Source organism: Hevea brasiliensis, chromosome 16 (assembly GCF_030052815.1).
Source record: "Hevea brasiliensis isolate MT/VB/25A 57/8 chromosome 16, ASM3005281v1, whole genome shotgun sequence".
Classification (NCBI taxonomy): domain Eukaryota; kingdom Viridiplantae; phylum Streptophyta; class Magnoliopsida; order Malpighiales; family Euphorbiaceae; genus Hevea; species Hevea brasiliensis.
Window position 1 is genome coordinate 59414775 of NC_079508.1, and position 134356 is coordinate 59549130.

At 35.0% G+C, this 134356-nt stretch overlaps 10 protein-coding genes, 3 long non-coding RNA genes and 1 pseudogene across 28 annotated transcripts in view; 7 read left to right on the top strand and 7 right to left on the bottom strand.

The window, feature by feature from the left end:
* The window catches only part of LOC110634336 (uncharacterized), an 8119-nt gene extending 1586 nt beyond the window's left edge, over window positions 1–6533 (top strand). Inside the window, exons 4-8 of the mRNA XM_021783286.2 lie at window positions 325–634; window positions 1115–1205; window positions 4705–5047; window positions 5222–5370; window positions 5703–6533. Of these exons, the coding sequence (XP_021638978.2) occupies window positions 325–634; window positions 1115–1205; window positions 4705–5047; window positions 5222–5370; window positions 5703–6213 (1404 nt within the window). The 3' untranslated portion in view covers window positions 6214–6533. The remainder of the gene's footprint in view (window positions 1–324; window positions 635–1114; window positions 1206–4704; window positions 5048–5221; window positions 5371–5702) is intronic.
* Window positions 6534–7857: 1324 nt separating this feature from the next.
* LOC110634360 (AP-3 complex subunit sigma) lies at window positions 7858–10603 on the top strand. 12 transcript variants are annotated; one of them, XR_009144677.1, is made up of 6 exons: window positions 7858–8289; window positions 8397–8437; window positions 8550–8645; window positions 9464–9534; window positions 9804–9893; window positions 9972–10053. XR_009144677.1 is itself a non-coding variant. In XM_058137446.1 (6 exons), the coding sequence occupies exons 2-6, from the start codon at window positions 8432–8434 to the stop codon at window positions 10060–10062; spliced, it is 255 nt and encodes an 84-aa protein (XP_057993429.1). In that variant the 5' UTR covers window positions 7858–8151; window positions 8397–8431; the 3' UTR covers window positions 10063–10603. The 12 variants fall into 12 exon arrangements, 3 of the variants coding, with proteins under 3 accessions (XP_057993429.1, XP_021639013.1, XP_021639014.1); XM_058137446.1 differs by having other exon boundaries at window positions 7858–8151; window positions 8550–8562; window positions 9820–9893; window positions 9972–10603; XR_009144675.1 differs by having other exon boundaries at window positions 8550–9534.
* Window positions 10226–16441, bottom strand: LOC110634359 (uncharacterized). The gene is made up of 16 exons (XM_021783318.2): window positions 16114–16441; window positions 15857–16018; window positions 15117–15296; window positions 14886–14943; window positions 14295–14345; window positions 13976–14058; window positions 13316–13403; window positions 13030–13071; window positions 12875–12949; window positions 12679–12747; window positions 12463–12578; window positions 11959–12071; window positions 11568–11647; window positions 11281–11401; window positions 10662–10728; window positions 10226–10554 (listed from the first exon to the last, which is right to left on the bottom strand). The coding sequence occupies exons 1-16, from the start codon at window positions 16365–16367 to the stop codon at window positions 10425–10427; spliced, it is 1689 nt and encodes a 562-aa protein (XP_021639010.2). The 5' UTR covers window positions 16368–16441; the 3' UTR covers window positions 10226–10424.
* Window positions 16442–27692: 11251 nt separating this feature from the next.
* LOC110634316 (uncharacterized) lies at window positions 27693–30806 on the bottom strand. 2 transcript variants are annotated; one of them, XR_002490959.2, is made up of 4 exons: window positions 30633–30806; window positions 30449–30512; window positions 29390–29516; window positions 27693–28142 (listed from the first exon to the last, which is right to left on the bottom strand). It is a non-coding gene; the product is annotated as an uncharacterized LOC110634316 (long non-coding RNA). The 2 variants fall into 2 exon arrangements; XR_002490958.2 differs by having other exon boundaries at window positions 27693–28034; window positions 30633–30804.
* Window positions 30807–31399: 593 nt separating this feature from the next.
* Window positions 31400–46497, bottom strand: LOC110634354 (uncharacterized). Of its 2 annotated transcripts, XM_021783312.2 has the most exons (26): window positions 46231–46497; window positions 45916–46077; window positions 43723–43888; window positions 43446–43562; window positions 43217–43353; window positions 42971–43121; window positions 42363–42430; window positions 41850–41948; window positions 41602–41717; window positions 40855–41029; window positions 36634–36744; window positions 36478–36556; window positions 36203–36346; window positions 35983–36096; window positions 35419–35540; window positions 35250–35332; window positions 35049–35173; window positions 34841–34961; window positions 34615–34752; window positions 33346–33442; window positions 33123–33248; window positions 32544–32636; window positions 32341–32446; window positions 32088–32230; window positions 31928–32002; window positions 31400–31816 (listed from the first exon to the last, which is right to left on the bottom strand). In XM_021783312.2, the coding sequence occupies exons 1-26, from the start codon at window positions 46384–46386 to the stop codon at window positions 31691–31693; spliced, it is 3150 nt and encodes a 1049-aa protein (XP_021639004.2). In that variant the 5' UTR covers window positions 46387–46497; the 3' UTR covers window positions 31400–31690. The 2 variants fall into 2 exon arrangements, with proteins under 2 accessions (XP_021639004.2, XP_021639006.2); XM_021783314.2 differs by lacking the exons at window positions 45916–46077; window positions 46231–46497 and having other exon boundaries at window positions 43446–43558; window positions 43723–43866.
* Window positions 46498–56745: 10248 nt separating this feature from the next.
* LOC110634346 (GATA transcription factor 18) lies at window positions 56746–58828 on the top strand. The gene is made up of 2 exons (XM_021783304.2): window positions 56746–57879; window positions 58136–58828. Exons 1-2 carry the CDS (start codon window positions 57424–57426, stop codon window positions 58427–58429), a joined length of 750 nt encoding a protein of 249 aa, XP_021638996.2. The 5' UTR covers window positions 56746–57423; the 3' UTR covers window positions 58430–58828.
* Window positions 58829–61015: 2187 nt separating this feature from the next.
* Window positions 61016–74107, top strand: LOC110634345 (uncharacterized). Of its 2 annotated transcripts, XM_021783303.2 has the most exons (5): window positions 61021–61783; window positions 63203–63292; window positions 63372–63439; window positions 63894–63926; window positions 73896–74107. In XM_021783303.2, exons 1-5 carry the CDS (start codon window positions 61118–61120, stop codon window positions 73996–73998), a joined length of 960 nt encoding a protein of 319 aa, XP_021638995.2. In that variant the 5' UTR covers window positions 61021–61117; the 3' UTR covers window positions 73999–74107. The 2 variants fall into 2 exon arrangements, with proteins under 2 accessions (XP_021638994.2, XP_021638995.2); XM_021783302.2 differs by lacking the exons at window positions 63894–63926; window positions 73896–74107 and having other exon boundaries at window positions 61016–61783; window positions 63372–63887.
* LOC131174427 (uncharacterized) lies at window positions 65429–66256 on the top strand. The gene is made up of 2 exons (XR_009144731.1): window positions 65429–65459; window positions 66039–66256. It is a non-coding gene; the product is annotated as an uncharacterized LOC131174427 (long non-coding RNA).
* A 71-nt stretch (window positions 74108–74178) lies between the features above and the next one.
* LOC110634344 (sugar transporter ERD6-like 6) lies at window positions 74179–79957 on the bottom strand. Its single transcript, XM_021783301.2, has 18 exons — window positions 79482–79957; window positions 79311–79373; window positions 79135–79224; window positions 78882–78941; window positions 78725–78790; window positions 77917–77982; window positions 77735–77810; window positions 77374–77438; window positions 77178–77270; window positions 76859–76939; window positions 76673–76757; window positions 75865–75911; window positions 75612–75674; window positions 75448–75507; window positions 75242–75307; window positions 75095–75154; window positions 74521–74635; window positions 74179–74371 (listed from the first exon to the last, which is right to left on the bottom strand). Exons 1-18 carry the CDS (start codon window positions 79668–79670, stop codon window positions 74259–74261), a joined length of 1458 nt encoding a protein of 485 aa, XP_021638993.2. The 5' UTR covers window positions 79671–79957; the 3' UTR covers window positions 74179–74258.
* A 971-nt stretch (window positions 79958–80928) lies between these two features.
* LOC110634315 (alkylbase DNA glycosidase-like protein mag2) lies at window positions 80929–82640 on the top strand. 2 transcript variants are annotated; one of them, XM_058138292.1, is made up of 2 exons: window positions 80929–81939; window positions 82389–82640. In XM_058138292.1, the coding sequence occupies exon 1, from the start codon at window positions 81026–81028 to the stop codon at window positions 81905–81907; it is 882 nt and encodes a 293-aa protein (XP_057994275.1). In that variant the 5' UTR covers window positions 80929–81025; the 3' UTR covers window positions 81908–81939; window positions 82389–82640. The 2 variants fall into 2 exon arrangements, with proteins under 2 accessions (XP_057994275.1, XP_057994274.1); XM_058138291.1 differs by lacking the exon at window positions 82389–82640 and adding an exon at window positions 82024–82272.
* Window positions 82641–103123: 20483 nt separating this feature from the next.
* LOC131174806 (uncharacterized) lies at window positions 103124–104990 on the bottom strand. The gene is made up of 2 exons (XR_009145025.1): window positions 104429–104990; window positions 103124–103543 (listed from the first exon to the last, which is right to left on the bottom strand). It is a non-coding gene; the product is annotated as an uncharacterized LOC131174806 (long non-coding RNA).
* A 6652-nt stretch (window positions 104991–111642) lies between these two features.
* LOC110634335 (zinc-finger homeodomain protein 6) lies at window positions 111643–112836 on the top strand. The gene has a single exon (XM_058138064.1). It carries the CDS (start codon window positions 111643–111645, stop codon window positions 112684–112686), a length of 1044 nt encoding a protein of 347 aa, XP_057994047.1. The 3' UTR covers window positions 112687–112836.
* A 1262-nt stretch (window positions 112837–114098) lies between these two features.
* On the bottom strand, window positions 114099–117342 carry LOC110634373 (uncharacterized; annotated as a pseudogene).
* A 1173-nt stretch (window positions 117343–118515) lies between these two features.
* LOC110634362 (vacuolar sorting protein 39) lies at window positions 118516–127414 on the bottom strand. Its single transcript, XM_021783329.2, is given in 13 exon segments — window positions 118516–119042; window positions 120210–120308; window positions 120637–121089; window positions 121387–121629; window positions 121788–121956; window positions 121958–121983; window positions 122152–122481; window positions 123087–123519; window positions 124094–124206; window positions 124506–124649; window positions 124751–124882; window positions 126130–126341; window positions 126665–127414. Coding segments are annotated over 13 exon segments (2994 nt in total). The 5' UTR covers window positions 127104–127414; the 3' UTR covers window positions 118516–118841.
* Between the last annotated feature and the right edge of the window lie 6942 nt (window positions 127415–134356).

Here is a 134356-nt window from a genome sequence, read left to right on the forward strand (position 1 = left end):
AATGCTTTTTCTTGTTATCCAATTGGTTTACAAATGGTTTCACACTATAGAAGAAAAGACTGTTGAATTTCTGAAACAGGGCCTGCAAATGTTTTTTAGGCATATTTGTAAGCATGTTGAAGCAACTGGCTTCATGGTTCCATCAGTGTATGTGTTGCATTGTTTGTTAAAAGTGAGTGATAAGATGACACAAACAAATTGATTAGTTGGCCCTTAGGCTGAATTCTCCAGCTAATTATTCTTGTGTAAAATTTACATTGCATGGTAAGCAGATATGTTTTTGCCTTCAAAAGTTATATTTTGTTGTCTTATCATTATTTTCAGACAGATCATGAAGCTCAGAGGCGACATAATGTTGAATTGGTTAAGATGCAAGAGGAGTCTTCGATACGAAAAGAACAGGCAAGACGAGCTACTGAGGAGCAGATCCATGCTCAACAGCGCCAGACTGAGAAAGAGAGAGCTGAAATAGAACGGGAAACAATAAGAGTTAAAGCCATGGCTGAGGCTGAAGGCCGGGCCCATGAGGCAAAATTGACTGAGGATCATAACAGAAGAATGTTAGTTGAACGGATAAATGGTGAAAGAGAAAAATGGCTTGCAGCTATTAATACTACTTTTAGTCACATTGAAGGTAAATGACTACTTACATGTTACTCAATTCATGGTTGTCTCACTGACAGGGCTGGTTGGCTGGTACGACTAAGTGATATCTTGGATAAAAATGGTTGTTTAGCAGAGTCAAAACCTGCTAAGTAAATGCACCCCTTAGATTAACATGTCACCTTTCACAACATGTGCAGTACAATATACCATGATATCTTTTGGAGGACATTATTCAAACTATCCATGTGTATTGTGTCTTGATTTTATCATGTAACTAAGTTGCATGTCATTCTATGGAATGAATGGACACTAACTTGATTTGTCAAATTACCTCCTGAGTTATAAAATGGGAAGGCTCATGAGTTTGCAAAATCGTGGCTTTTTCTTTACAATAATTGAAATGAATGTTTAATTGATAGTGCTCTTACTTCTTACATTTCCAGCAATTTTATAACTCGTAGCATGTTTTCTACAACATGTATTGTCTTCAATGTAAATTGCTTTACAGGTGGGTTTAGGACTTTACTGACTGATAGAAATAAATTGATTATGACTGTTGGAGGAGCTACTGCATTAGCTGCTGGAGTTTACACAACCAGGTCTATATGATGCCTTTTTCAATGTATTTACTCTTCACTTTGACATATACATGATGTATTTGTTTGGTTTGGTTAATCATATTTGTGGATTTTGTTTATCTATTGCATTGATCCATTTTTTTTTTAAAAAAAAAAAGGCTGTGGCACTACTACTTGTTATGCACAAGTTGTTTATGCAAAGATTGAAGTAATTTTGGAAGTATTCTTTGTGATTTGAAAATAGAGCATGACTAACTTATTGTCATTCGCCATCAAGCTATAAGCTTGGTTAGACACAATACAATTTGAAGTGGCAAAAAGGAGAGTCTGGCATTGCCGCCAAAACGATCTTCCAACCAACCATGGATACTTATTAACAACGCAATTGCAAGGCACATACCTGAGAGAGGTGAGGTGCACAATTGATAAAATAAGACAACTATTCAAATTAATAACATAAAATATTTAGAATTTTAGCACCATTTTTTGGAAGTCCATATAAAAATAAAACTGAAGATTCATCAAATTCAGATTCATGACTTCCAACTTCCAAGGTTATCTTCTTCTTCTTCCTCTTCAAAATTGATCTCTTCCTTATTTTTCCCATCTCTTAAATATTGGAGGAGTAATGGGTAACAGATTCTTCTATAAAAATTAAGCAAATAATTAACAAAAACATTTTAAAAAAGAGAGCTTCCAATCCAGAAAAGAGAAAAGAAAGGGAAAGAAGAGGGGGGGGGGGGGGGTGGTGTGGCGGGTTTCAAGAAGTGGGCAGCAGAGGTAGAATGAAGATAAGCAGTCATGGGCATCATGTTTTGGATTAAGTTGAGTAGAATAGATGAAAAAAGGAAAACAAAAAAGCTAGATATTTAATCCACTTGCCTTAGAAAAATCCGGATATGCTTGGAGAACACTCAAAAAGATCCTTCATGAAGCTCTTAGGTCAGCAGCCATGGTGGCTTGCCTAGGGAGGGCTGCCGTCCAATAGCCTTTAGCCAACTGGACCATTTATGGTGGTGCAAGACTGTCCCAGGCGGTTCTGGAAAATTGCAAGGGTGAACCTCATTTCGTCCTGCCAGCCCCAGGCGCTTCCAGGGCATTCCAGGCCAATTCTGCAGTTGAACCTCATTTGCCAGATGCTCCGTGCACGCCCGTGCGTGTTCTGCACACCTGTGCGCATATGCGCACTCACATGGATGCTCCGCCCGCCCTCGTGCTTTGCTTGCCTGTGCGCTTGTTGAACCTCGTTTACTCGCGAGCCTGACAAGAGGAGCTTTAAGAAAAGGAGGATATGAGTGAAAAAGAGTAGAGATGAGGATGAGAGGGAAGGGAACAAACCTGGTTTATTTCTGCAGAAACCCTTAAAACGTCTTCTTCCACTTTTTCTAATGGCTTTCTTCTGACTGTAACTAAAACAGTGTTCTTCTTTTGTTCTTTTTTGTTTTAATTTGATATTTTCTCATGGTAAGATAGCTTAAAAACTTGTATCAATGTTGACAATTTTAGATTAAATAACATTATAGAAGAATTAAAAAAAAAGCAGCAGACTTAGATATCATTGAGGCATGCCTAGGTCTGCACTTCATGCCTCGGGAAGATCACTTGTTTATTAGGGTTTGAGGTGCTAGAGGCTGATTCCCTTGCACCTTGCATCTCAGGCAGTGTTATTAAAGGCGAGCCAGGCGACGCGAGGCGCCTCTCTGTCGCCTCGACTGGAACGCCTGGCTGGGCTTTGGAGAGGCGACGCCTTAGGCCGGCGAGGCGAGAAGCGATGCAGGCGAGAGGCGACGCCTCATCAAAGCAACGGTAAGTTTTTTTTTTTTTTTGATGAAAAAACTAATAATAAACCTACCACAAAAGAGCCGCACCGTGAAGACAGCAGCCCCGCTCTCTTCCTCGATTTCACGCTCGTGACAGATACAAAACAGGACCAACAGGTACGCCCTCTCTCTCTCTCTCTCTCTCTCTCTTCTCTTCTTCTTCTTCTTCTTCTTCTTCTTCTTCTTCTTCTTCTTCTTTCCTCTCCGATCTCTCTCTCTCACGTCGTCTTCTTCTTCTTTCCTCTCTCCAGTCTCTCTCTCTTACGTCGTTTTCTTCTTCTTTCCTCTCTCTGATCTCTCTCTTGCACGTCTTTTTCTTCTCGGCTTTCTCCCTCTTCACTTATTCTGCTTTCCCTGCTGCTGCGTAGACCACTTGTTTTTTATTTTTTATTTTTTTTCCCTCTCCTCTCCTTCTTCTTTCAGCAGTCCCTTTTTATTTTATTTTTTCCCCCTCCCCTCCTTATTATTAATTAGTTATTATTTATTTATTTATTTATTTATTATTAATTTAATTATTTTATTTTTTATTCTTATTAATTAATTATTTAAATTTTATGGGCATTGCTAAATTAATTTATTTACTTTGTATTCTTGTTTAATTGGTTGATTAATTAACATGGGTATTGTTGATTTATTGGTAATTAGTTTAATTTTTATTTGTTATTCTTGTTAATTTGATTAGTTTTACTTTTTGCCTTGTTAATTAGACATTAGTTGTTAATTAATTATTTATTTTATATAGGTATTATTAATTTATTATTAATTTGATTTTTTTACTTTTTATTATTGTTAATTAATTATTTAATTTATATGGGTATTGTTAATTTGTTATTAATTAGTTTACCTTTTACTTGTTATTCTTATTAATTAGTTTTAGTTTGATTAATTTTACTTTTTTCTTATTAATTAGATATTAGTTGTTTATTTTATATGAGTATTATTAATTTATTGTTAATTTGATTATTTTCTTTTTGTTCTTAGTAAGTAATTGTGTAATTTATATGGACACTATTAATTTGTTGTTAATTAGTTTACTTTTTACTTCTTATTATTGTTAATTATTTTTTTTTCTTTTTAATATCCTTTTTTACTTATCAAGATGAATATATATATATATATATATATATATATATATATATATATATATATAATTTAAGCAATTAAGGTTATGGCGCCTTACTTCAAAAAGGCCCTCGCCTTGCCTCTCGCCTCTCGCCTCTCGCCTGAGGCCATAGAGTACTTTATCGCCTTAGTGTCGCCTTTCGCCTTAATAACACTGATCTTAGGTGCACCTTTAACAACTATGCAACCAACACCATCATGCATTCGCTATTTTGCTACCATTTTCAAGACCTCACTGCCATCATTATTACCACAATGACCACTATTAGTGCTCTGCAAGATGTCTATAATAACTTTTATCAGTTACCACTTTGTTTTAGGCGGTCATATAGTGTGTCCTGAAGGAATTTTTCAATAGCACATGTGCATTCTTTTATTCAGGTCTTTTATACCTTGTTGCGGATGTTATTCTGTTGATCACTTAACCTTCTATATCTTGTTGTAGATGTTCTGCTAATCATATGATTAGACTGATACTAAGCTCTTGAATTCATTACCCTTTTGAAACATGGTTAATGATGTGGCTGTTGCTAATTAGATTTTTTTTGTCTCTCTGGTATTCTTTATTGTGTTCACAGGGAAGGTGCCAGAGTGACCTGGGGTTATATCAACCGAATACTGGGGCAACCATCACTGATCCGAGAATCATCCATTGTTAGATTTCCATTTTCTGGGGTATTATCTCGTGTAAGGAACAATGTTTCCAAATATAGCACAACAGCTGGGACAGCAGTGCCTTTGGAAAGTAAGGGTGGCTTCAAAAATATTGTTCTTCATCCTTCATTGCAAAGGAGAATAGAGCACCTTGGTAGGGCTACAGCCAACACTAAAACTCACCAGGCTCCATTTCGCAACATGATGTTTTATGGACCTCCTGGCACTGGTAAAACCATGGTTGCAAGGGAGATAGCTCGAAAATCGGTATGACATTTAAGTCATTGACTCATTTTTTTTCTTTTATTTTTTTTCGATCTTGTTGGTTTTTAATATCGTCTGCCGACTGTTGGTTTTTGCACCTGTTTGTGTCAAGGGAGCAGTTGAACTTGTTCCTAAATTTCTCGTCAGTCTCTCTGACCCTTGGATCTTCTCCTGTAGGGTTTAGATTATGCTATGATGACAGGAGGGGATGTTGCGCCATTAGGTGCACAGGCTGTTACAAAAATACATGAGATTTTTGATTGGGCTAAGAAGTCTAGGAAGGGCCTTCTGCTTTTTATTGATGAGGCTGATGCATTCCTGAGTGAGTAAGTTCATCACAGTCTGATATGTCATCTTCCTTCTTGGTATTAAAAAGATATTCCTCCTGTTCATGATATTTGATAAATTTTCATATATGGAATTGTAAGTTCATCAAGGTCCCAATTTTGACTTCAAATTTTGGTCCATTTTTCCTATTTTCCTATTTGAACTTAAACTAAGGATATGGCAGGTTTTGTTGGAATATGTGGGAAGTTCTGGAAAAGTTTGGAACAATATTAGTTCTTTATTAGGCTTTGAAAATCCAAATTTTTGGCTTAGGATCATGGCTAGGAGTTTAGGCAACTATGCTGACAGTTCTATTACTGATTTAATGCAGGCGTAATAGTACACATATGAGTGAAGCTCAACGAAGTGCTTTAAATGCATTGCTCTTTCGAACTGGGGATCAATCAAGAGATATAGTTCTTGTCCTTGCCACAAACAGACCAGGTGACCTGGACAGTGCCATCACCGACCGTATTGATGAAGTGATTGAATTCCCGCTTCCTGGAGAGGAGGAACGCTTCAAATTGTTAAATCTTTACTTGAGAAAGTACCTCTCTGATGAAGCTGAAAATGAGTCAAGTTGGGGCTCTTTATTCAAGAAGGAGCCACAAAAGATAACCATTAAGGATATTTCTGAAGATGTGATTCGAGAGGCTGCTAGGAAGATAGAAGGGTTCTCTGGTCGTGAGATAGCTAAACTCATGGCAAGTGTCCAAGCAGCTGTCTATGGGCGGCCTGACTGTGTATTGGATTCCCAGCTGTTCAGGGAGGTTGTAGATTTCAAGGTTGCGGAGCATCACCAGCGAATAAAACTGGCCGAAGAAGGAAGTCAACCAGCGTAGCTGGGGGATATGTTCTTGATTTGAGAATCTACATACATACGAGATCTGTCCCAAATCAAAGCTGAATTTTTTGTTCTTTTTCCATGTTTTTGAATGTTGGACTTGTATTATTTCTATTCATGAAAGAGATGCAGGCCAGCGCAGTTCCCTTTGTTATCTCAACACCTCTCCTTCTACCTTTTCACTACTCTCAGTTGCCAAGGACTTTTGTTTTTTCATGCTCTGGGAGCAACATTCTCACAGGAAAATTACTCCTTTTTCCCGCAAATATTGTGAATCATGAAGGGAGATTAACTATTCTTTAAATCATTTCTTTACAATGATTATGTATTCTCACTAGAAATGGGTTCATTTCTGTATTTGCACTCTTTACATATTCAGCTAAATCTAAAAATATTCTATTCTGCCCCATGATTGTGGGTGGACAGCTTTATTATGAATTTTCGTCTCTATATCAATAAAATTGTTATTTTTTTTTATTTATGAGAAATTTTTAAAGATGAAGGGATTATAAAAAAATTTAAGTTCTCGACACTATGAAAGAAACGTATAAATGAGAAAATAAATATCTAAATATAGGGAAAGGTATATGATAAATTGTATTAACAGAAAAAAAAAAAGTACTCTTAGCCAACACTTAAGTTAAATACTGGTTAATTTTCAATTAAAAAAAAAGTTAAATACTGTTAGAGACTTGACCAGGATTTTTGTTTGACATTGTTATTTGAAATAATATTGAGATAAAAAAATATTTAAAAGATTTTATTAAATTTTAATTTAAATCTAATATATTTTAACTATATATATTAAAAAAAAAAAAAAGAAAAAACAGTTATTTTAAACTTTCTCAAATGAACTTTAAGAAGAAAAGTGCTTTGGGTAGAAAGCTTTGAAGGGTAAAATTGATATTATGATGAACGTTTCCCTTTCCTTAGACTTTATTTTTTTTTTCACTGAGTAGTGGTAAAATTAGAAAATTATGAACAAAATGACTTTTTGTACTAATTCAAATTTTAAGGATTAACAACTAATGTAATTTTTAAAACAGAAAGATTGATTAATAAATAATGATAAATTTTTAAATTAAATAGTAATTCTCTCAAATAAATTTGAGTTATTTATATTTTTTAAAGTATTAAATTCAGTATTAATGCCCGAACGACAAGCAATATAATTAAAAGGAATAATTTAATTATGGACTGAAATTTAGGAGATGAAGAAACACGAAAATATTTTTTTTTTTAATTGTCAGGAAAACAGGGATTTAAAAAAAAAATTATTAATTCTTAAATATGCATTTGATTGCATAAAAAAAAAAAAAACAGCAACTAATTGTCATCCGCTGCAGTTCAAAAAAAATTATCAACGCGCTAATCATGAGCTGCCACGTCTCTGCTCCATTTACCAATTCTAGCTCAGCAGTCGTTAACGTTCTATCAATAGTTTTCTTGCTCGTTAAACGTTGAAATTTGAGCATCAAAATTGCAATGGCTGAAAAAAAAAATAATTTTTTTTAAAATTATTTTATTATTTTAATAATTTTACAATTAAAATTTATTAAATTTAATTATAAATTATTTTTTAGTATTTTTTAATTAATCTGTCTTAAAAAAATATTTTTCTCGATAACCATTCAGGAACGCTAACACCAAATACCAAATATGCTCTCTAACCCCATGACGCCCGTAACAGCAAAACTAGTACTCATATGGCGCGCATCATTTGAGATGAAATAACAATTAGCCCTAAACAATAAAAACAATAGAGGCAAATTCTGGTTAGAGAGATCATAGATCATAAACTACAGGAGCAGCTTGCCTGGGAAGTCGGAATCAAGATAGATTCTCAATCTCCAAAGAAGAGGTGAAAATGATAAAAGCGGTGACAATAATGAACCCCCAAGGCAAATTTCGCCTAGTCAAATTTTATGATTTTTTGGTAAATAAAAGCTCTCACTGTCAAGGAGTTCTTCCAATAATCACTTGCAATTTTATTTTCAACCAATTTTTTTTTTTTTTTTGAAAACTCAATTTTCCGAGATCAAACTGTAGAGACGCAGCAGCGTACTTAGAGGGGGTGAACAATCTCTAACCTTTATGCACCAACAGTCAACAGACTTTTCATTGCGAGTAATTTTTCGTTTCTGATTTGAGTTTTCAGATTATTATTATTTTTTTTTTCAGTTTTATGCAGTGGCCCAGAGAATGTCTGCAATTTCATGGAGGTCGATTCTATCTTTAGTCCGGCATTAAATACTTCTGCCTCTCGCTCGCAATTTGATTAAAATGGCAGATTCTATGCTTTTTGTGAAGGATTCTTTTTTCCATCTATGGCAGGATAGTCGTCTGGGTACAAACACTATGCAACTCTCTACTATGTGTTTGTATTTGATACCTGTGAAAATGAGCTTGCGGTGCTAGATCTCATTCAAGGTCGTTACCAATAATGAATTATTGAAATGCAATTATATTTGGGCGTGAGTGTTATGTTTCAATTTTCAAAAGTAAATGTTGGAAACACATAGTAAAGTGGGTTTCAGTCAAAATGATTGATTAATTGGAAGTTCATTACCAAATCGAGGATATGGTAGGGATGTTAATACATTATCGATCATTGGGTTTGCACATTGTAATAAAATTTCTATGGTCATGGAAGAACACAAATTTAGAGAATATCTATTTTATATGATAGTTATTGCTAAGATGGAGTGGCTGTCATTTTAGTAATTATTTTACATCCAAATTTGAACAATAGATAAGAATAGCTATTCCATCTTATCATATTTCATGCTTTTCAATGGACCAAATGAAGCCTACAAGTATGCATGGTTAATTAAAAAGACAGTAAAGTGTAACTAATGCACATCCTGGAGGAAGATACATCGGTTGTGTGCAATACTTTGTTGTTTGGATTGGTTTTATGGAACCGATGTCGCTTTCCCTTGATTGAATTTTTGTGCAGTTCATACTTCAACCAGTGCCTTCCGAATTCTGATAAACACCCAATGTCTTTTTTGAGCTTCAAAATCTTTAACTCCATCAACTGATATAACTACATCTTCTTTGTTCATGAGCTGGCAGCTTGCTGCTTTTGTAATCTTATTGTTTATCACGAGATGAAGGTACTTTATTGCTTAAGATTAGGGCTGGATAACTTTCAGGATCTGCCCATGAATAGTTGACTTCCCATCTGAAATATTAAAATGTTCTCTTTAAGTTTAGAGCTTGTAATTAAACTTCCGTTTCTTCAGTTTTTGTAGAAACACTGGGCAAATGCTTCGGAAATGTGTGTGAGCTTGACATGGTGTTCAATTACAGCAAGGTTTGTACAATCCCCTATTTACTTGCAACATATTTTCTGTCACAGTACCTGGGAAATGTGTGTTTACTATTTCTAGATTGGACAGAGAACTATTTTTGATGAACTCAACCAAAAATTACTTGTGAAAACCTTTAATGTTTAATCACTCAATTTTGTCACATTTTTTAGTTTTCGTTTGATCATTGGATCTGAAATTTTGATTTTATATTTACCACTAATGCACATGGATTATTTCCATTATACCGATCTTCAACCTAATTCTTATGCAGTTGCATACAATTTTAGATGAGAGTTTTTGGAGGTCAGGTTCTTGAAACAAGTTCCACTGAAGTTAAGAAGGCTGTTGAAGAAATATCGAAGTGACTCTCCCCCTCTCTTTCACACGCATAAACACAAATATTTTTTATCATCTATCTAATGTGTTACATGTGAAACAGGCTAGAAGCATTCTCAAATTCCATCACTTTAGTTTCCAAAACTGTTTCTGGTTGGCGAAGTCGACAACACATTGATGTAGAGAGATGTTAAAATGATTGCGATTAACCCATCGAGCATCATGGCGCTCAGACCTGAAATGGTTTCTGAGACGTTATACTTACATTAAGCAAGCTGCTATGGTGGTCATAGTTTCTAGCATTGGTGAATATTTTAAATGATAGTTTGTGGAAAACTTTCAGATTAGTCTACAAGATTGGAAGTTAATGAGTGATTTAAATCACGAGCTTCAATTCATTCTGTTGCTGATGACCTGGGATAATATGGAAGTCCAAATAAAGGATCAGAGGGGTGATTGTTCCCCACGAATAGTTCATCATAACACAGTATTCGAATAACATCAATATGAATAGGAAACCTTAGAAACTTAGAGCAGCAAGTTTGTGTAATTGAATTTATTGGCTTTTAACATCCTGGAGAACTAGATGTGCAGCGTTACGTCCGGGCGCACCCATCACACCACCACCTGGATGGCTTCCACTTCCGCACAGGTACAGTCCTCGAAGAGGTGTCCTATAGTTTGACCTGTATCATCAAGGAAATTTTAGTTATAATAAATTTGTTCAATGCGCGATGAAGATTGCAAAATCTGGTAGCTATACTATGCTCAAACATGCAATTTTTGTCATTACCATCCTTTAACAGGTCGCATGAGGAAGAGGGAATCTAATCCCATAGCACCATGAAATATATTACCGCCTGACAAAGATCATTCAAGAGTCAAGAACTTGATGAAATTTAATAATTTAAACATGAGAAGCAGAGAAAAGCTGGTGCCGCAAGAATAAAGCTAGCATGATTGACCTCAAATTTAGGATGATCTGAATGGTTACTTGCGTTTTAAACACAGTAAATTACTTTGATTCAAAAAAAAAAAAAAAAAACTTAAAATTTACAAACATTATTACATTTCATCTCATATATAAAAGTGGTATTTAATTTTTATAAAACAATCATTTTACAGAAAACACATTAATTTAACAGAAAAAACATTAATTTAACAGAAAAAACGATGAGACATGCTTCAAAAATATATATATAAATTGATAAGATCAGACATTATATTAAATTAATAAAAACGAACTGAAGTAACCATAAACTGCCCAAATTTAACCTAAACCAAGGTCTAATTATCTAATGGTTGTGACTTGTGATTGCACATCCGGATACCTTATCTCAGTCATTGTTAATTTTAAATGCTCAAATGCTGTGCCTAAACTGCCAAAGCTGGTATTTATGGTTACCAAGTACCTGTCAGACCAATTTCCCTTTCAAGGTCTGGTGGGGTCAACATGTCATAACCAATGATTGATGAGCTGAAGTCAGGGGCATATTCTTCAATCAAATTAAAACATCTTTTTGAAAATGATTCCTGCAAACAAATAGTTCTGATCAACAAAGAAGCAAAGAAGGGAAGGCGAGAAGGGTTTTTGGGTGGGGCAGTGAAAAGGAAGATAGAAGTAGAACCAATAGTCAAAATTCTCAGTTTTCACCAAATATCAAATAAAATAAGCTAAAATTTCCGTAATTGAGCTCACTCTATAAGAAGGATCTTCCCAGCTTCCATCTGACGGACTGTAGGGTGTGTACTGAACAAACAAATTTATCACATGCTTACCTACAATTAGACAACAAGAATCCATAAAATGTTATGTGAAACTAAGTCTCATAAACGCAGTGGTCAGTGAGCTCATAACAATGCTGAACAAATGATATTGGCCACTGCAATGATAAAATGAAAAGAATGGGGTGAGTAACTCAAAAACTTTGGATCAAGTACAATTATGGCCAATTCTTTTCCTTTTTTTTTATAACTAATTTTTTTAGTTCCCCTTTCCTTTTCTTTAGGATAAACATCAATAAGTAACAAACAGCAAAATGCTAAGAGATGAAATGGCGCTGACACATAAAAGGCAAATTTTTATGTACCAGGTGGAGAAATAGTCTTGTCCAATGCAGAAGGAATTGTCAGTTCGATGATGGGTCTCCTTGATGGTAACCCATTAACAGCGTCTTGATTGGCCAAGTGAATCTCCTCCATACTAGTTAAAACAGAGACAGAACAGATGTAAGGATGCACAAGATTGTCTCAATTGTTCCATAAGGTGATAAAATCAATTATTATAATGTAATAATGTGGGAGTTCATAAGATTTTAGGAACATTTTACAATTCAAGGTTCTGTTCTAGTGATTATCATAAAATTTTTAATACAGCTGCTAATCACAATTACCACCGCTAATCTACAACACATCTAAGATTAATTCTGTGAGTATTTCATTTTAATAGGCTAACAAATTTTCACCTATATCAAATTATGATTCCTCTATTCAGGCTTGAGCTCCCAAATAGAATGTTAGAGGTCAATAAGTGATGGTTTTTCCTACTTGAGAAAACCATTTTAGGACACCAGTACTATTGAACTAAAGGATACTTCTCCGAACCAATATGAATGGTGCCCATATGCTGAGGGCCTGCATCTGGGTGACTCTGCTTGCAACACTTAAATTGGGGCAGCTTATCAACAGCTATATTTATCTTTGTAGTAGCCTGTTTCAGCAAGTAAAGCAGATATTGACGAGGTAACTATGATTAAAATCAAAACATACAAGTGTGGCAACAATTTCAACTCCAAGGCAATGAAGCTTACAGAACTATAGTCAGAGTATTTCAGGGCACGAATAAAATCTTCAGGAAGAACATTGTTGGGAACTAATTCCTGTATCAGAAAAGCAGAATCTATAATCAGAATTAAAATCTGTTTTAAGACATTATGTTTCACAACAATATTCATCTATGCCACTTGTCAGAAATTATCAATGAATTGGCAGTAATTGACACCTTACCATGAATGTTTTGTAAGGAGTGGCATTTGACAGCACAACTGAAGAAAGCACCTCTGTACCATCAGCCAGTAATACCTAAAACCATGATATCCCTTGTTAGTTTGATTTGAGCTAATAAACCAACTTCATTGAGGGAATTAAATACTGAAACTAACCCCGTTCACTGCCCCAGAATCATCAATTAACATTTCTGAAACCTATACAAACCAAGGCAATTGTCAAAGGTTGCATAGGAGAACAATGGAAGGCGCCAACTTAAAACAGTTGCATAGAAATAAAACATGAAAGAAAAAACAAAAGCTTGACAATGCTTGGCTTATTGAACATGATTTACAAACCAAGGACAACTCAGACAGTAGTGCATACCAAGTTCACCATTCATGCTATTATGGCATTGCAGCAATGGCAAAGAAACCAAATTCAGCTTTCAAGCAAACATACCTCAGCACTTGTTACAATATGCGCCCCGGCTTCCCTAGCAGCATTACCAATAGCACAAGATACTGAACCCATTCCACCTTCAACATACCTACAGTTAGGAAAAATTCTGAAGCATCAGGGCTGTCAAAGAAAGAGGTTAACCGATGCATTTAAGAGTAATAACTATAGGTGCAACAGCAAAATAATATAGATTAAAATAATTAATTTGGAATTTTGTTGAAGCCAAAAGCATTGATTAGTTAAGAAAGAATCTTCTAGCATTTACCTATGAGCTATAAAACAACCTGTATGCTATGGAGGCAAAAATAAAAGTGAATTGGGGGCACCTTCGGCCTCATACTACAAAAGTTTATACCATTTACCAGTCGAAATGATGGAACCTGCAGAATCCTTTCTCAGTTAGAAGAGACTATTTTGTTATTAAATTCTACCTTGCAATTTGTTTTCAATTGATTTTCCAGCCCAGTTTAGTAATACTAGAATCACCAAATCTGAATACTTTCCCCCAAAAGATCCCAGCCATGCAAAAATAATAGGTGACTACACAACTGGTACATGACATATTTGAGCAATAGAAAAAGAAAGGGATCTTAGGAAATTTACAGAATGCTACTTCCAAGATGCACAATTCATACATCAAGCCAGCAATAGAATACATACGACCAAATTCCATGATCCCCATCAGTTTCTCCCATGACATGATGTAACAGAACATATCCACTTCCTGGTGTGTGGACGCTACCCTGCAGTAAATTGTTGAAGAGTCCAAATGATCCATCAATGCTTTTGAATGGACAAATAAGTAAGTTTAAACTGTTCTTCTGAACCTCAAAGTAAAACAATCTGTGTTCATATCATCATCAATAAAAAAACCACACACGAAAAGAGTGACTTTTTAGCATCCCTGGATATGTTTGTTGTCTGAGCTTTACATAAAAGGAATTAACTAATACACCTCCACTTTAAGATGGAGTCTTACCATTGTCCCTATTACAGCATCCGTTGCAAGGGTTGCCTTCAGAACATCTGTCTGTAAATTCAGCAGCAGAGAAAAAGCATGCTCAGGTTAGTAAGATTTTTAGTTTTTTACAAGATCTAAAGTCGGTGCATCTCTAAAAACACTGTTATAGCCATTAAGAAAATTTAGTAAACAAAAACTTCAATAAAATGTACTGAATAAACTTCCTACATCTTAAGATAGTGTTGCCATACGACATAATTTAAAATAAGATTAAGAGATTCCAAATCAACTAGAAGATAGCTTTAGCTCTGAGTTGTACTCAGAATCAAATATTCATTACAAATAATCAAATATTCTTTACAAATACAAAATCAAGCAAGTGGCAATCATTTTGTTATTTCAGAAAACAGAGTGACATTCAAAAAAAATTGTAATATTATGATTTTTAAGCATACGCTTCACAGCATTTGAAGTTCAATGAATTCCAATGAAATAGGAATCAAGATGAGCAAGCTATGTGCTGGAAAAGACAGTAATGGATATAAAATCTTCTCAAGAACTTGAATCTTTCAAATTATAAAATACTATGAGAACAAGTCAAATAATGACCTCAAACCAGTTATTCAAAACCTTTGAAGCTGGAGACAATAAAAGGCCCATGAAGTCCCTGTCAAAATCAACAAACACATATCATGAGATAAGGCTGTTATTTAGGACACTTGCTTAACTCAAGCTAAGAAATTTGCAAGAGTTTGGCCAAGTGATAGCCCTGTCACATGTTTCCCTCCTTAGTATAGCAACAAAACCTGTACACAAGAGACTAGTAAAAAAAGCTCTTACACCATATCTCTCTGACCAATGGAAAGAGCCAGTCGCAAAAAACTTGCCCAAAAAGCTGATTTCTGTATTTTGTCCTTGAATTGATCATTAAGAGATGAGACACCTTGCAAAGATTCTGGAGGAGGTGAATCCAAAAGTGGATCCATAAACTTGCAAAAGTTCTCAAGCTGATTTTCATATCTGCATATGAGAATTTACTCAATTTAGAAATCAGGGAAAAAAGTTATGAATTTATATGGATAAATGAAAATACCAACTAATAATTTAAAGGCAAAAGAAAAGGATACCAACCACAGAAGCAATGTTATACTTTTATTTATGAGGAATCAAGAAATCAGCTAAATTGGAGACTATCATCCTTGTCAAACTATTAGGACGGAACCAAGAGTGAAAACATTGTAAGTTCCCTATATCACTATCATCCTCAAATTTGAATAAAATCAAGCCTTCAAATATTGGCTAGTTTCCGCTATAGCAATAGTCATGATCTTTATTTGCATGGTCGCCTACTCCGTTGTGAGCTAAGCTCAGCATCATTCCACTAGTACTTCAAATTATAACTACTATTATTTCAATCCCAAGAAAACTACAATTATCATATTTGCGTATATTACAAAAATATCAATCAATCGATAATAATCATCTTCAATAGCTCAAACTACACTGCCTCAGCCTCTTCAATAGGATCTTCAACATAAAATGCAAGATAAAAATCATTTATGAACGAAAAAGAGGAGAACCTGGGATAAGCATCGGCATCTCGAACGGAGAACTTGGAAATCTCAGAATGATTAAGTTCCTTATCAGGTCCTAATAGAAGGTAGCGTCCATCTAAACAGGGCGTAAACGACGACGGATTTCTTTTCAACAACTTAAATCCATGTCTCTTTAATTCCAACTCTCTTCCCCAATCCAGAACAAGACGAATGAGTAAAATGATTAAAGAAAATTAAACAATGCTGTTCTTGGAAAAAATGGAGATGAATTTGGTATTTACTTGATGACGGAGGGGCGGAGGAGACTTTGGAGGTAGCTACAGCGAGAGAACTTGAAGCCTGGAATTAGCTCTTCAGTTACGGCTGCGCCACCGATGACATGACGGCGCTCGAGCACAGCGACAGAGAGTCCAGCTTTAGCAAGGTAGGCGGCGGCTGTCAAGCCATTATGGCCGGCGCCGATAACAAGCGCGTCCCATTTCTTCTCCTTGAATGCGCGAGTAGCGGTTGCAGTGGTGAAGCTCCTTCGCCACATCTCTCCGTTTCACAGTGTTTCTCGGTGAGAGTTTAGGCAGTGCAGCTACAATTTAAAACGTGAATAAGATTAAAAAAAAAAAAAGACGGTGACGTTTTATTGTTAATTAAATGAACTGCAATGGTGGGAGTAGGACACCAAGAGAATCAGGACAATGGAGTCCACAGCGGATACTTAGTGAGTGTTTAGTTTATCTGTTGAGTGCAGCTGATAGCTGATAGACATTTAAATAGGTAAATTGTGGTGTTTGACAAGTTTAAAAAAATAGAGCTGATAGTTGATGATATGATTCTGAATCATTTCTATTTTTAGTTATTTCTCATCACCGATTTTTTGTATTTTAACCATATTATCCTTTTTTATTTAACTTAAAAATTAATATTATTAATATTTTTATTTTTTTATTTATAATTTTAATATTTTAATTAATGTATTTCAACTTTATTAAAATATTTTTTTATTAATAACATAAAATATAAAATATTTATTTATATCAAAAAACTTAAAATTAATTATAAATTTTTCTATTAACAATAATAATTATTTTATTATTTTATCTATATTTTTAAAATTATTTAATTATCTTAAAAAATAATTATTTTCTTATTTCAATAATAAAATAAATGATATAATATAAAAGATTAATAATTATATATTTATTTAAATAATATAATATATTAATTTAATAATTATATATTTAATTTAATAATAAAATAAATAATATAATGTAATAAATTTATAATTTTATATTTATTTAAACAATAAAATAAATTATATGATATATACTCTTATTAGTCATTTCACATATTAACAGCAACAGCTAAATATAATTTTACCAAATACTTAATATAAAACAGCTATAATCATTTATCGATTGAATTAATCCAAACAGGCCCTTAGCTCTACTCTGTCCCATCTTTTTTTTTTTTTTTTTTTTTTACAGTACTGAAATGAAATCCATGCAATTATTTCTTTTTAAAATAAATTAATATGCTTCATTAATTTTTAAATAATAATTTTAAAATTAATTTATTAACTCAATAATAAAATTAACAAATATTTAAATTAAAATAATTTAAAATTCCAATTAAATTATTATTAAATTACCTTTAATTAAAGAAAAAAATAATTTAATATCTAAAATTTTATTTTGTTGACAATTTAATGTTAAATTTAATTGAACTTATATATTAATTTTTTTAATTTTAAAATTAAACAATTTAATTTTTAACATTTCAATAAATCTAAAAGTTAGTATTCCAATTAAAATCACGATTAAATCTCATTAATTTAATAAAACTATCAAAATCGTTTTAACTCTGTTTGCAATCTAAAAATAATTTAATATATATATTATTAAAATAATAATAACAAATAAAATCAGATAAAAAATAAATATAAAAATATTTTAATCATGTTCATTAAAATTAATGATAACTTAACAAGATTTTAATAAAAGATTTTATTAAATCTTAAAACTAAATTACTTAATTTTAAAATTATAATAACTAAATTATATATGTGTGTGTTATGCAAACAAAATATACTTGGTTATGCAAAATATTGTGTCAGCTATCAACACGACTTTCTTAGCTCCACTCAAGCTGTCCTAAAAAGAATTTTACAAAGAAACTCCACCACATCCTTTTTTAAATCCCACATGAACATTTAAATCATAATTCACATCCAAAATAAGTCTGTTATTGCGGTATGAAAGATAAAATTCCATTATTTTCTTGATTTACCAGAAAAAAGATAAGCTTCCAATACATTTATTCGTTCTCTGCAGCCTCCAATAGAATTTTGCATGTCTTCATCAACGAAATCAGTATTTTCCAAACCATACCTCCTTCAAAATTGGTAATCTTTCAGGGAAAAAAGGTTTTGCATTGCCCACGGATCTGTTATGATCAAGAGGGTGTTAGTAGTATGTCATAGAGCATATCATTTAATATATATCTTGTACATATTTTATTAATAAAAAAGGCAATTTCACTTTTCCATTTACATAATATATTTATATGTAATAAAAAATGTCCATTGATATTTTGTTAGAAATTCTATTATTAAGTTGTTAAGAATATGAGTGACAGTATTTATAGCACAAAGTATCATAAATTGATTCACAATAGAGGATACTTCACACGGGACATGACTTATTCAGAAAGATTATATTCATGTTTGTTCCCAGGGTATTTATATGAGATATAAATAAGATGAAATGATTAATTTCATGCTATATAACAAACATGATAGGCATTTATACATGATAAGTAGACCGAACCAGTGACACTTATGACAAGCACGTGGAGTTTACTCTTGTCAATGCATTGTCATAAATCATATCAGTGCATATAATCTTTAGACTTGAGATAACACAGTTATCTTGTATATAGGTGGTTTAAGTTTGATACTACTTTCATATTTATACTGTGTATGGGTATATGGACATGTGTTGGCTCGTACTAGTTATATATGGAGGTAGGTGTTGATCAAGATGGAATCTGTTACCCTAAGTAAATAGGAACAAAATCCTATGTTCATTTAATTATTCTTGATATTTTAAGTTCCTGACCAGGACAGACAGATTTAATCAGAAAAGAGTTTCTGATGGGAAAACCTTTTAATCAAGAATTAGAATTAAAAGATAACATAATATTCATAACAAATGGAGTTTGATATAAACTATGACTCTAGCTCAAATTGAGATTTTGAAACAGAGAGATTCTAGTACATGGTAACATATGATTAAAGATTCATTTAAGGTATTCCTTATTACTGATTGGGTGGCCATGACATGCTATGCTAGGTGTTAACCTTGGTCTATCAAATGCCTAAAATGATTTAGAGAAATCATTTATAGTAAGAAAAAATTCTGATGATATTAAGAGTTGATATCATATCTTATTGCTAATCAATGATGAGGCTAGTGAGTTACACACATACACAAGTAATCACCAAATTAAATATGATTTAATTAATTAATTAAAGAGTTTAATTGATTAATTAAATAAGTTTGGTTTTGCAAAGTCCCTCGCATGGCTTGAAACCAAATCTAGGTTATTGGATATATAGTATAAGTTAAATTTATATTTAAAGTGTTTAAATATGAATTTAATTATGAGAAATTAATTAATAGAGATTAACTAATTAATTTATATTTGATATAAATTGATTAGAAGAGGAGAAATAATTATTTTGGGTTGAGAACTCAAAATTACAACACAAGGGTAATTTGGTCATTTCGCAGGGTGACATGTAGCACCATGAGATGGTGACACATAACACTATATAAGCTTGCCATTTGTCTTCCAATCATGCATGATGATCAAAGTCAAGATTAAACCTAACTTTGACACTTGACTTAATATGATTAGGTCAATTAAAATTAAGGAGCAATCAGAAGATGACATGTAGCAAGGGTTTTAAGTGATAACCTAATTATATAATGTGATGTTATGAAAGAATAAAATAACATTCTGATTTTTCTAAAGAGGTGCCGCCACCCTTGAAGCCTTCTTCCTCTCTTCTTCTTCTTCTCTCATCAATTCAAAGAAAATTGTCCATATTCTCTTGAATTAAAATTGCTAAAAATTATTTCTAGTGTCCTGCATACATCTACAACCTCTCTAAAGGCAAATCCCTAATTTCTAATTGGTTGGCAAGGCTTGAGAAGCTGTTCAAGGGGCTGTCATTGGTGATCTTGGTGTGGATAAACTAGAGAGACAATATTTAGGGTCCTAGGTGCTTCCCAAAGGTACCGAACACATCTACAGTGCCTCAAAAGGTCAGTGCACATGTTCTTGTATTAATCTAAATGGCAAATGTATATCCTAATACATATTAAAAGAGTTTTAATATGCAATTGAATATTGAAAACAATTAGGTATATAATGAATCTTGCATGATGCATGAGACCCTAGAAGAAAATTTTTGAATTCAATGTTCTAATCTAATAATTTTCATGCTTTCGCTCCTTCAATTGGTATCAGTGCCACTATATTTGCCATTTAGATTGTTTAATATATGATTTAATTGTGTGATTTGATCATAAGATGATTGTTTCATTACTGGTTGGACCAACAAAGGTGGCGACTTGGTTATCACCATTATGGTGCACAAGGTTTGGCCATTTTAGATGAGTCTAAGCATGCGCATGATGCTTGGGTTTTGAATGTGCAATTGTTGTATGATCTAAGGCCCATTCTATGACTAATTAAAATGTTTAATTAAGAGTTTTAATCACACAATTAAATTTTAATTCAAATATGAATTTTTAAATTTGTTTAAATGTGATTCAAACCTGAATTTTTAAATTTGGTTGAATGAGATTCAATTCTGAATTTTTAAATTTGTGTAAATGTGATTCAAATCTGAATTTTTAAATTTGGTTGAATGATATTCAAATCTGAATTTTTTAGTTTAGTATGAGATATTCAATTTAATTTTATTATGTATGTTTTATTTAATTGTTAAATGATAATATGCATGATGGACGATCATGGAAAATAAAAGACCAATGTGATTATATTTGTTTCTTTTATTTTTCTTTGGATTGTAAATTAATTAATTTATTTTGGTGGCATATATTATAAAGATTGTAATATTTTTGGGTTGTAATTTCATTTATTTAAGGACTTTAAAGTCCATATTCTTGTAAATTCACCTTGATATGCCAAGGATTACAATGTTATAGATTGTAAGAAGATCAAGGAGGTCAAGAGCATTGGTGAGACCATTGGGAGGAATTCAAGATCAAGTGTTGATTATGTACTCCTTCCGCAACTCTTGTAAAATGAATGAATGAAATGCACCTAGGAATGTCCTGATTCAATGCTTGGTGGTTCAAAATTGAATCCCTTAAAAAGTCCATGATCATACCATATTTATATTTTTATCTATGAATGCATGAGATGTATGGGAATGTATGCAACTATATGATATATGCATGTTAATTGGATAATGTGCAAAGTGAGATCATAATAGTAATTATGCTGACCACTAAATCTTCCAAACAAATTATTAAGTTGGAAATGGTATAATTAAAGTAATTATATCATGGGCCCTCCATTGAGGCAATTATTTTAAGAAATTTTAAATACTTGCATATAATGCAATTAATTTAAGAAATTTTCTTAAGAGTAATTGTTAAACATGAGATGTTGTAAATATATAAATGGTTTGGTGGCTAATATGGATGTGCCTAAAGACATTAAAATTATTTAGATATTTACTGGCTCAATGAGATCAACTTAATTAATGCAAAATAAGTCAATAATGGATGTGCCTGAGATTTTGAGCATTAGAGGCTAGGTAAAGGATTGAACCTCACATGAGATGTGATGAGCAAGGAGTTGCTCACTTACAGTTTATTGTAATTCCAATAATAGATGTGCCTGAGGATGATCAATAAGACTATGAAAATTCAATCACCCACTAGAAATCCATCCAACTAAGATTTTCGTTTTCTACTTTGGAAGTATAGGATTCGTTAAGTTAGTGGGAAGACCAATTTGATTAAAAGACCATAATCATTTTGGTTAAATACATTATACATTTACTAATTAATCTGGTTATTTTTTGCAGTTAATTTTCTGATAATAATGAGCACACTACAACCACCACCATCCAATATCCTTGCGAACATACTTGATCACAATAGGTTGACAAGACCTAATCTTTCTGATTGGCTAAGAAATTTAAAACTTGTCATGAACTTAGAACATATTGAATATGTTCTAAACTCAAAGGTTCCTGGTCCCTTACCTTCAGAGGCCACTCAAGAGGAACACGATACTGTGGACAACTGGAAAGAGCATGATATGAGAGCCAAGTGTTACATGCTTGCTTCTATAAGTAATGAGTTACAGAAGCAGCATGAGAACATGCAGAGTGCAAGTGAGATCCTCCTTTACCTACAAGAGTTGTATGGTGAGCATAGCAGGAATGCTAGGTATCAGATATCTAGGCAACTATTTCGCATGAGAATGTCTGAGGGACAAAATGTTGGGGATCATGTCCACAAGATAATTCGACTTATTGAGCAGCTGGAACATCTTGACTTTAACATGGATTTCCAACTGCAGACGGATTTGATCCTTCAGTCCCTTCCTGAGTCATTTGGGAATTTTGTGACAAATTTACATATGACTAAGCAGGAATACACCTTGGCTAGTCTACTTAACATGCTAATTATTGCCCAAAAGAATATGTCGGGCAATAAAGGAAAAGAGGTAGCTTTGATTGCATCTTCTTCTGCTGGAAAGTCCAATTAGAAGAAGGGCAATAAGAAAAGAAACCTCAAATTCCTGGTCCTTCCAAAAAGATAGCTAAACAGAAAGGGAAGATCAAAGCTGATGGAGGCAAAGGAAAGTGTTCCCATTGCCACAAGGATGGGCACTGAAATAGGAATTGTCCAGAGTATAGCAAATAGTAAAAGCTTGCAGTCACAAGATATTAGACTCCGGATTGGCGATGACTCATCTGTTGAAACTTTAGCCATAAGATCTAAATCTTTTTATATGTATGGACATGTTTTTGTGTTTAAATAATATTTTGTATGTACATGATGCTTTTAAGAACATCATTTCTATATTTAGTTTGACTAGAAATGGCTATGAATTTGAGTTCACAGATGATGTTTGCAATATTTATTTTGAAAATAAATATGTTAGCTCGAGTTATATGCATGATGGTCTTTATTATTTAGATAATAATGATAAACACAAAATGAATGCAAGCAATCTTAAAGAATGCAATGCCTTGATGAAAACCAACTCAAGTTCAAAATATATTTGGCACTTCAGATTAGATCATGTTGCAGAAGATAAGATTGCAAAACTAGAGAAAATGGGAATTTTATCCTCATTGATTTCTGAACCTACTCTAACTTGTGAATCCAGCCTTCAAGGCAAAATGACTAGATCACCCTTTGTAGGACAATGACAAAGAGCTGAAAATATTTTGGAGTTAATACATAGTGATGTATGTGGTCCATTTAAAGAAATGGCTAGTAGTGCTTTTCATTACTTTATTACCTTTACTGATGATAAATCAAGGTTTGGGTATTTGTATTTGAAAAAAAACAAACATGAATCTTTTGAAAAGTTCAAAGAACTTAAATCTGAAGTAGAAAATCAAACAGGAAAAAATATTAAAACTCTTCGATCAGATCGTGGAGGTGAATACTTGAGTACTGAATTTGATGAATACTTGAAAGAGCGTTGCATTGTTTCCCAGCTAACTCCTCCAGGAACACCACAGTTGAATGGTGTATCTGAAATGAGAAATCGTACCTTATTAGATATGATATGTAGTATGATGAGCTATACTGATATTACCAATCTCCTTTTGGGGATTTGCATTAGAATCAGTTTTGCATATTCTGAATAGGATTCCATCAAAATCAGTATCTTCCACACCTTATGAGATATGGCATTGAAGAAAACCAAGTCTTAAGCATGTTAAGATTTGGGGTTGCCCAGCTTATATCAAAAAGCTGAACATTGATAAATTGAAAATCAGATCAGAAAAGGATCGATTTGTTGGATATCCAAAAGAGAGTTTTGGATATTATTTTTATTTGCCTACATCACAAAAAGTTGTGGTAAGTAGAAATGCCACATTTCTTGAACAACAGTTTGTTCAAGAAGGAGGCAAAGGTAGGCAAATAGAGTTAGAATCGAAGAATTCTGACCAACCAACAGATCAGATGGATATAGACCCATCTAATTAACCTACACCTATTGATGAAACATCTACAGCTATTCCTCGCAGATCAACCAGGATATCTCACCCACCAGTGAGATATAGTTTTCTTCATGAAGAAGAACAAGAGTTGTGTACTCATGAAGAAGTAGACCATGGAGATGATCCACTTACCTATGAAGAAGCTATATCAAATATAGACTCTTCAAAATGGATTGATGCTATGAAGTCTGAAATTGATTTCATGTATAAGAATCAAGTTTGGGATCTTGTTGACTCACCTGAAGGTATTGTACATATAGGGAATAAATGGGTTTTCAAGAAGAAAATTGGTTATGATGAAAAGGTAGAGACCTATAAAGCAAGGCTAGTAGCGAAAGGGTTTCGCCAAAGGCAAGGAATCGGCTATGAGGAGACTTTCTCGCTTATTGTCATGCTTAAATCAATTAGGATTCTATTAGCTATAGCTGCATACTATGATTATGAGATTTGACAAATGGATGTCAAAACAGCTTTTCTCAATGGATACATTAAAGAAAACATTTTCATGGAACAATCTAGGAGTTTTGAATCCCAAGATAGTTCCAAGGTATGCAAGCTAAAGCGATCTATTTATGGGTTGAAACAAACTTCGAGGAGTTGGAACATCTGTTTTGATGAAGCCATTAAGTCATTTGGTTTTATCAAAAATGAGGATGAGCCATGTGTATATAAGAAGGTTAGTGATAGTGCTATCACATTCCTTGTCTTATAAGTAGATGACATTTTATTGATGGGTAATGATATAGGTATGTTGACAGCTATAAAAGGTATGGTTGTCAAATACATTCTCCATGAAAGACTTAGGGGAGGCAACCTATATTCTTGGGATTCGCATCTATAGAGATAGAGCGAAAAGAATAATTGGTTTATCTCAAAGTCTATACTTGGAAAAGGTGTTAAAGAAGTTTAACATGCTTAATTCCATGAAAGGATTGTTACTAGTGAGACATGGTATCCACCTTTCTAAAGAAATGTCTTCAAAGACACCTGAAGAAAGAGATAAAATGGCTAGAAATACATATGCTTCGACTATTGGAAGTTTGATGTATGCAATGTTGTGTACTAGGCCGGATATCGCATATGTTGTTAGTTTGACTAGCAAGTTTCAATCCAATCTAGGTTTGGAACACTGGATAGCTGTCAAGAATATCCTTAAGTACTTGAGAAGAACTAAGGATTTATTCTTGATTTATGGAGGTGGTGACTTGCAATTGAATGGTTATACTGATTCTGATTTCCGATCAGATATCGATGATAGAGAGTCTACCTCTGAGTTTGTATTCATTTGTAATAGAGGTATAGTCAGTTGGAAGAGTTCCAAACAGAGTATGACTACTGATTTCACTACAGAGGCCGAGCACATTACTACATTAGATAGTGGAAAAGAGGCTGTTTGGATAAGAAACCCCGGTCTCACCAGAAATCCAAACACATAGAAATGCGCTACTACATTATCAGAGAAATAGTTGGGCGAGGCGATGTAACCATGCAGAAAATAGCATCAGCTGAAAATCCAGCTGATCCATTCACTAAGCCTATGTCACAAGCTCAGTTAGACCGATATCTTGAGAAGATGAATCTAAGATATTATAATGAATGGCACTAGTGCTAGTGGAAGATTGTTAGTAGTATGCCCTAGAGCATATCATTTAGTATATATCTTGTATATGTTTTATTAATAAAAAAGACAATTTCACTTTTCCGTTTACATAATATATTTATGTGTAATAGAAAAGGTCCATTGATATTTTATTAGAAATTTTATTCTTAAGTTGTTAAGAATATGAGTGACAATATTTCTAGCACAAAGTATCATAAATTGATTCACAATCGAGGATACTTCACACAGGACATGACTTGTCCAGAAAGATTGTATTCATGTTTGTTCCCAAGGTATTTATATAAGATATAAATAAGATAGAATGGTGAGTCTCATGCCATATAACAAACATGATAAGCACTTATAAATGATAAGTAGATCGAACCAGTGATACTTATGACGAGCACGTGGAGTTTACTCTTGTCAATGCATTGTCATAAATCATATCAGTGCATATAATCTTTAGACCTAAGATAACACAGTTATCTTGTATATAGGTAGTTTGAGTTTGATACTGCTTTCGTACTTGTACTGTGTATGGGTATATGGACATGTGTTGGCTCCTACTAGTTATAAATGGAGGTAGGTGTTGATCAAGATGGAATCTGTTACCCTAAGTAAATAGGAATAAAATCCTATGTTCATTTAATTGTTCTTGATGTTTTAAGTTCCTGACCAAGACAGACAGATTTAATCAGAAAAGAGTTTCTGATAGGAAAACCTTTTAATCAAGAATTAGAATTAAAAGATAACATAATATTCATAGTAAATGGAGTTTGACATAAACCATGACTCCAGCTCGAATTGAGATTTTATAACAGAGAGATTCTAGTGCATGATAACATATGATTATAAGTTCATTTAACCTTATTACTGATTGGGTGGCTATGGCATGCTATGCTAGGTTTTAACCTTGATCTATGAGATGTCTAAAATGATTTAGAGAAATCATTTATGGTAATAAAAAGTTCTGATGATATTAAGAGTTGATATCATATCTTATTGCCAATCAATAATGAGCCTAGTGAGTCACACACATACATAAGTAATCACCAAATTAAATATGATTTAATTAATTAATTAAAGAGTTTAATTGATTAATTAAATATATTTAGTTTGCAATAAGATTGCAAAGTCTCTAGCATAGCTTGAAATCAAATCTAGATTATTGGATGTATAGTATAAGTTAAATTTATATTTAAAGTGTTTAAATATGAGAAATTAATTAATAGATATTAATTAATTCATTTATTTATATTTGATATAAATTGATTAGAAGAGGAGAAATAATTATTTTGAGTTGAGAACTCAAAATTACAACACAAGGGTAATTTGATCATTCCACAGGGTGACATGTGGCACTATGAGATAGTGACACATGGCATCATATAAGCTTGCCATTTGTCTTCCAATCATGCATGATTATCAAAGTCAAGATTAAACCTAGCTGTGACACTTGGTTTGATGTGATTAGATCAATGAAAATTAAGGTGCAATCAGAAGATGACATGTGGCAAGAGTTTTAAGTGATGACCTAATTATATAATGTGATGTTATGAAAGAATAAAATAACATTCTGATTTTTCTAAAGAGGTGCCGCCACCCTTGAAGCCTTCTTCCTCTCTTCTTCTTCTTCTCTCATCAATTCAAAGAGAATTGCACATATTCACTTGAATTAAAATTGCTAAAAATTATTTTTAGTGTCCTATATACATCTACAACCTCTCTAAAGACAAATCCTTAATTTCTAATTGGTTGGCAAGGCTTGAAAAGCTGTTCAAGGGACTGCCATTGGTGATCTTGGTGTGGACAAACTAAAGGGACAACATTTGGGGTCCTAGGTGCTTCCCAAAGGTACCAAACACATCTACAGTGCCTCAAAAGGTTAGTTCACATGTTCTTGTATTAATCTAGGGTTCTAATGAATTAATCTGTTAATTCAAAAATCTTAAATGGCAAATGTAGACCCTAATAAATATTAAAAGGGTTTTAATATGCAATTGAACATTGAAATCAATTAGGTATATAATGAATCTTGCATGATGCATGAGACCCTAGAAGAAAATTTTTGAATTTAATGTTCTAATCTAATAATTTTCATGCTTCCACTCCTTCAGAGAGTTCATATATAGATGTCGCACAAGTCTTCTTATCTTCTCCTACATATGCCCAAGAAAAAAGGAGAATAAGAGAACCGCATTATCATACATGGATCCACATTGATTAAAGACCACTCATCTGCAACATCAAAGGCCCTTCTGGGTTCATGCAGAAGCCTTTGTTAAAGCAGCTTCACCTTCCTGCTGGCGGTGTTCTCTCTGAAACAAATCCAAGACAACAAATAAACAAGATCTAGCTCCTTTCTTGTTCATGATCAACTTTGCATGTTACTGGCATAATAAATGGTTCATGCAATGATCTACTCACTGCATAATAAAAAGTAAAATGCATCTATTTCATTGCAAATATATATATCCAAGAGGAAAAAGTTGTGTATTGGAATCAAATGGCTGTGTGATGTATGTACTATCAATTAGCAGAATGTAGCACAATCCATGAAAGCACAAAACTACCACTATGATTTTTTTTAGTCCGGGGGGAACCCCATGTTCTTTAATATTGGCAATGGCAAGGGCAATGTTTTAAAAGGCGATTCTTCTTTGTGAGAAACTTTTACATCCAACTTTTCCACAATTCTTGCCCTTTCCACCTAGGCCATCATGAAACCCTTCAACTGGTCAGAGAATTAACAATTATGAAATCCCAACCTTGATTACATGACATATTTCCTAGGAAAACCCAACTCGCAACATAATTTCCCTGATTAGAAAGTTGTGTACACTTAGTAAAATAAATTTTTTACCTTCAGGGGATATCTATCTCACTCATGAGTCATCTTACTCATTTCTATCCAATGACAATGGCAGCTCCAAGAGATACATCATCAACAAAAATAATGTTGACAGAAAGCACAAAAACTAAAACATTTAACTATGCGGTTATTTCATCAACTTAATACTTTAACTAGATAAATAATTAAATTAAACATACTGGCTATGATTACGTAGCCAAAGATGTGTGATGTGCCTACTTCCACTATACTAGCAGCCAGGAAAATATGAATTACACAAAGTTGTCATTCTGAAAACATTTCACAGATGTTGTTACTGAAGGACAATCAATCTCTTGTTTATGCATAAAATGCCAATGTTGAATCATATGTACTGATGCATAATCAGCATTTTTTTTATTAAATCATATAGTTATTAATCATTCACCTCGCATGCCTTCATTTTAAATTGATTTTAAAATTAATAATGTACTCTCTCCGGCCCATTTCAAGTGTTACTTTAGAAATTTTTTTGTCCCACTTTATCTGCCATTTTAGAAAATTAAGGAAGCATTAATTTTTTTTTCAATTCTATCATTGTCAATTATTATTCCCAATGCATTTATCTCTTCCTTATTGCTTTTCTACATTCCAAGGATAGTTTAGTCAATTATTAGTATTTTTTTTTTCATAAAATGAGGTTATCCAATCATTTCTGCAAAAACCTTAAAAAAATTTGAAATGGGATGGAAGGAGTAACACAAATAACATTCTAATGCGTGGTGGAGAACAATTCTTTTTGCTAGACCTGGTATAAAGAAGAGAAAACAAAAGATAGCATACCCTTCTTTCCCAGTAAGGATGGAAGGACACAAAATCATAAACCGGAGTGATACTCGACACCAAGATGACATTGAGTCCAGTAAACACCAAGAGAGCTGTCATAGGCCGTGTTCTGTGTGGCATCTTTCTTTTACATGCAAAAAAAAGATCATGGGATGAATAGTTAATCTCCAAACTATATAATTGGAATTGAAATAAATTAATTACTATGCAATTCAATCATTCAGCCATTAATTATTCAGAGTAGAACTGTAGAAGATTGATAAATGATGACATAAAAAAGAAATAAGGAAACAATTGAGTTGAATTTTCTCTTTTATTTGTTGCTTTTTCACATTCTTAGAGTTATAAAATACCCAACTCCTTAACACATAAAATTCCTATTTGCAACCATCATGGTAGCCGGCCAGCACTATTCATCTATTCCAACCAACAACAAATATCTAGCTAATCCAATATCACACTACTCAAAAAAGAAAGAAGGATATTATAGTAACTGTTATGACATTTGGCAATGTTTAAAGCTACGGATTTGTAGCATATTACAAAAATAAAATCAAACAAGATTAATGAAACCCAAGAGTGAATGGGCTTATTAATTGAACTGAACCTATCAATTCAATTCAGAAATTATCTAAACTGAAATCTAACTGATTCTAACAGTTACTCGGTTACACGATTAACTGGTTTTTTTGGATTTGGTTAATCAATATTTTTTATTTTAACAAATAGACTTTTGGCCGGATTTTTATAAAACCATTGAACACTCAATTTTACACTTTAGCTTATTTTTGAGAGAGATTAAATAAAAAGAGCCTTTGTGGGCTCAAATTCATTGCGAGATCTATTCAAAATTCTACATGCACAATGCAATAAATTTGTACCTGGAAAATCTTTTGAAAAAGCAACCAATTAAACCAAAACTAGAAATTGAGCAAAGTAATTTCTACCTAGATTTGCAGTTACTTCACTCGTACCAAAATTATAAGAAAGGGGAAAAAACAGAACCTGATCTATTTAGAATAAACACCAGGACTAAAACCAAAGAGAGGAATCTACCTTTAAAATCTCCGCAAAAAGAACCCACAAGCGTGCCCAGCGAAGCAGCAACAATGATAACAACCTACCAATTATCAAACCTGTTAGGTGTCCCATTTTCATTCAATCTAAATACAACCTTTTCTCATCTGTCAAAAGAACAATGTAGAGAGAGAGAGAGAGAGAGAGAGAGAGAGAGGAGTACCGGTGGTGGAGTGTGGACTAAGGCGTTAATGAACAGCTGAATGAAGCACCGTAACGGTAGTGGATGGCAGCTAGAACGATGGTACCGACAGACGGAAACAAGAAGAGGCGAGAGAAACGATGAACAGCGATGAGGAGTGAAAAAAAGAATCGATATACTGCATAAATTTATTTAAAATTATTTTTTCAAAATAATATAAATATATTTTCAATTAAAATTCTAGGCAATTCAGATTATTATCAAAGTCAAAATGAGACTTTCAATATTGATTTTAATATTAAATATTAATGATAAAAATATTATCTTTTTTTAAAAAAAATTCACACTCCCTCGTCCCAAATGCGAACGAACAGCTTTATTTTTGTTGAAAAAAATAACAATAATTAATTAAAATATCCTGATAATACTTTTGACGTAATAGAAAATGATAATAAATAAATAAATGTATTATGGATAATAATGGAACATAGTGAAGTTTAAAAAAAAAAAGTAATGCTTCTTTAATTTTGCAAAACAATAAATACAGTAAAATAAAACTTGAATGAGACAGAAAAAGTAACTTTTAAAATTTGTTAAGTAATTCATTTTAACATAAATTTTAATTAATGAACACAATCGTGACCAAGACTCACTTAAATTCATTCAGTAATAAACATATGACATAGTGCAATGAAGAATTCTTTTTTTTTTTCATAAAACTTTAAATTAAACAAACTTTGCTTACTGCTACTAGTTGTGGAAGGTGGACTGAGAATGGATATCAAGCCTTCCATCAAAGAGCACGCATTTATCAAATAATGAAATATGATAATTTAACAAGTGGATACACTTCCAGACAGGCTTCTATACAATTGGCACACCAAAAATTCCCATTTCCTCTCCTGTTCTACACTCAACAGATCAAAACCTAAACACAGAATATGATAAGATTTTGCCTATATTTCTTCGAAAGTAGGAATCACTCTATAGGGAAATGGTAGTACTGAAGTAGCAAAACAAGTATGATTACATCATGGAAGTTTCTGATGAACCAAATTCTAAGCTTTGTGAAACGAGACTCATTTCATGAGCCTTGGTGCCTTAAGAAAATATACACTCCTTACAAATCCTTTCCCAACTTCACCTACACCTTTTAACACTTTAATTGGATCTTCTCCTTCACATGCTTCATCTCGTCCTCGTTTCTGGAACAATTTAACAAATTTAGGATCAAGGGATTCAATTTGAAAAGATTTGCAAGCCACTGAACAATAAATTATTATCCCAATAGATATTTGGTTAACATTCAATTATACCTTTGTCTCCCACGTCAGGCCAATTGCATCACCTCCCAGAGAATCATACCACAACTTAAATGTGTTGAACTCTTTCTGCAGATATTATAAGTTAAGGTAAGCAGAAAAGTGCAAGGTGGTCAAGAAAAATCCCAACATCAAAGCATTCCACAATTCTTGCCTGTAAATCTGCAACATAGCTCCTCAAAGGATCAAAGTTCACCATCAGCTTATGTTTGATCTCCTCTGAATTACCCCTCAAATCTCCAGGCAACATGAAGGGCTGAAAAGCTTTGCTTGCATTCCCATGAACCACAAGTCTCCCTGCCAGAACTATACAACATTAGAGACCTGAAAAAAATTTTTAGTGAAAAAAGCAACATAGGTATTGGCACAGCAGCTTTTCAATCTTTGGCAACATTCAAGAAATACACCTTGGTTTGAATTGGATGGGAAGAGAAGACGCTGAGGATAAGGTAATCTGTCTGCATGGAGAAGAATTACAGCATCATAGTTGCTCAGAGGAGTTCGGAAAAGGCACTGCAAAATCAAAAATATTCCATGACAATTTGTAGGTATAAAGCATATGCGATTCAGGGAGCAGTAATGTTTGCTCCTGATAAGCATGCTAACTCACCTCCCATTTCAAAGGACCAGTCTGATCCTCCAATACAAGTCTAGTCAGCAGGTTTGCACTGCTACGAGCATAGGCCACCAACCTCTTAAGCTCCTTTTTATCCCCAAACCGACATGTCAAATAAAAATATTAACAGAGCACTATTGAAGATAATTTAATGTTTTATTTGCCACTTATTATGAATAATTGAAGAGACGTGAGCCAGAATAGAAAGCACATATTGTTATGGCTAACTTTGGTGAATGTGTGCAATATTGATAAATAAGTTCATTGTCCTCATAAAACATTTATCAACACAGCTGAAACAAGAGAATTTCCTCCATTATGATGTCTGACATTTTCAATAGACCCTAACACTAATAACATTTTTGTATTTTTTTTCAACGTAATAGAAAAATCAAACAACACAAGATAACAGAGAAGGAACAGATAATGAGAAGTAGACAAATTAATCAAAAAAGGCAAGCGCAGCTCAGACAGAGAAGTGAAAAATAAAAGCAAAACCTTTGGAAAACTTGCAAGCATGAACAGATGAGGAGAAGGTTTATACAACCAAATTAATGGGAAAGAACCACTAACCAGTGAGTTTGGTGCAAATCTGGTCCAAGCTTCAGATGCCTTGTCATAGGATGTTGCCAAGAACATTGACGGGCTTATGTTCTGTGCGTTTTCTTCATGACCTTTTCTACTCAGTGTAAAGTTATCCTGAAAAATCGTACACAGTTAAGAGGGTAAAATGAAAGATTATAGCATAAAGAGACCAACAAAATCAAATGATTATCAAATCAATAACAGAACTTACATAAATCTCTTTCTTGTCAATCGGAGTAAAATCATTATTTATGTCAACAACAAAAGGAGAAAAGGTCCAATCATAGTCAGCAAGTAGTCGCAAGAACCTGTCAAGAAAATTTTTATGAAAAGACAATATGGACAAAGCACTGAAACCAAGAACATTCCAATTAAAAATGATCTTCCATGTTAACATTAAAAAGAAGCTCATTTGATCTCCCATGGTTCCAAATAATGGCTGTTATTTAATGGTTTTCAAGGGCCTGTTACCTTCACTACCTTTATGTAACAAGCTTTTTTTTTCTGCATCAGTAAACATTATTCATGCAGGAAGGCCAGAATTTTTAACTGCCAGCTCCAGGTTGTGTTTCCCCCTATCCCCCACCTTCTCTAGCCACCATTTTTGCAATTTCTTCAACTTAAATCTTCTAATAATCTTATTAGCTGAATTTTTAACTTGATTTCACTTAGTTATAACTTATAAGGCAATCAAGTCAAAGAAGTATATAGAAGCGCCTTTTTACATTTTCTTAGAGGTAAGTTAGTATTGGCTTTTCTTGTTGCTTTTCAAATTTATTGGAAACACTTGGTTTAATTTATATCCACAATGAATTTACTAATATCACACATTAGTTTATTAGATATACAATTTTTCTTGAAAGTTTTAAGCTATTTTCAGAATTACTTTTTATTAACCCACATATGAAACTGAACTAAACATTGATCAGAAGTTCAGTTTGATTAATGTTCATAACCCAAACATGTATAAATTTAATGCACAGGCAAGCTAAATCACAGATTGATAATAATGAATACAAATCATGAATTCAATGCCATTATTTGATGTATTATGCCCATTAATTTTTGCAACTCCTTTGATATACATTCATTTAAAGCATTTCACAATCTATACAAAAAATTTGTAGTTATATAATGGCTGCAACAACCATTTCCATTACACACAACGGCAAATGGGATTCAGCCACAACTGCAATTTAAATCTATGATACGAATTTTAAGAAAAATTTGATATTCAAGCCAAAAGCATGAATGTTTATTCATTTCTAAGTCAACAACACAGAACACTATCAAAATATTGCCAGGATTTCTGTCAAACAATCCATCATGGTTATATTGGCATTTCTCTCTCACTGTGGCAGTCTCATGTTCTTGATCATATGAAGAAACTAAACATGGTAAGCATGAATAACATGTTATTCTCTCAGCTAGAGAAAAGTTCATTAATTTGTGCATGCCCCATTTGAGTGAAGATTTCAACCTTAAGAATCCAACGATGCGTGAACAAGGAGCAGTAAATGGCAAAGGCTTCACAAAGAGATGTGCAACCAATAATTCAACTGCCTCCTCAACCAAGCAATCTGAAAACAGATGGGAAGCGACCCATCGTTTTGCAAGCCTACACAGAAGTCAAGCAAGATAATTGAGGTAATATCTTTCGAAAGTTGAATAAGAGCAGAAAAACCTAAAACAGATCCAGCACTTACCTAACAACTGGCCCATACATTTGGTAAATTCCCTGTAACCCATTAATCATGCTAGAATGCTGACCACGAACAAAGAGTTTCTTGTCTACAGAAGGAACCCTCTTCACTATATCACTTCCAACTACAAGTTAAATTTAGTTTAGTAACTCAATAAGAGTCTGATAGACATAAAAATAATAAGAGCATGTCATATTTCAGAGTTTCTCACTTTCCCTTTTCACCAAGCTTAAGCCTCTCTCATGCAAAATTTTAAGACGAAATGCAAATCCAGAAAGAAAAACATCCACGTCATCCTCAGTAGCAATACATGTCATCCCCCAACTATTCTGAAGACTGCAATAATATTATCATTAGATGACACAGTAAAAGGAAATACAGTAATTCATGTGCAAAGTGCTTCTTCGCTCACCTCTCCCCAATTTTAAGAAGGAAAGCAGATTTAGTTTTCTCAATTGCCACCTCATCCATTGGCCAGTTCCCAGAACCTTCCAACTAAAACAAGGAAACCAACGTTTACGGCATTATTTCAATAAAACTAATATATATATAAATTATTACTAGTTGATGGGGCACCATACCTGAATCATAACTTCCAATGGCTGGATACAGCATGAAATCAGCTTACGTAATTTTGGAACGTGACCCTTTTCACTTGCTAGTGGATGTGGTCTAGGAGGGAAGACGGATGTGAACCTGAAAGCTAGAAACATCACAATCAGATAGCACTTTCTTAGCAAATAAGGGGTGAAGGGAAAAACAGAAAGACAGCCAAAAAAAAAATCCACTTTACCTAAAAATATATATTAAATGACAACAACTCAAATCCAGAACCATAGAATTATCTTATCTGTTTATTAAGGAACAAAGACAAGCCTGCAGATCTCATAATCCCCAGAGAGAAACAGAAGTGCGACACACACCATGCCATAGACCACCACAGATATAAGATGTTTAAAGTAAGACTAAGCAGTAGCACAAAATTTACAATACTTAAACATTTCAGAGCAAAACATGTGTCCATAACAATTTAATGCTTAATATTTGAAAGGAAAATGAGGGAAGAGAAAATAACTTAACATGAAAATTACTTGGCACCTCACAGCAAATATTTTAAGATTGATATCTAGTTATCCAATATATACCTGGGTCTAAAGGCTGCACACTAGACACCTTCAAGGGAATGTCCTCAATACAACGTAAGCGCTTTGATAGAAGTTCAAATGCCGCAAGCAAACTTGCAGAAAATGACATAGGATCTGAGAAAAATGGTATTACTTTTGCAATAGATTGTACACTTCCAAGATAGAAAAGCACAACTATGAGGAAAGAAAACTAACAGCAGTTAATGGTAAATTGCAATACCTTCAACACCATGAAGAAGGGAGAAATCAAGTTGATCCACAACTTGCAGGACGTTTGTTTTTGATAAAGAAAGATGTTGGAGGAGTACATATTCAATTATTCTTTTCAGAATGAGATGTTTCGCCCACTGCTTACTTTCCCATACTAGATATTAGTGAAACAAAACCATGTTAATCCACTTGATACAAAACCATATTAGTGAAACAAAACCATGTTAATCCACTTGATACAACTAATTTATTTTACAAAAACCAAGATAAACAGCAGAGTCTCACCTGTGCTTTCAGCAATTTTACCATCTCTAAATCTACGGAGCTCTGCCTTTTCTCCCCAAAACTTCCGAAACTTGAGAGCCTAGTGGAAAAAATAAGTAAATTAGCCGATGAATGGAAACACAAACCACAAAAAATTTAAATAAACAACTCAAATACCTCCTCTTTATTATCAGCATTTGGACCAATATCAACAACTCTAAACGCTTTCTCTAAAGAGCTTACTGAAATTCCAATGAGCAGTGGCTCTGTATCCAGTGTTGACAAACCCTGAAACACAGAACAATTAGAACCAATCCATAACATAGTCCTAAATCTTGATAAGTGTCAGAAGTCATGGAAATGGGACCATCATGAAAATCAGGTCAAAGTCTCAATATTGTGTACAAACTTATTTTGAGAATTATAAATATCAAATACTCATTTCCAATAATTTTACTAAAATTTGATAAATGTAACTAATTAGTGAACAGAAAATTCATAATATAAAACTATCCTAGGCATAATATATATTCTCAATTAAGTTCAAAGCAAAAGCAAAGTAAAATATATTAAGAATCTAACCTTGTTGTCATTCACCCTCAAAAGTAGTATTGTGATTCTAACAACATAAAGGGAGGATGGGGGTGAGAAGACCTAAAATCTAGTTTTTGTACATTTATTTTTGCAAACAAAAACTCCGCCTAAATAGTTTGCGCTTAGCCAGTCCCAAGCCCAAATAAAGGAGGAGATTTGCGGTAGGTAACAACTAGAGTAAAAATTTCGTCATACTTTATGATATGAATTCAAATGATATAAACATTAGGGCGTCCTCTACTTACGACGCTCTACATCGGAGCCCGGGTATAGTGAGAAATATGCAAAGGTGTAGAGTGTTCACCGAAAGCGACACGCTATGCCCACGCCCAGTTGTGATGTTAAATGAGCAAGGGTTCCCACATCATGGACAGGTATGGGTAAAGAAATTAGTCTATAGGACAGATAGTGAAACAGAATATAAGATAGGCATAGAGAACAATAGAAGATATCATAGAAAAAAATCAATTAGAAAGGAACAGAATAGGAAGAGAATCAGGGTTGTTACTTGAAATGTTGGATCACTTACAGAAAAATTAATTGAGCTTGTGGATATCTTGGAAAGGAGAAGGGTGAATATTGCTTGCATTCAGGAGACTAAATGGGTAGGAGAGAAAAGCAAGGAAGTGGGTAATTCAAGTTACAAACTGTGGTTTATCGAAAATGAGAGAAATAAGAACGGAGTGGGCATAATCATAGACAGGACATTGAAATATGTTGTAGTAGCTGTGAAAAGAGCATGAGATAGAATTATACTAGTAAAGCTAGTACTAGAAGTAGAAACAATAAATGTAGTTAGTACTTATGCCCCACAAATAGGACTAGATAGTGAGAGTAAACAAAGCTTTTGGGAAGATATGGATAATCTAATGCAAAGCATACCAAATGAAAAGAATGTTTTTATCGGTGGAGATTTGAATAGACATGTAGGAAATGATAGGCAAGGTTATGAGAATGTTCATGGAGGTTTTGGTTTTGACAACCGAAATGAGGAGGGAAAAAGTATCCTGGATTTTGCTATGGCATAAGACCTAATACTAGCAAATACCTACTTTATAAAAAGAGAGTCACATTTAGTGACTTTCAAAAGTGGGCGACATAGTAGCCAAATTAACTTCCTCTTAACCAGAAAGACAAATAGAACTCTATGCAAAGATTGCAAGGTCATTCCAGAAGAGGCTTTAACAAGTCAACATCGGTTAGTGATTTTGGATGTCAAGTTTAGGAACAATTCAAGTAAGGTTAGAAGAATTAGTGTAGCTCGAACAAAGTGGTGAGAGTTCAAAAGGAGTAAAGCAAGTAAAGTTCAAAAATGAGCTTCTCGAGTCCAAAGCATGGAAGCTGAATATGGAGGCCAATGGTATGTGGGTACAGATGGCATCAAAGATTAAAGAAGTAGTTAGAAAAGTACTTAAAGAGTCTAAAGAACATAGACCACCCTCAAAAGAGAAACGGTGATGGAATAACGAAGTACAAAAGGCAGTGAAGAGAAAGAAGAAATGATATAAGAAATTACTTAAATGTGATAATAATGAGGCATATGAACAGTACAATATAGCAAAAAAAAAGACAAAAATGGTAGTTAGTCAAGCAAGAACGCAGGCCTTTGAAAAGTTATATGAGAAACTTGGAACTAAAGAAGGGAAGAAAAATATTTATAGATTAGCGAGGAGAGAAAAAAAATATCAAGATCTCAATCAAGTTAAGTGCATTAAGGATAAAGAAGGAAAAATATTGGTGAAAGATGAAGACATTAAAAAAAATGGAGAAATTATTTTGATGATCTCTTTAATAATAGTAAAAATGGTAATGGCGTGAATATAGATTACAGAGCAATAGAAAAGAATGTGAATTATATTAGAAGGATTATATCTTTAGAAGTAAAGGAAGCATTTAAGAGAATGAAAGTGGGTAAAGCCTGTGGACCCAATAGAATACCAATTGAAGGGTAGAAGTGTTTGGGAGATATGAGAGTGGCATGATTAATTAAATTGTTTAATAAGATTCTAAACTCAAAGAAAATGCCTGGTGAATGGAGGAGGAGTATTTTAGTACCTAATTTTAAAAATAAGGAAGACATACAGAGTTACTCAAACTATAAGAGAATTAAACTCATAAACCATACTATGAAGTTGTGGAAGAGAGTTGTGGAACATCGATTACATCATGATACTTCTATCTCTCCCAATCAATTTGGCTTCATGCCTGGTCGTTCAACTATGGAAGCGATCTTTCTCATTAAAAACTTGATGGAAAAATATAGAAATGTGAAGAAAGATCTACACATGGTTTTTATCAATTTGGAGAAGGCTTATGATAGTGTTCCAAGAGATGTCTTATAGAGAGTGTTAGAACAAAAAAGGATATTTATTATATACGTACAAGTGTTGAAAGATATGTATGAAGGAGCAACTACTATTGTGCGTACAGTGGGAGGGGATACAAGATTTTCCTATCTCAGTTGAATTACACCAAGGTTCAGCTGTAAGCCCTTACCTTTTTACATTAGTTTTAGATGAATTGACGAAACATATATACAAGAAAGTATCCCTTGGTGCATGATATTTGCGGATGATATAGTTCTGATAGATGAGACGCAAGAAGCAGTCAATAGAAAGCTATAGCTTTGGAGAAGTACTCTAGAGTCAAAGGGCTTTTAAGTTAAATAGAACGAAGACAGGATACATGCTTTGCAAGTTCAGTAAAGGCCGAACCGGTGATAGGAAAGGATTTAGTTTAGATGGAGTGGTACTGTCCCAAAGTAATCACTTTAAATATCTCGGCTCAGTCCTTCAAGTAGATAAGGAATGTGAAGAGAATGTCAGTCGTAGGATTAAAGCCGAATGGCTGAAGTGGAGACATGCCACGGGAGTTTTATGTGATCACAAGATTCCCAATAAGTTGAAAGGAAAATTTTACCGTACAACCATATGACCGGCCATGTTATATGGTAATGAGTGTTGGGCATTGAAGGAGTCGTATGTGTCTAAAATAAGAGTTGCGGATATGAGAATGTTAAGGTAGATGAGTGGCCATACTAGACTAGATAAAGTTCGTAATGAGAGTATTAGAGAAAAGGTAACAGTGGTGCCAATTGAGGATAAGTTGAGAGAAGGGAGATTGAGGTGGTTTGGTCATGTAAAGCGTAAACGGAGGCTCCAGTTAGACAAGTAGAGCACATTAGGTTAGAGGATAGAAAGAAAAAAAGGGGTAAACCTAAACTGACTTGGAGGAGAGTAGTACAATATAACCTAGAAGCATTACACATTTTCGAGAATTTAACTCAAAATCGTTTAGAGTAGAGAAAGAGAATCCATATAGCCAACTCCAAATTTTTTGGATAAAGGCTTAATTGAGTTGAATCGAGTATTTTTGCAAACAAAACCCCAAAAAAGGGGGGCAAAAATAAAAGGGCTTGAGTGTGTTCCTATAAGCTAGCTTTTATCGGTTGGCGTACAAACAATTTGAATATTTGTTGCTGTAAGAGATATGAGTTTGTTTAGCATGAAATATAGGAAACCAAGAAAAATGTAAGAACTACAGTTCAGTCTTTACCGTCCCAGATGGGTGAGGTTTCTGTAACACCTGTCTACATTTTGTTCAAATACCCATCATTTAATGGTTGTCAATGTAACAGGGAGGACAATACCCACTAAATAATAGCTACAAATTGAACCCATGAACCAAAAGATTGTATATAATTGACATGATAACAGGAAGGACAATACCCACTAAATAATAGCTATTTGGTGAACCCATGGACAATAACATTGAATATAATTGACATGATCTATTAAAGCTTACATTTTCTATGTCACAATCAGAATGGAAGTTTCTCCAAATAACACGAATGAACTTGGCCCTGTCACTCAGTCCTTGAGACAGAATATTGTGTACCTTCTGCTCGTAAAATCTCCAACATTCATCATCCAAACAAAACCCTGATGCACAAACCTTGCTATTTCCTTTCAAGTTCAATCTACAAAAACCAAAACATGTACAAAGTCAAGGGGAATAAAGATATGAAGGAGCACAACTATTATGAAGTGATCAACAAGAGAATACAGTGGATGCATTATTGGAAACCTCAGGCTTCAAAAATGGTAACTATCCTCATTATCATTTGACTTGGCCTTATAGCTGGTGCAATGCACAACAAAACACTTTTCATGGTAACTAATAACCATAAAATTATGTTAAAATTCATCTTCTCAAATCATACTTTTAGATTTCCTACATTTTTCCATCAACTATTTTCTTTTATTCTTGAATGCTTTTAGATATTCACTGCTGGCACTCCCAAATTTACAACACCATAAGTCAATCAACAATAGTAAGGAGAATTCTGAGACAAATTGCTAAAATTTTTTATCCTAGAAATAAAATAATAAAAATCAAATTCATAAGCAATCCAACTAGAGCATCAATACCAAAAACTAACAGTAAGCAAATTTTTTAAGCTTCTTTCAAGAAGATGCTAGCTTGAATCTCAATAAGAAAAGTGGAATAAAAAAAAAAGTAATCAAAAAGTTGTAAACTAGAAAATAGTACCTTATGCAATAATCAAATTTAGAAGAGAAGTCAATCTTGGTCATAAAAATATCCTCAAAAGCAACATCTCCTGATTTCTCTAAGCATTTAAGTGCCAAGGCAGCCTCATCTTGAAGCTGAAAGTTGGAGAAAGTAATAAAATATTGAACAGGGATTATTGCAGTACCAAAACAATAAATGCAAACAAGATATGGACTCTCCTGACTACATTTAACATGAAACATCAGTAAAATGTCAATAAATAGTACCTCTAAGAAACCATTACTTTTCATCCGAAAAGCCAAATTGAGGTGTGCATATGAATCACAAATCACTACTGGAAATGTTTCTTTATAGAGCAACCTTTCCTGTAACTCCAGAATAGGTTTATAATGAGCAACAACGCAACACATGGTACAGCAAAATCAAGATCTCAAGACAGAAGACAACAAATGAACTCAGAAGAGTCCAAGAAATTCATAAAACAATATGAATGGCTTTTGGTGTATTTTTGAAAGTCATTCAAATACCATCTTTCTAATGACAGCCTAATTTTGATGACAATACATTAGGAGTAAAGTTATAAATCTATGTTCACATGCCACATAGGCATTTCAAATGTTACCCTTAGTTGAATGTAAAATTCATAGGCAAAACTGCAAGATGATTTGATCAGCTCTTCTACTTCTACCGCTCTCAATGTGTAGCTTCTCTCTTTTTTTTAACTACAAAAGCAAACAATATTTAAAGCATATAAAAAGAATATCATTAAAACAGCAGACCTCCTTGGAGACCTTGACCTCACGTTGCTGCCAGAAGTAAAGCCCTTGGCTCCATGATTTTGAACTTGCTGCAAAACAATGAAGATAGCAACTTATTGCGGTTATATTAAGTGTTGTTTATATCAACAATATCAGTTTCTAAAGGCTCATATAGCCAAATTTCAATTGAAATGGGGTCTAGTATGAATTTGTCTCTCAAATATATTAATATCTTTTATTGATACTGTTTCTTTGCATTAAGCCCACTTGCCTACTCATAAACATTATACCAAGAAGCATCACTAAGCTCACTTAAAAAGTTAACTTAATCCCATAAACCAATATCATTTGATCACATCATCTCAAACTCAATTCTCAAACATGATCGTAAATTCTACAATGCAATGTCTTGTTAGCTTCACATCTCAATTGCTGAACATTATCAGTTGTATACACAGAATAGAATTTAATGAAAATTATATGGTCAAAAAGAATAGAATTTAAGGAAAATATAGTAATTTAGACTTCAGAGATCAACTCCAGAACTTCAAGGGTAAAAATTTATTGAGTTCTCCAACACTCTTGATGACAGTTATGCATGCACATCTGGCAAAAAGAACTGAACATACCTATAAAATCCATTGTAACACGAAATATTTGCAATGGCTTCATAGAATTATTAACCTTCTCATGAGTTGCTAGGTACGACAATATGACAGCTATTAGAAACTCATTTAAGCAATCATGGGCATATATAGAACTTCTCTGCTGAGCCCAAACCTACAGCAATAAGAAAAAAATAAAATTCTTATATCCACACCCATAAACCAACCAGTCACAACTATGCCTAGAACAGCAAAACTATGCAAACTTACCTTCAGCAAAATTAGAGCCTCTCTCAATTCCCTCCATCCAAGAAAAGTTTTCTTAAGAAATTCTGTGTTGTCCTCTAAAAACATGTCTTCCAACATACTACTATTATATCTTGGTGTAGGCAGCGGCGTGTTCCCCTCTAATTGATTCCAAAGCCGAATAACAGTTTGGTAAAGACATGCAATATATCTCAATAACAATGACACTCCTTAATTAAAGACTATATGCTACCTTGATTTAAAGCACGAATATTGTTCCGCTTCATGTCCAACTTTGCAACATTAAATAGGAATTTTGCTGTAGGAATTACCCTCACAAAGAGCCCAGGGAATTCAACAACCTTCCTGGCTATCACCCCCACCCCACCACAAAATTAAAAAAATAAATAATAAATAAATAATTCAGAGGCTTATGTTAAAGTTACGAAGGTAATGAAACAGACATCACAAAATCAATAAAATTTGACAAAATCATCATTCCAAACAATTTCAGAGAACAGATAGCGAACCTGGATAGACAAGCAATACAGGTTTTCGGGCCTCATTGTGGAAGGAGGACCATTCAACCTTGTGAACTAATGAAGAAGACTTCAAAAACTTCTTGAGTATGCAGAGGTAAAGGAACCTTTTGGCATGGTACCGGTAATTTAAATAATCTTTCTCATGGAAACACTCCTGACAGAAAGGTGAAAATAATTAAAGTGAATATTTGAAATTCAAAGTTTGAAAGAATATCATATAAGCACTATCTAATTGTCTACATAACTTCTGGAACTTATGCCAAGCAGCTTCAGATTGAGAATCAAAACCTGGTTCAACCCAACCATTGTGGTGCTATGCTACTATGCTCTTTTAAACACCGTCTCACCTGGAATAATTAATTTCTTATACTCTTTAAGAACCTATTTAATTTATCTGAAAGTAGGAAAGACAATTTCAAAGCTTCATTTCACATTCTTTTCCATTAGTAATTACTGTGTTGCTAAAGTCATAATCTCATTCCCCGTAAATCAATCAGGCATTTACTTCATAGATATGTGACCTACGATTTATCAATACCACTCAATCATGCATGTACCAAGATCAGCAGAAATTCTCATTTATAAGTTCTAGCTCCTAATTATTCCCAAATTTCTAACATTTATATTCATTCCTAGTGCTTTATGCCATAAGCTTACACAGCATAAATATGTTTAAGGAAGAACCACTGGTAGCATTTTTATCAATATACATGGTACAAGGGGACAGAAAAACTTAGTTGGTGATGGTATTCTACAGCTTGAAAAATAAATAGCCTCAGCTACTCTTCAAACTTTCTAAGTATGTTCAAAACATTCCAACTCCCTTCACAATCCCACAGTTCCAAAAGATAAGTTAACCCAAAATATATAAGAGCACTTGAATGAATCTTATTCAAATTTCTGATTCCTATCAAATGTTCATTACTTCATTAATACCTTATTTGGATTCCTATCAAAGTTTAAATGTTCATTACTTCATTAATATACAATACAATACTGTATTGTATTGTATGGTTTTTATTGTTAACATGTTTGGAAAGACAATATGATACAGTATGGTTTAATAACCTTTTCTTGTTTAGTTAAATGGTATGGTATGGTATAATAAATATGAAAATTATTAAAATGCCCTTATTATTGTTTTAAATATATAAAGAGTTGTTTTAAACTTTGCTTGCACTGCAGCATATACAGTTTCTATTATAAGGGGTTTAAATTATTGAAAATGCATCAACAAGTCCTTAATCTTTTACCTATCACATAAAATCATTCCCCTTCTAATATAGGTAGAAAACTTTATTTAATATTATTAATAGAAACAATAGTATTATCAAAACCAATAAAAAAAGTTTTTAGATGAAAAAATTCATTTAAAATATTTTTTAATTAATCTAGTAATATTATGAAGTGCAGATCTATTATTAAAAACTTGAACATATATATATATGAAAATTTCTTGCCATTATATATATATATATATATATATATATATATATATATATATATATATATAATGGCAAGAAATTTTCATATATAAATTAATTTGCCAATATATGTGGAACAAACTGAAACCTTATAAGTTATTTAAATCCATCATACAGCTTTTCTGTATTTATATATCCAATTAATGTACGCTCCTTTTTTCATTGTACTCAACTTAGTTATGCATATGTTAGTCTACTCGATGAACTAAATTAAGTTGTATGGGAAAACCATTTACTAGTCCCATCCAGATCAATAGTCATTATTAAAACCTTGACTGTCAGTTATGGGTGGCTAGAACAAGAGTAAAGAGGGGTATTAAAGCATAAATGCAGACCCACCAAAGCTTGAGAAGGGGCTGTGGAGGACTAGTGATGTGAGAGACGATGGAGGAATAGCGTGTATAAGAGACTGAAGATAAGGGATAAGGAACGTTTCTAGGGATAATTGGAATTTTATAAATTGTGTAATTATAAAATAAGAAGTAAAATTTTAAACCATCCAAAACCACATATTTGATGGTTTGAAAATCTGCGGTAAAATCATGATTAAAAAACCATCACTTTACAATCCAAAACCACCATTTTCATGAAACCATGGGAAACCATCATCAAACAAAGGGTAAAAAAAATCCCAATTCTTAGAAATATTCACAAATGTACACCCAGAAAAAAGAAGCTCAGTAAGTTCAACAAGTACCTTTGGCAACTGAATGAAGAGGTCCACATTAATATCAGGCTTTGCAATGCACTTCATCGAATAACTACCTCCAATTTCAACGGATTTTGGCTTCTTAAACTTAAACTCCACTTTATCTGCACCAATATCCTTAACAAAACCTGGAGCTTCATCAACTGTAACCTGCTCAATTTTCATCATCAAAAGCACGCGTTTTTCATAAATAAATAAAATAGCTAAGACCTTAAAATGCTCCTACAATGATTTCAGTATCAAACTGAAACCAAATGAGCAAAAGAAACGACAAATAAAAAATTGAAATAAAAAGAAACGGACCTCGATGCCTTCGGGAATTTGGTTGATGGCTTCTTTGATGGCTGAAACGGTGTCGTCCACGAGCTCGGTGAGAGCAGGTGAGTAATCGACCTGGACTTCCTTCAACAACTCTGAGACTTTTAAGTCCATTGGTTCCATCAGTGTATCAACGTCCATCGTTTTTGGTTTTTACTGTACGGAGGCGGTTTGGCTCAGCCGGAGAATGAATACGTTGCTAGGGTTTAACAACGCAGAGGTGGCGGGAGAGAAACCAATAAAGAAACAAAAATTAAGAAGCGAGGTTTATCAGATGGAAAACAAAATGTTAAGGCCCACATATGAAAAAAAAAAGTTATTGAGGCCCAAAAATTGTAAGCCCATGCCATGGAAGCCTTTCTCTAATTTTTATTTGATATTTGAAGCTTCAAATGTCCAATACCCACGACGGAAAGAGAGGAGAGTGCACTGAAAATATTAAATTTTAGTGATTTTATATTCATATAAATGTAGATTTCTTCATAAATTATAAAAAGTGTTAAAATAAATTTCATATTTATGTAAGTGAAATAATACGTATTTGGAAAAAATTAACTGAATAAATTATTAAAAATTTGAGCACATTTATTTAAATTAATAAAATAAATATATAAAAGGTAAGTATATACAAATTTTTTAAAGTAAGAAAAAATAAGATAATAAAAGATAAGATATAAAATTTACTCAATTCAACAATTTTTTTTTTATAAAGTGATCTACCGTATATCAGGTAAGTGACATACTTCCAACGATTGCAGCAAATCAAATTAAGCACCAATCCACTAATTTAGATAATAAAAAAGTGTGAATTTTAAAAATTTTAAAACATTTGAAATTTATGTGAAACAGACCTAATACCTTTAACATCCACATTTTACCTTCAAAAACTTCTTCTTAAACGTATTGTAAGACGGTAATACAGAATATGTGCTTTAAAACTATGGGTTAATGAATAATTAGCTAATATTATTTTTTTCTCAAAGGCAGACACATATATATGTGGTTTAAAAATAGAACACACTCTTTAATAAAATTATAATAATTTTATCAAGATATGCTAACTCATATAAAGTACGTATACACGCTAATAATTTAATGGTTACTACTAACTAGCTACAAATATTCTAGCATTAATTTGCCAATAAACGGGCAGCACCTTTAATCTTTCAAATTAGCAATGAAGAAGACTGTGCCAGCGATTAAGAAGAAGACGTTGCCAGCGATTAAAAAACAAATGCATGCCCTGCCAGAATCCAATCCGAATCTGCTAAAATGGCGGTTCTAAACCAAAAAAATAAATAAATAACCTACTTAGACACAGCAATATTGTGGGATTTTAAAGGGTGATGATGCTATATATATCATTTTGAGATACCAAATCCTACACAACAAGCCAATACTTGGATATGTTGTAGAGTTAAATTTACGATGCTTTCTGCCACCTGACTCTCCTCATCAACTTTTCTTTCAGTGGATATAAAGATTCATTCAATGGTCTCGTGATGTAAGAATGAAAATTCAGAGTCCAAAATATGAATAAGAATTTTAGAGTTTGCCATGATGTACTGTACATTCTCCATCTGCAAAAGGATCAGAAACAAAGAGATTCAAAGTATAAAGGAGAAATAAATTAAAAATATAGAGGAAAACTGAAAATAATGGTTTACGTAAAGGGAGAGGCTACAAATGATCAAACACTGATACCTCTCCCAAATTTGAGGCATTCTCTTCGTGATAGTGTATTTTGTGTCATACCCATTTTGCATGATCTTCCTATTCCACAAATTTATATAATTTTTTTCATATAGAAAAAATCATCGTTACCCATTTAAAATTAATTTAATATATATATATATAAGTGCAATACGAAAACCTTCCAATAGATTGCCTTTTTATTTATTGCTCTCGCCCTTACCTTATAGATAAACTTCGCATTGTATACATTAAAATTGATCCTTTAACTGCCTATATATCATATTAAAAAATGTTTATTTAGATTTCAATCATGTAGATTAGTACCTGAATTTAGATTTTCAATAATATTAAAATTACCTTTAGGACTGTAAATTATGAATTTAAATTTAACCATGGCTCATGAGATAAAAACAATAATAAATAGATTAATTGATAGTATAATAATAAAAGCCTACAATAATATTACTTAATTAACTACAATTAAAAGGAAAAGACAAATCTATATGAGTCATCTACACGATACAAAATTTCCTTTTAGCTCAGTGATATATACTAAAATCGTCTAAAGATTATAAGACTTTAACTTAAAATCTCAATACATGCATATATATATATATATGTAAAAGACAAATCTAGTTATGAAGTCACAATAATAATAATAATAATAATAATAATAATATAAGGAAAAGTCACATAATTACTACTTGACATTGAGATTTGAGGGTTAAAATTATTTTTTAAAAAAATATTTTAAACATTATTAAAAAAATAAATGTGAACAAATTTTATTTTATTATTTTAGTATTTTTATAATTAAACCTTATCAGATTTAATTTTAAATTATTTTAAATTATTTTTAATTAAAATATTTGAAAAAGTGTTTTTTCAACAACTACAACAACAATGTAAATATGTAACGCCCTGCTTCAATCACTAGAAAAATTATCCACTTTGATTCACCCTATCCTGAACCTCATGGTTTTGTCCCATAGGTAGAATGAAAAACTTCTCAAGAGGTCGCCCATCTTAAGATTTTTCTTAAGCAAGCATGCTTAACCCCAGAGTTATTCTAACTATCCAGGCCATTGTACCAAAAGGCGCCTCTAGTGATTAGTTTCTCCAATTTAATGTATGATTCGGTTCATTCCTGCCCCCCATTTTGTCAATGTCTCAAGCGAGGCTCCGCCTCCAACCATAGATTATTTTCCCTTGCCGCACGAGATGTTAAAGGCTCACCAGTTTCTACCTGGTTCGTCCCCGAACCACACATCTAATGGAGGGGATCCAGCTCTAATATCATCTGTAACGCCCTACTCCAACTATCAGAGAAAGTGTCCGCTTTGGCCCACCTCATCTTGAGCCTCATGATTTTGTCCCATAGGTGAAATGGAGAACTTTCCAGAAGTTCACTCACTTTAGGATTTCTCTCAAGTAAACACGCTTAATCCCAGAGTTCTTCAAACTCTCCAGGCTATTATACCAAACACTACAAGAAATATTAAAAATAACTACGAAAATTATCAACTACAGAATTTCGTTGGTAATTTACCGATGATTTACCAACGCTTTATCGACGAAAAAGAGAAACAAAATTTAAATCAATTTTTACCGATAAAATTACCGACTAATTATCGACGAACACGTTACTGACGATCTAATTTCGTAGGTAACAGTAGTGCCTAATATTGACGGAAAAATTAGCGACCAAATAAAAAAAATAATGACCAAATCTTTCGTCGGTAATTACTAACGAAACGCTTTTTGTATGTAATATTAAGGAGAAAATAGAAAATAAAATTTAAAAAAAAATACCTATGAATTTTTTTTGTCGATAATTACCAATGAAATGCTTTTCATAGATAATATTAAGGAGAAAATAGATAAAAAGAATTCTAAAAAGCTCAAAAAATTTTAGCTACAAAATTTTTTCGTCGGTAATTACTAACGAAACGCTTTTCGTAGGTAATATTAAGGAGAGAATAAAAAATAAAATTTTTTAAAAAATACATACGAAAAATATTTCGTAGGTAATTACCAACGAAAAGCTTTTTATAGGTAATATTAAGAAAAAATAGAGAAGAAAAATTCTAAAAAACTAAAAAAATTTTTACCTACGAAAACTTTTTTCGTCTATAATTACCAACGAAAAGTTTTTCGTAGGTAATATTAAGGAGAAAATAGAGAAGAAAATTATAAAAAGCTCAAAAAATTTAGCTACGAATTTTTTTCGTCGGTGATTACCAATAAAATATTTTTTGTAGGTAATATTAAAGAGAAAATAAAAATAAAATTTTTTAAAAAATACCTATGAAAAAATTTTCATCGGTAATTACCAACAAAAAGTTTTTCGTATGTAATATTAAGAAAAAAATTTTAAAAAACTAAAAAAATTTTACCTATGAAAACTTTTTCGTCGATAATTACCAACGAAAAGTTTTTCGTAGGTAATATTAAGGAGAAAAAAAAATTTAAAAAGCTCAAAAAATTTAGCTACGAATTTTTTTCGTCAATAATTACCAACGAAACGCTTTTCGTAAGTAATATTAAAGAGAAAATAGAAAAAAAATTATAAAAATGTCAAAAAATTTTACATACAAATTATTTTCGTCCGTAATTACTAACGAAACTCTTTTCGTAGGTAATATTAAGGAGAAAATATAAAATAAAATTTTAAAAAAGTATATACGAAAATTTTTTCATCAGTAATTACCAATGAAATATATTAGTCAGTAATTTATCGGTAGATCACAAAAAATGTGAAATTCCCACATCGTTTGTTAATAGATTGGAGGATAATGAGTTTATCTATAAAGAGAAAATCACTCCCCAATATAGAGTATTTGAGAGATAGCCACATATGTAGTTACATATGTGGGGCCTACTTTGAGCCTACTAATATTTTTTTTTTAAGTCAATTATATCTTAAAAAATTATAAATTAATTTTGGATTTAAATTAAAATAATAATATTTAATATTTAATTTAAAAATTAAACAAAAAATTAAAAATTAATTTAAAAAATTAATTTGAAAATTTAAAATTAAATTAAAAAGTTAATTTCAATTAAAAATTAAATTCAAAAATTAAATTAAATGAAAAAGTAAAAACTAAATTAAAAAATATTAAATAAAAATTAGCTACGAAAATTTGTTTTCGTCAATAATTACTAACGAAAAATTTTATCGGTAAATTGTCGATAATTTATAAGAGTAAAATCTCCTACGAAATCACTTATAAAAAAATTTAATTTTACATATGAAATAATTCGTCGATAAATTTAGAGACAACATTTTTTTCGTCGGTAAAAATTACCTACGCTAGTATTTGTGGACAAAAAAATTTCGTCAGTAATTCACCGGTAATCACTGATTACCAATGAAATTTAAGTATATTTGATCGGTAATTTTCATAACTATTTTTTTAATTTCTTGTAGTGAAAATGCACCTCTAATGATTGATTTTCCCATTTCAATGTATGATTGGGTTCATTCCTGCTCCCCATTTTATCAATGTCTCAAGTGAGGTACCGCCTTTAGCCGTAGATTATTTCCCCTTACTGTATGGGATGTTACAAAACAGACCAAAAGTAAGTATCTTGTTCATCTTTCAGATTCAGGTAATAGCTGATAGACACTCAAATAGGTTTTTAGAGCTATTTCTTTTTAGCTAATAAATAATTTTATTTTATTTTTTTATTGAGATTGCATTATACTTTAAAAAAAATAATTAAAAATTTTTATGTCTTTAAATAATTTTTTATATTAATAGAATATTTAAATTTTAATAAACAATAAACAAGTATAAAATATAATAATTATAATATTAATTTTTATATATAATTAAAAAATAATAATATTTTTAAAATGTTATATAATAAATTGATGATTATATATCTAATTCAATAGTAAAATAAATAATATGTATATATTTTTTTTAGTCATCTATATACAATAAAAATGGTTAGACATAATTTTATTAAATACTTATAATATGTTAACGATAAATGATAAATAATAATAATAATAATAATAATAATAATAATAATTACTAATTATCAACTGTATTTAATAGATAAATTAAACATATGTAAATTTGAATTTTTTTAGTGGATGGGAAAGTGAGTAATTTTTATTACTTTAGTTCAATGAATTCATTTTATACTCTATATTATTCATAATTTTAGTGTGATTCACCAAATCCAAATCGCAAATCATATTTTTATGCGATTTATATTTCATCTAACCTTATTTGAATATAGTAATGAATTTAAATTGTGTTAATTAACATAAAAAAAAAACTTTCTTAACGTAAAATTAAATTATTTGTAAAGAAAAAAATATCATTTTAAATTCGCTATATTTATAAATTAAATATATCTTCAAAATCAAATAAGCTAACTAAACTTAAAAAAAAAAAAACTAAAATCAAATTCAAGTAACTAGCTAGATGGCTTTTTTCCCCTTTCTTTCTTTTGGTAGATCGGAAGGAAACCGATTGAGGCTAATTGATTGGTTCCTAAGAGCTTATAAGGTACAGTTGTTATCTTTTGACTGAATTGTGATGCTTAGTAGCTTATAAAGAATGATAAATTAGATGGCATGGAATCCAAGACTATTGTTTAATGAGATGTATATCCCATAATATGAAAAATTCCAAAATTTTAATATTAATGCCAATTTTTAGATATATATATATATATATAAACCCATTTGAAATCATTAAAAAAAATTGTATTTGAACATTATATAATTAAAAATAGAGCGTAAGGCTTGAATTTTTTTTTTTTTTAGAAAAAAACAAGGGCAGAAAGTTAAAATGTGTTTGGGTCATAGCTAAGTCTATAGTGGAATAGACCTACTTAGGGGAGACAATCAGAGGTTATGAATGTCCCTTAGCTTAGGATGTGACAGGAAGTTTTCTTTCTCTCTTTTCTTTTCTTTTCTTTTCTTTTCTTTTATTTCTTAGGACGGCTTATTAGGGGTTTCTCTTCCAACTACAAACACCCTTTTATTAAATCCTGGTCCATTGGGTTCTTGTTTCCTTTCTTTTTCTTTTCTGCAACTCACTTAATTATATTACTTCTTTAGCCTTCTCCTGTCAAAGAAGATATCGTCAACAGCAAGATCACTAGACCAATTCTAAAACCCTTTTTCCACACTAAAAAAAAAAAAAAATCCCAAATAAACCCTAAGATTAGAGAAAGAGAGAGATAGAGAGACATTCCAGTTGTATCTTGCTGCTTTTGAGGAATGGCTGAGAGTTATTTTTATGTGCTCAAAAAACATTGTTCCTTCCAAATCTCATATCTCCCATATAAACCCAAATGTATACTATCTATTACTACATGCATGCATGCATGCACACGTGGCCCCTTGATTACTGATCATGGGTATTATTAATTATGATTAATTATTATTGTTATTGTGGTTTTACTGGCTTAGAATCGGATACGATCGATCATCTGCTCGCTTTATGCTTAATATGCTTAGTGGTCTTGCCTTGGAAAAGGGAGAAAATGCAAGAGGGGCCCACCAAATCCAACGAGCCACAAAACATCATGATTGATGAGCACGTAACACTGTGTACGTAAATAATTTTTGATGTGTGTGTGTGAATCCTTAATTATTTGCTTTGGTTTGGATGATTAGGCAAATCCCAGAGTTTCATTAAAAAGCGTATAAACAGAGATCTTCATTAATTACTCCTATTTTATTATGCCCATTGGGCCATACCAAACATCATCTGTTCCACCACTCCCATTCCACCCCAAAAAATTAATATAACCCATTAAATGAATTAATTCATTATTTTATTATTTAATTTCTTAATTTCAATATAAATAAACAATTTACATTTAATTAGATTGAAATTAATTAAAACACATAGCATATTCATGTAAAATTAGGAAATCGAGTAGCAAAACAAATGCTACGTACCATATAGTATGTTTTCATTCAAGAACATGAGCTTGAAAGCATATGTGGCGTGGGGTAAAAAAAAAAAAAAAAGGTAAATAAAAATAAATAAAAGAATATATTGTAATGGCATATATGAGTAAAAAGTCTTGAAGTAATCGCAGATTTTGGTGGTTTCGTGGGTTACAAAGCGAATAGAGATTAGAGAGTAGAGCATCTTTTGGAAAGCGGTGGTCGTCTTCTTTGTCCAAACTTGCTTCTCTCAGTCACCAATTTCTAGACGATCTGATTCTCTCTCTCTTTGATGTTTAATTTTTGAATCTTTTGATCCCATGGGGTCGATGTTTCTGAGGAGTTTGTTCGCCTTTGTCCATCATACTTAACCTTGTGGGGTCTCTCCTCTTTCCACTGTTTCTCTCTTCATTTTTATTAATTTTTCTCTTTTTTATTTTTTTGACCTTCTTCTTTTGTGAGTTTCCATCTTTGACTCAAGATCTGTCCATCTCTCTCTTGCTTTCTTGTACTATGCCAAGAAGAAGAGTTGTTGGTTGCTTTGATCATTGCAGAGTATCTAATTGTAATGACCTTTTTCTCTTCTCTCTTTAACCCCTTTTTTCTCTCCCATCATGTAATCTCTAATATCTTATTCTTCTTGTCTTCTTCTTATATTTCTACTTCTACTCCTACTACTATACCATTACTAATATCTACTAGTATATTGCTCCACACTCTTTTAGATTATATTCAATCAACACACCTCTTTTGAAAACTAATAATATATCAAATTTAGCTTAAAGATAATCACATGAGTTATCAACAGATTCAAAATGAAGTAATTAAAAACCTATGGGTATGTGGTGGTAACCAAGATTAGCTTTTTGGGTTATTGTTAAGTAGTTATGATGAGTGAAAATGGATTCGAAGTTCCTTTGCATGAGGGTGTTATAATTACGAAGATGAATATAAACGATACATGTGTTCACGTGATTGCACTGCTTGGGTACGGCTACTGAATTTGGTAGCAGCTAGCTAAAGCCTTCGAAGCTGGTTGCGAATGGAGTAAATCTACATGCTGTTTGGACTACAAGATTTTTGACGGATTGGATGCCTTGTAACAAATTCCCGGGTGAGCTGAGCCTGAACTTCGCTACAGACTACCTTCTAGGCCACGAATATTATCATTGTTTTGTTGAAAAATGTCACACTTGATTAACGACAAACCTCACTCCTATCACATCACTCACTTCGAGTTTTGGTAACATGAGGATTCATTGAGCCCAGATCGGGCTTAAGATTTGTGCACTTCCTTTTATAATTCAATCTTATTTAGAAAGTCGAGCCTAGCAGCCTCATTTTTTTTTTCTCAAAATTTTATTAATTTTATTATTTTGAATTTATTTAACATTAAAGAAAATGTTCATGATGCAATGCTGAAAAACAATCACCAATTAAAAAGAGAAGAAAATAAAACAAATGTAGAGCAGACATTCTACAAGTTTTAATCATGACTGTTTGGACAAGGACTTTTAATCAATGTCATATTGATGAACCAAACAAATTATTGTTCAGAAGTGATGGTGAATTTATAACTTACCACCATCTCTGTAATATTTGAAAAAGAAGGTGTGGAAATTATTCCATTTTGCCTAAGTGACAAAGGATATGCAATATTATTATTTGTTTTTCATCTTCTAAAATTATTTTATTAGAAAAAAATGCCATTGGATTTTACTTTTTGCACCTATCCAATGATTTGATTCCACATGTACCACGTGCACCATTTTATCAAAATTTCTTAAATCTATATGTAAAAAATGCCATGTAATAGAATATATAATTAATTAATCACTTCAGTTTATAAATAATGTCTTATTATGTATATACACACACATTTGAGGTGGAACATTTTTAATTAAATTATATTACTTGTGATAATAAAATTATATGAGCTGAATTCTAATAAAATTGCATGTCTAGCTCTAGTGCATGATTTGATCAAAATGATTTTTTTTCTTATATTGTTTAATTTGTATTATCAAAATTAACTTATCGCCAAGTAAGTTATTATATATATATAAAAGAGAAATAAATTGTTTAGAACTTGAAAAATTGCACATGTATAATTAAGTGTAATATAATTTATTAAATTTTTTAATTTATTATACTTTAAATTATATTATAAATATTGTTATTTTTATGATTTAGAAATAAATTATATTTTAAAAATTAATTCATATATCAAACACATTTATATTATATTCTATAATTAAATTTCTCAAAAATATACTTATTACTTTCAAGAAATAGAATATTTTCAACCATATAAGTTCTCCTTTATACACGATAAACACTTTGCAAATTCTATACAAAATGAAGCATATGAAAATGGAATAATCCTATAATTTACAATGTGATCGTGGATCATGAAAGCAGAATTATTAACCTGTCCAATAGATCATGTGATGGTGAAAGGAGCGTTGCGAGGAGAGCAAATAAAAGGCGCGTGGGAGAAATAAAATAAACGGGAACTATTCCATTTTCCTTGGGAGGCTGGCAGTGGCAGTGGCAGAGGCAGAGGCTGGGCAGAGAGAGGGGCAGAGATACGGATACGGACAGAGGTTTTTCATGTATTGGTTCTCTCTCTCTCTCTAATAGCAATGAGGGGGTGTGTGTGTGTCCTCGTGATCGGAGAAGGCAGATCCATGGAAGACTGTTCCCGCTAGTCACGTGGGTCCTTTTGACTACCCAATGACCAGCCCATCTGCCCCCTCCAATTCTTGTTAGGAGCGCCCAATACCCATTACCGTAACCAAAACCAAAATTTTCTTCTCTGTTGAAAAGGGTATAAATTGAACTGCGAGAAGACCCCCCCTCCCCCATCAACCACAGCACATGTTAGTATCTGTATTTCACTACAAGTTACAAACAGCAAGTAGCTATTGTACTCCACCATAAATTTGCTCATACCCTCCCACAACACTCACTGGCTCAACTGACTTTGGCTGACTCAATATTTTCTTTCTATTTTCTCTTCTGGGGCTAATTTTTTTTTTTCTTTCTTGACATGCAAATTGGGTCCATCTCTGTCGTCTCTTAGTTGCTATGTACGTGTGTCTATATATATCTCTCTCCATTTGCATTTGACGACAAGTTCGGACTGCAGCCTGCAGGTGCTGACTGGTATTTCGCCATTTTATTAGCCTATAAAGCTACCAGACAACACTTCTTCTCACCTCCTCTCGTACCATTCATCATCCCTCTCTTTCTTCTTAGTGATCTGATCTCCCGATCGTACCATTCATCATCATCTCTCTCTCTCTCTTCTTAGTGATCTCTTATTCAAACACTATATTATTGCAAATTCTCCCTTCGTTTTACTATTTGGGTGGATTCGTACTATCTCACTCTCTCTGCTACTCCCTTTTTTTTACTACAAATTCACCATCCTCGCTTCTATCTCCAGCCAAATTTACCCTCCTTCGTCCTCATATATAGTTTGTTATCCTATCTGAGGCAATATAGAGGCAAACCCATCAAGGAAAACTGAGTGAAGAAGAAGAAATTGAGAAATGATGCATAGGTGCAGTAGCTCTCAAGGGAATATGATGGGTCAATGTACATGTGGTCTGTTTCACAGCCAAAGCAACTCTTTCACCATGCTATTTTCCATGCCAAACCACAACAACTCTTTCGATGAAACAGACATATATCCTTTTGCCTCTTCTTCATCTTCTGTTGATTGTACTCTTTCTTTAGGGACCCCATCTACTCGTCTATGCGAAGACGATGACAAAAGAATCCGCCACGAACGCCGCCCTAGTTCTTGCATGTCAAACTTCTGCTGGGATATATTGCAAACCAATAAAAATACGCCTTATTCTCCTCATACCCATAAAACTAGCCGTGGAAGCAATTCTAGTTCCAATAATAACTCCGCCAATAATGATCCTCTACTTGCTCGCCGCTGCGCCAACTGTGATACCACTTCAACTCCTCTTTGGAGAAATGGTCCAAGAGGCCCCAAGGTATGCTAATTGAACTTAATTTGTCATATTTCTTATGCTCTTCTTTTTCTTTTCCATTTTGATTTGTCACCTTGTAAGAATTATGCATAGTAGTTCTAATGTTAATTAGTGAAGTTAGTATTGAAAAGTTTCTGTATTTTCATGGAAAACTACAGCTGTTATCAACTGGGTTCTATTTCTTTTTTGATTTATAAGCTTTTTTAAATATGAATTAATAAAATGTGTTAAAATAACAAATTAACGATGTGAATTGCAGTCACTTTGCAATGCATGTGGAATTCGGTTCAAGAAAGAAGAGAGAAGAGCCACAGCTGCAAATGCAATCAGCAACAGCAATGCAAGTGCATCATCATCAGGAACAATGGAGCAGCACTACGCTTATCAAAACAATTCATGGGTTCAAACCCAGAAAATGCCATGCTACTCTCCGGCCAATGAATTCAGGTTCATAGAAGACAGCGATCGAGATTCTGATGCGGGCATTCCTTTCGTTTCTTGGAGACTTAACGTCACAGACAGGTCAAGCCTTGTCCATGACTTTACGAGATAAATTTTTGAAAAGAAAAAAAGAACAACAACAAAAAAGGTGAAAGGAAATCAAAAGAAAAGCAAGAACAAAAACAAGAAAAGAATGGTCAAGTTCATGAAAGATGCAGTGACAGCTACAACTTGAAACGAAGATGATGTTGAAGATGTTCGTGATGTTGATAGACCTGATGTTTATGGTCTAGTCTCGTAAAATTCAATTTTCCTTTATCTTTATTGCTTGGTTGAAATTTTCTTCTTCGTTTGGTTTGTTTTCTTTCTTTTTCCTTCCTTTTCTTTTCTCCATCGTTCATGGATGGAGTGAAAACGGGATAATTCTATGTTCTTAGTTGTTTTTTTTTCTTTATTTAATTAGGTTCCGTAAACTTTAATATTATTATTATTAATATATATTCTCTTATCAGTTCATAGAGAAAGCTTTTCTTCTGTTGCTTGAGTTTGTTTCTTCAGCTCATAGTTTGAACTGTTGAATCGGTTACTGTGATGGTAAGGAGCAGAAAATTTAACCTGAATGTGAAGGTTTTCATGGATTTCACAAGTGAGAGATATTCAACTGATCCTCCAATTACCAAGTTGATGATGCTGAGGGATGAATGTGGCCTTCTGAACCATTTACTGTGGCGTTCGGACCACGGAAATGGGTTTTTTCCTGCAACTCCTGCTCCTGTCTCTTCTTTTTTTGACCGTCAATTTGGCCTCTATTGCATCACCTGGCATTTTCTCATTGGTTTTTCTTGCTCGTCTTTTCTTTTCTAAGAATTCTCTTTTCTTCTTCCTAACCCACCCCCATCGCCTTAACGGTTCAAGACCAACAATTATATATATAATGAAATTTCAACCTTAGCATATAATTTTCGACATTAATTGGTATATGATATCCAATAGTGTACTCTATTATCAATTAAATAGTTGCAAAGAGTGCAGTGTTTGGGATGTTTTTGGTTCATTATACAGGGATGTAATTTTAATAAGTTTGATAGTTTAGAAAATTTTACTTGAAATCCCATATTTTTAATATAACACTCGGAGTAGCGTCAATTTTAATTTCATTTTATAATTAATTGATGTATAAATATAAAAAGATAATAAATGAAATCACTGTTATACTATGAAATTACTCCATGAAATTATCGATTAGTTTTGAAGTAATTTTAGATATAGAAATTTTGAAATAATATTTTACTACATAAGCTAGCAGGATTATATTAATTGAAATGATATTCCTGAAAGTATAATTTACATGTGATCCACCAGTCAAAGTAATGGATGGTATAGTGAAAATGGCAAATAAAACATGGATTTGAACATTTACCAAGGAGAAGGAATTGTTGTCATGCATGTGGTTCACAATGCCACAAACCTTAAATCGAGGTTTGCTTCTATTTTTCTATTACAATACCATGATTAAGACAAACCTCTCTCTCTCTTAAAATCTTGTTTGTTAAGGATTAAAAAATTTAACATCTTCCCCAAAGAAAATAGAATTACAAAACACAGCATATATAGAGATTCGCAAAAAAATTATTTTGTTGAAATCAATTGCAGATTCAAGAACATGTACAGCAATATATATATATATATATATTAAATTTTAGAATAAATTATCTTCCATTCCTATTTAAAAATTAAAATTTTATACAAATTTAATTAAATCAATTATTTTATAATTGTATATTAATTAAATTGCATTCTTTTATTGTGATCCTAATGTTTATTTCTATGGTCAAGCCAAGCCCAAGACACTAGTAGAAGATGAAATGTCAATATACTAATAGACATTGGACCTAATTCATGGCAAGCCCAAATCATTTTACTGGAAGTTTTGAATATTTATTAAAATTAACGATGAAGACTTCTTTGGGAAAGTAAATTACAAAGGAAAAAACTTATATATGAAGGAAAATAAGCCCATAAATCTAAATTTTAAAATGAAGAAAATAATAAAATATGATGACATGGCATAAAACCATGCAATGTCTTGTCAAACATGCATACGCGATTCTCTTTTTATAGGACAACAAACGTTGGACAAGAGATGAGTTGGAGGGTAGGCAGTTTCGTTTATCAAAATCAAACAACCTTTGTACGCTTGCTTATTGCTTAAATTGATGGACAAACAATAAAAACAAAAGCGGATTGCTTGCAAGAAAACTTTGTTAATTATCGTCAACAACGTAGATTTGTTAGACCAAATGCCCATTTGCCGCATTAAAATTAATTTTCTTTAATTTTTTTATTCATAAATCGAATACACGTATATATATGAATCAGTTTAATATATATTTTTTTTATTATTTCAACTCACATTTCAATTTAAAATCACGTAACTTTAATATATAAAACTTAAATTTTATGGATATTAATTAATTAAAAATTTGATAATTAAAATTTTATGTCAAAAATATTATCTTTTTAAAATAAAATTATAATTAATTAAATGAATATTATTTTTTTTATTGAATTTTTAAATGAAGAATACAGGAGTGAAGGACCCATGTGTTATTATCAAGGCAGCCTATAAGGGATATCAATCTTAAATAATTCCATTGCATGAAAATTCCACCTTTAATGGCAACAGACAACAACCCAACGCCAACCCATCTTTCTTTAATTCCTAGTTTAAAACCTCTCTTTATAATGCTCAATCTTTGCAAACTCTGTAAACAAAACACGCCTCAAAGAGATCAGAAAGATGGTGAATCTTGTAGCAGCTCAGAAGCCCTTGTTGCATGGCCTAATGAAAATGGCAGGAGTGAAACCCCATTTGGTGGAGATCGAGCCAGGCACAATCATGAACTTCTGGGTTCCAGTTGAGACCATTAAGAAACAGAAACCCAGAAAAGGTGAGAAAACCAACACCAAAACCTCCTTATCTAAACCAACCAAACCTGTGGTGGTTCTTGTCCATGGCTTTGCTGCTGAGGGCATAGTCACTTGGCAATTCCAAGTTGGTGCCTTAACCAAAAAGTACTCCCTTTATATCCCCGACCTTCTGTTCTTCGGTGGCTCCATCACCGATAAAACCGACCGCTCACCCACTTTTCAAGCAGAAACGTTGGTGAAGGGTCTGAAGAAGCTAGGAGTGGACAAGTGTACAGTGGTGGGTTTTAGCTATGGTGGTATGGTGGCATTTAAGATGGCTGAGTTATACCCTGAGTTGGTTCAAGCCATGGTGGTGTCTGGGTCGATTTTGGCCATGACTGACTCGATCAGCAACACGACGTTGAGTAGTCTTGGGTTCAAATCTTCCTCAGAGCTTTTGTTGCCTACTTCTGTTAAGGGTCTTAAAGCTCTACTTTCAGTTGCTGCTTACAAGAAGCTCTGGTTCCCAAATCGCCTTCACAAGGACTTCCTTGAGGTTTCTTTTCTTTTACTTTTAAGAAATCTATTTTCCATTGGTTAATTAATTAATTGCTAAAAAACATAAGTTAATAATCTAATCGTACAAAATTAATATTTTCAAAAATATTTAAAGGAAAAAAAAACCTTATAAAGAATAATTTATTGCAATAGTTATTATTCTTAATTTTTTTAAATTTTTTTAATAAATAAAATATATATACACACAAATTAACGATAGGAATGGACTATTGTTCAAACCATAGTAATTTTAATAAAGTTACACTCTACATCGGATGTGAATAACCTTTCTAATTTTGTTTACCTTTGACATATTAGGCTTTGTTATTGATATTTTCCTCTGCCGGTAAATAATACCTTAGCAAACTCATTATTTGTAATTAGGGAAAGAAATCATCACTGATGCATATATAGGAATGACAATGAAATGAATTTATTATTATTCGGACTTTCTTTTGTATTGAGAGTGTAATCCAAGAAATAAATTAAGTATATGCATGATGATAAGAATGGATATTTCCATTTCAAATTAAGTTTTTATATTAATATAAAATAATATTTTACTATTTTAAATTTTTAATACTCAGTATCGATGGACAATGGATGGAACATTTATTTTTTAACACAAAATGATTTAATTGACTTTGTTTTTAATCAAGCCTCTCAATAAAAAATTTGTAAAAAAAAAAAAAAAATTCACAGTTTTTCTGGGTGGAGTGGATGAAACCCTAAACCGTTTTGGGTTTAAGCTGACAGTAATTAAATATATTAGTACTAACCCAAAAATAATCCGACAAGTGAGCAATATAATTGAGCAAATAAATCAACGTCCTAATCAGAAATTAAGAATCTTAGTCAACTTTGTATAGGGTAGAGGAACATTCACGAAGAAGAGAATGAAAAGACGATCTCACCACACCACCACTCAATCCAATTATACCTAAATACTGCGCACGCACACTTCCCTTATTCGCATAAATGTATACTGACTAATAAAAATACATCAAATTTATTAACGAATTTAATATAATAAAAAAACTTTGATTTGTTAATAAATTATTTAATTTTATTTTATTTAAAAAATATGGTAAGATTACTATTTTTTTTTATGTATATATAAATAATTACCCATTTGCGTGATTATCATGTAAAATATAATGGGAGCTACAAAAATTTAGAAATAGTGATTTTATTAATATCAAAATCACAGAAAATGAGACACTTGACAAGTGGGGGATTTGAAAGGCCAATCTGGAGAAAATAGCATTAAATAAAAAAGTGATATTAAATTCTGCATCCAACTGAAAACTGCAAATCTGTTGAACAAATTTGATGAACATTTACGTGATTTCTTCCTACTTAAAAAAAAAAATTATCATTTAATTTATTATTTCCTAAACTAATTGGAAAATTACAGGTCATGTTTGCCAACAGGAAAGAGAGAGCTGAGCTCCTAGAGGGATTAATAATCAGCAACAAAGACCCCACCATCCTCAGATTTTCTCAAGTAATATAGAATTTTTCATTGCTATTTCAAGGCATCTGTCCGCAGCTTTTAATCATTCATTTGCTACATAATCTTGCAGAAGATACTTCTCCTATGGGGTGAGAATGACCAAATATTCAAGATCGAACTCGCACAGAACATGAATGAGTATGCTTCTCACTGCTTTCTAATTAACCTGTCAATTCCTATGTTCAGCCACAAATCTAGACCACTAATTAGAATGTTTGGTGGATTAGAAATCAGGATAAATTATTTAACACCCTCTGAAATTTTTCTGCAATATAATGTATGATCCTTGCAATTTTAGAATTAGAAATTTTATTAATCTGAGAAAAATATAAATTTTAAAGAACTAAGTGTATAATTTACGAACTAAAATATAATTATATTTAAAAATTTTAGTGATTAAAATGTAACCCACATGATTTTTATGGTGGACATTTAATACCATGCAATAATCCCTATTGTGTACGTTATCCGGATAAGTTGATTTAAATGATCAAAACACAAAGCTCAAGCACAGAGGTCCACAGACAGGATGGTCTTAGACCATATCCATATTAAAGCATACTTCCAAGTACTGAAATGAAATTGAATACAGGCAACTGGGAGAAAATGCAACATTTCAGGGAATAAAGATGTAACACCCCAAAATTTTATTAATTATGGGTATTTTTGATATTTAAATTTTATTTAAATTTTAGGAATTTTTTTGAGATTTTTCGGATTTTAAAAATCGGGTTCGATTTTCCGAAAATATAAACTTTGATGATTTTTAAAAATTAATTTAAAGACCACGTGGCAAAACTAAAAATATATTTGGAGTCTACGTATTTTTCTGAGTTTTCGGGAATTTTTTTCGGAATTTTTGGACCTCGTTTTCGGTCCCGAGGCAGAGTAAAAATTCAAAATTTTGTATTTCGAATCGAACCGGCCGAATCGAACCGGACCGGATCGGACCGGTCGAATCGGACCGGTCTCTTCTCTTTTTCTTCCTCTTCCTCCCGCGCGCGACGCCCTCCCCTTCTCTCTCTCTGTTCTCTCTCCTCCCCTCCCTGCGCCCTCCTCGCCTGCGCCTCCTGGCCCCCAGCCGGCAGCCCGCCTGAGCGGCCGGAAACGCGCGCGATTCTCCCTGCAAGGCCGCTTCAGCTTCCTCGGCCAAATCCGGCCGATCCGGTCACCGATTGGACCGGGTCTTGTGTCCAAAACCATCTACTCGGCGAGAGCTTTCCATAGACACCAAGAACGCCGAAATCCATCGAGCGGATTGTCCGATTTTAGCTCGGGAAGATTTTAGCCCATTTCGACTTTTGGGCTAGATTTCTCGAAAACCGTGAATCCCACGAGAAAACCGAGTCTACCAAGACGCTCCACTCGGCGAGAGCCGCGGGATATTAATTTCAAAATTTTCCGACAATGTTTTTCGGTGGGTCCCACGGAACTTCGCAGTGTTTTTCCGAGCATTAAATGAGCTTAGAAAATTCTGAAAAATTTATGTACTAACCCCCGTGTTATGGGCTTCGTGTAGGTATTCTCAATTCGGAAATTCGGCGATTGGCCGCAAATTTCGGACTGCATGGACTGGAAAAGTCTCCGAATTGGGCGAGATTTTGCCTACCCCCATTGTCGACGTCGAGCGTCCCAGGTCGGAATCGGCAAAGGTAAACCCAACCTTGTTTTTCGTAATTTTCTAGTGCTTAAATAGGATTAAAAATCCGTAAAATATTCGTGGTAGCTTAGAAAATTACGATTCTTTTTGCAATAGCTTAGTAATATTGCTAAGGACCGCGGGGCAAAGTTTTATAATTTTTAGAGCTTGTTTGGGCAGTTTTTGCAAAAATGATCAATAATAAGGACTAAATTGAAATTTTGCGTATTGTGATGGATAATTGATTTGATGGGCCCAGGAGGGGCTGTGTGATATGATTGAACTGTTGATATATGGATTGTGAATATAGAAGTGCGTTTTTAGCCCTTTTGCAGGTTGGGTAGGTCCTAGGTATAGGGGAGACTCTGCCGGATTTTCGGCACGACTTAGGACGTAATTGGTCTTTTTCTTTGTTTGTATTGAGTCAGATTGTATTAATTAGATGTAATGTAATTGTCAGGTGAGCCGGGACAGCCTTCTTCCTCCGTCCAGCCGCCACAGTAATTTGTCGTCAAGTCTGTGAGTAAAATATTAATTTTAATTATAATTTCGATATTATTATATGTTCAGCATGCCCATGCATCACTTATATGAATATATTTATGTAGTTAAACTCTAGGCACGATTTATGTTGCATTCATAACTGTTAATGTGCCATGAGTGTTGTTGTGGTAATTTGGAGCAGTGTGCGTGCGTTGGCGTGCGTGTGATGTGGTGTGGACTATGGATAGGACGGGGTAGTCACGGCTTGAGTTCTTCGCTGGGACCCGTTCCTTCGAGGGGTAGTCACGGCTTGAGTTCTTCGCTGGGACCCTCGATTTGGTTTATTAAGCGAAAGTCCGGCTTGAGTTCTTCGCTGGCACCAGGTTGGATTTAAGAGAGCTGTACAGGGGATCAGCTCCCAATATATTATGATTGATGCTACAGGGTGCGTGAGTGCTCCAAATTACCTTTTTGATGCTATGATGTGAATATGATGTTAATGTTGCATTTCACTCTACAGGTTGCATTAGTTTCAGATAGTTATAGAGATTATAGTTAAGATTGATATTTTACTCTCTGAGTCGAACGCTCACTCCTGTTCAAAAATTTTTACAGGCCACAGGAGGATATTTTATTCTGGGTTAACCTGCTTTTATCCTTCGCAGGTTGTTTATCCATGTTTGTGTAATTTTAATTACTCCTAGAATTTCCGCATGTGTTAGCAGTATTTATTTGAATTTGGTCTGTAATATTTTTATCATGTTGGACCTGTAAACTTAAATATTTTAAGTCTGTTTGATGGATTGGATGAGGGAGCTGAGCTCCCATTTATTATTATGTTGATGAGTATGTGGAGGGTGAGCTGAGCTCCCCAATGGATTGTTTATTGTGTTTACAGGTCGGGTGAGTCGAAAACTCCCCGTTGGAAAGTCCATTTTATGGCCGGACTCTGTCCGTTTGTTTTCTTGATATTGGGCCCAAATGGGCCTTAGAGTTGGGTTAATGAATAGTTAAGGCTTACTACGGGCCTCGGGGGCTTTAGGCTGGCCCAGGTCCTAGTGCCAGTCCGGCCCATAGGTTGGGTCGTGACAAATGTGGTATCAGAGCTTAGGCTCCAGATTCTTAGGGAATGTTGTCTAAAGTGTCGGGAAGAGTCTACTAGGAGTCACATGCGGAAATATAGGGTCCACATTCGTCTTGCATTGTCATCTTTGCTTCTAGTTTCTGCTCCATATGTTATGTATAAATATGAGTCTATAGAGCTGTGTAATGTGCAGTTTTGAATTTTGTGGGCTAATGCTGCTGAATTTCAGGAAAATGCGTAGAAGCAGAAGAGCTGCCATCGCACGAGCGATGTGCTGACGAGGTGTCAAGACAGGATGAGGCGCCTGCCCCGAGGAGGCGGGGTAGGAGGCCTAGAGCTGCTCAAGTAGAAGAGCAGCTACCCACAGTTCAGGAACAGTCTTTCATGGCACAGGGTCCCATGGACCCCATGGCAGCTACTCTAGCTGGTCTGCAGAGAACCATCGACATGATGGCGCAGTATATGGTCCACCCTTCACAAAGATCGCGCACCAAGAGAGGAATCTTACAAGCAGTTATAAATTTCAAGAAGTTGGTGCACGTACCTATGATGTGTCGACGATGCATATCGGTTTGGATTCTGCAGCAGACGAGTCTGATTGGTGATAGAAGATTGATAGAGTGTATGCGACGTCATGGGACCTATGCCTAGACAATGGATGAATGACTACGTGTTACCGGATGGAGGGTTTGACATGGGCTCGGTTGTGGAACTTTTTATTAATCGGTTTGTGCGAAAGCTTGAGAGATCGAAGCGGTGGGCCTTTGAGGCCTTAAGACAGAATGGCGTGCAGTAGATGAATATGCTACGAATTTGAATTGAGCAGATATGCCCTGCAGCTCTGAGAAAAGATGAAGGTGAAAAAGATTCCTAAAGGGGCTTGACAGAGATATGCAAACCTGGCCATGATGTCTGATCAGTCTTTTGATGTGGTGGTTGATCGAGCTAGACAGATTGAGATCAGTTATGCTGTGGATGACAGCGGAAGAGCAAAGAAAAACAGAGCAGAGGGTTCCTCAGGTGTCCCTTCCATGGGTACTCGGGATAGTGGTGGCGAGTAATTACAGAGGAAAGAGTAGGAACAAGAAAAGTGGTTTTAGACACAAACCACGAGGATTGAACTGTGGCGGATCCGGTCACAGCTCAGTACAGCCTGGTGCAGCTCAGATCCTCTTTGGCACCGTGTCCACGGTGTGGAAGAGGACATTCAGACCTTGTTTGATGGGGTCGAGTATGCTTGTGTGTGGCCAACCGGTCACTTTGCTAGAGATCGCCGTTTTGTGAGCCACAGATGGGGTCAGAGGGTTCTGTTGCTAATGTTCCTCTACAATTGTATCCGGGTGCTTCCTACATGGCGGTGATCGATTCAGGCCGAGGACAAGGGGGACGTGGATTTGGAGGCGGTCGGGAGGTAGAAGTCGATATCAAGGTTACGCCACTCGTAGGGGTCAAGCTCGGTTTTCACCCCGACCCACCAGATGCTCAAGCTTCAAATGCGGTTGTGTATTCTTCCAGTCCATTCTTATGAGGCTCGTGTTTTGATAGATCCGGGTGCTACGCACTCATTTGTCTCCCCTGTGTTTGCCATGAGGTTGGGTAGAAACCCTACAACTTTAGAGTGCCCTTTGTCAGTAGCTACCCCACTTAGTGACAACATAGATGTAGACATGGTATTTCCGGGTAGCCCAGTGGTAGTGGATGGAAAGATCCTCCCAGCAGACTTGGTTCCTCTACCAGTAATGGATTTCGATGTAATCCTGGGGATGGACTGGTTGGCAACTCATTATGCCACCTTAGACTGCAGGAACAAAAAGGTATACTTCCACATACCTGGTGTGGAAGAGTTTAGCTTTGATGGTGACAGGAGCGTGGCTCCATATAATTTGGTGTCAGCAATTAGTGCCAGAAAAATGTTGAGGCGTGGATGCCAAGGGTATTTGGCATTGGTGAGAGATACATCTGTAGAAGGTGTCAATATGGAAAATGTTCCTGTTGTCAGAGAATTCATGGATGTCTTCCCTGAAGAGCTTCCAGGGTTGCCACCAGAAAGGGGAATAGAGTTCTGCATTGATGTTATTCCGGGTACAAACCCCATATCCATGCCACCTTACAGGATGGCACCAGCGGAATTGAAAGAGCTGAAGGAGCAACTACAGGAGCTTTTGGACAAGGGTTTCATACGTCCGAGCACTTCACCCTGGGGTGCTCCTGTTCTATTCGTGAGAAAGAAGGATGGGTCGTTGAGGTTGTGTATTGACTATAGGCAATTTGAACAAAGTGACTATGAAGAACAAGTATCCACTTCCTGATCGATGATCTATTTGATCACTCAAGGGGCTAGATTCTTTTCCAAGATAGACTGCGATCGTGCTACCATCGATTGAGAATCGGGGATGAGGACGTGTCCAAAACGGCTTTCGTGACAAGATATGGTCATTATGAGTTCTTGGTGATGTCTTTTGGACTCACTAATGCACCAAAGACCTTCATGGACTTGATGAACAGAGTGTTCAAGCCATTTTTGGACCGCTTTGTCATCGTATTCATAGATGACATTCGTATACTCTCAGACCGAGGAAGAACACGTGTGGCACGTGAGGATGGTGTTGCAGACGTTGAGGGAGCACCAGCTATACGCCAAATTTTCAAAATGTGAATTTTGGCTAGAAAGCATCTCATTCTTGGGACACGTGGTTTCTAGAGACGGTATTCAAGTGGATCCCAAGAAAATTGAAGTCAGAATCGATTGGCTTAGGCCTACAATCACCGAGGTGCGAAGTTTTACAGGTTTAGCTACTATAGGCGTTTTGTACAAGATTTCTCCAAGATAGCGGCTCCCTTAACGAAGTTGACCAGGAAGAATGTTCCATTCAGTTGGACAGATGACTGTGAGGAGAGTTTCCAGACGCTCAAGGAGTGTCTATCCACTGCCCCTGTGATGACAATACCTATGAGAGTTTAAGGATACAACGTGTACTGTGACGCTTCAATAGTTGGCTTAGGGTGTGTTTTTATGCAGAATGGAAATATATTGGCATATGCTTCAAGGCGGTGAAGAGGCATGAGCGTAACTACCCCACCCATGATTTGGAAATGGCGGCTGTAGTCTTTGCACTAAAAATCTGGAGACACTACCTGTATGGTGAAGTGTGCGAGATATACACCGACCACAAGAGTTTGAAGTACATCTTCCAACAGAGGGACTTAAACTTGAGACAGAGGAGATGGATGGAGCTTCTGAAAGACTATGATTGCACCATCCACCACAGGAAGGCAAATGTTGTGGCAGATGCTTTGAGTAGGAAATCTTCTGGCAGTTTGGCGCACATTTCAGTAGAGAAGAGACCATTGATTCAGGAGGTACATGAGTTGATGGATCAAGGTTTAATCCTAGATCTTTCAGATGAGGGGGTATTGTTGGCTCACTTTTGGTGAGGCCGACTTGAGGGACGAGTTAGAGTTTCCCAGCACAGAGACCAACAATTGATGAAGATTATAGAAAGAGTACAGCAAGGTGAAGGTGGTGAGTTTAGATTTGCCAATGATGGCGCCCTAGTGCAAGGTTCTAGAATATGTGTGCCCGATGTGGACAATCTCAGGAATGAAATCATGCAAGAGGCACACTACACACTGTACAGTATCCACCCAGGTTCCACCAAAATGTACCATGATGTGAAAGATAGCTATTGGTGGAATGGCATGAAGAGAGACATAGCGACTTTGTGTCCAAGTGCTTGACTTGTCGAAGGTGAAGTTTGAACACTGAGACCGTCAGGGAAGCTGCAAGAGCTCCCTATCCCAGAATGGAAGTGGGAAATGATCACTATGGATTTTGTGACGGGGTTGCCTCGTACCACGCGAGGATATGACTCGATATGGGTAATTGTAGACCGTCTGACCAAATCAGCTCACTTCTTACCTGTAAAGACTACATACTCTGTGGCACAGTATGCCCGGCTCTACATTCGAGAAATAGTCAGATTGCATGGAGTTCCGGCTTCCATAATATCTGACAGAGGGCCCCAGTTCACTTCTCGGTTTTGGAGAAAATTGCAGGAGGCACTTGGCACACTATTGAACTTGATCTGACCTTCCACCCTCGTATGACGGGAAAGGACAATCCAAACACTGGAAGACATGCTCCGCATGAGTGTCTTGGATTTTGGAGGTCAATGGGATGAGCAGCTAGCTTTGGTGGAGTTTGCCTACAACAACAGTTATCACTCCAGCATAGGGATGGCACCCTATGAGGCACTATATGGAAGAAAGTGTAGGTCTCCTCTGTGTTGGACAGAATGGGGGAAGCGAAGGTGCATGATGTAGACCTAGTGCAAGACACTTGAGGTAGTTCCTTTAATCGAGGAGCAAGACAACTTTCGATGGCGTAAGAGTTATGCAGACCCCAGACGGAGGGATGTGGAGTTTGCAGTGGGCGACTATGTATTCCTGAAGGTATCTCCAATGAAGGGAGTCATGAGATTTGGAAAGAAGGGCAAGTTGGCACCTCGGTATATCGGACCTTTTGAGGTTACTGATAGAGTTGGAGCGATTGCCTCTGGTTGGAGCTACCACCCAACCTTTTTCACGTTCATCCGTGTTTCACATCTCCATGCTCAGAAATACATTCCCGATCCTTCTCATGTCGATGTGATAGAGCTAAAGAGAACTTGACATTTGAGGAGCGACTGTAGCCATAGTGGACTACCAAGTGAAAGCAGTGAGATCAAAAGCAGATCCCTATGGTTAAGGTTTTGTGGAGAGTCGATCGGTGGAAGAGTGCACTGGAGTCGAGCAGGACATGCGTAGCAAGTACCCTTACTTGTTCAATGTATAATCATGTACTTTATTCTCGCTTGTGTAAAAATTCGAGGGCGAATTTTTTACGTAAGGGGGAAGAATGTAACACCCCAAAATTTTATTAATTATGGGTATTTTTGATATTTAAATTTTATTTAAATTTTAGGAATTTTGAGATTTTTGGATTTTAAAAATCGGGTTGATTTTCAAAATATAAACTTTGATGATTTTTAAAAATTAATTTAAAGACCACGTGGCAAAACTAAAAATATATTTGGAGTCTACGTATTTTTAGTTTTCGAATTTTTTCGAATTTTGGACCTCGTTTTCGGTCCCGGCGAGTAAAAATTCAAAATTTTGTATTCGAATCGAACCGGCCGAATCGAATCGGATCGGACCGGTCGAATCGGACCGGTCTCTTCTTTTTCTTCCTCTTCCTACGCGCGACGCACTCCCCTTCTCTCTCTCTTTTCTCTCTCCTCCCCTCCCCTGCCACGGCCTGCCTCCCTGCGTCCTCCCCTCGCGCCGCCTCCCGGCCGAGCAGCCGGAAAGCGCGCGATTCTCCCCTGCTCTTCCTCGGCCATCCGGCCGATCCGGTCACCGATTGGACCGGGTCTTGTGTCCAAAACCATCTACTCGGCGAGAGCTTTCCATAGACATCAAGAACGCGAAATCCATCGAGCGGATTGTCCGATTTTAGCTCGGGAAGATTTTAGCCCATTTCGACTTTTGGGCTAGATTTCTCAAACCGTGAATCCACGAGAAAACCGAGGCTACCAGCACGCTCCACTCGGCGAGCTTCGGGATATTAATTTCAAAATTTTCCGACAACGTTTTTGGTGGGTCCCACGAACTTCGCGGTGTTTTTCCGAGCATTAAATGAGCTTAGAAAATTCTGAAAAATTTATGTACTAACCCCGTGTTATGGGCTTCGTGTAGGTATTCTCAATTCGCGGAAATTCGGCGATTGGCCGCAAATTTCGGACTGCATTCTGGAAAAGTCTCCGAATTGGGCGAGATTTTGCCTACCCCCATTGTCGACGTCGGCGCGTCCCGAGGTCGGAATCGGCAAAGGTAAACCCGAACCTTGTTTTTCGTAATTTTCTAGTGCTTAAATAGGATTAAAAATCCGTAAAATATTCGTGGTAGCTTAGAAAATTACGATTCTTTTGCAATAGCTTAGTAATATTGCTAAGGACCATGGGCAAAGTTTTATAATTTTTAGAGCTTGTTTGGGCGGTTTTGCAAAAATGATCAATAATAAGGACTAAATTGAAATTTTGCGTATTGTGATGGATAATTGATTTGATGGGCCCGGGAGGGCTGTGTGATATGATTGAACTGTTGATATATGGATTGTGAATATAGAAGTGCGTTTTAGCCCTTTTGCGGGTTGGGTAGGTCCTAGGTATAGGGAGACTCTGCGGATTTTCCGACTTAGGACGTAATTGGTCTTTTCTTTGTTTGTATTGAGTCAGTTGTATTAATTAGATGTAATGTAATTGTCGGGTGAGCGACCTTCTTCCTCCGCCCGGCCGCCACAGTAATTTGTCGTCCAGACTGTGAGTAAAAAAATAATTTAAATTATAATTTCGATATTATTATATGTTCATGCCCATGCATCACTTATATGAATATATTTATGTAGTTAAACTCTAGGCACGATTTATGTTGCATTCATAATCATAATGTGCCATGAGTGTTGTTGTGGTAATTTGGAGCAGCGTGCGTTGGCGTGCGTGTGATGTGGTGTGGACTATGGATAGGACGGGTAGTCACGCTTGAGTTCTTCACGGGACCCGTTCCTTCGAGGGGTAGTCACGGCTTGAGTTCTTCAAGGACCCTCGATTTGGTTTATTAAGCGAAAGTCCCGCTTGAGTTCTTCACGCACTGTGTTGGATTTAAGAGAGTCGCACAGGATCGGCTCCCAATATATTATGATTGATGCTACAGGTGCGTGAGTGCTCCAAATTACCTTTTGATGCTATGATGTGAATATGATGTTAATGTTGCATTTCACTCTACAAAGTTGCATTAGTTTCAGATAGTTATAGAGATTATAGTTAAGATTGATATTTTACTCTCGAGTCGAACGCCACTCTGTTCAAAAATTTTTACAGCCACAGGAGGATATTTTATTCAGGTTAACTCGCTTATCCTTCGCAGTTGTTTATCCATGTTTGTGTAATTTTAATTACTCCTAGAATTTCCGCATGTGTTAGCAGTATTTATTTGAATTTGGTCTGTAATATTTTTATCATGTTGGACCTGTAAACTTAAATATTTTAAGTCTGTTTGATGGATTGGATGAGGGAGCTGAGCTCCCATTTATTATTATGTTGATGAGTATGTGGAGGGTGAGCTGAGCTCCCCAATGGATTGTTTATTGTGTTTACAGGTCGGGTGAGTCGAAAACTCCCCGTTGGAAAGTCCATTTTATGGCCGGACTCTGTCCGTTTGTTTTCTTGATATTGGGCCCAAATGGGCCTTAGAGTTGGGTTAATGAATAGTTAAGGCTTACTACGGGCCTCGGGGGCTTTAGGCTGGCCCAGGTCCTAGTGCCGGTCCGGCCCATAGGTTGGGTCGTGACAAAAGAAGGCAGGTCACCTGGTTCACCTAGAGCGACCATGCGTCTACAACCGTTGTCTCAAGCAATTCCTTTCTTCCCTGCAAAGTGTTGAAGTACAGAAGTGAAATTCTGCCTTGTATCTTTCAATCTAACCTCCTTGTATTTGCAGTCTGCACTATTTATTGTGTTACTATTTTATTCATAATTTAATGCTAAATATAGTTGAATTCCTCTTTTTTTTTTTGTCCCTCGTAGCATTACAAATCAAGAGTTAAAGAATGGAACAACAAACGATACAATGCGAGTTGGTAAACACAATCGAATTAATTTGCATCAGTGAATGATTTAGTCGAAAGCAGATCACACAAGCTTGCACAAACACTTTTTATCTGAAGGATGATTGTATTTCTTCCAGAGTTCTTCCTTTGGTTTCAGGCACCCACAGAGTCACAAAAACAACAGTAAAAGCAGTCACCACCGTGTAAATAGTAAAAGTGCCTGTGTCAGTGAAGCAGTTTTGATAGTTAGACACTATAAGACATATGTGCAAACAGAGTAAATGCGCCTGGTGTGTACGTGGGGGGTCTGTGGGGGGGTGGGGGTGGGGGGTTGTGGGGGTTGGGGTTGTAGGAGAGAGAGAGAGAGACCTCCACTATTCCAACTCAACAGCAAGTTTGCAGTCATTGTGACCACCCAGGAAGTCAGCCAATTTGCCAATGTTGCTATACTGCCAGCAAGGCCCTTAATATTCACTGGGAGTATCTGAAATGTGTGATTCAGAAAAATTTGAGCGCTCTGTAGCAACTAAGTACATCACAATATCAATAGTCTTTTGTTGGCAAAACCCATAAGATGAGATTCTGATATTACTTAATTTATAAATTATTTACGTGCATAATTCATCCACCTTCTGCATCCAAGATCAACATTGACGTGCTCATCTAGGTTTTATTTAATCTTTTTACCTAACATAATTCAAAAGAAGCTTTTTAAAGACATTTGCTGTTGGCTTGTAATGTAACAGGACACAGAGTAGACGGCTGGAGAAAATTATTAGATTTGAAGACTTGCCAATTAGTCTTAATGTCATTTGGATAGCAAGAAAGAAAAAGCACCGATGGAACAGATTCAACTGTGCTTATCAAATAGTACATAAAATGCCCCTCAGAAAACAAAGTACTCCACATGTTATGAAACTATGATTGAGATAAAGCAACACACCTCAGACATTATAAGCCAAGGAATAGCTCCAAGTCCAAGGGAGAAGAAAATTACCATAGCCTGCATGATAAGTAATAGTCCATCAAATGGATAAGAGCACAAACAGAGGAGCACAAATGTGCATGCAAAGCATAAAAGATATCATACCACAAGCCCCACAAGTGACAGTATTCCCATAATGCTATATAAATGAGAATCTTCTGAAACAGTGCCCTGGTATCAATGATGTAGAAAAAGATAAGGGATAAGAAGGCATCCAAAGTTGCTCCAATACACATGTCAGAATGCTTGAAAATCAATAAAAGTTTACAAACATAATATTAGCAAATAATGGCCTTTGCGACATTACAGACCTCTAAATAAAAGGCAACTGCAACAAGAAGCAAGCTAACAGTCATTCCAGATGTAGATATCTGCACCAGGTGATTTAATTAAAGATCAAATTTACTTTGTAATTTATCCCCAAAGGTGTTGTTTCTTTTCCATTAAATCTCCAAATTAACAGAAAGATACTTACAATAAGAAGAATCCTGCGTCCAGCTTTATCCACCAACCATGTAGTGACTCCAGTGGCAAGAACCTATACAAAACTAATCACTTCTTATTTGATGAATTGGGCAGGATCCACAAATTTTCCTCTTCACTCCCTCTATCTCACAATTTCGCTATTTTTATTGGTATGATCAGGCCATGAGGCTATACCAACTCTTAAGCTAATGCTTGTGGCAAAAGAAGAAACATAACATTGAGTATAACACATCACTTATTACCTGAATGATCCCAACTCCAACTGTAGCAAGATTACTTGAGATAAGCCCTGCCAATTTATAGCCACTTGTTCAAAAATCATGCATTGTGAAATATAACGCAAGGAAAATAATAGAAACTACAATATTCATAAAAGTGTTCAGATTATTTTCTAATATTTATATTTTAACACTAATTTTCTCTTAGGATGAGAAGTGAATGGTGAAGCAAATTAGGAACTTTCGCTATTGTAAAATTATGTGATGTAGTTAACCTAACATAAATAATCGAATCTTTTCATAGTATCATGAGTTACATGTTACAATCCCACATTGCTAATGAACAATTTTGGTGAAAGATTAATAAGTCCCTAGACACTCTCCCCTTACAAGCCGGTTTTTAAGGGTGAGTTCTACCTAGGTAGCTTATTCCTCACATGACTAAATTTTAGCAATTTGTGGTGCACAACAGTTAATATCAGTTGGTATTAGAGCTCCCATCTTGCAGATCTAACACTCGAAGTGGTGCCTAGGCCTGTTGTGTAAGGATGTGTAGAGTGCTAGCTGTGATCAACATGATCGTGACCAACAAGAACGTTGATTCTCCAAGCATTGGGTATTGTTACAATCCCACATTATTAAAGAATAATTTTGGCAAGAGGTTAATAAGTCTCTAGGCACCCTCACCTCGCAAGTCGATTTTCAAGGGTAAGTTCTACCTAGGTGGCCTATTTCTCACATGGTTCAACCTTAGCAACTTGTAATGCACAACAGTTCATATCATAATGTGTGTGTGTGTGTGTGTGTGTGTGTGTGTGTGTAGAGGTCATACCAGCACTTTCAAAGATGTTACTGGAATAGAATAAAACCCCATTGATCCCACTGAGCTGCTGGAGCACGAGTAGTCCGATTCCTACCTACAGCATAAATTACTATCAACCTTGGGAGTCCTACAGTTCCAAAAATAACAAAAACAACATCAGAAAACCAATCAAAATTTCAAAACAAACTAGTCTACCATCAAAGGGAACCAATATCTTCTTCGTCTGAGATCTACAAACCGTATTGTTGTTCTTTTGCTTGATGATGCTACAGACATCTGCAGAAAATACATCCATGAAGCAGTGACTTTGTATAGATAGTAAAATGATGAACATGAACTGACCCTTCTTTATCATTTGACAATCTTCTTCACCAACTTTGATAGCAAATATTAGCTATATGTCGAAGTTAATCTAAGTGAAAGAAGATGCACACACACAACCAAAAAAGAAAAGACAGAGAGAGAGAGAGAGAGAGAGAGAGAGAGAGAGAGAGAGAACAGTTTGGTTCCATACCTTAATTTCATTCACTTCAGCAGAAATGTCTGTATCAAATCCCCGTAAGACTTGCAAAGAGGCTTCAAAATCTTCTGTCATCCCCATTTTGGCCTGGCAGTCATATGCCCAGATAAAGAAACAGAGGAGGATAAAGATAAATTCAACAAAATTACAAGATATCCAAATGAAGCAACATTCAATACATGAACCATACCAGCCATCGAGGAGACTCGGGTATGAAAAACAAGCCAGGTATTAATATTGTGCAAGGCAAAATTCCTGCAAATTAAAGTGCATGGATTAATCAAAGCTATTCATTCATCAAACTACCTAACTGATGACTAACATTAACATTTAGTTAAGTTGGCAAATGTGAACAGAAACTTTCCAGTACTTTTTTCAGTCCATAGGATTAGGACAATGTACTACATCAAAAAATTAAAAGCAACTTGTTTCTTTTATAAATATTATGGTTTGACAATCGTTCCTGTACAACTATTTACTAAGAAAATTGTTGACCTAACATGACATAACCCACTGATGCAAGGCCAAAGAGGGATTTCTCAGGGGCTTACCTAAAACAGCAAGCAGCCTCCAATGTACAAAAAGTCCTAATAGGTAAGCCAGCATGATTCCAAGAGTAACTGAGAGCTGTTAAATAAAGTAATTGATTAAATCAATCAAGTTATCATCAGAAAAACATCAAGAACAAAAATTAACAAGAAGAGCACAGATATTCTGATTCAGAAATCACAACCTGGTTAACAGATCCAAGGCTTCCTCTCAAGTTCTGAGGTGATATCTCAGCAATATACACTGGCACCTAGACAAGGGCAGAGATTTTAGAATACAACCATTGTATATATAATAGTTTTGTTATAGTCATTGATCATGGTGGGTCCCATCATAATCAATAGTCAAAATCTATCCGTTGTATATATAACGGTTGCATGGAATAATTTCTCCACCCCCACCCCCATTTCTCATAGAACCCTCATGGATAAAATTTTTTTTAACATAGTTTCTATGAGCAGCAGGCCTCATAATTCTTGAAGGTGTGATAAGAATGAATGAATAAATTACATATCATGGTCCTCTCAAATATAGGTTAATTTACTATAGATATGATCTAAAAAAAATTAAATATAAACAGAGGGGAAAATCACAACAACAGCTAAGCCTTAATTTCAAACTAGTTTGAGTTGGCTATAAGGATCATTTTTTGCTATTAGCTCTGCTTGAGACTAGTTCCGCATCAATAATATAAAAGGTAGTTCTTCCTTTCTTTTTCCCTATATTAAATGTCCCTGATTTCAGTATGCATATTACTTTGTCTTTTGCATACCATATAATAATTTGAAATAAAACAAAACTTATGCTATTACTGTTTTAGTTTGCCCACACCCCAAATTATAATATCTAGCTCCACTACTGCACCTAGACATAATGAATGCAGACAAATTTTTTTTTCCTTTTAACTATTTCCAATAATACAATTCATCCATTCACCATTAATGAAAGGATCCGAAGGAAAAACAAAAGCATATATTGGTATCTAGGCTTACTGTGTATGAGATTATACCAACACCAAAGCCTTCCAACAATCTTCCCATGAATAAAAATGATGAATCCTGCAAAAGCAGCAAGAAATTATCCATGGTAAGCTCAAACGGGAAACAGATACATAACTAAGAAGTTCCAAAGAATCTAATGATCACTCACTTTTGCAAATGATATGCATAACCATCCAATTATATTAGGGATCGCGGCAATCATCAGCGACTGCAAATTAACAAAACAATGCAGCAATTATCATCCGTTGGTTAAACAGCTACCCCTATTGACAAATATGCAAGAATTTCCTGAGTTTTAATGAATTGTTATATCATTCCTTCAAATATGAAAGGAATTAAACACTCTAGCATTATTAGCAGAATCATTCCATAATGTCTTAAATCCAGAAATGATATTGTACCCCCTTGCGGCCAATGTACTCTGCAATTTGACCACTAGCAATAGCTCCAACCATAGCGCCAACATTCGATAAAGATCCAAACAGAGAGAACTGCACATTATTAAGTCAAACTTAAACACGGGAAAAAAAAAAAAAACTGAGATAATAAATGAGATTCAAAACCGAGAACGTCAAACCTCAGAAATTGAGAGTTTAAGATCGCTGATGATTTCCGCTTGCGTAGGCGAAGAATACCCACACTTTATTACGAGACGCAACAAACAAATCAAATGCACTTGACATGCACACATAGATTAAAAGGAGAAGGAAATGGAAATAAAAATAGAAAAAGATTAAGGATGTTTTACAGTGAATCCGAATTGGATAGGACCCAAAGCGACGATGAGGACGCAGAGGACAACGGAGACAGCGCCATCGCGGATAAACTGGGCGGAGGAGCCCATTATGCTGGACTGCCTGGAGCTCATTTTATACCAACTACCGGTGTGGAGGAAGGGTTTCCTAATTCCATCATCGATCTCCTCCCTGGAACTCATGGTGCAGCTTTAGTCTCTTAGGCAAATTATCAAACAGGAATGATGGATAGAAGAGCCAATCAGCTTGTAAGATTTTCACACAGACAGGCACGTTTCGGAGATTGATTTCTGGGTTGAACGGTCGGTGCGGATTACGAGTTGGTATTTTACTAAATGTAGAAGAAAGATCTGCGTTGACGGTCGACGTGTGGGTTGTGCTTTGTTTGGGTTTATGAATATAATTATGTGAATACAACAATAAAGTTTTTGTCACCTTATGCATGTTTCCATGGAAGAAAGCCACTCTAAGCCCCGTACTATTTTCTAAACACTTATTATTTATCAATTTTATTTCATATCCATTCTTAATATAAGATAATTTATATATTAAAAAAAATTCTTAGAGTTCTAGCAAAATATACCCATTGGTATTTGGTTCCATAGAAAATGTTACTTTCCATCATTAATTCATGTGAAAAAATAAAAAAAAAATCCTTAAATTTAATATTTATTTTAAAAAAGTTTGAGAATGAATAAATTATAAAATATACATGAAATTTGCTTTTTCACTAGACATTAGATTTACTTTTCACGATTTATTCATAAATTTCTGATACTCTAAATACTAATAAAAAAAATTCTCTCTAACGATTAATTAAACTTAGTAGGAATAAACTAATACACTCAAATGAGAAGTTGGCATATTGCCACCTCCTACTTTGCCATTATCATCATCGATTTAAAGATATTTTAAAATGGACGCACAGGATAGATTTAATAATTATTATATTAAATATTTATATTTAAATTTACATATTTATTATATATTTTAATTAATTTTAAATAAATTTTATATAAATATCTAATTTAATTATTATTAAATTTATTTTTATATAAAATCTAACTTATATTAGATGTACTAAAAAATTAATAGGAATACAATTCTTTTTTAACTGAATTATATGGACAAAAATCATTAAAGGAGGCGAATGAATATCTTTAATTTCTTTTTTTTTATTATTTTTAGAGCCAATTCATGAATTGACAATAATTTTCTCTGAACAGTCCCCTTATATATTCCTATCCATAAATCAGAGCCAGGAGGGAACAAAATGTTTACCCTTATTAAGATTATATTACAACATAATGTTTATTATTTTTAATTGTTATTTTTATTTTGCCATAGTAAAAATGAACTTAAAAAAAAATTCCAAACAAACGATGCCTTATCTAACTGTTGGGTCCAACGACCAGTAGTGATCCAACAACGGTCAACTACCCCATTTGAAAACCCTTTCAACAAGGGAGCGATCATTTTGAAATTTTCTCCCTGATATCTACAAACACTATCATCACCGTACCACAAACGTTCTCTGATGGGTAAGCCCATAACTCGATCCCACTCTCGTTCTATAGTCGAACCCTCTTCCACTCTACAATCCGCCGCCACCGCCAATACTTCTTTAAACCCCTCTTCTTCTTCCTCCTCCAAAATCCCATATCGGCCCCGGAAAATCCGAAAACTTTCAACCACCAATAAAATAATTGCAGCCGCTGCCGCCGCCGCCGCCACAGCCACTACCAACTCCTTTCCCCTGTCCACTGTTAAACCATTATCGGTCAAAGGCGAGATTGACCTGGCTCTTGAACATTTACGCAAGTCAGATCCCCTTCTCTCAACTCTAATTGACACCAATAAGCCACCTACATTCGATTCTCAAAGCCCACCATTTTTATCTCTAGCAAGAAGCATTCTTTATCAACAACTCGCCCCTAATGCCGCCAAATCAATCTACACTAGATTCCTCACCCTCTGTGGTGGCGAAGCGGGGGTCCTGCCGGAGAATGTTCTATCGCTATCTGCCCTTCAGCTCCGAGAAATTGGAATTTCGGGTCGAAAAGCGAGCTACCTGCATGACCTAGCAGACAAGTTCAGAAACGGGTCTTTATCAGATTCGTCGATTCTTGAAATGAATGATGATACGCTTTTAACTAGCCTGACTGCGGTTAAGGGAATTGGGGTTTGGTCTGTGCACATGTTTATGATATTTTCGCTGCATAGGCCTGATGTTTTGCCGGTGGGTGATCTTGGTGTGAGGAAAGGAGTACAGAATTTGTATGGGCTTAAGGAGTTGCCGCAGCCATTGCAAATGGAGCAAGTTTGTGAGAAGTGGAGGCCTTATAGGTCTGTTGGGTCGTGGTATATGTGGAGGTTAATGGAAACCAAGGCATTGGCTAAAGTGACTAAAAAGTCGTAGTGCCTTCAAAACGCTGAAGCTGTAAAAATCAGGTACTCTTGTGAGCTTTAAAGGCCTGATTCTTGTACTGATTAGTGATGATCATCTTTATAATTTCTAAAATTTGACATTTCCAGCTTCACTCTTTCTCCTTGTACGCATGTGGATTCACTTCACTGTTCTATGTCTGTTTAAATGGAATAGTAAATCCTTCTATTTACATTTGTTACCTGACAGTTGGCACTCTTGAATTATGAAATTTTCCTTCCAGAGCTATTTGTTGTGTAAAGTTTATATTTATGCTAAACAAATGAATTCTGTTTCTGGGTTATCACATTATGTTGAAAACTCTACCAAATGAAGCAATGCCTGAAGCATATTATTGACCTTGTGAGTTGTGAAGCATTCTTGCGTAATGAAGTGTCTGTATGTGGAGTTTTTTCTATTGGCAAATAAAATCAAATTTAAGTACAGTGGTGTCACGATTTGGTTCAATCTACAGGTGCAAACCAGTTATTGGGAGGTCTTTTTCCCAACTTTATGATAAGATTTAGTCAGGTTTGATTGCATATTTTCTATCTGAATGTCAGTTGTATAAGACTATTGTATTGGAATTATATTACAGCCATTTAAGTTACATAAGAAGGCGTGTACAAGGTATTGATGGAACGGAACTCATGAAACATACTAAGAGTTCGGGAGTTGAAACATTCTCAAGAAATGCTAAGATCAGTAGTGATATATTATTTGTTTTTTTGGAATGTGCAAGTAAATTTACTAGCATGGATTTATCTTCTTCTTTGATGATTGTTGGGTGATAAGGTAATAAATTGCTTGGAAAGTGGAATAGCTTACTGTTAAACCTATCATATGTGGAGTGGACCCTTCTTGTAGTGTTCTTTGGTTGACTTGATTCTGGCTTCAATGCAGTGTGATTTTCAATTAATCATACACTGAAAATGGTTAATGGCTGATGAATTTTGGCTCCTCATAGAACTTGTATATTTATCAGATCATGTTAAGAAGTTGATATTTGCTGATAACATCCCTTTAGGTGGTGCTGATGTATCAGTGCCTTGTTTGCTGCCATAAAAGGGTAATTATCTGAAAGGAATGATTTATATTAGATTTTCGTGCTTATTGATCTCTTATTTCTTGAATCTAGGCCTTGTTTGGTTCAAACTCTATAACTTATTGGAAAGTGAAGGAAGTGAATTCCTTGACTTTTCATAAGTTGAGACAAACTGCCAACCAAACAAGCTAAATATATTAACTTCTTGATAACTTAAAGTTCCTAGTTAACTTAAACCCCAATGAAACAATAGCTACGAAGAATTTGGTACACTTTACTTTGGGATTGTTACAGTAGGCACGTAAATCTAATACATACACAAATCGCATAATCACACAGTATAGAATAGAGAAGAAGAATAATACAGGATTTAACGTGATTTGATCGTAAGGTCTACTTCTATAGGCAAGACGAAAAAAAAAAGTTTCACTACGATGAAAAGAAAGAATAAGATACAATCATTCAGAAACCCCTGTGTGTTTTCCTAATATCTCATAACTCTTAATTTAAGGGCAGAATATTGTAATATTTATACTGATTCTGCCTGTGCCCTCCACTACCACAACAAATCTTACTTTTTATTCCAATCAGGTCACAACGTAAAGTTTTCGGGTCAAGTCACAATTCGAATCCATGAAAGCATATTCAAAATTCAAGCCACAAAAAAATAACAAGGATTGAAGGTGCAATTTCAAGTTTCAACCTTCTGCCTCTTTTTTTTTTTTTTTTTTTTATCTTGCTTTTGGTTAGCTTGTCAATTTTAACATAATCTAGTTTTCATTTGGATAAATGGTCAATTTTAACATCATCCAGTTAACGGAAACAAACAAATGGGAATAGATTATACCTCGAGCCTGATTGAAAACAGGGATAAGAATTTGTTCCCTTTTTCTACTTTCACGCTAAGAATAAGATCCATGCCTCATTCTTTTTGATGCTAGTTAAAGCTGGAAAACACACAGCTTAGCTATCCTTTGGATTTATATTAAATCTATAAAAATTAATTTAATTTTAAAACTTCAAACATCAATTCTATTGGTGGCTTGATTTTTTTTACAATTTATTATTTTAATTTTGATTCTAATTACTAACAATCATAAAATAATTTGTATAAATCCCTTCATCAATTAGAGGAAAAAAGTCTAAATAAGTCCTTATATTTTCAGTAGAGGGTTAAATATTATCATTTTTAATAATAAAATATTTTTTTAAAATTTTAAATATTAAAAATTATTTATTAATTTTAATTAAAATAAAATCTTTAAAAAATAAAAGTGGTTAACAGAAATTATTTAATATTAAAATTACTATTTTCAATATTTTATTATTTAAAAACTAAAAAAAATATTTTATTTAAAAAAATATTTTATTAGGCATTGACTTATTTGACATTAATTAAAAAATATAGACTTATTTAGCCCAAAACTTAATTTTAGCCTTATTTAGTTCTTAATTGAAAGTAGAAGGCATATTTAATCTTTTTCCATAAATTAAATGGTGTTATAAATTAATTTTTATATTAATATATTTTTATACTACATTAATAATTGAATTCAATAGCATTAATTTAATTTTAAATAAATTTGATTATAACTTTTTATATTGAAAGGGATAAAAACGAGAATAAATTGAATTTTTGTAAAGAAAAAGTAGGAGAGATAAAAGTGAAATAGCGAGAGATTGATGAATGGGATGGATGGACGGAGGGAGAATTTTATTCTTTATTAGGATTAGATAATCAATTTTAATTAGTTAAATATATTTGATTAAAATATTTTTTTAATCAGATATTTTATTGAAAAAAATACATTTTCAAAATAAAAAAGAAAAGAAACAAAAATTAGCTAAACACATGAAAAGTGTTAAAATTAAACGAAATTTCACTACTGGACAGCTTAGTGTTAAATTTTTAAAATAACTTTTACAATTATTTTAAAAATAATAATATTTTCTTAAAAGGAGCATATATATATATATATATATATATATTGATCTTAAACTATCACGATCCAACCTATGGGTCGGACGGGCACTAGGACTTGGGCTAGCCTAAAGCTCCCGAGGCCGGTAGTAAGCCTTACTGTTCCTAAATCTATGACCAGGCCCACAATTTAGGCCCAATATGTACATAAAATAATTTAAATTAAACTATTATAATTTTATTTCGGGCCAACTTAACCCAGTAATTATCAGAAACTAAAATTAGGGGAATCCAGCTTGTAACACCCCAAAATTTTAAATTTTATGAGCATTTTTGGTATTTTAATTTTATTTAAATTTTAGGAATTTTTTTGAGATTTTTCGGATTTTAAAAATCGGGTTCGATTTTCCGAAAATATAAACTTTGATGAATTTTAAAAATTAATTTAAAGACCACGTGGCAAAACTAAAAATATATTTGAAGTCTACGTATTTTTTTGAGTTTTCTGAAATTTTTTTCGGAATTTTTGGACCTCGTTTTCGGTCCCGAGGCAGAGTAAAAAATTCAAAATTTTATATTCTGAATCGAACCGGCCGAATCGAACTGGACCGGATCGGACCGGTCGAATCGGATCGGTCTTCTTCTCTTTTTCTTCCTCCCACGCGCGACGTTCCCTCTTCCTTCTCTCTCTCTTTTCTCTCTCCTCCCTCCCCTGCCGCCGGCCAGCCACCTCCCTCTGCCACCCAGTAGGCCGCGCCACTGACCAGTGCCGCCGCCGGCCGGAAACCGCGCGCGAATCCCCTCCCTCACGCGCGCGGCGTTTCAGCTTCTCCGGCCAAAATCCGGCCGATCCGGCCACCAATTGGATCGGGTCTTGTGTCTAAAATCATCTACTCGGCGAGAGCTTTCCATAGACACCAAGAACGCCGAAATCCATCGAGCGGTTTGTCCGATTTTTGCTCGGGAAGATTTTAGCCCATTTCGACTTTTGGGCTAGATTTCTCGAAAACCGTGAATCCCACGAGAAAACCGAGGGTACCAGCACGCTCCACTCGTCGAGAGCTTCGCGGCGACATAAATTTCAAATTTTTCCGACACCGTTTTTCGGTGGGTCCCACGGAACTTCGCAGTGTTTTTTCGAGCCTTTAATGAGTTTAGAAAATTCTGAAAAATTTATGCACTAACCCCCGTGTTATGGGCTTCGTGTAGGTATCCTCGATTCGCGGAAATTCGACAGTTGACCGAGTCTGCGAAATTCGGCGAACGGACCGTTCTGGAAAAGTCTCCGAATTGGACCGAGGTTTTGGCTAGCCCCCCATTGTCAGATGTCCCGAGCGCGTCCCCAAAGTCGGAATCGGCAAAGGTAAACCCGAACCTTGCTTTTTCGTAATTTTCTAGTGCTTAAATAGGATTAAAAATCCATAAAATATTCGTGGTAGCTTAGAAAATTATCATTCTTTTTGCAATAGCTTAGTGATGTTGCTAAGGACCGCGGGGCAAAGTTTTAGAATTTTTAGAACTTATTTGGGCAGTTTTTGCAAAAATGGTCAATTATAAGGACTAAATTGAAATTTTACACATTGTAACGGATGATTGATTTGATGGGCCCAAGAGGGGCTGTGTGATGTGATTGAGTTGTGGATATATGGATTGTGAGTATAGAAGTGTGTTTTGAGCCCTTTTGCAGGTTGGGTAGGTCCTAGGTATAAGGAAGACTCTGCCGGATTTTCGGCACGACTTAGGACGTATTGGTCTTTTTCTTTGTTTGTATTGAGTCAGATTTATTAAATGATTGTAATAAAATTGTCGTGAGCGGAATGACCTTCTTCCTCCGCCCGCCACAGTGATTGTCGTCAAGTCTGTGAGTAAAATATTAATTTTAATTGTAATTTCGATATTATTATATGTTCAGCATGCCCATGCATCACTTATATGCATATAATTATGTAGTTAAACTCTAGGCACGATTTATGTTGCATTGATAACTGTTAAAGTGCCATGAATGTTGTTGCGGTAATTTGGAGCAGTGTGCGTGCGTTGGCGTGCGTGTGATGTGGTGTGGACTATGGATAGGACGGGTAGTCACGGCTTGAGTTCTTCGCTGGGACTCGATCCTTCGAGGGGTAGTCACGGCTTGAGTTCTTCGCTGGGACCCTCGATTTGGTTATTAAGTGGAAGTCCGAGCTGAGTTCTTCGCTGGCACCAGGTTGGATTTAAGAGAGCTGTATAGGGGATCAGCTCCCATATATTATGATTGATGCTACAGGGTGCGTGAGTGCTCCAAATTACCTTTTTGATGCTATGATGTGAATTTATTGCTGATGTTGCATTTCATTCCACAGGTTGCATTAGTTTTAGATAGTTATAGAGATTATGGTTAAAATTGATATTTTACTCTCTGAGTCGAACGCTCACTCCTGTTCAATATTTTTCCAGGCCACAGGAGGATATTTTTGAGGTTAACCTGCTCCCTTTCCTCGCAGGTTGTTTATCAATGTTTGTGTAATTTTATTAACTCCTAGAATTTCCGCATGTGTTAGAAGTATTTATTTAATTATGGTCTGTAATATACTTATCATGTTGGACCTGTAAACGTATAATAATATGCATGTTTGATGGATTGGATGAGGGAGCTGAGCTCCCATTTATTATTATGTTGATGAGTATGTGGAGGGTGAGCTGAGCTCCCCAAGTGACTATATGTTGTGTTTACAGGTCGGGTGAGTCGAAAACTCCCCGTTGGTAAGTCCATTTTATGGTCGGACTCTGTCCGTTTGTTTTCTTGAAATTGGGCCCAAATGGGCCTTAGAGTTGGGTTAATGAACAGTTAGGCTTACTACGGGCCTCGGGGGCTTTAGGCTGGCCCAGGTCCTAGTGCCGGTCCGGCCCATAGATTGGGTCGTGACAAATGTGGTATCAGAGCTTAGGCTCCAGATTCTTAGGGAATGTTGTCTAAAGTGTTGGGAAGAGTCTACTAGGAGTCACATGCGGAAAAAATAGGGTCCACATTCGTCTTGCATTGTCATCTTTGCTTCTAGTTTCTGCTTCAAATAATTATGTGTAAATATGAGTCTATAGAACTGTGTAATGTGCAGTTTTGAATTTTGTGGGCTAATGCTGCTGAATTTCAGGAAAATGTGTAGAAGCAGGAGAGCTGCCACTGCACCAGAACCAGATGTGCCTGACGAGGTGTCGGCACAGGATGAGGTGCCTGCCCCGAGGAGGCGGGGTAAGAGGCCTAGAGCTGCTCAAGTAGAGGAGCAGCCACCCCCAGTACAGGATCAGTCCTTTATGGCACAGGGTCCCATGGACCCCATGGCAGCTACTCTAGCTGGTCTGCAGAGAACCATCGACATGATGGCGAGTATATGGTCCACCCTCCATAGCAGCAGCAGTCCACCGCACCAAGAGAGGAATCTTGCAAACAGATCATAAATTTTAAGAAGTTGGTGCCTGGAACTTATGATGTGTCAGACGATGCATATCGGTTTTTAGATTCTGCAGACGGCGAGGAAACAGTCTGATTGGTGATAGAAGGCGATAGAGTGTGTGCGGCATGTCATGGGGCCTATGCCTGACAATGGATGAATGACTACGTGTTACCGGATGGAGGGATTGACATGGGCTCGGTTGTGGAACTTTTTATCAATCGGTTTGTGCGAAAGCTTGAGAGATCGAAGCGGTGGGCCTTTGAGGCCTTAAGACAGAATGGCAGTGCAGTAGATGAATATGCTCTGAAATTTACGGAATTGAGCAGATATGCCCCTACAACAGTATCTACAGAGACTATGAAGGTGAAAAGATTCCTAAAGGGGCTTGACAGGAGGTACGCAAACCTAGCCATGATGTCTGATCAGTCTTTTGACGTGGTAGTTGATCGAGCCAGACAGATAGAGATTAGCTATGCTGTGGATGACAGCGGAAGAGCAAAGAAAAACAAAGCAGAGGGTTCTTCAGGTGTTCCCCACATGGGTACTACGGATAGTGGTGGCCAAACTACTTACAGAGGAAGAAGCAGGAATAAGAGGAGTGGTTTTAGACACAAATCCGAGGGTTCGGACCGAGTGCGGATCAGCGGTGTAGATTCGAATGCAGCGATTACGGCTCAGTTTAGGATCCTCTTTGGCACCTTGTGCACAGTGTTGAAGAGGACATTCAGGAAATTGTTTGATGGGTTCAGGATTATGCTTCAGTTGTGGCCAACCAGGTCACTTTGCTAGAGAATGCCCGTGTTCACGAGCCACGGATGGGGTCACGAGGTTACATTGCAAATGTTCCTCGCCATTGTATCCGGTACTTCCAACATGGCGATCGATTCGATGGCCAACAGGCGAGGACAAGGGGCGTGGATTTGGAGGCGGTCGAGGTAGAAGTCGATGTCGTGGTTACGCCACTCAGGGTAGGGGTCAAGCTCGAGTTTTCACCATGACCCACAAGGATGCTCAAGCCTCAAATGCAGTTGTGGCAGGTATTCTTCTGGTCTGTTCTTATGAGGCTCGTGTTTTGATAGATCCGGGTGCTACGCACTCATTTGTCTCCCCTGTGTTTGCCATGAGGTTGGGTAGAAACCCTACAACCTTAGAATGCCCTTTGTCGGTAGCTACCCCACTTAGTGACAACATAGATGTAGATATGGTTTTTCCGGGTAGCCCAGTAATAGTGGATGGAAAGATCCTCCCAGCAGACTTGGTTCCTCTACCAGTAATGGACTTCGATGTAATTTTGGGGATGGATTGGTTGGCAACTCACTATGCCACTTTAGACTGCAGGAACAAAAAGGTGTATTTCCACATACCTGGTGTGGAAGAGTTTAGCTTTGATGGTGACAGGAGCGTAGCTCCATATAACTTGGTGTCAGCAATTAGTGCTAGAAAAATGTTGAGGCGTGGATGCCAAGGGTATTTGGCATTGGTGAGAGATACATCTGTAGAAGGTGTCAGCATGGGAAATGTTCCTGTTGTCAGAGAATTTATGGATGTCTTCCCAGAGGAGCTTCCAGGGTTGCCACCAGAAAGGGGAATAGAGTTCTGCATTGATGTTGTTCCGGGTACAAACCCCATATCGATGCCACCTTACAGGATGGCACCAGCAGAATTGAAAGAGCTGAAGGAGCAACTACAGGAGCTGTTGGACAAGGGTTTTATACGTCCGAGCACTTCACCTTGGGGCGCTCCTGTTTTATTTGTGAGAAAGAAGGATGGATCATTGAGGTTGTGTATCGACTACAGACAGCTGAACAAGGTGACTGTGAAGAACAAGTATCCACTTCCTCGGATCGATGATTTGTTTGATCAGCTCCAAGGAGCTAGATTCTTTTCCAAGATAGACCTGCGATCAGGCTACCATCAGTTGAGAATCAGGAATGAGGACGTGTCCAAAACGGCTTTCAGGACAAGATATGGTCATTATGAGTTCTTGGTGATGTCTTTTGGACTCACTAATGCACAGCGACCTTCATGGACTTGATGAGCAGGTGTTCAAGCCATTTTGGACCCGTTTGTCATCGTATTCATAGATGACATTCAGTATACTCTCGGACCGAGGAAGAACACGTGTGGCACTTGAGGATGGTGTTGCGACGTTAAGGAGCACGGTATATGCCAAATTTTCAAAATGTGAATTTTGGCTAGAAAGCATCTCATTCTTGGGACACGTGGTTTCTAGTAGCGGCATTCAAGTGGATCCCAAGAAAATTGAAGTCAGAATGGCGATTGGCTTAGGCCTACAACGATCAACGAGGTGCGAAGTTTTACGGGTTTAGCCGCTACTATAGGCGTTTTGTACAAGATTTCTCCAGGATAGCGGCTCCCCTAACTAAGTTGACCAGGAAGAATGTTCCATTCATTTGGACAGATGACTGTGAGGTGAGTTTCCAGAAGCTTAAGGAGTGTCTAACCACTGCCCCTGTGTTGACACTACCTGTGAGTGGTGAAGGATACACCGTGTATTGTGACGCCTCCAGAGTTGGCCTAGGGTGTGTCTTGATGCAGAATGGAAAGGTAGTGGCTTATGCTTCAAGGCAGCTGAAGAGGCATGAGCAGAACTACCCCACCCATGATTTGGAAATGGCGGCTGTAATCTTTGCACTAAAGATCTGGAGACACTATCTGTATGGTGAAGTGTGCGAGATATACACCGACCATAAGAGTTTGAAGTACATCTTCCAACAGAGGGATTTAAACTTGAGACAGAGGAGATGGATGGAGCTTACGAAGACTATGATTGCACCATCCGGTACCACCACAGGAAGGCCAATGTTGTGGCGGATGCTTTGAGCAGAAATCTTACAGCGGTTTGGCGCACATTTCAAGATGAGAAGAGACCATTGATTCAGAGGTACATGAGTTGATGGATCAAGGTTTAATCCTAGATCTTTCGGATGAGGGGTATTGTTGGCTCACTTTTCGGTGAGGCCGGACTTGAGGGACGAGTTAGAGTTTCCCGGCCACGAGAGACCAACAATTGATGAAGATTATAGAGAGAGTACAGCAAGGTGAAGGTGGTGAGTTTGGATTTGCCAATGATGGCGCCCTAGTACAAGGTTCTAGGATATGTGTGCCCGATGTAGACAACCTCAGGAATGAAATCATGCGAGAGGCACACTACACACTGTACAGTGTCCACCCAGGTTCCACCAAGATGTACCATGATGTGAAAGATAGCTACTGGTGGAATGGTATGAAGAGAGACATAGCAGACTTTGTGTCCAAGTGCTTGACTTGTCAAAAGGTGAAGTTTGAACACCGGAGACAGTCTGGGAAGCTGCAAGAGCTCCCTATCCCAGAATGGAAGTGGGAAATGATCACTATGGATTTTGTGACTGGGTTGCCTCGTACCACGCGAGGATATGATTCGATATGGGTAATTGTAGACCGCTTGACCAAATCAGCTCACTTCTTGCCTGTAAAGACTACATACTCTGTGGCACAGTATGCCCGGCTCTACATTCGAGAAATAGTCAGATTGCATGGAGTTCCGGCTTCCATAATATCTGACAGAGGGCCCCAGTTCACTTCTCGGTTTTGGAGAAAGTTGCAGGAGGCACTTGGCACCTGATTGAACTTCGATGCGGCTTTCCACCCTCAGACAGACGGACAGTCCGAAAGGACAATCCAAACACTGGAAGACATGCTTCGCATGAGTGTTTTGGATTTTGGAGGTCAATGGGATGAGCAGCTAGCTTTGGTGGAGTTTGCCTACAACAACAGTTATCACTCCAGCATAGGGATGGCACCCTATGAGGCATTATATGGAAGAAAATGTAGGTCTCCTCTGTGTTGGACAGAAATGGGGGAAGCGAAGGTGCATGATGTAGACCTAGTGCGGACACTTGAGGTAGTTCCTTTAATCAGAAACTTGCAAAGCGACTTTCGATGGCGGAAGAGTTATGCAGACCCCAGACGGAGGGATGTGGAGTTTGCGATGGCGACTATGTATTCTGAAGGTTTCTCCAATGAAGGGAGTCATGAGATTTGAAAAGAAGGGCAAGTTGGCACCTCGGTATATTGGACCTTTTGAGGTTACTGATAGAGTTGGAGCAGTTGCCTACCGGTTGGAGCTACCACCCAACCTTTCTCACGTTCATCCCGTGTTTCACATCTCCATGCTCAGGAAATACATTCCAGATCCTTCTCATGTACTACAGCCGGATGTGATAGAGCTAAAAGAGAATTTGACATTTGAGGAGCAGCCTGTAGCCATAGTGGACTACCAAGTGAGACAGCTGAGATCCAAACAGATCCCTATGGTTAAGGTTTTGTGGAGGAGTCAGTCAGTGGAAGAGTGCACCTGGGAGTCAGAACGGGACATGCGTAGCAAGTACCCTTATCTGTTCAATTTATAATCATGTGCTTTATTCTGCCTTGTGTAAAATTCGAGGACGAATTTTCTGTAAGGGGGGAAGAATGTAACACCCCAAAATTTTAAATTTTATGAGCATTTTTGGTATTTTAATTTTATTTAAATTTTAGGAATTTTTTTGAGATTTTTCGGATTTTAAAAATCGGGTTCGATTTTTCGAAAATATAAACTTTGATGAATTTTAAAAATTAATTTAAAGACCACGTGGCAAAATTAAAAATATATTTGGAGTCTACATATTTTTCTGAGTTTTCTGGAATTTTTTTCGGAATTTTTGGACCTCGTTTTCGGTCCCGAGGCAGAGTAAAAAATTCAAAATTTTGTATTCTGAATCGAACCGGCCCGGATCGGACCGATCGAATCGGACCGGTCTTCTTCTCTTTTTCTTCCTCCCACGCGCGACGTTCCCTCTTCCTTCTCTCTCTCTGTTTTCTCTCTCCTCCCTCCCCTGCCGCAGCCGACCACCTCCCGCCACCCCAGCGCGCCACCCTGACCCACCTGGCCGCCCGAGCAATGGAAACCGCGCGCGAATCCCCTCCCTCACGCGCGCGGCGTTTCAGCTTCTCCGGTCAAAATCCGGCCGATCCGGCCACCAATTGGACCCGGTCTTGTGTCTAAAATTATCTACTCGGCGAGAGCTTTCCATAGACACCAAGAACGCCGAAATCCATCGAGCGGTTTGTCCGATTTTTGCTCGGGAAGATTTTAGCCCATTTCGACTTTTGGGCTAGATTTCTCGAAAACCGTGAATCCCACGAGAAAACCGAGGGTACCAGCACGCTCCACTCGTCGAGAGCTTCGCGGCGACATAAATTTCAAAATTTTCCGACACCATTTTTCGGTGGGTCCCACGGAACTTCGCAGTGTTTTTTCGAGCCTTTAATGAGTTTAGAAAATTCTGAAAAATTTATGTACTAACCCCCGTGTTATGGGCTTCGTGTAGGTATCCTCGATTCGCGGAAATTCGGCGATTGACCGGTCATAAATTCCGACGCATGCACTGCTAGGAAAAGTCTCCGAATTGGACCGAGGTTTTGGCTAGCCCCCCATTGTCAGACATCCCGAGCGCGTCCCCAAAGTCGGAATCGGCAAAGGTAAACCCGAACCTTGCTTTTTCATAATTTTCTAGTGCTTAAATAGGATTAAAAATCCATAAAATATTCGTGGTAGCTTAGAAAATTATTATTCTTTTTGCAATAGCTTAGTGATGTTGCTAAGGACCGCGGGGCAAAGTTTTAGAATTTTTAGAACTTATTTGGGCAGTTTTTGCAAAAATGGTCAATTATAAGGACTAAATTGAAATTTTACACATTGTAACGGATGATTGATTTGATGGGCCCAGGAGGGGCTGTGTGATGTGATTGAGTTGTGGATATATGGATTGTGAGTATAGAAGTGTGTTTTGAGCCCTTTTGCAGGTTGGGTAGGTCCTAGGTATTGGGGAGACTCACGGATTTTCTACACGACTTAGGGCGTATTGGTCTTTTCTTTGTTTGTATTGAGTCGATTTATTAAATGATTGTAATAAAATTGTCGGGTGAGTCGGAATGACCTTCTTCCTCCGCCCCACCGCCACGGTGATTGTCGTCAAGTCCGTGAGTAAAATATTAATTTTAATTGTAATTTGATATTATTATATTTGAGCAAAGATGCCCATGCATCACTTATATGCATATAATTATGTAGTTAAACTCTAGGCACGATTTATGTTGCATTGATAAGCGTTAAAGTGCCATGAATGTTGTTGCGGTAATTTGGAGCGGTGTGCGTGCGTTGGCGTGCGTGTGATGTGGTGTGGACTATGGATAGGGCGGGTAGTCACGGCTTGAGTTCTTCAGGGACTCGATCCTTCGAGGGTAGTCACGGCTTGAGTTCTTCACTAGGACCCTCGATTTGGTTATTAAGTGGAAGTCCGAGTGAGTTCTTCACGGCACCGTGTTGGATTTAAGAGAGTGTATAGGATCGGCTCCCATATATTATGATTGATGCTACGAGTGCGTGAGTGCTCCAAATTACCTTTTGATGCTATGATGTGAATTTATTGCGATGTTGCATTTCATTCCACGAGTTGCATTAGTTTTAGATAGTTCTGAGATTATGGTTAAAATTGATATTTTACTCTCTGAGTCGACGCTCACTCTGTTCAATATTTTTCCGTGCCACGGGAGGAGATTTTTGAGGTTAACCTGCTCCCTTTCCTCGCAGGTTGTTTATCAATGTTTGTGTAATTTTATTAACTCCTAGAATTTCCGCATGTGTTAGAAGTATTTATTTGATTATGGTCTGTAATATATTTATCATGTTGGACCTGTAAACGTATAATAATATGCATGTTTGATGGATTGGATGAGGGAGCTGAGCTCCCATTTATTATTATGTTGATGAGTATGTGGAGGGTGAGCTGAGCTCCCCAAGTGACTATATGTTGTGTTTACAGGTCGGGTGAGTCGAAAACTCCCCGTTGGTAAGTCCATTTTATGGCCGGACTCTGTCCGTTTGTTTTCTTGAAATTGGGCCCAAATGGGCCTTAGAGTTGGGTTAATGAACAGTTAGGCTTACTACGGGCCTCGGGGGCTTTAGGCTGGCCCAGGTCCTAGTGCCGGTCCGGCCCATAGGTTGGGTCGTGACACAGCTCAACCCGGTTGCATCATTTACAAATTGTTTAAGCATCATACAAATATTTATTTATTAACCTCAATAATTTAAATTGACACAATTCTTAACAGGGTCTATACTACTGCTAACACATGCGGAGTTCTAAATTATAAATTTAGAGAATAATAATAAAATTAAGTAATTATTGATAACCTGCGAGAAAGAAGCAGGTTATTATAAAAAAGGTCTCCTCCTGTAACTTGAAAAAATAGGGTAAACAGGAGGGAGCGTTCGACTCAGAGAGTAAAATACCAATTTTAAGTACAATTTCTATAGCTATCTAAAGCTAATGCATCCTAAAGAGTGGAATGCAACACCATCAAATTTTTCATATACATCACATCATAACAGCAAAAAGGCAATTTGGAGTACTCACACACCCAACACTGTTCAAACAGTACATATATGGGAGCTGATCCCCTATACAGTTCTCTTAATCCAACCTCTGTCAGTGAATGTCTCTCAAGCCGGACTTTCGCTTAATAAACCAAATGCGGGGTCTCAGGGAGTGTCTCTCAAGTCGTGTCTACCCCGACTTATCCATAAAGGACCAGGTCTCAGCGAGTGTCTCTCAAGCCATGTCTACCCTGACTTATCCATAAAGGACCGGGTCCCAACGAGTGTCTCTCAAGCCGTCCTGTCCATATCCAATACCATATCACACGCACGTCAACGCACGCACACTGCTCCAAATTACCACAAATAATACCCATGGCACTTCATCAATTATGAATGCAATATAAAACATGCCTAATGTTTAACTACATAGATACATATTTATAAGTGGTGCATGGGCATGCTTGAACATATAATAATATCGAAATTATAATTAAAATTAATATTTTACTCACAATACACCAGTGACAACTATAGAGGTTGGGTGAAGGAAAATGGTTGACCTTGATCACCTATATAATTTTATTGTGAATTCATTAGTGTTAATTCAAATAAAAATAAATTTAAAGAGGTAATCCTAATTTATGTCGAAAATTCGGTAGAGTTTTCCCTATGCCTAGGACCTACCCAACCTGTAAAAAGATTCAAATAATACTTCTAAATTCTCGATTTCCATGATAACATCTCATCAACATTATATGGCCCCTTCTGGGCCCTCCAAATCAGACAATAGTCATAAACTTAAAAAATTACGTTTTAGTCCCTATAATTGATATTTTGTAAAAATCCACTCAAACAAACTCTAAAAATTCTAAAATTTTGCTCTGTGGTCCTTAATAAATTTATAAAGCTATCGCAAAAGGAATTGTAATTTTCTAATCACCCATTAATATTTTATTTAAGAATATTACTCAATTCCTTAAGTTTCCAACAGCTAACATATTCTTAATTCAACCCAATTCAATATTCACATATTTAAACCTCTATTCTCAATCTTCAACCAATCATATAAAATTTGAATATCATAATCTCAGATAATCTTATATGCCCATATGCTAAAAATATAACTAAAATCCATCTATATTTTTCAAAAATATTCTACAATCACTCAAAAATTTAACAAACACCATAAAATATCTCCAAATAATTTTACTTTCATCATATATTTTTCTTATAATTTTTCTCTAATTTTTTCTGTTGAAGAAACATTACATTTATGCTCCACAGACTGAGAAATAATAAAAATAATCTTACCCAAAACTTATCTGTGTCTCAAAAATTTCAAAAATTTATGAGGAAACCTCTGAAAGTTGAATCATCTCCAAAGCTTGCCGGAGCCACCACTGGAACCACTGTGACATCTGCCAGAACTGGTTACACCAAAATGTTCCTCTCCTCCTCCTGAGTTCATAGGTGGTCTTGGATCGTCGATCAATTGGTCGGATTGTCGGAAATCTTGTCGGAAAGTAAAAAAAAAAAATATATCTATTTTCTCTATCCCCACCGGCACCGGAAATGGTCACCAAATCCCGCGAGGCTTGTCTCATCTAAAAGGGCTCGCTCTTAGGAGTCCATATCCGCTGGAATCACTCCAATCGAACGTCGGGATCGCCAGATACAAGCATTCAAAGTTTGGGACCTCTTTTTTTTAAATTATATTTATAATATATAATAATGATAATAATATATAAAAATTATACTTTTTGGGTATAATTTAATAGATTCAAAATTCTTTTCAATTGGGTTCTAAATAAAATTTTGTGTATAATTTGACAACAAAGAAAATAAATTTAAAAAATTTAGTAATAATAATTATTATAATATTTATAAAATTAATAATTATTTAATGAAATTATATTATGATAATTGATTTAATATTAATGTATAAAACTAATCATTTCAATTAAAATTAGACTATTTAATAATTATAAATTAATTATAAATTAAGTAGATACTATTAAATTAACATTTTAATATCTTATAAAAATATAAAATTTATATTTTAAAATTCAGGTTATTACATTGTCCGGAGCAAAAAATGGGAGAGAAGATGAGGGAACGGGAAAGAGAAAAGAAAGGTAGGGGGGTTGTTCCCATTTCTTTCATTTTTTTTTTTTATTAACAAATGAGACAACTGAAATTGCAGTTGTCATGCCACCCTCATTATATATATATATATAATACTTTAACATTTAAATTCATTTAAATATAATATTTTATTTAAAATACTTTATCAAATCTCTAATCAAATCAATATTAAGATATTATTAATGTTTATAATAAACTCTTACTTCATAAATTAGTTAAACATAATAATATTATTTAAACATAAAATTATAATAATATAATAAGAATAATTACATTAAATTTAAAAATATTTAAACATAAAATTATAATAAAAATTAAATATTTCTAAAGATTAAATCCAAAATAATTTTATAATGTATTAAAATGACTAAACAATTTTTAAGCAATTAAATACATAAATTATTTATTCTTTAGCTAATAATAAGATCAAGCACAACTTAATAAATTGTTTAAATCAATAAAATAATATTAAAATAATATTAAATTTATAATTTATATTTTTATATAAGAATTCGGATTGTTACATTCTTTTCCCCTTAAGAAAAATTCGTCCTCGAATTTTCAAATAAACAAGGGACAAGGAAAGAGGGCTATTATGATAGGTGTGATCATTTACTCATTCAGCTAAGCAAAATGATTAAAACACTTTATTTTCCAAACTCTTCGTACATTATAGATTGCATTCCTCTGCTCTCTGATTTTACTGTAGTGTCCTAACTGTCATCATATTTTACTAGAGATGCTCTTATCTCTTAACTATTCATTGACCATTTTTCTGACATTTCAAGTATTCACTATACGTTTCTATACTTGACTTGATGTCTCTTAACTTCAATCAACCTTGGCGCTTACCTCTTAACCTTTTGCTTCCCAACGACACGACTTATATTCCTTATCCTACAATATTCTATAAGATGTTTTCTGTAGCACCTATCATAGGCATCTTTATTCTTAATCTTTACTTGTCCTTTGACCTTAACGGTTAGTATATGTGCATCTTCACACTTTCATGATACTTCAAATTTCCAATCTATTTATATCATTACTAAAGTACTTAGACTAACCTCTATCCATCTTATGTAACTAGTCAGGTATAGTTCCCTCCAAGGGCCAAGTGTATCATTTATTAACATTGGAAAGTGAACTGGGTCTCTCCTTCTACGTGACAAAAGTGTTTGTGTTCTCTAACAACCTAGTTAGTGTGAACTTATCATTTCCCACTCCTTCTCTGGAATGGAAGTATCTTGACTTCTTCCTAAAGCTTCTGATCGTGTGACATACCTTTTGATACACTGGCACTTGGATCGAGGCTCTATTACTCCCTCAATCTATCATCTCACTATAACTTGTTTTAAACATCCCTTAGTGTATCCTTAGCATACTTATTCCTCCTTATTCTCCTCATTGTAACCAACTCTGTTTCTGCTATTGTTGATATCTTTTCACTCTGTTGTACTTATTCTTTAACGTTAGTCCTGTATTGATTACTACTTCCATTACTTCTGGAATTCTAACTTTACGATTGACTCCTACCAGTACATTCTTCCATTATGTGACATTTATAATCGACCATAGAAAATTTCTTCTAGTATCTCTTTTCCCAACTTGACCTTCAGAATATTATTATTTCCTACTACCCTTTGTAGTAAATTATTCGTCATGGTTAGATAAGTATCCTTGAATTTATAATTTTTACCTGGACTTTCATAGTAGTGAGAAATGAGTATTGTATTATAATCCCAGACAAGATATTTCACGTATTCGCTCTCTTTAATATAGTCACAACCACGGCCCACAGCTTTCCAAACTTCAGCCTCAAATTTACCTACCAATAGCAATTTCATCCACTGAAACTCATCCACAAATAGCACCTCATATAGCTTATAGTTCAGAAGGGTTGCAAGCCCTGATATTTAACTCAATTTAACTCTTGTCACTACTTTGATAATCCTTTCATACTTAATATTAGGTACATACTTAATGTCATTTCCTTTTAAGGAAAATGTGTGCAGACTGGTGCCTATCAAATTCTTAAATATTGAGTCATCTTAATATTATTTTCCTTGCTTATGTAGACTTTCAGAGCCAAAAGTACGATCTAAACTTGAAGAAAAAGAGAAGTTTTCTCCTACTGACATTAGCACACTATTCATATCTCATGGTCTTCTCCCTGAAATTTCATCATCTTTTTCTATAAGATATCAATTATAACAATCCTTCTGTTGTACCACTGATTTGCCTGACATATCATCTTAAGATTTTCTATCTTCACTTGTACTCCATTTCTACCTTTTTTATACCTACCCTCGCTCCTTCGCATCCCTATATCTCATTGTGTTCTAGATGATACATCTCACTAACAGACTCTTCTAGAACTGATTCTAATCATACTTATGGTCATAACCCTTATCCTTATACTGCTCAGTGACTTGTGATTGCAACTCATACATATCTCTTCCTACTCTATCTCTTACTGTTGTCCTGTCATTATTGCTTCACTGCAAAGTGATTCTATTGATCACACTAAAAATGTTCACCTGACATTCATAACGAACCTCTAACTACCTTCTAACTATCTGAAAAGTCTAACCTAAAGCCTATGTGTTATTATCTATAATTCTTTTCTCTCATCGTACCTATTTGATTCATTAGATCGACTTTTATTCAACTTACTACTTACTAACTTCTTTTCTCTACCTGATTAGATAATTCATAATACCATTGCACACCTTCTAGCTTTTGCTCATTATTATTGTATTCCTCGCCTAATCTTCTTGATACTATTAACAAGTTAAAGAAATCTTGCTCCATTGCTATCCACTTCACTTTAGGAATAGGTAATAAATAGAGTATGATCCAATCATGCAACCCAAAATCTATATTCTAGCCCCCTGGCACTACCTCAACTACATCATGCTATGAGTATCACATTACTAGATTCCATACCTCCATCACTATTATCACTAGTGTGGTCCCATTTTGGGTTCTCCACCCTTGTCATTCACCTTGCCAAGAATAACACTTAGCCTACCCTATATCTTAACTTTGTTCATTTTATTCTGCACCATTCAGGTTGTCCTTTCATTTATTTCCTTTGTCTTACCCAAAATAGAACTTGACTATTCTATCTCTGGTTCCATTTTTCTTCCTAACACGACAGCTGTACTTGCTAACTATATCTTTCAAAGTCTCTACCAGGTTATCACATAACTGTGCTACTTAGATTTGGTCCTTTGATCACTCTAGTTAGTACTTCCACTGGTATTTAGATTATGTTGCATCTGCAATTAATTGTCCAAACTTTCATTTTGCATTTTCTCTATCCACTGGCCTTCTGTGATTTATCTTCGCTAATTTATTACTCTTAACACTATTATAATTAGATTATACTATTCTTTTGAGCAATATGAAGTTAGAAAGGAACTCAGGAAATTGCAGTCATACTTTTATTGCATGATCTCTATTCTTATCTTTTAGCTTACATAATACCCTTACTACCTCGAGAATTGATTCTGCAGTAATTTTATTTATTTGTTATTATTATTAGTTTATTATTATTATTATTATTATTATTTTATTTTATTTTATTTTTTTTCTGTTTACTAAATTAGCCAAAACTTAAGATACTGGGCACCCAAACCCGTCATTCAATTTAAAGGCTTTACATCATAACTGACTACAAAAAAATGTACTACATCTACCACCTTGCCACAACCATGTCAGGCCATCTGCTCTCTTATCATACTTTAAACCCCTTAAAGTGTCGTTTTCACTGGCTATGAACATCATTCATAGCATCCTGTCTCATTTAGGGGAGAAAAATCGTACCCTGTGCCCTGCTGCTACACAAAGAAGATACTATTTTTCACTAAACTTTAGGTAAAGGCCCATTGCAATGCCAAAACTATCTAAAACCCCATATAAAAGATCAAATGGCCTTAACCTATAGGTGTTACTTTTAATTTATGACTATACTGAAACCTCTAGTCTTTTGGCAATTCCTGATGTAACTGTAGCTCATGCTATGGCAACTGAGTCACTGACTCTAGCTACCTTACAGCTGTGACTCTTCGATATTTTAGCTCTAGGGTTTTAAATCTCTACATAGGATTTCCAAACTCTTTTGCAGTAATAGAACCTTATTCTGGCATAACTGCACCAAAGCAGAGACTGTCTACAAACATCCTCATAATGAAGCACCATAGGGATGCACGCAGCTCTACATAATAATCCCATGTCGGTACTGTAATCTGCAGCTTACAGAGCAGACATTGAGAATATTGTATAGTTACTATGATACGTCCTGACAGATTAAGTCTCCTAATCTCTTATCTCTCTTGAATCTACTATTATCATAAACTTATTCTAACTGGGTCATCCACTGACGACTGCCCGCAGTGGTATCCTCACCCTTATTTAGTGCCATTATACTATCAAAACTCACCTTTATGTACTCGTGCCTAGCACCAGATAGGCACAACACTTGGACCCATACTGATAGAAATATAGTGTTTCTTAGAGAACGTATTTCCATGGCAGACCTCAACATGTCTGCTAACTCTATTTCACATTTCTATGTACTCCATGAAAATCAAGACACTAACTGAGGCACTCTTATATTTCCTGAGATATAACGCAGAATCTAGAAACAAAGAATTACAGAAAAAGATGAAACAGAATCCTATACTCCGCATGTAGCCTCCTAACAAGACTCCTTTTTACACTCCCAATTACATTATTTCCCATGAATCTAAAGCCTAAGCTCTGATACCACATTTGTCACGACCCAACCTATGGGCTGGATCGGCACCAGGATCTGGACCAGCCTAAAGCCCCCAAGACCAGTAATAAGTCTTACTGTTCCCAAACCCATAACCAGACCCACAATTTAGGCCCAATATGTAAATAAAATAATTTAAATTAAACTATTATAATTTTATTTCGGGTCAACTTAACCCAATAATTATTCGAATCTAAATTAGGGGAGCCCAGCTCAACCCTGTTACATCATTAAAAACTATTTAAAACTCATAAAAAATTTTCATTTATTAATACAAAAACTTAAATTCATACAGTCCCTGACAAGATTAATGCTATTACTAGTACATGCGGAGTTCTAAATTATAAATTTAAATAATAATAATACAGTTAAGTAATTTTTCATAACCTACGAGGAAATGAATAAGTTATTCTGAAAAAGGTCTCCTTCTATAGCCTGAAAAAAAAAGGTGAACAGGAGTGAACGTTTGACTCAGAGAGTAAAATACTAATTTTGACTACAATTTCTATAGCTATCTAAAGCTAATACATCATAAGGAGTGGAATGCAATATCATCAAAATTTTCATACAAATCATATCATAACAGTAAAAAGGTAATTTGGAGCGCTCACCCTCCCAACACTGTTCAAACAGTACATTTATGGGAGCTAATTCCCTATACAGCTCTCTTAATTCAACCTCTGCCAGTGAGTGTCTCTCAAGCCGGACTTTTGCTTAATAAATCAAATGCGGGGTCCCAGCAAGTGTCTCTCAAGCCGTGTCTACCCCGACTTATCCATAAAGGACCGGGTCCCAGCGAGTGTCTCTCAAGCCGTGTCTACCCGTCATGTCCATATCCAATACTATACCACACGCATGCCAACGCACGCACATTGCTCCAAATTACTACAAACAACATCCATGGCACTTCATCAATTATGAATGCAACAAAAAATGTGTCTAGTGTTTAACTACATAGACGCATATTTATCAGTAATGCATGGGCATGCTTGAACATATAATAATATTGAAATTATAATTAAAATTAATATTTTACTCACAATACACCGGGGACTATTGTGGCTGCTGGATGGAGAAAAATAGCTGACATCGATCACCTAATTAATTATATTATAAATTTATTAGTACTAAGTCAAAATAAAACTCTAAAGAGACAACAGACAGCCTAATTCATGTTGAAAATCCGGCACAGTTTTCCTTATACCTGGGACTTACCCAACCTGTAAAAATGGTTCAAATAACACTTCTAAACTTAACACATATCTCATCATCATTATATAGCCCTCCTGGGCCCTCCAAACCAGGCAATACTCATAATCTTAAAAATTACGTTTTGGTCCCTATAATTGATATTTTGTAAAATCCACTCAAATAAGCTTTAAAAATTCTAAAATTTTGCTCTGCAACCCTTAGCAATATTATAAGGCTATTGCAAAAGGAATCAAAATTTTCTGATCATCCACGAATATTTTATGAATTTTATTCTAACCTAATACAAGACAAAAATTGAGTAATGTAGAGTTTGGGTTTACCTATGCCAAATCTGACACCTGAAACGCGTCCAGAACATCTGAAAATACTAGGATTAACTATAATATCAATCACGTTCTGAGACGGGCCGTCGGACAGCCGAATCTGGCTGAAAATGCGGTCCCGGCGCTGGTGAGCTATTTTCAATCCGATTGCACCTAAATTAATTTCAAATTTTGTTAATAATTATCATAAAATTATTTTTAAATTTTGAAAATTAAAAAAGTTCAAAAATCTCACCAAGCGATCTGGACTGTCCGATTATTGCCTTTTTCAAATGGTGTCCGATCGGAGTAAGACCAGTCCTATCTCAAAGATTTCACCATCTTGAGTCCATCGGTGGTCTCGGATTTTTGATCTGGCGGTCGGATCGCCGGGAAAATGATAAGAAACCGATAAAACCCACATGATTTTTTCTCAACTTTTCCTCGTCGGATCGTCTCTCTCCGGCCACTATTGGAGGTGAGGCTAGTTGGGTCTTGAAGCTTGCTGTGCCAGGAGTTGAACAAGCCCTCCCTTGCCGGAAACAACCCTCAGACAACGCTAGAAAGTAGCTGCCTCGCACACGCATCTGTCTCCCTCTCCCTCCTTTCTTGCTGCTTTGGTGGTCCTTGCCGGCGTCCATAGTTGCTGGAGGGCGGCCGGTCAGTGCGAGGGGTTGCTGGGGAAGGTGGCTGGAACCTTGGCCGGCAGTGATGGTGGTTGGCCGGAGCAAAAAATGGGAGAGAAGATGAGGGAACGGAAAAGAGAAAAGAAAGGTAGGGGGGTTATTCCCGTTTCTAGTTCTTTCATTTTTCTTTTTCTTTTTTTATTGACAAATGAGACAACTGAAATTGCAGTTGTCACGTCACCCTCATTATATATATATATATATATATATATATATATATATATATATATATATATATAATACTTTAACATTTAAATTCATTTAAATATAATATTTTATTTAAAACACTTTATCAAATTTATGATCAAATCAATATTAAGATATTATTAATGTTTATAATAAACTCTTACTTCATAAATTAATTAAACATAATAATATTATTAATAATAATAAGAATAATTACATTAAATTTAAAAATATTTAAACATAAAATTATAATAAAAATTCAATATTTCTAAAGATTAAATTCAAAATAATTTTATAATGTATTAAAATGACTAAACAATTTTTAAGCAATTAAATACATAAATTATTTATTCTTTAGCTAATAATAAGACCAAGCACAACTTAATAAATTATTTAAATCAATAAAATAATATTAAAATAATATTAAATTTATAATTTATATTTTTATATAAGAATTCGGATCGTTACATAAACCTTAATCACAGAGGAGCTTAAAAAGTTTCTAATCATTGTCCAAGTAGAACAGGAACATAACATGATGTATTAAGGATTCTTTTTAGACAAGAAAATCAAAATCTTTCAATAAGCTTTGAGGATTTCAATTGTGGTGACTGGTAAAAAGCTCATCAGTGATCCTAAAGTATATCAGTGATAAGGTCATATTGCCTTTCTATATTTGATTTGATTGCGATTAGAAATTATTAGACTTGCTTCACGCTCCCTTCTCACCATTATCTCACCTGCATAATTATTAAGATATAATTAATGTAATAATTTACAATTAATTAAAAATTATAATCATTAAAATATGACATTTTGGAGTCTAAATCACAATTGACATGAATGGAATAAGGTGAAAATGATATCATATTAGTGTCTTTAGAAAAGATGTTTAGTGATTTTTAAGAATTAAATTTTAAATAATTAACACACTACTCTGTAAAAGGCTCAATTGTTGGAGAGGATACAGCAACAACAGACAAAATACATTACCATATGAGTCCTTAATGTGCAACCAAAGGCATCCTTTTTGAGTTGAGCTAGCTATCAAGTGATGAAAACGTATTGGAGGGATTGGCTTATGGGTGAATCAGAATTGAGCTATTTCCCATTACTTTCTAATAGTGCATTATAGACAGAAAATGGACACACCACAACTGTTTGCTTTTATACCGCACTGAACAGTGAACAATTCTTGCTATGCTAAGTAGTGCTCTTATTCCTTTCATATATTGAGAGGTAAGTTGACTGGCTCACACACCCATTTCATTGTCGTTGCACACATTCTTGGGTGGAAACTTCTTTGGAGTCTGGGATATATTCCATCTCATATGCTTAGTTGCTTACATTCGTATTCCTCTTCTGTTTTGTTCAAAATTCAATCACTCTCATGAATGAGGCCCTGATCATTAAGCCCTTGAATTCAACAGATTCAAAGTTCAATTCTCACTATAATTAGTTTGTATCATTATATTTAATTATTTATTTTTATATTTACAAATATATTTTAACTTTAACCAGCTTATTTACTTTGACTTAAACCGAAGACAATCAAAAGTCTAATCTAACCGATCCAGTAATTAAAGGTATTTTACTCGATCTAGTAGAGTTAAATTCGAATATCCACTAATCCAATTCTCCGATTAAAAAAAAAAAACATTTGGCCAACTTCAATTAATTAATTAATTAATTTTAATTGTAATTAACTTGATTAAAATGCATCTTATGCTCGTAATAATAATAATTGAGAAGAGGAAGAAACAGATACTGATCTCTTGGCTAGGCATTTGCAACGTTCAAAACGGGGTTACTGGTGGGTGCATTATATTATTAATTAGGGGAAAACATATCTATCCCTATTTGTTTAATCACTCATCTTTCTTCCATTAATTTAATCACTCTGAGAAACCAAATATATTCCCTCCAAATTGGAATTAGTTAAGTAGCTTATCTAGATAATTTAAATTATTAATTTCAAATGATTTAATATTATTCTAATCTATCCCATAAATTCCATATAAACAAAAAAAATTAAACTTTGTAGCTTTTCCTAATTTGTTATAATAAACAAGCTAGTGCCAGAAGAGACACCAATCAGATTGAATTAGATAACATTTTCTTTTGATAAATGATAATTTTAAATAAGATTGAACATGCTTCTTCTATCAACTTGATAAAAGAAAGGAAAATAATAATAATAATAATAATAATAATAAAAAAGGTCTCTGCTTCTTAATTTTTTGCGTTTTCTTTAGAAAACAAATTTTCCATGCCTTAAAAAAGTGATGGATTAAAATATTATAATGAAAATGAAAAGGTGAGGACTAGAATATAATCGGCTTTAAATACATAAATAAATATATCAATTCGAATGAATATTTAATTTATTTTTCAAAAATTAAGGATGCAAGTATAAATTTTATAAATATTAAAAAAAAAATGACTAATTTTGCTGTTTGGTTCCATAGAGTAGTCATCTTTGTGGATGAGCGGAAGTGAGGGACCTCTAATGGTGTACAGATGCTTGAACACCTAGCTAGATAAACAAAAAGTCACTGTTGGATGGGTCTCAAGCGTGATTAACAAGAGCGAACCTCTTGCCCTCTATGGTGTAAATGAGAATTCTTGACTTTTAAGTTAGGTACAATATAAATGAATATAATATTTCTTATTTTAGGCTTTACATATCTTGTTAAGTTACTTAAATAAGTATACATTTACTTGTTTGGAAGTCGTGTAATAACGGAGATGTCGAGTGGTTAGCATGTTATGGTTTTGTTAGATACTTCTAACATGTTTAAGTGACTTGTGTTGGACATCATATTTGAGATATCCCTCATGGCTTGGAACTGCTTCAGGTGTGGTGTTTTGATGCAAGCTAGAATTGCGTTTTTGGCACAGTTATTTTGAGTCCTCTAGTGGCGATTGAAGAAATACTTGTGTTTTCGGCAAGGAACAAATGTTGGTGGCAAATGATTTTCGCATTGTCCAAAATCAGGTGCATGTTGTTAACCTGCCGTCAGCTGAGCTGCTCTTAATCTGTATGGGGATGAGAGGTCAAGTAGAGAAGAAAGATGGTAGCCTGGCCACCTCCTCTGACAAGCTGGAAAAAAATTGAACACCAAAGGCACTATTAAAGGGCATTAAGCTTTGGCTTATAGTGGAGGAATGGTGCGAAATGAACTAGGCAGATGGTTTGGAGGTTTTGTAGCAAATGTTGAGAGTTGTTTGGTCTTGTTCGCGAATCTCTGGTCTTTGGAGAACAACTTAAGAATTGCTTGGGAAAAGGGTTGCGGAAGATTTTGGTTGAAAATGATAATAGTTGTAATTTTTTTTTTTTTTAAATCCTTGCCAACTTATTTTAAGAGCCTTACTCGCGTATCAAAGCGTGTTTTCATGCAGCATGCTAAAAAAGATTTTAGATGTGTGATTTCATGTGACATGTTAACTAGAATTTTAGGTGTTTAAATGTTATAATAAAGAAAATGTCAAGGTACCAAATGACTTTTTTTTGTAAAGGTTGAGGGCCAAATAATGTATTTGGCCTATTTTTTACATATATTTGATACATGTTTCATATATTTATAGAATGGTTGATCACATTTTAGGTACTGACTAGAAGTAGATTTTGATGAGCTTCATGTCCTCATCTGATCAAATTAGACTAATATCCTTTAATGATATAAGAATCAGAGTACATAATATCGATTTGGGTCTAGATGATATCAAATATCATTTATCGTGAAACACTCAAATCTATTATGTAGGTTTGCCTATAATGCATTTTTTTATTAAAAAAATAAATACGCACACATATGAGGTCAGGGAATGAATTACTTTGTAACGTGCGTATTTTTAATTACATCAAATTTATTTTATTTTAATAGTGATTAGAAAATTATAATTAAAAAAATAAATTATTTTATTACTAATTTTTAATTATAAAAGGAACAATTAAGCAAATTATTATCATCGTACTTATAAGATTTTATGTCATTTTAAATCGTTATTCTTTTTATAAAATTAAAAAGTTAAAAGAAGATTTTAAATTAAAAGCCGGTTTGATATTATTGTTAAAATTATTGTTGAGAAAATTATTTTTTTAAATATATTAATTAAAAAATATTAAAAAATAATTAAAAATTAAATTTAATTAATTTTAATCATAAAAATAATAAAATAATTTTTTTTAAAATATTTTCTTTAATAGTATTTAAAATTATATTTTTATTTAAAAAAATAATTTCAGCCTGACAAATAAATTGTAAGATGTCAAATGAGAAATTTAGGAGGAAAGAAGAGCATGTTGGATGGTTTTGAATGCTTTAAAAACCTAACATTTGAAATGTAACAAGTAGTAGATTAATGCGAGGCTGCGCGCTTCACATCTCCTTCACCTGCACAAAGCTTCGGTCAACTCGAGGAAGAAAATGTAACATTGGCGGTCCTCTCCTGCAATGTAAATAGACTTCTTGATGTTACTTGCTTTTATGGTTTATTTTATTTTTATTTTGTATTTATTTATGTAAAATGAAGGGAGAGAAATTAATTCCTTTAATATCTTTTTTTTTTCAAAGAATTCCTTTACACTATGTTTAGAAACTTTTCAAGGGAAAAGAAAATAAAAAAAAATTATTTTATGAATAATAAAATTATAATTTTACCTTTAAATTTAAAAAAAAAATTATAAAATTTAGAGTTATATTTATAATTTTAAATACCTTTCTCCTACTTTTCTTTCATTTTAAAGAAAAAATAAAAAAAATAAAATATTTTTATTTTTCTTATAAATTTTCACTCCTTTATTTTCTACTCAATCTAAATAAAAAAAACAAAAAATAAAATTATTTTTCTCTCATATTTTCTTTCTCCTTTTATTTTTCTCCCTCATTAAACATAGCGTTAATATCAATTCTATTTCCGTCGTATTTTCTATTAAAATTCATCACTTTATATATTTATTATATTAATAATATAATATGACTCATTAATGCATAATACCATAGAATTATGATGTGCGTACTTGTGAAACATAAATTATTTTACTTTGATTAAAATAAAAAAAAATTGTATCTTAATTTAATTGAAAAAGTAATTTTAAATTAAATATAATCTTATATATTAATAAATTAATTATATCCATTTAAATACCAAAAATAAAAAGAAAGCACAGAAGAGATTATGTAAATGAAGATGCCAACGATGTGAAAAAGATGAGAGCCCAGGTTATTGGTTAATAGAGAAAGAGTGGAGTTGCAGAAACTGCAGCAGACGCACAAACGCACAGCCACTGAGAGAGAGAGAGAGAGAGAGAGAGAGGTCTGACACGCAGAAAGGACAAAAACTGGGCTGTGGACCAGAGTATTCCTACTTTACTTCACCCCCACCAGACCACAAAGAAATAAAAAAAAAAAGTGCTTTTGTTCTCTCTCTCTCTCGTCATTTTAGGTTAAACCCTTGCTTAAGAGCTTCTCTAATTGCGTTTTAACTCTGATAACACAAAACTGAGACTACTTTAGAAGATGAATATTGGGTTTGCTTGAAGATTCCAAGCAACCAAACCACACGTCAAAGTCACAGCCCTCTCCCTCTCTCTTCCTCTCTGTGTCGCACTTAAAACACATTCATTTGGCTGGTTTAGGGTTGCAGCCTTGCAGAGAGTGGCGCAGAGAGAGAGAGAGAGAGAGAGAGAGAGAGAGAGGATAGAAACAAACAAAATACAGAGGGTGGGGAAGGTAATAATTAGGAGCTGGACCAATATGCAGGCTATGGAAGAGAACTAACATGACCTTGTCGGTTGTTCTGCAAGAGTTCTCTTGTTCTGGGACTGGGTAATCATCCATCTCTTATACTTATCACTGTTTTTTTAGTACAAAAGCCACAAAACCAGCCCACCTGTTGCTTTGATACATGGATTTTATAGGGTTGGATGGGATTTTGGGAAACAGCCCTCTTATGCATCGCTCTCCTACTATGCTTATCACCTCTTCTTTCTTATAATTTTAAGAATTTAAGATTTCTTCCTTAATAGCTTCTGCAACTATCAGCTTCACGGTGCAATTACAGCTTTGTTACTTCAAAATCTACAGTTTAATTGATTAAGGTAAGTATTAGTTTATTCTAGATAGTAGGGGGCCACAGTAGTCTCATTTTTCCCGTTTAATATTTTTTTTAATGAATTTTCTTTTTCTTTTTCCTTTTCCCTGTATGTCTTTTTAAAATTGGGTTTCGCAGAAATTAATCTCTTCTAAGTCTAATCATAAGTCTATACACTGCTCAATCACTTGCTTACGTCTTTAGGAAATAGGGTTCAAATCAGTGAAACGAGTTGGTGGATATCCATCCATAAACGTCAAAATCAGAATAAGAAAGGAGACTAATCTTCAGAGTTACCTAGTGATTAGTTCTTTGATGATCGGCTTAATTTGTTCTGGGATTGGATTTGGATGGGCTAAACTAGGGTTGAAAGGATCACAAGAAGATGCCATGGTTTTCCAATAAATAATCAGGAAGATGATGATATTGCTTTGAGAAGTGGAGGGTACCTGAGATCAAGACTTGGATTCGAAGCTTTTATATTGCAGATCAGTTCAGTTCGATGGAACTGAGAGGCCAAGATAAGGAAATAGGGATGCCAAGCTCTCTGGGTTACAATCCACCTAATAGAGATTCCTCCTATAAAGTTCCTTCTGCTTCCATAATTTCAACCTTCGGAGAAAGAAAGAGAGATCATCGTCATCAAACTGCTACAACTCAAACCCTTGAACACCATCCTCTTCCACTGAATCGACAACATCAAACTCCCAAACCCACTAGAGATTCTGACCTAATCCCAGATCCAGCTTCAGCCTCGGCTCCACTTCCAATTGCTGCCACAGGTGCAACCAACACTACACCTACTCCCGGTAGGTCCATTTCTAGATCACCACCACCACCACCACCACCACCACCAGCATCAACCACTATCACCACCGAATCAATATCATCAGTTAGATATCGAGAATGTTTGAGGAATCACGCGGCAAGCATGGGAGGACTCGTCGTCGATGGATGTGGAGAATTCATGCCAAGCGGCGAGGAGGGCACCCAAGAAGCCTTGAAATGCGCAGCTTGTGAATGCCACAGGAACTTTCACAGAAAAGAGATTGATGGAGAACCACCACAATGTGCAGCCAATTATTACTACAAAAACAATAACCAAAGAAATACATTACCTCTTCCTCAACAACTCGCCACTTCACTTCCTTCACCACAAGCTCCTCCTCTTCAATATCATAGATACCCCCGTGGTTTTTCTTTTAGCGTCTCCACTGCCCCAACTGCACCTATGATGATGACCTTCGGTGGCGGAGGGGGCAGTGGTGGAGCGGAGTCATCAAGTGAAGATCTCAATATTTTTCAGTCAAATTTGCAGGGGGTAAGATCCAAGCGGCCGTCTTCGTTGAAGAAGAGGTTTAGGACAAAGTTTAGCCAAGAACAGAAGGACAAGATGATGGAATTTGCAGAAAGATTGGGATGGAAGATTCAGAAACAAGATGAGCAAGAAGTGCAGCAGTTTTGCTCACGAGTGGGTGTAAAGCGAAAAGTTTTCAAGGTTTGGATGCATAACAACAAACAATCCATGAAGAAAAAGCAAATGTAAGAGCAATTCTAACCCTTGAAAAACATATATTATCGTTACTGAAAGATAATATATTTGTGTCTACAATAATAGATTATATGTGCATAACCGATCAAATAAAAGGGATGATCAATATAGGTTAGCAGTGGCTATTAATTTTTCCCCCTTTCATATACTCAGAACTGTTTATTGACATGAATCGTTCTTCATTAGATGAACGTACAGTGATCACAAGTTTTTTAGAGTGAAACGAAATGGGATTTCTCAACTTTTCTTTTTCCCATTGCCTGCCCAATATTTTTCTACTGCGTAGAGAGAAATATACGCGTGTGTGTGTGTGTGTGTGATGTTTAAAAAGAAAAAAAATGAGAGTGATAAGATTAAAAGGCTAATTAGAATTTCAGTTAGAATTAAATCAAACAATTGTTTTTTTTTTAAGAAAAAAAAAAAAAAGAAGAAAGGAGAAAGATGAAACTGCGTTTGGCCGAGGCCTTATGAATATGGAAGTGATGTTTACTTTCTTGTGTATGTTCATGTTTTGTTTTTTCTCCTTTTCCCTTTTCTTTTTAACTGAAAATATCATGCGTGGAAATTTCTCAATCATCCAAGATGGCCCCTCTAGGCTCTGGCATGATAGAAGCTTGGATTCCTTGAACCTTACCTCATAATCTTTGGTCATCTAATCAGTTTCAAGACTTCAAAGATATAAAGCCGGATCAAACGGGATATTTTTACAACACAAACAATGAAATTGATTAATCCTAATAATCCATTCCCTTATATTATCATTTATTGCCTGGATTGTATTCCATGTAAATAAGGGCACCCAAAATTTCCTTCTAGTGTGGGTCATAACTATCAACTGTTTGAAAGTGATTCTTGTTGCTATGATTTTCGATCAAATTGCATATGGAGAAAAAAGACAAAAATGATAACTTCTGCAATGCGTAAATTTCTGACCAAGATTTCACATGGATGCATTTATTTCTGCTAGGCTTGAGTTTGAATTTTGACTTGCAGCGTTCCCACGTTTATTGTGGCTATAACCATGCATTAAATGCAGTGGATTATTGAAAGACACATCCCCACCGAGAGAACAAGCTGAAGCAATAAACTCTACAACTATACATATACACACTTGATAAAAATGATAATCCTCTGAAGGTTCAGTCGATTAGATCACACATAATGTGTCATGGAAATAACACTTTTTAGGAAAGAGAATCTTACTATCCTTCATTTTAAAGAGTCTCCATGAAAATAATTAACCAAAGAAAAAAAAATAAAAAAAGAATAGCGGCAGTAAATTTTATGTCTTTTTGTGTTTAGTGAGAGACGTTTAGAGGAGGAGATGGGGGATGGCTGGAAAATGTCACTGGCAACTACTGTAAACTGACCCAAATTTTGCATTATATAACATAGCAAGTTAAAAATGACCTAAGGTAACAAGAAACAAACCTTATTTATAACGAAGGGTATCAATTACATACCAAGACATGCATTATTTATCCTACTTAAAGTTCACTCAAATTCTCTCTTTACTTTTTTCATTTTTTTTTATTATTCGGTGTTCGATTATGTGTTCAACGCCTGAACTCCAATGTGCATTAAAATTTACATAGATTTACTTTCATATCCCTAGGGAGTGGGAAAAAAAAAGAGAGAGAGAACCAAAAATCCATCTTGAATTTGAACCTCATTTTCACCAGATAAAGGTAATCGCATACGATTTTTATTATTTTTTTTCAGCGAACATGTTATCAGAATTAATGAAGAAAACAGACTGATTTCGATGACTCACAGATTAAGATAGCATGTAGAAAGTGGTAGTTCCACTCGATGATCTGCAGTATATTCTCGCATCTTTGCTCCAACATCACCAGTGGCCTTCGACATCCTCTCCTTGGCAGCTTCATACCCAGACTTCCCCTCAAAAGTTGCCTCCTCCTTGATTGACCTGTATATCTCACCTATAAATTATTTACAGCTTAACCAAAGGCATCCATCTCCTCCCTCTGAAGCAATGTCAATTTTCTGCTTAGCTTCATCATAGATTTCAGCAGTTCTCTCATTTCTCAGTTTGCTTCCTGGATCACCAGTTGCCTTCGACATCCTCTCCTTGGCAGCTTCATAGTTGGACTTTCCCTGAAAAGTAATCGTTTCCTTGGCTGTCCTATAGCTTCATCATACACATCCATCTCGTCCCATCTTTCATACCCTGAAAAGTTGGACTCTTCCATTGCTTCTTTAGCCTTACTGGCCTTGTCTGAGGCCATGTCTGAAGCCGAATTAAATTGCTGATTAGCTTCATCATGAACATGAGCAGCTTTCTTTTTACCATTCTCGATTGCTTCTGTCATTGCCTCATTGGCATCACCTCCCTTCTCTGAGGTCATATTTAATTTGCAGCCATATCTAATTTTTGTTTGGCTTCATCATAAGAATTACCAAAGTCTGCTTTCTTCCATAATGCATTCCTTCTGCCATGGAATCTTTGGCATCGCTAGCCATGTTATAGGCATCACTATAGACATTGGCCGCTTTATCTTTTTTATAGTTCATTGTTCCCACCATTGTTTCTCTGGCATCACTAGCTCCATCTGAAACCATTCTTATAACCTGATCTGCCTTCTCTGAAGTAAAGCCCTTTACATCTCCTATTTTTTCATTAGCCTTGTTGGCTGCCTCACCAGTGTTTTCAGAAGCATACCTTGAATCTTCTGGAAGAACTAAAACAATACCGGTAGAGGAAAACAAAATTCTTGCTCCAAAGAACTAACTCTGGGCTGGAAAAGGATGCGTGTCGAATAAATAATTACCAGATGCAGCATTATTCATTGTATCTGATGACTTTGAGGCAGCATCCCCAGCTCTGTCCATTAAATTTTGAGCTGCTTCTCTTGCATACCCTTCTTTCAAACCAAGCCCCCTGTCATTAGCACCATTAACATTATTAATTGAAACTTAAAAATTATGAATGCTTCCTTAAAATTCAAATGTTATGATCTTTTGAACCCTCATAAGATAAGTTGAGCATGCATGCATATGAATAAAATAAAATAAAAGAAGGGTAGTGAGGAACTAGAATTCTAAGCAGTACAATTAAGTGGTTCAACTGTTCAAGCACAAAACATGATGCAAGTGCAAGTTTGGTAATCTATAATGAAGTGCAATGAATTGTTCCATTAAAATTACATTCCATCCGATTCTACCAAATATGCATAAATATCCATCACAGTAAAATTGATCTCTTTAACTTTTTTTTTTTTATTTAAAAAGTCAATTGAACTCTAAACTTGAAAATAATTTATCCTTTTATATTCACATGGCCTATTAGCCACCTCTTCCCATGTAATTTAATCCCACATCCCTTGTAATTGACATATATGAAGATACAATAGTAGTGTCCGATCATAACATGCTATAGCAAGACTAGGTGACTAGTACATTTAACCTAAAAGTTTAAACTACATACACCCTCCTTGACAAAGGTATATGTTGCTAACACACGATTATAGTCTGTTTGACATTATTGTTTGAGTTGTTGAGAAAAACACTGCCTTAAATATATTAATGACCATTAAAATTTAATTTTAAATTAAATTTAACATATTTTAATCATAAAACCTGCAAAAACAGCTAAACAAATTTTCAAACTACTTTTTTAGTATTTAAATTGTTACTTTTTCAAAAAGCAGGTTAGAACAACAATCATGGTCTTAATGTCTTGCAATTAAATTGAAAAAACTTAGGGTTTGTTTTTTCTTTACATTTTCCCTTATTGGTGTTTAACAACACTTTCCTTGTTTTTAAGGAAACAATAAAACACACACTTAAAGCTAAATGCAACTCTCAACTTAGGCAACATCCGAAAAGTTTGAATTCATCCTTTCCCTTCTTTGCTAAAAGAGGGAAATTTCTGCCTGCACCTGGCCAATTTGAAATTCACACAAACTTATTTTCTTATAACAAAAATGGGCCAAGCTTTTCTAGACTTGGCATTTATATATAATATATTGATTTGGATTTGGATGTATAGATCCAGTTGTAGGTGTTATATAGACACATAATAAAATATAGGAAAAATTAAAATAAACCTATTCAAAACCTGAGTCCATAAACCTTGGTGCAAGCAAGAATTTTCCCAAAACAAAAATGTGAGGTAGCAAATTTGAAAAAGAGAATGATTACTCTGAGAGCTACTTTCCATAAGCCCAGTGAGACCAGGAGTCGGCCTTTTCCTTGGCATCCTGCATGGCCTCTACTAGCTGCTCTCTGCTTCATCTCTTCCGTCTTCACCTCCACATTCCCAACTGCCAGATTCACTCTTTCTTTCGCATTCTCCATCACATCCTCACTGCACCAGCCCACATCACCAACACTGCTGCAGCCATCCTCTTGATCCCTGTGATCTCTAATTAAGCGTGCAAGTGTTGTTGATCTTAACTTGGAAACTTGCAATAATCAGAAAGAGAAGGTTTAGAAGTGAAATGGGTAAAAAGCAAAGTACGGAAATATTTGCTTGGTTTTTTCAAGAGAAGACGCAGTGCAAAGAGATGGACGGGAAAGGTTATAGCTGAGAAGCGGTTCGTACGGAGTGAGAGGGAGGCTACGTGGCGCGGGTAGGGGACGGTTCAGGTTCTCACTAGTTTAAAGCCACGTGTGCACTTGCAAGGCTATTGAGAAATTATATGTTAATTCTATATATGTTGTATAATGTACTTTTTTTAAAAAAATATTTTATAATAATATATTTATTTTTTAAAAAAATATTTATTTATTTATTATTTTATATAAATTATCCACATAAAATTATGGCTTTAATATAATATTTAACTTGACAATAATTTATTATTATCACTTCATTTCTATATTTCTTCTAAAAAAATTTCTATATTTTAAAAAATAATTATTTACTTTTATCATAAACTTAAGTCCTTTAATTTACTGGTTTTTCAGGATAAGATAAATTACTATTTAATACAATCTAAATATTACCATTACATATAATTTCATTAAAAAATTTTACAATTATTTTTAATTTTTCTTCATTTCTTTATCTTTTTTTTTTTATTTTTATCTCTCTCTTAAACCTTTCTCTTTCTCATTTTTGTCTTTTTCTCTCTATTTCTCTCTCCGTATTTTTCTCCACGTCTCCCATTTTTGTCTCTATCCTCTCTCTCTCTCTCTCTCTCTCTCTCTCTCCGCCTTATCATCAAACACTCCAATCAACGCACTCGAGCTCTCTCTCCGCCTTATCATCGAACACTCCTATCAACGTACTCGAGCTTGGCTTCAACACTGTCCGTGTCGGTAGTGGCGCTGCTCAAGTGATAGTTCTTGAATGCGGGAGAGTTAAAGTGGCGCTGCTCAAGTGAGAAGAGGATGGTGATGGTGACGTGGAGATTATAGGAACGGATTTTGATCTAATATTGGCATCAGATGTGGTTTACCATGATCATTTGTGTGAGCCTCTGCTATACGCGTATGCTGATGGCCATGAGCAAAGAGAAGAGGAAGAAGAAAAAGGCGTTTGCTGTGGGTCATTTGAGGAGGTGGAAGAAGAATTGCGTGTTCCTCAAGAGGGCAAAGAAATGGTTTGATGGAGTTTAGTCACGCGGACAGCCCGTGCGAGGGGTCCAGAGTTGGAGTTCTGGTTTGCGGTTTCGTTTCCCAGGCGTAAAAACTTGCGGGCTGGACAGTCATTATCAATGCTATGAATGTGAATGTCTTTTATCTGTTGAAGGACGTTCCATTACACTTGAAATTTGAATCATTGGTGTATAATTGGAAGGACAATTACAGAATGTTATCTTTTTTAAGAAGGAAAAATTTGTTCACAACCTGCAGTGGTGCAATGCAATTGACATGCAGCTGGAAATCAAACTATTTTTACAACAGAAGCAACTTTTATAGGACCAGGGAACCTTAAAACACTCTCATCATATTAGAACCAGCGTTTTTCAGAATGCAAACCACACATCTACAGCTATCTACAAACCAATATATGTACATATAATGGTTCAACGCCGAATGAAAATCACAAATCTCATCATCCCTGCATGCAGATACTAGTTTTGCTAGCACCACTTTGCCTCCGTAGGAGAAGCATAATTGCAGCTTAAATCTGTTCAAAGAAAAACTTTCATTCTCAAACTGCATGTGAATGCACAATTTCATCGCTTCCTTGGTGGTGTGCCTTTCGCCACAGCTTTCATACTCTGCGAGTCCCTAAAGCATACGAAGTGCACGAGCGTTTTCCCATTGTGATAGACTGCAAAAACACTTGTTCCAATTTTCTTGTTGCAAAGAGAACACATACTATCACTGGTGATCTTTACCGCTGCTTTCCTTTGGTTGTACAGTTCATCTTTCACCTGTTTTGCATAATCATTTGTTTAGGAAGGTAGAAATAATAGAATGTTGCAAGTGTGCAATTGTAGAAACACGACACAAATGACAAACTTGCATTAAACAAACTTAATTGACTGAGCAACAAACTTATTAAATAAGCAAATGTATTGATGCCATAAACAATGGAAAAGAAAAATTTTTAGAATACATGGCTAAGTAATTGAATATAAAGACTATCATAATGACTTAAAGATTGAATGATTTCCTGTACATTTTGCTTTGGTTTGAATATAACACAATGCAGCCCTTGTGTTGAACACTCTCACTAAGCAAGGCTTAAAAGAAGGGACTTTGCAAGTAATGGAACGCAAGCAAGCACACCAACAAAACTAGAACAATGTGAATCATAAAAGTGGTTGAAGTAATACATTTCTTGGCCAGAATATTATGCAGATTGAGAACCTAAGACTTATTGCAACTGGACTACATTATGCTGCAAATGAACCACTATACTCAGCAAACAGATTTTAACAGGCTTGATAAAAGCTTATTGGCATTTGTTTACTAAGATAAATAAAAAAGGTCACACACAAATTTTAAGCTCATTTAATAGATGAATGAACATGAATATAGATGAGCTCAGCTTCATTTCATTCAGGAACAGGCTTAAAAAAAAAAAAAAAAAAGAAGAAGCTTGTTTGATGTTCATTTACCTAAAGTTTGATAAACAGTTTTTCCTCATATAACCAAGCTCAAACTTTTGGGATAAAGGCTTAGTTGAGTTGAGTTGAGTATATAACCAAGCTCAAGCTTCATTGAAATACACCCAAGCAAGCCAAGTTCAAACAAGGTAGGCTAAAGCTTGTCCGAGATTTTGCAGAGTTCAAGCTGGGCATCAGTATACCATGCTGAGCCTGAATAGAGCAGAATTCAGCTCATCTTGGCTCAGTTAGTTTATACACCTATATGCCTTTCTGGACCAGACAACTGGACGCCCTTGTAGCTGAAACTTAAGTTTGGCATTTGTGATAAAAGATACAACAGATACAAATAAAATGGCAAAATTCTAGTGTCTTCATTACAAATTATTCTTATATTAGTTACCTGCATAAATCAATTGTATGATGTTTTGTAAACATTTTTACATTAATGTATTTCCATCAAATTTCTAATTATTATGAACTGGATACCTGCAGGTTCTCACTCTGCCTCAAACTCTTGATAACTGAGAGATTCCGGTATGCTTCACTGGATTTTCTCATAAGAGGTCCAAGAAAAGGAAGCAAATTCTACATAGGAAAGATGAAACGTACCATCAGCATGGAGCTTATAGCTAATATTCTGATGGCCAGACAAACAAATTTATATAAAATGTATAACAAATTGCATAATATTAAAAAATAAGAAAAATAGGAGCTTTTCCCACTATTTGAAGAAACACAAAGCCGAAATAATAACATGGAGTTTGGACTTTAAAAATCAGAAAATGGTTGTTATAGCTGGGGTAAAGGCACGACATCCATGATTTAATTATGCCCCAAAGGATGCCTCACCTGATGTGGTTAAAATAGATGGCAGAATATCAGATAGAATAGGGTACAATAAATATCTAAATACCTGCAATTTTGTTTCCTCTGGTAAAAGTTTAAGTGCCTGAGCTCCATTGATTCTGTCCCACCTTCTGCTCAAAAGGTCAAGGACCTCATCAAGCATGATCGTTGAACCTCCTTCCCCAGTAAATTCATCTGCATCACCATCACTTCTACTAGTGTCAGTGCTACTAAGACTAAAACGCATGTCCTCTGCACCCTCTATTGGTGCAATTTTCTTAGCCCTGCGACCTCCCTTTGCTTTAACTGAAGTACCAGAACCAACCTTTGGAATACTTGTATTCCGAGACAACACTATATTGGTAATTCGCTTCTCAAAGTTATTAATTGTCTTCCGTGGATTCAGATAAATTTGCAGAAGAGCAAGGTATATATTGCCAGAAGATTTTGCAGATGGTTGCTGAGATGCAGACTCATAAACCCGATCACAATAGGATAATGCAAGTTCAGGGACAAGAAGCTGTGAAGGTCAAAGGAGCTTTTTTCAACTCACAGATATTTTTGAAAAAAGGAAAAAAAAAAAGATAATCAAGACAAGATTAATTGCAATAAAGAATAAACCTACTGATAAAAACACTTAAACAAACAGTTAAATTATGCTTGACTCAATGCCTTTCTATATCCACCTTGCCATTTTTGGTGACCAGTGATATCCCAAAATTCCCATATAAAAGGCGAACCTTTCATGATGTTCCCTTGTGAATACCATCCCTTGTCAATATCTCACTTAAACAGATCAATTTACACCAGAAAATACCTTATGAACATAAAGAGATACGACAAGCTCATGTTGGTTCATTTTCCCCAATAAAATTGCACGCTCTTCATATAATGCATCTGCTGGTAGCCGTTTCAACAAAGCTTCTGGGTTATACCCTGAGATACTCTCCAAAGCAGACAATAATTTTTTCCTTGTTGGGGAATAAACCTTCTCATCCCATTTCTGCTGAGCACTCAGGTCTGTGTGCCATTCAAGTACTTCCGAGAGATAGATTTGTACCTGCCACACAGAACAAATAATATAATCTTCTCATTTATCAAAATTAGCAGCAACAGCAACAGTAGTAATACAAGTCTAGTAACACCATCTGTTTTGCCAAGTCAGTTAAAATAATAAAAAATATGCTAATGACAGTGCTGAAAGCAAGAGTTCTTCACCATTTCATTCTGCAGGTTTCCAGAGATCCCGTTTTCATTCATTGCAAGCATAAGTTCTAAATATCTGCCCTGCATGCTCGGCGCATGCTGCTTCAGATAAGAGTTGACCAAGTTTGCAGGAATATTCCCCGAAAAGAAGAGCTCAATAGTTTGTGTTGGACAGCTTTCAAAGCATGGGTTCTGTCCCACAGAGAGGCTGCATAACAAAATCCATCAAAATGGAAGCTGTAAATTCTAACCCATTAGTTTAAATTCTAATCCATCTGTTTAAGCCAAGAAGCCTTGTTATAATAAATTGCATGTTCAATTGTTATAATAAATTGGAAATCCAATAAAAGACACTTAATCAAATTAGACAACCTACCTTAAGATATTCAATAATTGATTCAGGTTTGAACTTTGAGTTAAGGTCAGGTTGTGCTTGGCTTGATTTTGACTCTTCAACTAATTGATGCAAGAGCTTAAGAGCTTCTCGGTGCATGGAGTTGCACTTATAAAGTTCCAATAAAGCAGTATAATGATTCTGTTTTTGAAGAATCTCCTCACATATCTTTATGTCACAGTAGTTAAGACCTCTAAGTAATTCTAAAGCTGCTGAAGACTGTCCAGTAAGAAGAAGAGCTTGGAGTAGTGCCGTATCAAGTATTGCTGCCATTTCCCTGGCACCTGAGTTAATGGAAACTGTACCACGGCTCTAAGTGACCAAAATCAGTATAATGTCATTAAGCAAAAGTCAGCAATAGCCACAGAGCAGGCTTTTTTTTTTCATAAGCATATTCGTCAAAGCAGTAACCTTCAACTGGTTAGTTGCACCATATTTAACATGTATTAATTCTGATAAAGAAAATGTTTAGACATTTGATACAACAATGTAACACAGATGATAAATTGCCATGATATGCTTTCAGAAGGATACTTCTTACAACTCCTAAAACCACAAAATTAGTTATGTGGACATTTGATCTGTCTAAAACTTTAATTAACAAACTTCAAGCTATGGTTCTCTCTCCGCATGGTCATATTACCTCCCCACGCCACCCCCAGCCCCCTTCTCCCTCTCTCTCTTTCTGTATCATCATATATACATCAGACGCACATACACAGACAAAGGATGTTCAAAAATATTATTCTTATATGAAGCTTGATTAGTGTGCTTTGCCAAACAAAGGCAGATTACATAAAGTTTATTAAGGAAAGCATTATGATTCCATAAGTCACAAACTTCCAACTATCTATAAAGCAGAACCAAATCCAAAATCTTGTAACACCTGAAACAGGGAGAAAGAAGGAGTTATCTACCTTGTTGGATTTCTTAAACCTACTAGAATCATATGGTCCAAAATTCTCTCCAACAGCATCAAAAACAACTTCTTCTGTTCCCTTAGCAGTGGCCTTTTCAATTATACTATATCTCTTTTTCTGCAAGAACTTAATGAGAGCCATGAGAGTATTATGGCTCATTTTCTTGGATTCATGGGCTGCATGCTCATCAAATTCAGTTAACTGCAGAGGGGAGGATTCCGTATCATCTGACACTCCAGACGAGCCTCTTGAGAGATATGGAGCATCTGAAGACATGTCCATCAGCTTTTCTGGTTCAGGAAGCATAGATGTCTTGGGAAGAACAATAGATGGATACAAAGAAAGGACATAGATGATATCCACTCGGGATGCTAGAAAGTGTTCCATGGCCTTCTCATAGCTCCCATTCTCAAAAAGATAGTGGGCATATCTGCACAGCATTGGCATAAACTCATTCAGTGCAAGAGTATTATTAAGAAATGTAAAGGTGAACTGCCAAAAGAAAACACAAAAAGATTAAGCAATGCCACGTTAAATAGTCAATAAAACAACCCAAATGCTCTGATGTTCAACTAAAGCATCTCCTCTTTCCCAGCACCCATAAGCTATACTTCTATAAACTTTCTAGAGTTCAATGTCTCTGGTTAGTACTTATGATCAGACAAACAATGCCATGCTAAACAGTCATAAATCCAACATGATCCTCAGGCCAGCATGTTGGTTCACTACCACCACTAAATTCAAATATCTTTGGAATCTCATAAACCCACTATTAGCAACCAAGGAATTAAGAACCCACATCCACCTGGCTACTAAATTTTATAGGGAAAATAGCTAATTCATGATATAATGGGAGATTATTTATAATAAACTTGCACTTCCATACTTGGATGAAATATACAAATCTCACCCATACAAAAAATATAAATGAGCAAAGCAAGAAAATAAATAAATAAATAACAGTCCAAAAGAATCATCTCAAAGGGAAACAAAAAACATCTTACCTTATATGAATTGACCACTCCTTTGCTGCTCGGAGGTTTGAATCTTCGGGTGGAAGCAGCTTGCATAAGGCCAAGGCTTCCTCAAAATTCTCAGATGCTGCTAACTGTACAATCTGCAGTGCAATAACAATCATTAATCTTACATCTGAAGTAAATTATCATTTTCCTCTTCTAAAGCTAGAATATGATGGTTATAGTTAAACAGCATAACTGAATTACAAGGAAGGCCATAGTACAAAGACAACATAGAATATTCCCAGAAAATGTAATCCAAGGTTTGTTAGATATAAGGAACAGTCAAGTCCTGAACTTAACAATCACTCCTCCACTTTAAGCAGATCTGCACCTATACTACAAGCAACCAGCAGATAGCATAAATATCAACTTATATAGAGCATAAGCATTGCATTACCTGTGCACCAAGAGGAACAGGGAAGAGCCCATATGCAGAATTGTCTAGTGCAACAATTACTGCATTATTGCTTTGAATAAGATGACGGACATTTTGAAGAACAATGGTCTGTATCAATGGATATGGAACTTGGAGAGACCGAATCTGTGAAAACAATAGTCATAATGAACAAAGGGACAGCTTTTCGCAGAGGAAAACACACACACACACACGAAAAAAATCTTACGAAGCAATGATTAAGCTACCTCAACACGTCTTGGAAGCAGAGCTACTGCATAAGGTTTCTGAATGACAACGACAGAAGGGGCCTCTGACCAACAAATCCTCTCTGCTTGAAGAAGCTTGCCATTTTGGTCCACAAAAACCCCAATGTTTTCCTAAGGCAGCACCCAAAAAAAAAAACACTGTTTTCTCATCGCATGTATTTTGGATGATAAAAGAAAAAAATAGATAAATAAATGATGCAAATTGAAGCAGCCAACATGCAAAGGATAGACATATAAATTATCAGCCAAATTCTAAAACCTGTGCCTTTAGTAATTTTCAAGCAAAGATATCCCAAAGTCATATTCTCAATCATAAAATTCATTCCATTTATCAGAAAAGAATAATGAGAATGCTTTATGCAACAGCATTCCAGTTCATTTGATTGCAATGAGAGCAACATAGAAGTTATGCAACTCAAAGAATGCACACCAAGATTCAAATTGACATTCCAAAGATACAATCCTCACTGGAAAGAACATTCTATCATACTAGCATACCAGTGTTTGAAAAAAAAAAACAGACATATCATGCAATTTCTTTTCTAAATAACACATAAAGGCTATCTCCCACACTAGATAGCTCCTCAAAGTCTGTATGAAACGGATATCATATAAAGAAATTGTACAGGCACTCACAAACTAGATATATATGATTCTAAAATGTTTTCTTTGTCATTTATAGTTCAACAATTAAATTTTCCAAAATTCACCATAATCAAAAAAAATTCTATAAAAAAAAATGATGAAACTGGCACATAAATTTTTCCACTGCTTATATTATGTAGTGATTGGATTAGGTTTTCTGCTTATTAACCTCTCTCTCTCTCTCTCTCTCTCACACACACACAAACACACACATACATTCCATATAAAAAAATTACTAAAATTCCAGACCCCAGTGTATGGACCAAACATAAAATGTCAACTACAATCGAATTCTTAATAGAATTTATTTGTATTCTGTAGAATTCATATATACAAATGAAATTTATAGTAGAATTAATTTGAAGATGAAATAAATTACTTGTTCATTTGATTCCAAACATAATGTGATATGTAATGTAACTCAAGTGCAATGTAAGAAAAGGAACCTAACAGCACAAGGAAAAAAAAAAAAAAACAAAAAACAAAAAAGAGCCTAACTTCAGCTTTAAAGTAGACCAACCACCAAATGCATATGCCTTACCAACACAGAAAAGGACATCTCAACAAGTAGAATAAGTTAGTAATTTGTTATCACAAAAGTATTTAAATAGAACAGCATGCACATAACTAAAAGGCAGAAATGACATAAACAATGCTCATTAATGAAACATGGAAAATAAATACCAAAAAATGTCAACAATGGGAAAAAATACCTTTCCAAGAAGAAGCTCCCCAGAAGGGAGAGAGACCACTAAAGGAGGGGCTAATCTACCAGAAGGAAATACCTCAGTCAATGCACCATTAGTGGCATTCAATATCAGGTATTCCTTTCTAATCCCTAGACACATATTTTCACCACACCAAGACATGGACTTCACCGTATCCGGAACACCAAATTCCCTTACCTCCACAAATCCCCGTCCCCCTAAACAAGGACAAAATTTTAGTTCCAGTTAAAATTACCAGCTCAAGTTCAAGCTTGCAAAAACTTCAACAACCAATATAGCAAATTTACAAAAAATGTAATAGATACTGCAACTTATACATATTGTCTCAATGGAATCAAATAAATAAAAGCTTGAAGAATAATAATGTGATTGAGTTAACCACCACACATAGTACAACACTATTACTCTAATTTCCATTTGCCTTTCCATACAATTTACCGGTAATAATTCAACATTAATTTCAATCTCAACAACCATTTAAACACCCATATTAGGAAAAAATTTTCCTTGAGATAATCACCATCGTGCCTGAAGATGCTGACGCGCTTTTGCCTAGCAAAGCACAAAAACCCTCTTCTGTCATCCCATGAATACACATTGGCGCCTTTTGCTTTGGTGATCACAGCTAAAGTCTCCAAATTGGGTAATCTATGAAAGGCGATTGATTCAGAGAGCGATAAAAGTAGCTCTCTTGATGCCAATACCTCCAATGAAAAGAGAGGCTTCTTTGAAAACCCCGTAACAGTTCTCTCCAGTGCATAAGTTTCCTTTCGCAGCTCTTGAGCTTGGCCATGATAATCTGACAGTGAAGCTCGTTCGGAGGAGGGTTCCGGGACGTATATTCGAAGGGCCCCATCGGAGCAGCCGACAAGAAGCTTTGAGCAGTAGGATTCGATAGCATAAATTTTCACGGGGCAGCCACTGAGGAGCTCGAAGGAATCGTAGGCAATGTGCACCATTATTTTTGTTTCGATTTCTAGCTTGGAAGCAAAAACAACTAGGAAAAAGGCTCAAATGCCATATTCTTGGACACAAATTCTGAATCTGATCCTCATTTCCAAATGGGCGATCCTTGTCGCGCTTGGAATTTTCTCTCAATTTCAGGGTAGTTCCAACGAAAGATCACAGTATGCTATGAGTGAAAAATCATTCAAATATAATTAAAGATTGAGAAATAGTAGGATCAGTCATTCAATAAAGCAAGCAAACCGGATGGGGATGCGCTGGAGGTGATATGTGCAACTTTATAATTGCTAAAGAGAAAATTAATTTTGCTACGTGAAGTAGAGTTGTACATCCCGCCGTCAAACTCATAAACAGATGCAGTGGCAAAAAGCAAAACTCACCGTTTTGAGTTTTCATAGTGATAAATAATGCTTAAGCGGCATCAAATCAAATTTTCAATTAATTGAATAAAAATATTGATTAAATAAAATAAAAATTAATTAAAATATAAAAATATTTTGTTATTATTGATCATAATCGGATTAACTGAAAAATAAAAAATATATATTTATATCATTTATTATTTTTTAACTAATTTATATTATTTATATTAATTAAAATAAATTTATATTTATAATTTTTTTATTTATAAAAATAATAAATATAATTTAATATTAATAAAAAATAATTAAAAGTTAAATATTATTATAAAATTATAAAAATAATAATTATAAATAATATATTATTATAAAAATTATAATTAATATATTAATTAATAAAAAATTAATTATTTCAATTAATTTAATTATTAAATAAAAAATAACTGAACCAATAATCTAAAATTACAAAATTTTCAAATTATTAACAAAAACTAAATTAAATTTATTTTTATAAAAATAACTAAATTTTATATTTTGTTATTCAATTATAACATAATAATACGCCCCCCTACTCATATGGTCATGCCCTCTCATTCATATTATTTTAATATTTTTAAAATAATATTGAATTTGCCTACTTATTCAATTTAATTTAATTTTTTAAAGTTAATTTATGTAAAAAATTTTAACATAATTTTAAAATTACAAAAACACTTTAAAATTAAATATTTAATTTTTTAATAATAAAATATTAATTTTAAATTTTATATAATTAATTACATTTTATATAAAAAAATTAAACAATAACATTTTATATAATTAATTCAATTAAAATATTATATTTTTGTCACGACCCAACCTACCCAATCTGCAAAAGGGCTCAAAACACACTTCTATATCCACAATCCATATATCCACAACTCAATCACATCACACAGCCCCTCCTGGGCCTATCAAATCAATCATCCATCACAATATGTAAAATTTCAATTTAGTCCTTATAATTGATCATTTTTGCAAAAATTGTTCAAATAAGCTCTAAAAATTATAAAACTCTGCCCCGCGGTCCTTAGAAATATTACTAAGCTATTGCAAAAAGAATCGTAATTTTATAAGCTACCACAAATATTTAATGGATTTTTAATCCTATTTAAGCATTAGAAAATTACGAAAAAACAAGGTTCGGGTTTACCTTTGCCGATTCCGACTTCGGGAACGCACAATGGTGGGGTAGCCAAAACCTCGATCCAATTCGGAGACTTTTCCGGTTGCTGGTCTGTCTGGCCGGAAATTCACAGATCCGGACAACTGTCGAATTTCCGCGAATTGAGGATACCTACACGAAGCCCAATAATAATATATAAAAAATCAGGGGTGTTACATTCTTCCCCCCTTACAGAAAATTCGTCCTCGAATTTTTACACAAGGCAGAATAAAGTACATGATTACACATTAAACAGATAAGGGTACTTGCTACGCATGTCCCGTTCTGACTCCCAGGTGCACTCTTCCACTGACTGGCTCCTTCACAAAACTTTAACCATAGGGATTTGTTTTGATCTTAGCTGTCTCACTTAGTAGTCCACTATGGCTACAGGTTGCTCCTCAAATGTCAAGTTCTCTTTTAGCTCTATTACATCTGGTTGTAGTACATGAGAAAGGTCGGGAATGTATTTCCTGAGCATGGAGATGTGAAACACGGGATAAACGTGAGAAAGGTTGGGTGGTAGCTCCAACCGGTAGGCAACTGCTCCAACTCTACCAGTAACCTCAAAAAGTCCAATATACCGAGGTGCCAACTTGCCCTTCTTTCCAAATCTCATGACTCCCTTCATTGGAGAAACCTTCAGGAATACATAGTCGCCCACTGCAAACTCCACATCCCTCCGTCTGGGGTCTGCATAACTCTTCTGCCTACTGAAAGTTGTTTTCAGTCGTTCCCTGATTAAAGGAACTACCTCTGAAGTGTACTGCACTAGGTCTACATCATGCACCTTCGCTTCCCCCATTTCCGTCCAACACAGAGGAGACCTACACTTCCTTCCATATAGTGCCTCATAGAGTGCCATCCCTATGCTGGAATGGTAACTGTTGTTGTAGGCAAACTCCACCAAAGCTAGCTGCTCATCCCATTGACCTCCAAAATCCAAAACACTCATGCGAAGCATGTCTTCCAGTGTTTGGATTGTCCTTCAATTTGTCAGTCTGCGAGGGTGGAAAGCCGCATCAAATTCAGCGTGTGCCAAGTGCCTCCTGTAACTTCCTCCAAAACCGAGAAGTGAACTGGGGCCCTCTGTCAGATATTATGGAAGCAGAAACTCCATGCAATCTGACTATTTCTCGAATGTAGAGTCGGGCATACTGTGCAACAGAATATGTGATCTTCACTGGCAAGAAGTGAGCTGATTTAGTTAAGCGGTCTACAATTACCCATATCGAGTCATATCCTCGCGTGGTACGAGGCAACCCAGTCACAAAATTCATAGTGATCATTTCCCACTTCCATTCTGGGATAGGGAGCTCTTGCAGCTTCCCTGACGGTCTCTGGTGTTCAAACTTCACCTTCTGACAAGTCAAGCACTTGGACACAAAGTCTGCTATGTCTCTCTTCATACCATTCCACCAGTAGCTTTCTTTCACATCATGGTACATCTTGGTGGAACCTGGGTGGACACTGTACAGTGTATAGTGTGCCTCTTGCATGATTTCATTTCTGAGATTGTCTACATCGAGCACACATATCCTCGAACCTTGCACTAGGGCGCCATCATTGGCAAATCCAAACTCACCACCTTCACCTTGCTGTACTCTTCCTATGATCTTCATTAATTGTTGGTCTCTGTGTTGGGAAACTCTAACTCTATCTCGCAAGTCTGGCCTCACTGAAAAATGAGCCAACAAGACCTCCTCATCTGAAAGATCTAGGATTAAACCTTGATCCATCAACTCATGTACTTCCTGAATCAACGGTCTCTTCTCTGCTGAAATGTGCGTAAGCGCTGGAAGATTTTCTGCTTAAAGCATCTGCTACTACATTGGCCTTCCCAGGGTGGTACTGGATGGTGCAATCATAGTCTTCCAGAAGCTCCATCCATCTCCTCTGTCTCAAGTTTAAATCCCTCTGTTGGAAAATGTACTTCAAACTCTTATAGTCGATGTATATCTCGCACACTTCACCATACAGGTAGTGTCTCCAGATTTTTAGTGCAAAGACTACAGCCGCCATTTCCAAATCATGGGTGGGATAGTTCTGCTCATGCCTCTTCAGCTGCCTTGAAGCATAAGCCACTACTTTTCCATTCCGCATCAAAACACACCCTAAGCCAACTCTGAAGGCGTCACAGTACACGGTGTATCCTTCACCGCTCATAGGTAGTGTTAACACAGGGGCAGTGGTTAGACACTCCTTATCCTCATCATTATAACTGACTCTATCGAGCTCTCTTACTGTCCTTTGCATCTTATCCACTTCCCTTTTCCTATTTTTGGTATTGTTGGTATCTTTTCAACCTGCTATACTTATTCCTTAATTTTAGTCATATCTCATCCTTACACCTTTTCCTTCAAAGATGTTTATCCCATCATCAACTTTAACTTTCTTTTTATTTCTTAGTCTTATCTCGATTATTAGTTCCATTACTTCGGGAATTCTAACCTTACGATTTTCTCCTACCAGCACATTCTTCACCTTTTGTAACACTTATAATTAACTATAGAAAATTCGTTTTTGTAACCCCTTTCCCAACTTAACTATCAGAATATTATCATTCCCTACCAGTCTTAGTAGGAAATTGCTCATCCTGGATGGATAGGAGCTCCAGAAACTATAAGTTCCATCTGAACTAACACGGCTGTGGAAAATGTGTGTCATGCCTTAATTCTAAATAAGATACTTCACGTGTTTATTCTTCTTAATATAATCACATATACTGCCCACAACTTTCCAAACTTCAACCTCAAATTACCCATTAGCAATAATTTCATCTATTAAAACTCATCCACAATTAGTATTTCCTCCAGCTCATAGTTTAAAACAGTTGAAAGCCTTAGTAGCTAACTCAATTTAACTCCTGTCATTACTCTGTTTGTCCTTTCATACTTAATACTAGGTATGCACTTACTGTCATTCTCATATCAGGAAATTATGTATGAATTTGTGCCTACCAAACTCTCAATAACTAGGTCTCCTTGACTCAGTTTCTGTTCCTTATATAACCTTCTAGAACCAAAAGCACAAGCTAAACTTGAAAAGAAAGAAAATATCCTCTTATATTCAACTACACCCGATTGTCATATTATAACGTTTCACCTAAGTTTCTTGGTCTTTCTCTCCAAATTTCATCATCTCCTAGCACAATTATACTCTACCTATAAGGTATCATCTGCATGAACCCTTTACCGTACCATTTTCCTTCTTGACATAATATTTTATAATTTATTAACTTTACTTATACTCGACCTATGATTCATATCTATCATCGTTTTTATTGTGCTCTTAACTTTTGTTGATTCCTGAAAGATTTCTCTCACTAATAAATTCTTCCAACACTAATTCCACCCTTATCTAGGGTCATTAATTTGATCCTTGAACTTTCTAGTGATTTATAACCATCTAGACTTGTCACTTTTCGTTCTACCCCTACTATTGTCCTATCGTTATTGCTTCACTACAAAGTGATTCTGTTGATCACACTAAAAATGTTTGCCTGACATTCATAACGAACCTCTAACTACCTTCTCACTATCTCAAAAGTCTAACCTAAAACCTATGTGTCATTATCTATCATTCTTTTCCTCTCATCATACCTATTTGATCCCTTAGACTGACTTTTATTCAACTTACTGCTTACTAACTTCTCTTTCTCTACATATTTAGGTAGTCCGCAATACCATCGCACACCTTCTAACATTTACTCATTATTATTGTATTCCATATCTCCATCACTTTTCTCACTAATGTGGTCCCATTTTGGGTTTTCCATCCTTGTCATTCTCCTTGCCAAGAATAACACTTAGTCTATCCTATATCTTAACTTTGTTCCTTTTATTATGCGCTCTTTAGGTTGTCCTTTCATTTATTTCCTTTGTCTTACCCAAAATAGAACTTGACTATTCTATCCCTGGTTCCATTCTTCTTCCTAACATAATATTGTACTTGCTAACTATATCTTTCGAGTCTCTATATATATGCTGTACTTACTCAGTTTGGTCCTTTGACCACTCTAGCTAGTACTTCCACTAGCATTTAGATTATATTGCATCTGCAATCAATTGTCCAAACTTTCATTCTGCACTTTCTTTATTCATTGGCCTTCTGTGATTTATCTTCGCTAATTTATTACTCTTAACACTATTATAATTAGATTATACTATTGTTTTGAATAATTTGAAATTAGAAAGGAACTTCGAGAAATTACATTAATACTTTTATTGTATGATCTCTATTCTTATCCTTTAGCTTACATAATACCCTTACTACCTCGAGAACTAATTTTGCAGTAATTTTATTATTATTATTATTATTATTATTATTATTATTATTATTATTATTATTATTATTATTATTATTATTATTATTATTATTATTATTTTCCATGTTTACTCAACTAGCCAAAACTTAAGATTCCGGGCACCCAAACCTGTCATCCAATTCAAAGGATTTACATCCATCATGATCTGATTATATATGATTTCTATAATGGAACTTGTATCCTCTCCAGGATACAGAGCCAACTACTCTCTACCACACTCTACGGTCCCATGGGACATTATTCCATAAGTCATCATTATCGTTAATAACCTTGATCCATTACGAAAGATATGACTATATCCTAACTTGCTGCAACAAAGGTACTACATCTACCACCTTGCCAGAACCATGTCAAGTTAATGACTCTTTTATCATATCATAGCTCTATAAATCATCAATTCATAGTTTCGACCTTCTCTAGGTAGTAGAGTTGTACTTTATTCCATACTGATACACACAAGGTATACTATTCTCACTCTATAAGTGTCACATTTACTTTGCAACTAGTCTGAAACCTGCAGTGCGATGGCAACTCTTGATGTAACTCAAGCTCATCTGTAATCGAGTCAACGACTCTAGTTATCACCCAACTGTGACCTTTCAATATTCTAACTCTAGACTCTTAACCAGGAGTTCCCAACTCCTCTGCAAATATAGAACTTTGTTCTGGCATAACTGTACCAAAACAGAAGCCATCTCAAACACCCTCATTATGCAGCACCACGGGGATGCACGCGACTCTACACAATAATCTCATGTGATCAGTAATATGCGACTACAGGCGGACATCGAGAACATTGTATAGTTACTACGATACGTCTGACGGACTAGGTCTCCTAATTTCTTATCTCTCCGAATCTTCTATTATCACAAACTTATTACATTGGGTCATCTCGATGATTGCCGGTGAGTGGTATCCTCATCCTTATCTAGGGCAACCGTACTTTTAAGACTCACTTTTATGTACTCGTGCCTTACACGAAATGGGCACACCATTTAAACCCATACTGACAAAAATATAACATTTCTTGGAGTACGTATCCTCATGATAGACCTCACATGTCTACTAACTCTATTTCACATTTCTGTGTACTCCACGAAAATCAAGACACTAACTGAGGTAATCTTATATTTCCCGAGGTATAACGTAGAATCTAGAAACAAAGAATTACAGGAAAAGACGAAACAGAATCCTATACTCCGCATGTGACTCTTAGTAAACTCTTCCCAACACTTAGATAATTTTTCCCTATGAATCTGGAGCCTAAGCTCTGATACCACATTTGTCACGACCCAACCTACCCAACCTGCAAAAGGGCTCAAAACACACTTCTATATCCACAATCCATATATCCAC

Coding starts and splice junctions, on each gene's coding strand:
- LOC110634346 (XM_021783304.2), top strand. CDS start 57,424: ATGATGCATAGGTGCAGTAGCTCTCAAGGGAATATGATGGGTCAATGT. Junction 57,880..58,135: donor ATGGTCCAAGAGGCCCCAAG/GTATGCTAATTG, acceptor TGTGAATTGCAG/TCACTTTGCAATGCATGTGG.
- LOC110634344 (XM_021783301.2), bottom strand. CDS start 79,670: ATGAGTTCCAGGGAGGAGATCGATGATGGAATTAGGAAACCCTTCCTC. Junction 79,374..79,481: donor CTATCCAATTCGGATTCACT/GTAAAACATCCT, acceptor CTCGTAATAAAG/TGTGGGTATTCTTCGCCTAC. Junction 77,983..78,724: donor TTGGTATAATCTCATACACA/GTAAGCCTAGAT, acceptor GCCCTTGTCTAG/GTGCCAGTGTATATTGCTGA.
- LOC110634315 (XM_058138292.1), top strand. CDS start 81,026: ATGGGTAAGCCCATAACTCGATCCCACTCTCGTTCTATAGTCGAACCC.
- LOC110634354 (XM_021783312.2), bottom strand. CDS start 46,386: ATGGACGTTGATACACTGATGGAACCAATGGACTTAAAAGTCTCAGAG. Junction 33,249..33,345: donor TTGACAAGAAAGAGATTTAT/GTAAGTTCTGTT, acceptor ACGATTTTTCAG/GATAACTTTACACTGAGTAG. Junction 32,231..32,340: donor CCCATCCAATTCAAACCAAG/GTGTATTTCTTG, acceptor TAGTTCTGGCAG/GGAGACTTGTGGTTCATGGG.
- LOC110634345 (XM_021783302.2), top strand. CDS start 61,118: ATGGTGAATCTTGTAGCAGCTCAGAAGCCCTTGTTGCATGGCCTAATG. Junction 61,784..63,202: donor TTCACAAGGACTTCCTTGAG/GTTTCTTTTCTT, acceptor GGAAAATTACAG/GTCATGTTTGCCAACAGGAA. Junction 63,293..63,371: donor CCATCCTCAGATTTTCTCAA/GTAATATAGAAT, acceptor ATAATCTTGCAG/AAGATACTTCTCCTATGGGG.
- LOC110634360 (XM_021783321.2), top strand. CDS start 8,499: ATGGCAGATTCTATGCTTTTTGTGAAGGATTCTTTTTTCCATCTATGG. Junction 8,563..9,463: donor ATGGCAGGATAGTCGTCTGG/GTACAAACACTA, acceptor CCGTTTCTTCAG/TTTTTGTAGAAACACTGGGC. Junction 9,535..9,819: donor TGGTGTTCAATTACAGCAAG/GTTTGTACAATC, acceptor ATACAATTTTAG/ATGAGAGTTTTTGGAGGTCA.
- LOC110634359 (XM_021783318.2), bottom strand. CDS start 16,367: ATGTGGCGAAGGAGCTTCACCACTGCAACCGCTACTCGCGCATTCAAG. Junction 13,404..13,975: donor GGGGATCATGGAATTTGGTC/GTATGTATTCTA, acceptor TCCTAACTGTAG/GTATGTTGAAGGTGGAATGG. Junction 12,748..12,874: donor CTCCTTACAAAACATTCATG/GTAAGGTGTCAA, acceptor TTTCTGATACAG/GAATTAGTTCCCAACAATGT.
- LOC110634335 (XM_058138064.1), top strand. CDS start 111,643: ATGGAACTGAGAGGCCAAGATAAGGAAATAGGGATGCCAAGCTCTCTG.